This window comes from Uloborus diversus, chromosome 4 (genome assembly GCF_026930045.1).
Source record: "Uloborus diversus isolate 005 chromosome 4, Udiv.v.3.1, whole genome shotgun sequence".
Taxonomy (NCBI): domain Eukaryota; kingdom Metazoa; phylum Arthropoda; class Arachnida; order Araneae; family Uloboridae; genus Uloborus; species Uloborus diversus.
Window position 1 is genome coordinate 45,720,144 of NC_072734.1, and position 144,179 is coordinate 45,864,322.

Genomic DNA, 144,179 nt, shown 5'->3' on the forward strand with positions numbered 1-144,179 from the left:
TGATGAGTCCATGAGATATCAAGGACAAAACTGGTCTCTGGATGTGAACCGGTCTTGTCGGTATATTGCTTGTAATTTTTCTTGCCTCATGCTAAAAATTTTACTCATTATTGAAACATTTTATTTTTTGTTTTCAAAATCCAATTCAGATAATATAGAGCAAACCATACAGAAAAAATATTTATCATCAAATCTTGTGTTAATTTCACTTGGAACTGAATCTATTATTTCATACAAATATTAAAAAATCAGTCTTTGACTTCACATCATCCTGTGCGTTTATGTCACTTTTTATTTATTTATTTTTGCGCTCTTTTTAAAATTGGCTCGGAGGAAGAATTTTTTTGAAAAGTTTCATACTTGATTGAAATATACATCTATGTAAAATCTATTTTCAGTTTCAATTGTAGATTGAACTATGGTAGTATGGTGCACAGATCAATTGTAGATTGAACTGTGGCTTGAACAGTCCGAAAATTAAGAGTAGCGGATTGAAGATATTTTGATAGAGTAAAGCATTTTTAAAAAACTTTCCTCAATACAAATTCAATAAAAATTCAAACGAAGTCATACATGCTAAAGGACATGAGCTTTTTCACCATTGAAAGAATCGTTTTGCAATAATTCTTCTAGTCGTCAAATCACTGCTTTGAAGTTATCTAGAAATGTTTTAATGGTTTTAACTCTTGATGACCACCTTTTGTCACTCCGAGATTGCTTAGTTATAGAGCCCCATAAAAGGTATTTGTATATATGTTTCTTTTATTCAATAATCACATTCATTTTTAAGAAGTTTCCATGAAAGCATATAATGAATGCATTGAGCAGCTGAAACGTGTTTCTGGCAGAAGAAAGCGATGAACACTCATTAAATAAATATACACTTAAAAAATGAGTGTAAAAGTGAATGTAAAATATCAAGGAATTTTCTTGTGAAAACTTTGCAGCCACACCACTTTGCACGCAGTGGCGGATCCAGCCGATTGTTTTGGGAGGGGCCATATGAAATTTTTGAACAAACTCCCCAGGGCCGAATTTAGCTCCATGCCCCCCTTAGGCAAATTTGAAATCTGCCGCCCCCTCCCCCCCTAAAAGAAGCAAAATATCCTTGACTCATAAAAAAAAAACGTAAAAAAGTGTTCCCCCAGATTCAAACTGTCAAACTTATGAAGAAATGATGGAGTTTCACATTCTGAGGCGCTCCGAAGAAATGATCACAGTGATCTCCCAAAAACATTTTTATTCGGCAAATTTTGCTGACGATTCGTGAGACAGTGATCTCCCAAAAAACGTAAAAAAGTATTCCCCCAGATTCAAACTGTCAAACTTATGAAGAAATGATGGAGTTTCACATTCTGAGGCGCTCCGAAGAAATGATCACAGTGATCTCCCAAAAACATTTTTATTCGGCAAATTTTGCTGACGATTCAGCAAATACCATGATTGAAAAACATTTGACTTTCGTAAGATGTGTGAAAGTAATCATTATTAAATTACAAGAAAATATTGTCTCTGTGGAAAATGAAAGAATGCTAATATTTTACTTTCAAGAATAACAATTTAATTCAAAAAATGTGTATTATAATAGCAAATTTGCCGCCCCTGAAAAGTTTGCAGCCCTGGGCAGCTGCCTACTCTGCCTATTGGGAAATTGGGCCCTGGTAACTCCCCAGAAATTTTATTAAAATGAAGTTTTAAAAACTCAATTTTCGGGGTATCGAGACATTAAGTGAGGGGTGGATTTAGGAATCTCCCTCGAAAATGTTTCAAAATTTAAATTTCCGAGCAATTTTTGAAAATTAGGAAACTAAAAACTAATTTTGTCTATTTTTGATGATGTACGGGGAAAGGTCAGGTTTCGGGCGCTGACCCCAAAATACTTTATTTTGAAAATAAAGCTTAGAAACTAAAATATTCTGTCAGTATACATTGAGAAGTTAGAAGAGGAGGGGTGCTCTTCTAGATGTTCAGCTGTCCAGCCTAAAAATGCACCTTTAGGTAATGGTTGCTTGTGAAGATGCTTACCAGGAAACATCACGATCAAGGAAATTAAAAAAAATTCCAAATTGGTGGCATTCGAAAGAGCATTGGAAAACATGTTTATGGCCCTGAAACTACGTGCCCTCGTGACCACGTTATCGAAATATGATGTCTTAAAAATTGCCGAAATGTTTAGTAAAGTCGCCAAATTTAGCGAGTTTTGTTCAGAAATGGAAGGTACGGCGCGAATTCAACATCTGCATCTGACAAGACATTTCACTTCCATATTTGGTCACCACCAAAGCGCGTGAAAAATATCGCATTAATTCTTTACTCGGGGTGACTACCATGGCGCGGAGTGTCGTGGCACAGACTGCGGCATTGAAATTTTTAGGGGCTTGTGTTCCGGGATATTAACGTGCAACTGTATAGGGGAAAACGCCACAGCCCGAAATATTTGTTTTATTTTATTGTAAAAACAATGGAATTTTTTGTTATTCTTAAGACTGTCTGTTAAAAAACTGATGTTTAAAACTTTCATGTGTTGCTGGTGAAATATTTCCACTGAAAGAGTTTATTCGATGATGAAACTGTTTTGAAAAAAATATGATAACCGTAGAGAAACGGTAAACACACTTTAAAGTCTTTTTTTTTTTTTTTTGAAAAGTCGTAAATCTGAAGTCTTCAACAGTATCTAAATACAAAGAAAACGACATTTTTAAAGATTTCAAACCATGTTCTCAAATTAAAAAAAAAACGATTTCTGTCAGTTATTTCCAGCGTGTTTTTCGTTATGTGTATCGTTTTCAAGTTATGTGTAAACCCTTTAACAAGTCAAAAAAAAAAAAAAAACTATATTAATTTTTATTTTGCTCGTATTTGAATTCCCTTTTAACGTGAAACATAAAAACATAATTGGTAAAAGTGACTTTAGTATTTTTAAAAATGACTAAATAACATGCAATATGATGTGCATTTACGTTAAAGCGACTTTCAGTTGCAGTGACAGAATTTTTCGAGCTACAGGGGTTGTTGTGATGAACGTCGACTATAAAATTTTTGATAAGAATCTGTTATGAAGTAATTTTCGACATCGTTAGTTTTGCTGTGCAAATTTTTGACATTTACTATCCGTTGTTTTCTTTTTTTTAATTATTATTTTTTTCGATTTTAAATTAAACTTTTCGCTAGCAGTGGTCAGACAATAAAACTTCATGAATGATAATAACTTTTGAAAAAATAAATAAGAGCTGGGATACTACAATCCATGATCATGTTCTTTCAACATCAAAAACTATCCATTTTATTTTCAATATATAAGCTTTAATAAGCATGTTTTTTTTTACTTATTCATATTAATTCTCGTACATAATTATTAATTACTTACAACACATTTCATTACAAGAGTACAAACTTAAATTAGTTAAGTAAAACACATTTGAAATGCATTTAAATTCTGAAATGCATTATTATCACGATTACAAAGTTAAATCCTACGTTCAATTTCGTTATAAAGTTGTAGCTCCTCTGGATAAAGCTCTCTAGTTTCCATTTCACAGGCTTCATAGTTACTTTTTAATTTTACCCACACAAGTAAAGGGTTAATTCGAAACATCGTTTACGCGCTTTGCAGATGACCAGAAATGGGAATGAGAGTCTTGCTAGACGCAGGCGATGAAATCACGTGGTATTTTCAATTTTTTGCCAAGTCTTTAAATTTGGCGAATTTTCGTAAGATTTTGACAGACTTTGACCCCCCATATCTCAAAAACAAAAGGACGAGGGCACACAATATTTGGGTCAAATTTTTTTTCTAAAGATACTCTTTCGAATGCGACCATTTTAAACTTTTTTCATGATTACTGAACTCGTGATGTTTCCTGGTTAGAATCCTTCCTTCCTGGAAATATTTTGCCTTTGAGGCTCTAAAAATTCGATTTTTAATTATATTTATACATATTTTAGAAATGGATGGAAGATTCGTGAGCTTCACTAAAAAATCTCCCTTTAAAGCTATCATCACGATATAAGCTAGGGAGGGAGGGGGTCCTATCAAAACTCGTTTGTAATTGAAGTCCCAAAAAAATTCATTTAAGTTGCTTTTAAGCAAGTTAAGTGATAAGGGCTGGATAAGCTAGTTTCCATTGACATTTTTTCCAAATAAAAGATTTCAAATGCAATTTTTACTACATATCAATTCATTTGTGAAAGGGCATGGGAGGGAAAAGGGGGTTGTCCTCCTAGTTTCGAAATTAAAGCCATAAAAACGAAAATTTAAGCTCTCTTTGGTCTTGAGAACAATAGGTATACTCTGAGAACCGCAGCATTTAGAGATCGTCCAAGTGTCTGTAGTTGGAATCAAAAAATGATGTAAAAGATGGAGAAAAATTTCGGAAACATAAGTTTTGCTTTGAGGATAGGGATATAATTTATCTCCCAATTTAGGCCTATACTTCTTTTCCAGTAAAATACATGTGTTAAATTTTGTTATCTTCACATAATATTTTTTTCTTTTGTTTTTCCTTAAAAAAATTCCTACAATCACAAGGCTTTGGGAGGGGCCATGGCCCCCATGGCCCCCCTCTAGATCCGCCCCTGTTTGCACGAGCCTCTCATATTGGACAAAGCATCGTTACACTGGGTACAGAATGATGAAATATTTAGCCTATATGAGGAAATGTCTTCTTTAGTTAAAATAAACCATTATTCTCTATCAGCTTTCTATGTTCTGAAAAGGCCGGAAAATACTTCATGAATTTCTAAGTCGTCATCCAAATAACGAAAAACACTTTTTCTATTCTGGAAATGTGTCGGGTTTCATTAAATAGTTACTTAGAACCAGCGAGATTTTTTTAATGAAATTGATTTCCGACTTACATAAATTGAATTCACCCATTTTCTATCATTCTATTCAAAACATTTGGGGGTGCAACCGCCCCCTCTTGACCCCCCTATTTGCCGCCCCTGGAAGATGGATTGCTTAGGTTGTTGAAACTTAATAATACATGCATTTATTTGTTGGTCTAATCTTTAATGTTTACGTTTTTTTTTACAAACTTTGTATTGCTCTTTTTCATTGTTTTGAGAAGTCTCGAAGATTTGAATCACAACTCACAACTGAAAGTTAAGTGTGCACGGAATATTTGCGAACTGTTGCACGAAACAAGTGCCGCAGACAGGCCGTTTTTTCAAATTTCTCAAGGGATAGAGGGGGGGAGGGAGGTGTAAATTCAATGCAATTGTGTCAAAAAAAAAATATCATAAACCACGCCCACTTTCATTGTAATACTCTAATTTCTCAAATACAAGGGGTCACTTGCCCCCTCCTTCTCGACCGCCTGAAACAGTGGTTCTTAACCTGCTGGCGGGGGGGGGGGCACGCCCCCTGGTGGTGGATAGAAGACTTTCCAGAGTGGCGTGAATGTTTCACAAAATTAAAGAAAACTAACTACATAATATGTTCAATTTCATGGTTACCTGTAGCTATTTTCGACACTCTCAACTTTTTTTTTTTTTTTTGAGGTTTTAGTACATTTTCCATTCCCAAATCTCTGAGTCTGGATTTTTAGCAGAAACGTAAACTATGTCAGGTCAAAACACCGAGCATTACGATTTCTGACTTTGTTGTCACATGTAACTTATCCGTGCACGTGACTACCATATAAATAGCGTTATTTATAGACAATTGAAAAAAAATAGGAGAAGGGGGTTGGGGGGGGAGGCCTGGACACCCGCCTTGAGTGTGTCACTCATGTGTTGTCATTCTAAATTTTGTGAACTTCAACGGTATTTTCCTTTTATAACAAACTTCAGCTATCTTCACCAGCTTCAGTTTCAAATTCCTATTTTCCATGAGTACTACTTGTATTGACCTCGAATAGTAGTTATGATGGGGGGGGGGGGGGCACCTTACCCCACATTAATGTTCAAAGGAGGGTACAGAGCTTAAAAGGTTATGAGACCTTGCCCCAAAATCACGTATCTGGGAGTAGAGGAGGGTGGACGAGGAGGGGCAGTGTGAGCATAACTTGCACTTGCACTCCATGAAACACTTAAACTACACTGGTGTGCAAAACTTAAGCAACAAGTGGTTTTTCGGTCACAGTTCCCCAACAAAGTATAAGATAACCATGAAATTGCAGTATAATATGCACATAATTCAGTAGAAAGACTATTTGTGTGCAAATTTTAGAAATAAAACGTCGTAGGTGATGTAAGTGTACGTAAACCTTATGGGTCGGCACGCGGAGGTCAAAGCTGTGATAAAAGGATGAAGAGCACTGTAGTTAAAGACATTCGCTGCAAGTGCAAGTGATTCGTTTTGTGAAACATGTCTTCAAGAAATCATTTAGACGACTTTACTCGAGGAAGAATGATTGGGAAGCTTGAGGAGGGGCGTAGTGTGACCAGTGTCGCCGAAGAGTTCAAAATCAGCAAAAGTGTTGTTTCTCGTGCTTGGACTGTCTTTAAAACTACTGGTACTGCTGTTCGGCCGCCCAAGGAAAACAACACCAAGAGATGACCGTTACATTGTCGTACAGGCGAAAAGAAACCGTTTTCAGACAGCGAGCGCCATATCTCAGCAACTGTGCACAGCCACAGGACGACAAGTATCAAGATTTACAGTGGCCAGACGCCTCCACAAAGGTGGCTTATTTGATAGACGTCCTGAACGCTGCATACCTTTAAAAGCTAGCCATCGGCGGCACCGTTTAGAGTGGTGCAGAGAACACGAAACCTGGACAATTCATCAATGGAGTCGTGTCCTCTTCACAGATGAGGGTTGTTTTAGTGCTACAAGCGATTCTCAACGTCAGTTGATCTGGAGAGAGGTTGGAGCTCGATTTCATCCCAATAACATCACGGAAAGAGATCGTTACGGTGGTCCTAGTGTTCTCGTCTGCGGTGGCATTATGTTGAACGGGCAGATTGAGCTTCAGATCTTCGACTGAGGTTCTGTTACTGGAGATCGCTATTGCAATGAGGTAATCCTGCCCCATGTGCGTCTGTTTCGTGGGGCCATTGTACCAGCCTTTATTTTTATGGATGACAATGCCCTGCCATACCGTACTGCTAATGTTCAAGAGCTGCTGGAAAGTGAAGATATCAGATGAATGGATTGGTCAGCTTACTCTCCAGATCTAAATCCCGTAGAGCATGTGTGGGATGCATTAGGGAGACGTCTTGCGACACGACAGTATCCTCCTGGTAACACCCATCAGCTGAAAGATGCGTTAAAGGAGGAATGGAGACGTTTACCCCCAAGAACTCTTGCATAATCTGGTGCTTAGCATGAAGAGGCGATGCCAAGCAACAATTGCAGCAAGGGGAGGGCATATCCCATACTAGGGAACATCTGCCAGTTGTACTTACGCTTTTTCAGGCAATCATGTGTAACGCCACTATATGTCAAATAAAGCCTTTTTTTGTTCCATACCCTACTTTAAACTTTATATTTATTTCTGCGCCATTATTCTTTCACCATTGTTTAAGTACAAAATAATGTACATCATATTCAAATTTCATGTCAATCGGATGATTTTTTGTAGAGTTATGACAAAAAACGCACTTGTTGCTTAAGTTTTGCACACCAGTGTATATATAAAAACATATATATCGTCGCCTCAGAGCAACAGTAGGACAACTTAGTGTTATTTCTGGGGATTAGAAGTCTTACTGTTGCTCTGAGGCGAAGATATGTGTGCATGCAGTGCTGTAGTTGGGGAACAATTCTTTTTGTGGGAACTCACCTTGGAGGTTAAGGGGGGGGGGGAGCACTCACCGAAAGAAGAGGTGAAACCAATTAATGGTAATACATTTGCATTGTGTTAAAAGTTTTAAGCAAATATTTCGCAGGACGGTGTCTCTTCCCCCTCCCCCCCCTCGTTCCTCTTCAATTGTGCGTTTCGAATTTGTTACACATATATGTTTATTGTTGCCTCAAAGCAACGGTAAGAAATCTTGCTGTTATTCCTGAGGTATACGATGTCTTTCTCTTGCTCTGAGGCGACGATATATGCATGTATTCATGTATATATGCTTTGAAAGGTGAACCCCCCACCCCATTATTTTTTTTTTTTCTCTTCGCCACTGCGTGGAATTCATTAAAAACATTTTTCTGTATTGTAGCAGAATGAAAAAAAAAAAAAAAAATTGATTTTTTGGCATTTTGAATTCAAATTATGTTTTTCGCAATCACGAGCGTGTGTGTTTGTGTAGGCGCATGTGTGTGAGTGCGTGGGTGCGTAAGTGTATGCATGCATGTGTGTGAGTGAGTGTTGTGTACGTGCGTGTGCGTGTAGGTGTTCGTGTGTGTGTGTGTGGGCGTTCGTGTGTGTGTAGGCGTTCGTTTGTGTGTGTGTGTGTGGGCGTTCGCGTGTGTGGGACATGGACGCCACCGCCCAGCAAAAGTGGATTTCGGGGGACAGTGCTCAGGACCAGCCGCGCCGCCGCCGGTGGACGGTGGTGCTGCAGGCCTGGTCCAAGCTGAAAAAGGCACGGACGCCAAAAACGGTCAAGTGAGAACAATAAGCAATCGTGATTGCTCAAAAAAAAAAAAAAAAAAAAATGCATTCAAAATTCCTAAATATTAGTAATAAAGAATTTTATTGAAATAGCATACAACAGACATACTGTACAAAATAATATAAACAGAATCTTTTTACTCCACGTAGATGTTTCATCATACATTTACATTGCAATAATTTCATCAGATCTCGTTTCAGAAACCGTGCATAGAAATTTCTCACTATTTTCCGTAGTTCATGAGCAAAGTGAAGTTTAAGGCACACAACCATTTTTCACCTGGGACTGAAATCATGAGAAGTTTGCTTTGGTCTAGCGGGTGAATATAAAGTACTGTAACCTTGTGTTCCACTATATCCCGTGTAGGGCGCGATAGTCGGTCTGGAATATGGAGTTGTGCGAGATTTCATTGGGTAAAGGTAGTTGTCATACGTGGGTGCATACGTGCAGACATCTGCATGGTAAGGTTGTGAAATTGTGCATGCTTGTTGATTTGCTACATGAATGTTGTTACCGAGAACTCGAGGAAATAGGGAGTTGGAAAGTTGATCCACTTCTTCATCTGAAATGAGAGGAATATCTATTGTTAAAATATTTTTAACACTTTTATTTTTTAAAAAGTTTTATAAAACAACTAGCGGTACCCGCATGGCTCTGCCCGTAGTAGAAAATTAAAAGGTCATTTGGTTCGCCTGTATATTTACAAATAATGGATGACGAATTTCTCGCCAATGTACTATTTGCTCGTCCATGTTATGGTAATTCGCTCGTCCATGTTATGATAATTTGCTCAGCCTTGTTATGGTAATTTATTCCAGTGGCGGATCTAGAACTCGAATAGGGGGGGGGGGCTAAAATCGGTCCAAGTGGGGAGTCACTGCTTAAGAGAATCTTTTTTTTTTTCGTTTTTGCGGGTACTCTCAATTCGCGGAGGGGGGGGGGGGGGTAGCCATCGCTCTTAAAGAGACAGACACCCCTGTTTAAACAATATGAAATTTTCTCTACAAGCGATCCCTCGTCCTTCTTCCGAAAAATTTAGGACTTTAAATATGGTTTTTTACTTGAAATAAACTCAAATAGAATGTAATCGAAAGAATATAAATACTTCGCGAACGTTTCAAAGGTCTGAAAAAAACTATATACTTCTCAATTGGATATATAGCTACAAATTCTGGCCATAGCCAGAGCTAAGGCGGAATCACAAGCAAACATCGAAAAAGGCCAGTTACAGCATCCAGAGATTGCAGCTGCGCTCTAGCTTTATGCTCATGAGTCTGGAGTTGCTAAAACAATGCTCAGGCAAAACCAGGTAGTAAAAAGAAACGGATGCGTTAAGGGGGTCAGGGACCCTCGCATAGAAATTTACAAAATTGATGTCAAAAACGCAATTTTTGGATCGTTTTGGTGGTAAGGTTAGGGGAGACGGGATTGAGGTTCCTTCCCGAGTATTTTTCCTAGATATAGTCAATTTCAAGCTATCTCAAGCGATATTAGGCAGTCGAATGCTCTTTCCAGAAATTTGCACAAATAAAAGTTTAAAAAACGCAATTTTTGTTATCTGTGATTACATGAAAGTGATAGAGAAGGTTCAGGGGCTCTCTCTTGAAATTTTTTCGCTGTGAAACTCGGGGAGAAAACGCAGTTATAGGCTATCTTTGGAAACGTTTAGGAGAGGAAATTTTTTGGTGATTTACTTTGGAAAATTTTCAGAATTTTAGTCTTTAAGAAGGAGTTTTATGCAATTTCTGGTGAATCTATGTTACTAGGCGCGCTTTCCTCCGGATGTTTTTCGACATTGAATACGTAAATTTAAGCTATAACTGGTGACGTTTAGGAAATTCGTTCGGAGGCCCTTTGGAAAGGTTTCGTTAGTGAAGTCTGAACGACGCAGTTTTAGTCGATGTTTGAAAATGGAAAAGTTTATGGGCTGTCTCTAGAAGTTTTTTGACCCTAAAGTTCGAAAAAAACTCAACTGTACGTCTTCTTCGTCAACGTTAGGGGATGTCTTTACCAAGGGCGCCTATGTGTGTGTGGGGGGGGGGGGGATCAAGTGGGAGATCAAAGCCCCCCCCCCCCTTGAACTTAGAACTTCCTTGATTTCAGTACTTTTTTCTTTGCAAAAATGTAAAAACGTTTCTTCTCCAGCAATTAATGAATAAGATATTAAAAATCTCAAATTTTAATATTTCTAACCTGTACTGAAATCGCTTTCTATGGGGAAAGTATCCTGCTAAACCATGGGGGAAATATCTGACCCCCCTCCCCTTAAAATTTTGCATATGGACTCTATCTGTAATAATTTATAATTTTTAGTATAATTTTTAAAAACCGGGATATTTTTTTTATGCTAACCTTGTAAAACGAGTTATTACTGCTTTTGAGCCCTCCTGTAGCGAAGCATTTCGACATACAACAAACACATAACAAACAAAGAGCAAATGAAAACAAGGAATGATGTTCTTTAGCGCGTAATGATTCGAACAAGGTTCTGAAATCAAAACGAGTTGTAATGCACATTTATTTTCTGGATGTCTCTTCTATGACACCTACGCTAACATCTGTCGCAGTTCCGCGTCTCCCCGCCCTTTTTCTTGCTTTGAGGAATAAGACACAGATGGTTTGGGTTTTTCTGCTGTCTTCCGAGCGAATTTCGGAACTCTTCTTCCTAACCGTGCACCCGGAATTCTTCGAAATATTTCAAGCCTCAAAATGAAATGAACGTTGTGTCAAGTCGGGTCTTTGCTTGAAAAATAGATGAAATAAATTTTTATTGGGCAGACACTACTATTAAGAAATTGCTTACCCAACAGAATTTTCGTATTCCTCTAAATTTGATAATTTAAATGCTTTTGAAATTTTTTTTCAGTTTATGACACTGCATGAGGCGTTTAGTTTCAAACTCACCTTAAAATTTTTTACAAGGACCCCGAACTTAAGTTTTTGGAAGGAGGAGATCTTTTAATTTGCCGAATGAAACTCCGAATTTTAGCGAATGATAAAATAATAGCATGCACACATACGTGCATCTAATCAGAAGAGACATTGAACATCATTGTAAAAATTTTAAGAAAAAATAGCACTTCTGCTATCTTGCCTCCAAATTTTCCCAATCGTCAGAAAGAATTTGCCGAATAAGCAAAAATTTTCCAAGTAAAAAAAGGTTTACAATAAAATATGAATCGAAAATTGTATAAAAAGGTATTAAAATTTAAATCTCTGTTCAGAGTTCTTCTCCCCTTCCCATGATTGGGGGATTTGAAAAAATAAATAAATAAGCCGGAGTCGGAATCTGACGTTTCAAAACCCAGGAGTCGGAGTCGGCCATTTTTCTTCCGACTCCACAGCCCTGGTCATTAGTTATCCCTCAACTTTTCAGTATTGAAGCTTCAAAGACGTAATGTTAGTGGGTCTTCGTTGATGTTAGGGGAAGGAGTCGAGATCGAGGGCTCTCCCTCGGAATTTTTTCGGAATTTAGGTTTTAAAAACGTAATTGAAGGCCCTCATTAACGACATTTTCAAAAAAATTTTCGATTCCGGTGAATTTTTCAAAATTGAAGCTACAAAAATTCAAAATTTTTGCCGATGACATTGGAGAGAGGGGCTTGAGGGACTCTCCCCTGGAAATTTTACGGAAAGTCGTAAAAATACAGTTGTACTCGATTTTTCGTGATGTGTTGGGGAAGGGGGGAAGAGAGTTTGATGACCTTTTCCCGGATTTTTTTTTTGAAAAATACAAATCTTTAGGGTTGGGGGGCTATCGCCCCAATCGCCCCCTCCCCTGTAGAATCGCCACTGTTCTTGGCTGGTGAATACCACCTTTGGTTTACTGGACCGCTGTTGCGAGAGGAATTGTTAAAAGCAATTTGACTGTTCCTTTTTCATTAAGTTCAGCATAATTCAGTATGCAGAACAATAAGTTTTTGTTAAAATAGTTAAAATTTACTATTATGTATGACTTATGCAGACTAAGAACAAATAGGGAAATTGAAATTCTGATGAAGAAGCAAAGATTTATAGTGAAATTTGATAAGACCGAACTATTATTCTTGGTTAAAATAAGAAGATACTTTTCTCCCCCTCACCCCATCTTTTACCTTAGGTTCTACCACACGAGGGGTCCGCGAAGCGATTCCTTTGTGTAGCTGGGCTCGAGAACAGAGACCTACAGTGGTCTGCGAAGGTGATTGCGTCGGGGAAGATCACTGCGCTGGGCGTCAGCCCTGCTTGGAGTTTGTCCATTAATGAGTGAACCTGGCGCGCTATGAAGTATGGTATGATCATATCGTCAAGTACTGAAAATCGAGCAACAATACTTCTGTACCGGAAGTCAATATGCAGGAGTGCCCACCTGGGGCACTCCTGCATATTGACTTCCGGGGGGGGGGGGGGGATTATGGCGCAGACTGCGCCATTGAAATTTTTAAAGTGGGGTTTGATGGGTATCTTTCTTATTTGGGGAGGGGGCTCTTACATTTTGCGGAGGATGTCGGCGATGTTACAGGGGAGGTGCGCCCTTGCCCTGAGGGGGTGGGGTAGGCACCTCTGCAATATGCAGTAGACTGTAATATCCAATAGACAGAGGAAGACCGGAAAATAGAAGGCAAGATGATGTCCTCAATGAGCTGAAAGTCATGAAGGATCATCCATTGGAAAAAAAGCAAGAAATCCAGAATCGTCTGGAATAGGATTGTCAAGCAGATTAAGACACATCCCGGGTTGTAATACCAACTAATAAGAAGACGAGAATTAAAATTCACTACTGGCACAAATTCTTAATTTATGACGAAGGTAAAATGTATCTCCATTTCAAGTCCAGTTTGGTGATATCAATCACGATCCCATTCAGCAGAACACGCACATTCCTGTGTGGCGTTTTCTCTTTGATGGTACATTTTGCAGATAATTCCGCGTGAATACGTAATATTCCAAGTTCTGACTGAGCACAGAACTCCATCTTCCCTTTGGGGCCCTCATCCGCAAGTAGTCCGTCGGAAGGAATCCTGGGCTTTATTTTTGACTAATGAACGTTTCCTCCGTTTTGACAGGATATGAATGACCCAAAAAGCCCACGAGATCAGAGGACGGAGACTTATTCATTAAATGGGCCGCATTCCTCCTGACATGTCCCGAGTCGCTAATAGGCATTCACCTTGCAAACATCCATTACGGCGAGAGCGCTAACTTTTGCTTAATGATGTATGGATTTCGTATGGGCCGGGAACGCCTTCCGTGTAAACTTAGACTTGCTGCCTTCACTTTTTATTGGGATAATTGTGTGTCAATTGAAAAGCAGTTTTCTCTTTGTTTTTGCAACATCTACGATTTCTAGGCCACGCGCTCAAAGTAGTTTACCTCCCTACTTTCATATTCGAAGCAGTGAGGTTTTTATTGCTTAAGTGTATGCTTTAGTCGCTCTGTATCGCTTATAATAGGTTCTATGTTAGCATAGAATGCATCGTCCTCACTTTTATTGGGAGTTTAGGCAGAAAATGGATTTTTTTCTTCTTTTTTTGCGCTGGTTGAGAATAACAGTTAATTTTAATTAGTTTGGTTAGTGTTAGAGTTAGGAACACGATCCCTCGTTTTAAGTTTTTCTTGGGCCGGTAGGAGATGTGGGTATTTACTCAATGCAACTTTTGTCAGAAAACAACAAAAAATACGCCCACTAATATGCAAAAAATAAATTTTTTAAAGCCGAGGGGGTGGGAAAGGGGATTTATTCCACTTTTTTTTTACTGGGAGTATCATTGAAAATGGATTTATTTCTGTGTTCATTGTGATTTTTTTTTTTTTCAATTCAATGAGGCTATATGTTGACGTAACTTTCCCCCTTTCATAATTGAAGCAATAAGATTAAAAAAAAATTCTTATATATGTTTTTAATTGATTTATGTATCGACCTACATTACGTTCTTTGGGAACTTGGAACTGCATTTTGCCAATTTTATCTGAAGTGCAGATTGAAAATGGATTTCATTACTATTTTGTTTGTTATTACTACACGGTTATTAATAATTATTTTCTTAAACGGTGTATCAACTGAGTAGTTTTCTCTTTGTTTTGCCCTAACTCCAAGTCATAGTTCAGTCAATTAGGTACGTTACAGTTTGACTCTGATAAGTTGACTTCCAATGGGCTTAGGATTAAGTGACTGCATTTGTAAAAAAAGGATTGAGAAAACCCGTTCTGCTTTGCCGATAACTGTTTGGCGCTGGGAGAATTTCTCCTCTATCATCCCCGCTCCCCCCCCCCCCCCCCAAAAAAAAGGCAACATAAATGAGTTTGTCCAAGGTCAAGTATGTTTTTATTAGAGTGAGATTACACATTGTACTCAAATAAAAGAGCCTTTCTTTTCTAATCGAAACAATACGGGGTATTTTGTTTTCTTGTGTATGTTTTTCACCGATTTATGTATAGTTATTTGTAAACGTAGAGCTATATCTATCCAATTTTTTTTATTTTTTGTTAATTTAAAATGGGTTCTCTTCGTTTTCGCACAAACTGCGAGTAGCAATGCAAAATATTTTTTAAGAAAATAAAACAAAAAGTATGCATTATTTTTCAAAGAAAAAAACTAGAATTTCTTATTTGATATGTTACTAATTAGTCTTTGAGAATAAGAATAAAACGGAATAAATATCGTAATTCAATAAAAATACCATAAAATATTATTTTTCGTAACTGAAGGGGTTTTTTTTTAAATTTTTATGATAAGAACATTTTTTTTGAAAGCTAGTATCGTGCAAAAAAAGTTTATAAAATATTCTCAGCTTATTAATTCCTTATTTTGCAACTTTTCCAACCTTTATATTTTACAGCTAAATTGTTCTACCCTTACCTGCTCAAAACTGATTCATTAAACAAGGTATTTCTTACCTTTCTCTATTTTTCCAAATGTTGGTGACTGTCCTACACTAAGTAACTGAAGTGAACTGGGCCTATGTTGATTTCTTGCTCTTTGTGAAGGAGGAACATGAGCAAGCATCTCTGCGAGTCCAGCCGGAAGTGCCCTGTAAGTAAGAATATTTAAATTACTCATGACAAAAAATAACTCTTTGTACCGTATTTGATGCATTTATTATCTTAAACTACTAGAAAATCGCCCGTAAAGGTATGACCAGTGGTTTTCCCATAGGGTATACTCCTTATGCGCCGTATACTCTCAAACATTTTTAAGACACATAGCGTATACCCTAAAGCTTCAAAAATTTTCATATTACGACTATTATGTATATCATCGCATACACGTATTGTGCATAGCTGATTACTAGGAGTATACCCTAGGAAAATTTGATGGGAACCTCACTGGGTATGACGGGTGAAAATTGCTTCAATATTTGAACGAAGCCAATGCTTGTTTGATAATATTTTGATAGATGAAATTTTAACCCTAACTCCAGTATATAAACCCTGAACTCCAGTAGATAGCGTTCATTGTTGACCATTTTTTTCGTTTCTTCACTCTCCTAAAATGAGTCTTACCAGTAAAACAGTTGAGATACCGGATCCAGTTCAGCCTCGTCAAGATAAAACATTTCCCTGTATGTCAAACAGTGCCAAAACACATTATCAAATTGTCATGCCGCGGAACGATTTTCATTGCTGATGACGTCAGGAGCGTTACTCGATCATTCGCTTTTATATATATGAGGATTTGTTCAAGAGTAATGGGGTGGTTTCCTTCAGTCAAAAGTACTACTTTTAGTCATTGAAATGGATAGAATGAGCAAAAAAAAAAAAAAAAATAATAATAACATGGGCCCAGAAAATACTTTTATTTTCCCAGCAGTTTTTTTTTAAATTAATTTTTTAAAATGTCCGATTTTTCAAACAAGGCGTGGTCTTTATGACGTCACAAATGATGCCTTTTTGGCGCACCTTTCTACTACGTTTCCACGTTATGATAATCAAGCAGCGAGTTAAAATTGCACTCTAACGCTTGCTATCAACCATGTCGTTGCCAATATACGTGAGTAAAGATGCGAATTAAATATTTAGCTCTTTGAGTGGCAACACAGAATGGTATTTCATCATTTGTGATGTCATAGCAAAGAAATGTAAACAATAAAAGCTCACCGATTTAAGTAATTTTTTAAAAATATTAAACTTAAACAAATTATTTTTGAAAAAAAGGTCAGATCCTATGTTTATAAGCATTCTCTTTCAGAAAAAAATACTTTTGAAATTTTGGAAACGACCCCATTGCTACTACTTGTATTATTTCCAACAGTGATTAAAAAATAGGTTCAACAGCCTTATGAAAAATATTGGAAGTGGGAAAATCAATTTTTAGAAGTATTGAAGAATTTGTCCTTTCATAAGCACAACACAATTTGGAAAAGACTATAAATTCGAAAGATTAAGTTAAAGCAAGAGCTTTCAAAGTAAATTTTTTTCGCAGACTTAGTGACGATTTTAAAGTAACAAAATATCTCTTTCAAATGTCGAAGAAAATTTAGAATACTTCTATTCGTATACAAATGTGTAATCAGGGGTGGATACAATGGGAGGGTCAAGTCCCCCCCCCCCCTCTTTAAACCATCTACAAAAGTATCCGTCCACATTGTGTTCAAACACTTCTTTACTAATAATAAAGCTGAAAGTCTGTCTGTCAGAATCTCTAGGCGCATAGCGCCTAGACCGTTCCGCCGATTTTCATGAAATTCGGCCCAGAATTAGTTTATAGCATGGAGATGTGCACTTCGAAGCGATTTTTCGAAAACTCGATTTTGTTCTTTTTATATTCCAATTTTAAGAACATTTTACCGAGCAAATTATCACAACGTGGACGAATAAGTTACGGAATTATCATAACGTGGAACCGTAACATGGGCAAGCAAATGAATGTAGCCAACAGGCGAGAAATTCATCATCCATTATTTGTTAATATACAGGCGAACCAAATGACCATTTCATTTTCTACTACGCGCAAAGCCGTGCAGATACCACTAGTTATGAATAAAATGTAAACGATTTCAGTTGTCTTTTCAATTTATCAATTATTTTTGAAAGTAAATATTTGAAACACTACTTCTTTTCATAGCTTATGAAATTAATTTGTAACATTTATGCCCTATTAGGTGCAGATTTGGAAACGATACACAGAAATTTTGTGGCCCGTCACAAATGCCTTTTCCAGGCCCCCCTCCATATGTTTACTTCTACGTCGCTACATATATTTCATCAATCATTTCAAAAATCTCGGGCCCCATTCAGGTTCGGGTCCATGCCAACAGGTGTCCCTTCTCCCCCCCCCCCCCTCTGCACGCCCCTGATTAAGGTGGCTTATTCCTGGCTGATTTGGTGCTTTTTATTCGCAACTCCAGCGCTCGAATACGCTACCATGCGGTGATTAACAATACTAAAGAAAAAGGTAAAACATTCCATTCCACGTGTTTTCTTTGGGGTAAACTACTGGCTTCAGACAGTTTATGATGTAATGTAATTTCAGAAGAATAGAAAAGAAAGCTTCCCACAAACACGATGAAAAATTACTGTCATTCACTAAGTGTCAAAGCAAGTCGTAAGTTACGGCATGCGTTTGTTTTACCTTTTTCATCCGCCATTAGACTGGCTGCAGCGCCCCCTACAGTTTATTGGAGTTGCGAATTGACACCCAAGCACTTTCAGAAATTTTTTGTACTCAAAACTGTAAGTTCGTTCAGGGGGAGGGGGTTCATTATTCAGCATGATTCCCCCCCCCAAGTATAGTATGTGTCCGCTCCTGTGTATAAATTGCCCTTCAATGTGTGAAATGTACGCTAAAACGGGAGTCAGATATCTCTGCTCAATACCGTGACATTTTCTTCCTAATATTTGATGAAAAATAGTAATGTAAAACATTTGCTGGTTAAATATTGAATATTTTCAAACATTTTTCAATAAGGGGGAAAAGAAAATCTGCTGCTTTAAAAAAAAAAAAAAAAAAAAATACTCTCCAATTGTACGTTACCATTGCCCAGGAGCCCCTTTGTTTATACCAGAGAAATATCTGCCGTTCTATAAAAAACGGCTAGGCGCCCATCACGTCTGCTTCACTTGTGATGGATGATGCGCGGTGACGTCATTCACATAAACAAACCACGCCCCCTCAATTCATCTCATCCTAAAACAAGCTACGGTTGACTTTCTGACAAAGGGAGTAAAAAATGATGGACGAAGTTGCTTCGCTGTGCGTGAAATGTATCTGTAAATAAAATTCAGAGAATGATATCTATCGTGTTTCTCTGAAAATAAGAGCCGATCTTTTACTAATTTTTGCTGCTAAAGATAAGCTGGCTCACTCTCAGGGGCAAGGGCGCCCCGATGAGAGGTCACAGTGACCTCCGAAAAGCATCCTTATTCGGCAAATTTTGTCTCACGATTCATAGAATTTGGGGACAAAATTGCTTTTTGCCTTCTACTTTTAATTGCCCGACTGTTTCTTTTAATTAGATATAGGGGAATGTGGGGCAAAGTTAAGATACCTTGCATTTTTAGTAAATGAACAAATTGGAAATTATCTTATTGTCATTGTGCTGCTAAAAGTTGTCATAAAGCATATGTTTATATTAGATTATTTGCAGTGACTATTTAGAACTAGTTTATAAGTTTTAAGTCACTATACGCTGTGAGCTTTACACCAAGCCGTGGTTAAAGCAGAAGTAGCACATACCAAACGGCTCGCTTATGGCGTCCAGTTACTTGTGGTTGCTTAATTAATTTTAGCTACCAGTGTGAAGACAATATAAGCTTTAATTAGTGACCTACTGCCTTCAGCTCGGTTATGGCTATTCCAGGCTGTTGACCCCTAATAAACATAAAGTCAAACTATCTGTATTTTGAATAAAATGGAAAATATTTGCGTAAAAACACTGGCCAACTCTTTCTGGTATGAATATTTTTTTGACTATACTTGTGTATTAAGGAGTGCTTGCTCCCTTTGGGGGGGGGGGGGGGTTATTGGCGCAGACTGTACCATAGAAGTGATCATGGCGCAGACTGTATCATAGAAGTTTCTAAGGGAAAATGGGTGTTTTTGGGGAGCATTTTCTCTTTTTTTTAGGGGGGGCGGGTAGGGGAGGATTGCTCTCGTTCTTGGGCGAGCGTTTTCCTCGTATTGAGGAGGGGACTGCACCTTTGCTCTTGGGGAGGGAGGATGGGCACCCCTGGCGTATTAAGCACCCAAGAGCATAAGTTTATGCAATGACTACAGTGTGAAAAACATTCCTAAAACAAATTCACTGTAGTCTTAATGAATTGTCAGAAAACTTTTTGACCCTCCCTCACTCCCCCCACCCTCTCTGCATTAAAAAATCTTGCAGTTTTAGCTTTAGTTAGAACGCTTAGCAGTACATTATAATTTGTGACATATTTGACACATTAGTTCTAATAATACATTTTTTTTTTAATTTGAAAAAAAAGTCGGCAATTTTTCAAAATATCTAGATATTGGCCAAATAGAGCAATATTAATATTTTCCGATGTAGAACACGCATCGAAATCTTTTTTCTGCTCAAACAAACTTAATTTCTTGTAAACACATGTTTAACAGTAACATTTTTGTGCAGCTAAAGCATTAGGTACATCATGAGTTTGTTTTATGGCCCTTTATTATTATTATTTTTCTAGCAGCAATGCTTTTTAGTTGAAAAATAAAAAAGAACATACTTGAAAACGAATCAGCCGAACAGAAGCTGAAACCGTGACCTTAAATGTCCCCACATCTGGTAACATAGCTGATACTCTCCAGATGGATTCTTAAAAGACTGCCGTTTCAGAACCTTTCCTTTCTTAAGACGTTTTTGCTGTCTTGTGATCTGCACTTTATTTTACCTGATAGATGTCATTAAGCTTGCTTGATGCCCCCATTAAGCAAGCAAAAAATGCAATGAAACCCCAATTTTACGTTCCTCAAATCGTATGTTTTCGTCGCATTAAACGTTTTTTCGTTGGGTTCCATCATCAGTTTTGCTGCTATGTATTTCCCGTATTTTACGTTTCCCCGTATTTTTCGTTTGTTAACGCAGTCGTAAAGAGAAACGTAAAATCGGAGTTCTACTGTACTTCAAAATTTGAAGGGAAAAAAGAGAGAGAGAGAAGAAGAAGAATTTAAGACTACAGGGAATTTTGTGCAACGAATTTCCTTGGCATGCGATTTAAAATATTTTAAAATGTTCCAATTTTTTTTTTCTTTTCCGAAATTTTTAAATTTCTTCTGCCTGTTTAAGATACGTACCATCTGTGTATAAGTTGTATTATAATGTTTTGAAATATTTATACAGTAATGTATGGTTTGTTTGAATAGAATAAGAAAGCAACTTAAGATCGTGATTAGTGAAATAAAAAGCACTTACCATTCCTCAGGATCACAGTCTCGAAACCCTTTGGCGAATGGATTACTAGCAATTTTCAGCTGCGTTATCTGCAAAGTAAGTCTGTTAAAATGCATTGAAATATAAAACATAGATTGATTACACAGTGACATAGAATGTTGAGGGGTGTGGGAAATCTTTAATCTCTTTTTAACCGACTTTAAAAAAAGGAGGTTATGATTTTGTCTTGCGGATTTTTATGTATGTTTTCGTATTTCTCCAAGAATGCTGGACCGATTTGAAAACTTCTTTTTTTGTTTGGAATATACTTTCCAGATGGTCCCATGTTAATTTTGTCCGGATCTGATGAGGGGTCTCGGAGAAATATAAGAAACTTTAAATTTCATACGTTGTGGCTACGTAGACCAGCTTTCGTCAGCTGCGAGACACGTCACAGGTCACATGGTTTTGGCGTGAACGGTGCATTTTTTCGACGGAGGAATCCTGTCTTGAACAATATTTAATTCTCACGCATCGGGATGTTTGATTTTCAAGGCGCCGCCTGTTAATTTTAATTATAGTCTTACTAATGTATTTATTACTCATGTAGCAAATCAGTAAATTAAATGTATTTTGCTTCGAAAATAGTTGAATTTATTAATTTAACATAATTTTTTTTTGCTAATAAATAACTTCATTTTTATTATTAGTTTTTTTTTTTAATGTTTCAGTTTTGAAATGTATTTAGTGTTCAATTCAAGGGGAATTGAAGACAAAAATCCCCCCCCCTCCCCCGCCGACGATTAAATTTATCATCCTTAATAAATATATCGTAACTGGTGTCCGATTTCTGAAGTGTGACAAGTATTCTGGATTAAATATTTCATGACGCCGTCAGTTTATTTTACAGTTATGGCAATACTAATTAACAGATTTCGTTGGAGTTTTTTTACGGACTATGCTCCCCGATTATTAGAAGACGCCCGGACCGATTAGAAAATTATTTTTCTGTTTGAAACAATACACTTCTCCCGGTCGTCTAATGATCTTCAAGTCCAGGTATGAAGGATCCTAGAGAAATCGAGGGAACTCTTCAAATTTCTTACTCGCGCTTTGTTGTTTGTAAATTCATAGCGTCTCACTTCGTGAAACGATTCTTATGGTTTTCCTGTTTAATGGATAGGAGTGATTTAACTTAGGTCTCAAACGTTTGCTTCACCGTATTTATTCTTCAGAAAAAAGTTACGGGCAAAAAATAATAAACTTCATTTAATTTCAATATTAAACGATTAAATGTAAAATCCATTGTTGGAAGAAAGTGTCATCATTAGCAGTCATATCGCAAATTTTGAATAAAGACTCCTCTGAAGTGTATCCAGGGCCATCGGAAGAGCTGACGGCGCCAGGTGCGAAGGTTTCCTGGCGCCCCCCCTCCCTCTATACACAATAACATCAGTGCATAACACATACTTGAATTTTTTACACATTAATGAACAGAACAATCAAAAGGCTATATGCATAATACAAATTAAAATTGAAACACAAGCAATAAATCTGTTTCTAATATTTGTGAAACATTAATGAACCAAAAACTTTTCGAAAAATGGAAATGTTAAAAATCCACATATTTATCTATAGTAAAATGTTATCCCATTAGATAAAAAACAAACAATTAAAACTGAATTGGTTATTCATATTGATCAAACTAAGAACACGAATAAATAATTTGCTGATTATAAATGGAAAATGTATTTATTGAAGTAAATCACATAAAAATTAAATTTCGATCTGGACTCATCGAATGATTCTTTTCAAGAGTTTTTTGTTTTTACTTGTACCACCTTAACACCAGTTTTCATATATGTTATAAACAAAGATGTTATTCGTTTGCATCAAAATTTGTGTAAGTTTTAGGGAGAAGTCCACGAATACTCAACAACATCGAAAATCGCTCAGAATAGCGCTTTTGGAGCTCTGATTTCGAAAAATCACTGGCCCTAATCTTACGAAATACGGCCTTACAAATTGCGTTTTTAGACTTCAGTCACGAATCTTAGAAAAATATTCGTACAAGGGTCCCCATGCCGCCTTTCTTTAATATCACAAGCAAAGGGTTTTTCTAAACATAAAAAAAAATTTAACTGGAATAACCCCTTACTGTAAAACATTGCTTAAATTTTTTGAACCATAATTTTGAACAATTTTTCTGGGAAATGCTCCAGATCCTCCTATACATAAAATCTTCAAAGTTTGTCTAAAGTTGCTTTTTTGAAACTTTGATTTCGAAAACTTGCAGGGGGAGAAGGAATTGATTTCTATCTACTATTCGAAATAATAATCGATTGGAAACAGTCTCTGAACTCCCTCCGTTACCCTAACGTCAATAAACATAGCCTATAATCGCGATTTTAAGACTAAAATTGCGTTTTTAAAACTAAAAGTTTCAAACTTTTGACCGGACACCTTTCTAACTTTTTTTCCTACCCGATCAAAAAAAAAAAAAAAAATTTTTTTATTTTTTTTTTTCAGTGTGCCCCCCTTACATTTTTTTTCTGGTTACGTCACTGCACGCAGGGGCAGAATTTAAGCAAATTTGGTGAGAACTAGACAAAGGAGAATTGCCTTTTGTTTGATTCTAAACAGTTATATTCTCAGAAATTATATCTGCTTCAATGATACAAAAAAATTAATGTTTTGGAGACTTAGAAAGAGGAATATTTTCGTGCCCTAGGAAAAAAATAGAGAATCACACAATGATTCTCTATTTTGTGTGTCTATGACTGTGCATCATCTATGATACACGAAATGAGGGGGCGCTCCCAATTTTATACAATCGGGGTATTTTAAACGATGAGGGGCGCCTTGCGGCGCCCCTCATTTCTTGTGAATGTCGTCGTGTTCTGTCGTTTCGTGGCGCCCGAGGCGATTGCCCCGCTCACCCTCCCCCCCCCTTGGGACAGCCCTGTTAGTATAAATGCTCTAGTAGTATTTTGATCTTCATATATACAACATCACAGTAGATACTCTGTTTCTTGTGTGGTGTTGATCTAATGGGGCCAAGTAAAGATAAATGTGACTTTTTTCACAAGTTACGTGATGCGTATTATTATAAAATATAAAATAGTTAGGAAAACCATTGACATTTAAATGGTTCTGGCTAAATTAGAGCACAAATGAATCCTAGAGAGGAACAAAGAGCAGTTTTTAGTGTCTTTCGTATAAAATGTTATGTTCATTAAGGTTTTTTCTTTTTTTAATCGACTTCAAAAAAGACGTTCTCAATTCATTGGAATCATTTTATGTACGTCCCCTGTAAACTCAAACACGCATAGGGGTCTTTCCATGCGAAATGAGCAAATCAGCTGTGGCTGACATGTCACAGACTTCAATGAAAATTTTTATTTAGGTAAATCATGCATATATATGAGAGAATGCAAGTATGGAAGTTTAAAAACTGTTAATTGCTTTGTTATTGAAATTAGATGTTGATGCTTACGCTAAGCCTAAATTTTCAGAGTTCATGGCAGCCAGTTTGTGACTCAATAACTCAATAAGTTATAAAGTTTACACTTAAAAAATAAATATTTCCACATCCTATAAACAAATCTCTACTAGGAAAGAGGAAAGTAAAATTTATTCGGAGCTTTTTTTTTTTTGAATCTAAGATACCAACAAAGATTGAAAACTTGCCAATTTACTTCAGATTTCAAATCATTCTTCCAGCTGCTCTTTTAATGAAAAAAAAAAAAAAAAGCAAAATGGATTCATATTGAAAAACTATCTGTAACTAACTGTCTGCTCTAATTTAGTAATTGTTTTTGAATTCCTTGATGATGAATTCGTACTTTAAAAATCAAAAACTTCCGAAATTTCCATTTTTTCCTCTTTTTCAGACTCTTGTTTGAACACGAGGGAATGCCCTTAATTTACTCATTTTTTTTACGTAACATATTGAAGTGTCTTTTAGGTAATAATAAATTTTAATCAGTGGAATCAGCGTATTTTTGTTACTAGAGTAACTTGAACTAAGGTAAAATTCCATTAGTTACGGATATTTATTGTAAATTTAGCATTACTTTCATGTTTCATTTTCTCAAAAGTATGTTTATGAAGTACTTGCTGAGATGTTTACTTAATTATTGTGAAGTATATAATAGTCCAGTGTGCATAATTAAATATAATTGTGCCTCTGAAAGTGGAGTCTTCATCCGTGGTATCGGAAAAAAATAACTGTAAAGTTTTTAGAAAACCTATCATGTCAGCTTGACTGAAGGAACATAATGAGTCTCTTTGATGGAATCAACAATCAACATTAATAAAAAAAAAAAAAAGAGAGAGAGAGAGAGGATGTACCTAGAAGAGTGATTTCAATCCAAGGAGCTATTTGCAAAGTACTAATATATTTCTTTTTCAGCTTAAAAAAAATGCGAGCTAAAATAAATCACATGGTAGTTTCTTGGCAAAACTATAATATTAATGGAAACTGCATGTAGTGTCAAAATGTTGTCCCAACTGTGTCATGGTTTTAAGAACAAACCAGCAACTGCTTTGAAATTCGCAATAAAATAGCTTTTAAATTCTTCAATAAAACTCATATGGTATGAAGATGAAGCTATGATTTTCTTAATTACATAATATTTTATAGTTGAAATATAAATTAATTTATAAAAACTCAAATAAGGTATGGGTTTATTTATTAACCCTGCTGAAATTATATAGGAATTAGTGTTTAATTGGTTTGAATTGTTAAAGATATTTTACGTCCACATTCAAAGTATATTAGGGCACATTATTTGTTAACTTGAAAGCAGATTAATTGGCCTTAAGGAATTCTAAAAAAAAAAAAAAAAACACTTAAAAATAAAGTTATGAAAACTTTGTTGTGAAACATTGTATGGAGAACGGGAGGGGGCGCTTTCCAAAAATTATTTCCATATCGATCCCTGGGTGCTAAAAGATATCCTAGACGCAGCCCAACAGACTTTTTTTTACAATTACTTTTTAAAAAACATAAAGAGATGCGTACTTACATATTAATTTAAATGTTTTTTTTTTTTTTCTGATGTGTGTCAAATGCTAGTTTTTAACGATGTTATGAGTTTTTGAAAATAAATTTGAGCAAAAGTATTCATTCACTGGTCAGTCTACAACAATTAGATGCAACTAGGGGTAAATAAAAAGCTTTGCAGTAAGTGCATCGGTGTTGGGCCCCTTTTTGACCCTTGACCTTACCCGGTTTGTGTGGGGGGGGGGGCGAGTTCGCCTCCTCCTGGTAGGCAAGGCAGTAGATTCTGAGGCCTACTCGCGTGCCCGACATTCTTTATATTATATCTTCGTGTGCCGTGGTCTGGGGACATCTGAATGTAAACATTCTGTCTACGGAATCACCAACGGATTATAAACAAAACAAAATATCACGCCAGTCGTTACGTCTGGCAGTCCCCGCAACTAAATCTCGGTAGAGTCCTTGATTTATTAGGTCAGTAACTTTCTCTCTCCGAGGACAGCCCCGGGTCGGCGGGTGACGAGCACGAGTTTAGAGAGTGGGTGTCGAATATCAGGGATTGCATTCCAACGCTTTGGACCCGAATCTACGCTCGTGGGGGGTCTTGGCACCCTGTACTGTCCTTCTGTCACACAGAAGGGGAAGGGGGCGACTTCAGCAGAGTCCCCCTTTTTTTCGCGCTCCATGCGCTACATATCATTTTAGATGGAGGTGGGGGAGTCCCGAGCGAAAGTTGCCCCATCGGATCGGCTGTCATCTAGTTTGCGCCTATACACTCCCAGAAGTGACAGTCTCGGTTGGGCAACTTCTTGTTGACATTGGTGATGATGCGTGTATCTGTTGGAAGTATCGGAAGAAGCGGGGTAGGGAAAACCTCGAGTGGTCCAACGTATGGATAGAATCTTACACCCCAATAGGTCATCGTGATTTTGAAATGAAAATTAACTTAAGACTCTGTTTTCGGTAGACAGAACGTTTTACAATCAAGGGGGAAAAATGCTTATTTCGTTCTTTTTGAATATTAATTTATTTCGTTTCGAAAACGAAATTCATTCAATAAATATTAGAAATGAACACATAGGGCTGACCGAAAAAAGTTTTTAAAAAATTTTTTCAAGTAATATGAGGCAGTGATAAGCAAAGGAATGTAACATGACATTTTCAAGTTTTGAGTAAAACGCGTTTAAAGTTGCGGTCCTAGGTAGGCTTTGATTGGAAAGTTTTTCTAAATCATGCTGTATAAAAGCACCTAACTGGAATACTAGTACTTTGTCTCAAGACAGAGAAGAGGTTTACCCCATTTGTACCGATTATCTCAAAATTTTTAATTTTGGCAATTGCATTCAATTGCTTCCCACTGTCTTATATAGTAGTCTCTTTCGTGATTTTTAATAACAGAGAAAAGTTATGCAGACAATAAAATAATACCTCACTAAAATATCCGACATATCGTTCTTCCAGATTTGAGGGACATCGTCCACATTTTGAAAACCGTCTGATTTAATTATTGATACAGCTTCCATTTCTCCCCCCCCCTCACCCTCCAAATTTGATACTCTGTTTTAAAACTTCCCCTCATTCCCCCCTGATTACTGATACTTTTCCTAAACTGTCTCATGCATTTTGCGTAGAATTTTATTCTTTTCTTTTTCAGTCGATGTTTGTAAATTTGCAAAATCCTTTTCTGGAGTTCAATTTTGCTTGTTTCACTCGGGGCCGACGAGGGGCCATGTCAGCCCAGTCGGAAAGTAGGGGCCCGGCCCTTGAGAAGACCTGGCTTGGATTCGGCGCAGTAGAAGTTTGAAATGCTTTGTGACGGAGGCTGCCCAGCGAACGAACTGACAAGGGGCTCTTCTTAGCTCTCGGTGGCTCTGCACCTCAAAGTTTGAACTTGTCATTGAAGAAGGGATAACTTCTTATCATAATGTTTCATTGCTCCGATATTTTACTTCTTTTATCATTGTTGCTATAGAGAGCTGCTCCAAATAAAAATCCTCTGTTCTAATCACTTTCATCTTTACTAATAATAAAGCTGAAAGTCTCTCTGTCTGGATCTTTGTCTGTCAGGATATCTGTGACGCGCATAGCGCCTAGACCGTTAGGCCAATTTTCATGAAATTTGGCACAAAGTTAGTTTGTAGCATGGGGGTGTGCACCTCAAAGCGATTTTTCAAAAATTCGATGTGGTTCTATTTCTATTCTAATTTTAAGAACAAAATTATCATAAGATGGACGAGTAAATTACGAAGTTATCATAACGTGGAACCGCAACATGGGCACAAGCCAATTGGCGAGATACGAAATTATCATAACGTGTAACCGTAACATGGGTACAAGCCAATTGGCGAGAAAATTCACCATACATTATTTGTGAATATACATGCGAACCAAAAGAAGTTTTAATTTTTCATTTACGGGCAAAGCCTTGCGGATCCACTAGTCAGATAATAAAATACATGTAACAGCTAGTAAGCTGTACATAGTTTATTACTCTTATTTTCGTTTCACAGTATTATGGAAATTACTATGAGGCATTGGTAAGTGGTTGAAGAAATTGTGTGTGGGGGAAGGGGGGGGGAGGTTCCACTGAAAAGCAGCAATTTGGTCTCTGCCATAACAACTTATATATTTCATGAAAAAAATTGATTTAAAAACGTAAATGAACAAAAGTTGTTTTGCTATAGAAATTATTTTTAGTTCCACATACAAGAAAAAAGTACAGAAAGTTGGAGAAAAAAATATTAAAATTACCCTATGGTTTTGATATGCTGTAACAGCTGTAAATTTTGTTTCTGGAAAGACGAAGGTCTTGAAGTTCTGCGTTTGACTGGAATCCTCTCCTTTTGGGTTTACATACACAACATGAAACCTGGGTTGATACCGATGCATGGAATTTAAAATGATCTGAAAAATAAATAAATAAATGAAAAAAAATAGCAATTTATCTGTTGCATCAAAGTACGATTAGGTATCGGTATAATTTTTTTTCTTAACTTCTTGAAACGCAATACACTGCCCCATGATTAAGAGTGAGACTTTTTTAACAGTTCATACTAGAGCAGTAACAAGTCCAGAATGTTAGGTTACTGTTTCGAACATATAATTTAAACGATAGTGGGTCTGGGTGTGACAGAAAAAAACAGTATCATCGGTAATTGGTTTTTAGAGTGAAAGAAGTCAACATGTATAACAGTACAAATAAAAGCATTAAAATGAGTTAAAAGCTCAGCTAACTGCTGTTTTAAGGCTATTAAAAACAAGCTTCTTCATCAGCGCCAAAAAGAAGGAATGATTCATGAAGTTTGAACAAGCGGCCGAGTGAATGAAATCGAAACAAGCCTCTTCATCAGTGTAAAAGAGAAAGAATGCGAACAAACGGTCAAGAGAACGTTCACTTGACGGTTCTTTGTTCGGAATTCGTGAACCATTCTTTCTTTTCTATACTGATGAAGAGGTTTATTTTTAATAGCCTCGAAACAGCTGTTTACTGAGTTTTTAATGCTTTTATTGTTATGCCTTTATGTTTTGATGCTTTTTTTTTGTACTGTTTTCACGTTGACTTATTTTACTCATTTTTTAGTACAAAGATTTCGACTGCTTTTTTTACAAACTGATTTTTTGTCTGGAGTTTTTACCCAGTGCTAATAACTTTAATTTAAAAAAAATAACTATAAGGACTTTTGATACGTAGCTTGTAGGAGTGCTTTGAGGCAGAGAAGCAAAAGGATGTAAGTGGATTTTTTTAAGTTTTGAGAAGAACGCATGCGAAGTCTAAAAACCCTAGGTAAGCCAAATTGAAATTTTTTTTTCTAAATCATGCTATACAGTAGCACATCCCAGGACATCCTAACAATATGTCTACCTGAGCTGACAGCAGTACCAAGTGTTTCTGATTAACAAGGATCCGTTGCCTAAAATGCTACCTGCCAATTAGTCTTTCCAGCAAGCATAGCCGTTTAATGCAGAGCAGGTAATGTCCAGCCAGTAACTGGAAATTACTTGCTCTTGAATTTCATGAAATTTACAATGAATTCTAAGGGATAAATATAGATTTCCTTCGCATTCTATGAAAAAATATGTATGCAATTTATGGGACGCAGTTGAGGCAGTTAGAAGCAAGGTGGACTTCTTTACGTTTTGAGTAAAAAACGTGTTGAAATCAAGCCATTTATGGACTTTCACTGAATTTTTTTTTCTGTAGCAACACCTATCAGAGTTACAAATATATCTTTTCTTCCTACTATTTGTATTGGTTATCTTCAAATTTTTAATTTTGGCAGTTACACCCCTTTAATTCCGGGATTCAATTGATCAATAAGGGTGCTTTTTCAATTTATTTCCGCGGATTATCTTTCATTTGTGACATTTCTTGCAAAAAAAACAAAAAAATTATTTTTGATTTATTGTTCCATGCAAAATAAAACTAACGAAGTTTTTTAATTATGGACTAATGCTAAGGATTAAATGATCATCATTGAGGCAACCAAGAGTATTTACGAAGAAATGGAATCAGGGGCGGATGTATAAGGAAGGTCATAGCGGTAATGAACTCCCCTAAACCGTTGACAATGTTATTAATCCAACATAATTGTATGGAACTCATGATTTAACATTTGTTTGCCTGTGCACAAAACCGACTGTCTTAAAACCAGGGCTGCGGAGTCGGAAGGAAAATGACCAACTCCGACCCCGACTCCGACTCCTGGACTTTGAAACGCCCGACTCCGACTCCAACTCCGACTCCAGATTTTTTTTTTTAATTTTAATTGCATTTTTTCAACTCCCTCTCTCCCTTCAGGGGAAGGGGGAAAACCTCTAAACAGAGATTGGAATATTAATTCCTTTTTATGAAAATTTCGCATTTTGTTTTTTATTGTAAACCTAAGACGCGTACAACGTTAGAAATTCAATTTAAAGATCAAATTTTCCAATAGTTACGAGTTAAAAAGTGAGATGACTTAAAAATCCCTTTTAAAAATTTTTAAAAGGATTATCTGTAATTTGCCCCTCTTTAATGTTTAGCAAATAGATATTGATCAAATCGTGTGCTTTCAATTTTTTGAAGCTGTAACTTGAGAGAAAAAAAGCTTTATTTCTAAATTCAAGTTCTTGAGAGGGGGTGGTTTGCCCCGGGTGACACCCATCTGGTAGATGACACCCAAAATTAATTTCAGAGTTTATAAAAAATATAAATACTTTAATTCTGAAAATTTTCGCGAATATATTTTAAATTATATTTCATCAATAAAATTTCAACGAAAATACTACACATATACGTCAGGAGCTAATTTTACACAAAATGCGGCTCTATATAAATTTGTACGAATAGCTGTTACTATACCTATATTTCTTCTTCGCTAAATTTTTAATTTAAATTTTATTGCCAGCTTTAGAATTAACCTTAATATGAAGATTTTAAGATTAACTGCAATTATTGAGTGTTGTAATCAAGAAATCATTTACACTTATTTTGTTCCATACTTTTTAGTGAGAACCAAGCTTATAGAAATAGTCTTAATAAAGAAAAAAACATTAGATTATTTCATCGAATCTTTTGGATTCGTACTTTCGCGCCAGAACTTCTTTGAATTTGCCGTTCACCCTTAAGCGCTTCATCCTTAGCTATACTGGCCTCGACTTACTAATTTGTTACGTTTCTTTTACTATTTTATAATTGAGATCGAACAAAACACTATATTTCAATTTTTATTTGAAAGTGATTACTTGAAAATGTTAGGCAACAAAACCGTTTGCTGACAGTTGCTATTAGTTAAGTTAAAAAGCAAGCAAACTAGGGGGCAGCTACAGAAAGTTCGATAAGCACTCAAGCTAGCTGATTGCCATTATGGCAGTGATTTCCTTATTAGTATCTTTTTATACTTGTAATCGAACCAATTGGTAGTCCATTTTTAAAAAATGCAAGGAGAGTCAGTGAAAAGGAAAGAAAAAAAGAAACCCAGAGTCGGAGTCGGAGTCGGCATGTTTTCTAACGACTCCGACTCCACAGCCCTGGTTAAAACAACGTTTGAAATAAAAACGGCAAAATAAATTGCGTAAGCATGGTTTGTAGTTGTGGCGACGAGGTAGTTAATATAAAAAAGTTTTGAGCGTTGACCTTTGAGGTATGAGTAATCCGAGTGATGAGCTCAATTGGAATAGTCCTCTCTTAGCCTGCGCAAAACTTTTTGCCCCCCAAAAACGCCAAAACAAGTGTATACATTCTATTTAGATTTTTTTCCCGTTTTACAAAGTTATTCTCTCACGTTCAAATAATTTTGACGGATGAGAAAAGGTGGAGAGGCAGGTGCCTCCTCAAAGATGAAGGCACCTGCCATTACATTTTGCGTCCTTTTCCATGCCATGGAAAAAATGGCCACATCCACATCGAAGGCTGCCGTTATGGCAGCCTTCGATGTGGATGTGGCCATTTTTTCCCCTAACACAGTGCGACATAACCCCTAACACAGTGCGATCACACCACACTTCCACATTCTCACTACCACAATGATTCACTTCCACATTTTAAACACGAGTCTAAAGGGGAGAGGGAATTACATTCAAACTGAGAATTGGCATGAAAGAAATTTCGCTTACATGTCCGTTGTCATCCATCTGGTTGTTGGTGAGTTTGAGTTTGTCGAATGAAACTACCTGTTTCATCCACTGAGTACCTTTCGCAGGGGAGTCTGGATGGACGTGCATTCTGGGAGGCATATTCGGGTCAGCTTTTCCAGCTACAACCCAACTGGAGCTGAGGGAGAAAATATATATGTGTATCAGTTGATCACCATGTTATGTCAAAATGAACAAGAAACACGAGCACGCATGCGTTGAGTTATGCACACTTGTTCTTTGATTTGCATGAAATTTAATATGATTTCTTTATCAACTTAAGGGAAGATATAGGTAATTTTTCAAATTGTTTTAAACTCAAAATCATTTATTAAAGTTTCTAGCAATTGTAATTACTAAACTAAAGGTTATGATTCACACATTTTCAGCAAAAATTATATGCTCTTTTTTCGGCATTACACAGAACCATTTCTTTAGTTCAAGAAAATAGAGCTGGAATGAGAGGCTACCTTTCTTAGAATAAAGGAAGCATTTTGCGCATAAATTAATCCTAAATCAACGATATTCATTAAAGCATTCTATTTTATCAAAACGATGTCAGTTTTCTCGTCGGGTACTCTGAGAGATCAACACTATTTTATTTGACTGGTGACGAGGAAAGTAAGTAAAGAAATATCTTTAGGAGAAAATGTTTAAGGAAATATCAGAGCCAGACTGACGCAAGTCAAAAATTGCTGTTTTCCATTTGTTTATGCATTGTATGTAGAAGCATATTCCGCAGCCATCGAGCCATGTGAATGTTATTCTTAAAAAAGAATCGTTTTCAATTTTTTACCAGGGTTAAAAGAGTCGCGCCCCATCCTTTGCATGCGCCAGAAAAAAGCTTTTCCCCTCGCCTGTAAAATTATCATACTGTGACTTACGTCCTTCTGGCTCTGAGGTTCAGGTATTTGTGGAGAACTGCATAAACGTGTTTCGGGGTTACAAGGAACCCCCCTTTCAAGCAAAAGAAGTGAACTTACGGATGAGGAGTGTGACTCCGACCCGAAGCACATGCATACAGCTCTCTGCAAATTTGTGCGATTAGACGTTGTTATATTTCCTTTTAATATATAATAATATTTTTGCGTCGAAAATAAATATTATGGTATAATAATTATTTTTTTCAATCTATTGAAGTCAAATTTCATCTAATCAATCGAGCTTTTAAATTCGTTCGGTTCCTCTAGAGCCGCAGATGAATTAGGCCCAGACCATTAAGACCAAGCCACCCAGCCTTGAACGTCTTAGCTTAGGGAGCACTAGAAAATTGGAATAAGCTGTGGTCTTAATTTGTTTAATATTATACTTAAAATCAAGAGCAAACACATAATGTGCAGAGCAATGTGACTTTTAGTATCACAACATAGTAACACTAAGGGTTCAATTTCAGAGCACCGACACTATGACAAAAAAAGTGCGCGGTTACAATTTCAAAAACTAAAATTACTGAGATAATAAAAAGTTGGAATTGGGCCTTTAAGTTATTTATTTATTATTATTATAATTTTTTACAATCGTTTCTATTTATTTTTTAAAAACATTAAGTGAGATACTCATGAATGTAAATCGTACCTGTGGAAGGCGTACCGGTACCTCTTGTCGTCAACAGGTACAAAATCCATCATTAGAATATAATCTGCTATTGGGTCCATGCCATAAATTTTTACTTGAAACGTTGGAAACATCCTTCTGGAACATGAAATAGCTATTTGAATACTTCATTTAAAAAATAAAAATAAAATCAGAACAGAAGCTGTAAATGCATTTTACATATTTAGAGGTCCTTAAGATATTAAAACGAAGTAAATAAAAATGACAAAGTGATACAGTTAAACACCGTACGAGATAGAAATTACTGAATATCGGGCACTCTAGAACCGCGTTTAAAATAGAAATTCAAACTTCTTTCAGCAAGCGAAAATTCCACTGAACCATATTTCACGATATGTCAAGTTCACTTACGCCATGCTGGGCAGGCGCTCAGTCCGGGGTCTTTCCCGGTGCAATGCACCACGTACGCAGACAACTAGCGCAGCCAGAGTTACTTTCTGGAACGTTTTTTTTTTTAAATCCAAAACAGTCCTTGCATGTGTATAAATAGCTGTATTAGGATTGGCAATAAGGTTAAAACTAATGCCTCTGTGGGGTGTCCCCCCCCCTCACCGCGAGACTGCCGCACACCACTGTCGGCCAACGAACCCAGTCATACGGTGCGCCCGCTATTTCACTTTGCCCCACATTTTTCTACTTTTAACAGCAGGTGATAAAGTTAATTTTCTGAAAGTATTAGTTTTAAAAATAAATTACATAAAATGCAATCCCTAAAAGGGGAGATTGTAGGACTCAATTTTTAAAAGAGAAAAAGACAAAAGAATAATTCCCAATGCGGAAATCGACGGTTTTAATTCTAAAAGGGGAACTAATTACGTGGTTCGAAAATTTTTAGCTAGATACGACAAATTCAGTTAAGGGATTCTCCACAAATGATGTTATACTTTAAAAGGGGTGGGGGTGAAATTGGCACAATTTTAACAAGGGGAAGGAGGATGTGACAAGGAGTGTGACGTGATAACATTTTTTATATCAGTATGCTTATGAAAAACAGCTTGACATGTGACAAGGGGAGGGGAAGGGGAAAGGGAATTGACACTGTGATAAAGGGGGCAGTCAAATTCGTTGAAAATAGTGTGAAATCATTTATATCTGCTACTGAAAATAGACTGACTGAAAATAAAGAGTAATCTTATTTTGTTTGCGGTGTAAAACACTTCTGTTATATTCAATAAGTTACCGCCCTATAGCCAGGGCTAAGGCAGAAATACATGAAATGCGCCGCCAGCTCAGTCAATTCCACCCGAGGACTGCAGTTTCGTGCTTATTAGCACTCATCAGCCCGGCATAGGAATGACTGAGCTGGAGGCTTTTCCACCTCCAGCTCAGTCATTCCTATGCCGGGCTGATGAGTGCTAATAAGCACGAAACTGCAGTCCTCGGCTGGAATTGACTGAGCTGGCGGTGTATTTCATGTACTTCTCTTATAGTCTAAAACAGAGCTTTATTTCTAACAAAGAAAAGTAGCAGCCAAGGGCGCCCATATGGGAGGGGGGACAAGTGGGGGCTCAAGCCCCCTCCCCCTTTGAAGTTAGAACTTACTTGCTTTTAGTACTTTTTCTTTGCAAAAATGTAAAAACATTTCTTCTTCAGCAATTAATGAATAAGTTATTAAAATGAAAATGAAAATAAAAATATAATGATATAAATAAAAATAAAATGAAAATATCCTGCTAAACCATGGGGAAAATATCTGAGCCCTCCACGATTAAAATTTTGCGTATGGGAGCCCGTTAAGTCTTCAGAATTTGTTTTCATACCAAGCGCGAATTCAGAGAAGGGATCTTGGGGGCTTGTGACCCCCTCTTCTCGCTTGAAGTTACCTAAAATAGCCAAAAACTGCCTTTTTTATATTTATAATTCGAATAGTTACCCCGTACGCCCTATTTGAGCTCGAATGCTATACTCAGTGCTGTATTTGGGGTGGGGGGGGGGAGACGCCTGTCGTCGAAATATTTCATATTTAACTGTAGAAATAATACAAATAAATGTAAAGTGAGTTTAAATCACCTGTTCTTTTAGTGAGTTACCAAAAACCCCAAGATAACTTCTCCCAAATATTTCTTTTCCAACTTTAGTACTGGTTACACGTTGCACTAATGATTCTTCCACCTTCCCAATAATGATACCATCCAAAAGCGGAAGCTGGATCCTCCCTTATTTCACACTTAAACTCGTGGGTTCCGCCCCCTGCTCGTTTCGCTCGCCAATCACGTTCGCTGCCTGCAGCGGGTGACAATTGATGATTTTAATGATATATTAATCTATGCATATCTCTGGCTCGATAAGGTTTAGAGGAGTGGAACAAAGCGGAATGGCTTCCTCTGGATATCCTGTATCCAACGCTACCAGTATCGACATGATAGACTTTGACAGTCGGAGGAGATAGGTTTAAGGACACAACCACACAGAGACACACACACAGAGATTTTACCAATATATGGCCTGAACTCCGTCGCATGAGTGAATATATTTACAAGTACAGAAGGCTCCCACGAAAACTAAACCCTCATTAAATGCGTATTGCCCCTTTCAACGGATAAAACAGATTATGCTCACAATACAATTTTGTTTTGTGCCAAGATGATCATTAAAGAGAAAAATAAAATACCGGCACTCTCTTTTTAAGTCGCATAACGAACTTCTAATGTTTGTAAGAATTCACGAGAAAATAAAAATAATTTCTTGAGTTCAAAAATGGGAACAGCACTTCAATATAGATAACAATATAAAGTGTCCATCTTTTTGATAGCGGCACGTATACGCTATGCAGTAAATCAAATTCCTCGGATCAAGTCATAACTCTAATAACGTTTAATAAGCAATCGCGCGCAGCAGTTCTCTGGCCTTATTATCGTTATATTTTAGGAGATTACAAAACCTTATCAAATAAACACTCGTCCCCGTATCAGCAGTTAAGGCTAGTTAGAGGTCAGATTTTAAGCTCCGATCTTGATATTGTGCAGCGTACTGTAAACCAACTGCCTACGATAATATTTTTTACGATGTCAGAGCAGCTTTTCTTGGGGTTGTGGGAACGATTACATTCTGGTCCTTTTGATCTTTAACCTCTGAGGTTTTTTGACTTATGAATACCGGTTTTATTAAATTGTTTATACTGGCGAAATCGTTCAGAAAATAGATTTTTTTTTGTTTAATTTGTAATCCCAAATGAGAAAACAGAAACCGGCGATTTTTTTATTTATATTTTTAAGCGATAAGAAAACAGATAACAATTTGTTTCAGAAATGTGTATTCTCGAGGTATTCCAGAAGTCACAAAGCAGTTGAAAATATTTAAAGATAAAACACTGAAAATATAGACATGGCCTGATTTTATCTTTGGTAGACCCTGGGCAATGAAAATATTGGAATCCCTCCCCCTCAACATTCGCATTGTAGTATTACAAATGTATTCCTTGGAATATACTGGCATGAAATACTTAAAAAGTATAGAAGTGTTAAAATAAGTAAAAAGAAAATTTTTGAACTTCATCGATGAGTTGTTGCAGATACGCTCATATTTGGAAGCAAATTCGTATCAAATAGTAGAATAGAATACGAAAATAAAAAAAAAATGCTTTTGCTAGCAGGGTATAAACATAAATAGTTTTTCTGGGTTATGTTTAGTTTAAAAATATAATTGCAGAAATATATGAATAATTGTTTTGAAAGTAGTCGGCCACGTTTAATGCTTTTAGTAAAATGTTTGTTGCATCAGTAAGCAGTTGATCGCAAAGCTACCAGGTTGAACTAAAAGGATGTCTTATCCACAACTAACAGAATTATATCCATAGGCGACTCGTGAGAGGGGGGGGGGGGGGAGGAGGCACGGGCCTCTTCCAAAAGTAAAAGGACCTTGCCCTTCCACTTTTCAAAGTTCAAATTAACGATGGATTGAAACATATTTTTTTTAATGTGAATAAATTGATTTTACGAAAGTAAAAACTTAATTTTCACAATTTTAGGTCCGTCGTGTTCCGATTTTTTTAAAGAAGGTAATTTTATCAATAATGACATAAATCTACTAATATAGTCCAATTTTTTGAAAATAATAAGGGACTCACCCCCTAACCTAGATCCCTTTAGCCACCCCCATTCACTTTCTCTGGTGCATCAGCCGTCTATGCCTGTATTTATAGCATTATTTAAATTAGGCAGTGCTTTGCTCAGGTGGAAACTCCATTCTCATAAGAATTTCATTTGCTACAAATTTGATAATAAGAAAATATGAATTAAGAAATTTATTTAACCTTGACATCAGTGCAATGCTACCTATCTACTTCTCAAGCCTGTTTTCTCCAAGGCTTATAATTATACTTCCACAAATAACTATTCATATTTCTGTAATTGGGATTTAGAATAGAGCACAACTAAAGAAAAAATGTTTTCCATTTTATGTTTGAGAATCGTTTTCTGATACGGCTGAATGTTACATAGACAAAATTAAACGCGTAAAATTCTAGATCAGCGGTCGACAATCACCAACGGGCGACCATTTCATTGAAAATGGCTACCAAAAAATCAAGTCTTAGTCGCTAAAAATGGCAACTATGTCACTTTGTGTTTCTTTATTTGTTGAAAATTATATTGTAGGTATATCGTGCAACGACAACACGCTTCTAATTCTGATATGTTCAGCATTGTCAACTACACCTTGGAAACGTAATTTGGAGCAAATTTCCTTAGGGTTAATTATTTCTTGCGATGAATATATTTAAAAAAAAAAAATGGGTACCAAAAGTGAAAAGTGGCTACCATTTTTGACTCTGGTAGCCAGTGGTTACTATTCAGAAAAAAATCAAAACATACAATGTGACTCTGTTATACAAAGATGCCCATCCCCGAAAAGCATGGGCTCACCCCCTCCAGCTGCCATGAAGCAACACCAAAGAAAGACCCTTCCAAAAAGAAAGAAAAACACCTCTCAAAAGATTTCAATGTCTCAGTCTGACTGCGCCATGACCCCTCCTAAGTGGACACCCCTGTGTCATAAATAAAAACGACTTTCTACGAAGCAAATTTGATATCATTATTTGAATAATTTGCACTACGATTTGCAAGACTAAGTGAAAACACAGACGAAGGAAAGCTGCCAGGAAAAAAAAAAACAATGACTGAAAGAAAACGCCTTGCAAAATATCAATCTGTAACTGCCACAAGATTCTTCCCTTTGTTTTTCTTCTGATTCCATACCACATGTTTAGACCGTCCTCGCTCGATGCCAGATTCTGAGACCCTTTTATTTTAACTTTCGAATGATCGATGGCAATAAAGGGGGCGTGGCTCGAGGAAGCATCGCACGTGCTCGTCTTCAGGATCTGTCAGCAGAGGGTCTACCTGACAAATGGTTGGAGGGACCAATAATGGCAGCCACATGCCCAGAGGTAAACATTGATGGAAACTTCTTACTTTCGAAATGTTTATGAAGACGCGTTAAAATTGTTTGGGTTACTGATATAAACAAATGTGTTTGCCATCAATCTAAGTGCAAATGTTTTTTCTGAGCTTCTGAGCCAGTTTCTAGCAGAAATTATTATAAACAAGGGATAAATTAATGCAAACCACATTCTTCTTCCAATATACGTGTAGAAAGTTAGTCTTGTTAGCCTAGAAGGGACCCAAAAAAAAAAAAAAAAAAAAAGGCGTTTTGAGCAGTAAGTTTGAGCGAGAGGGCACTGAGACTTCAGGACAGTAGTTAAACATACAGATGAAGGTCTTGGAAGCGTTTTGAGAAGCAGGACATTGCTTGTGGGAAGGTTAAAGGTAATATCTGCAGAAATGAGTTTTTGACATGTTTCAAGAAATGTGTTTTTGATTCCATACTAATAGTAGTGAAATGTTGGAATGTGACTTTTTTTTTCGTGCTTAATTTTCAGTGGAACCAAATGAGCAAGTTTGTACAATAAAACTTGAGCAAGTTTGTACAATAAAATTTAAGAACAATAGATGACAAAAAAGCAAAAAAAAAAAGAAAAATGTTCAGATATTGCCTTTTTTTACCTTCCCACTGCAGATTGGCAGTTTGATGCAAATTTACGTCGGTGAAAAGGTCCACCGTAAGTTTTTTAAAGGCTATATTTTTTGTAAGTAAATAAATAACTTTAAAAAAACATTTGGTTTACATTTTTAAATGAAACATAACGATAACCTTTTGAGAAATGCTTTCAGCAGAAAACAAGCTGATAATAGCCCCGTTAATTTTAGGCCCTTGATGGACCTATTATTCCTCAGGAATATACGCAGTGATAACTGAGGAGTTGACATTGAAAAGGAGTTAAGGGAGGGGGTGGTGATAAATCAAAGTTGCACAGGAGAAGAAAAACACGATTAGGAGTCACTTAAAAAACTGCTGAAACCATACTAATCACTCGTTTGTAACCTGCAAAAAGTTCATTTTGAAAATAAATGGATTCATTAGTATAGTTTTAGCAATATTTTAATGCCTCCTGATCGTTTTTTTTTTCTCCTGAAGAATTTTGCTTTTGCCACTTTCTTTTTTATTGTCAGTGCTACAATTCTAGAGGAATCCCTATAGATCGGAGGATGAATAATATTGTAGATTCAGACCCAGACTTCTAAGAGTAAAATGCTTTTGATACAAATACTGCACTAGCTCAGGCTCAGACGATTAAAAGGATTGTTTTGTTGCCTGATCCACGCAATAAGTTAATAAAATTTATCTAATTCAACATGATTTGATTCAAACGTTAAAACTTTCGTAAACAATTTGTATACCCTTATATTTATACAGATTTTCTTTTCAAAGCATTCTAGTATATTAGCTTTGTTATGTTTCATTTCTTTTCGTTTCCCAGCAAGATTCCGAATACTTTCTGGAAGCAAACCAGCTCTGCTGCTAGCTTACTAAAGGATGAATGGCGTAGAACTGAAATTCTGAGTTTACCTGTACCACTTGCGCTAAAAGATTTAAAAAACGAAAACGATGGAACCTGAGTTTCAAAGTTCTAAGGATGGTTCAAAAATTTTTTTTTTTCCAGTTAGAGTCCTGGACACCCCATATTTTTTTTTTTTTAGACTTACTAATAGTGTTATGCTGTAAAAGTTTCAGCTTCTTACTCAAATGTTAAGAGGGTGCTCAATGACCTTCATTTAACATTAGCCGTAGCATAGAAAATGCCACAAATTTAGAAACATTTCATTTCCCCAGTTTTTTTTTCTGTAAATAATTATTTTATTGCAATGTATATGCATATTACTCGTGTATATTATAATATGTAGCATTGTTTTTTCAGTTCAATGTATTTTTTAACCCCCCTCCCCATACGTTTGGGGGAAGGGGTTGAGCACCTTCTTAAAATTTGAGTAAGAAGATAAAACTTTAAAGCATAATCCTATTAGTAAGTCTAAAAAAATAAGGGGTGTTCAGGACTCTAGGTGATTTTTTTTTTTTTTTTTGAACCACCCTAGTATACTTGTTCTACTTGTTTTAAAAGCCTTTAATTCAAAGACTGTCTGGAAGAAAATCAGCTTATGCTGCTATCTCACTAATGAATAAATTGAATAGTATTAAACTTCGTAGTGTGCCTGTACCACTTTCCCTAAAAGCTTTCGAAAACGAAAACACTGGAACCTGAGCTTCAAAACATAACTGGTCCACTTGGTCTAAAAACCGCTAAAAACGAAAAAACTGGGATCTGAACTTCCAAGAGTATCTGAACCACTCACTCTAAAAACCTTCAAGGTACAAGAAAGCTGTAATCTTGGTTTGAAAATCCCGTCATTACATGAAGAGTAGAATTATTGCATGTGTGTTTACAGAATATCAAAAATCTTGTGCATTTTTATTAATTTTGATCAGGGATTTATATGTATAAATTCATGAAAATCTTTTTGCAGTGGTAAATAAACAAAAATCATAAATTTCTCATTGGAGGATAATATTAGTTGATGCAGAAGAAAAAAAAAAGATGTAAGTGACAAATGAGCAACTTTTTTAGAGTACGGAGTTTGAATCATGTATGAGCTTCCGTTTAGGGGTCGTTCTAAATCACTTTACGTATCTGCATCTGCCAGAGGTACACTAACGTTTTTTACTATAAAATTAATTAGCTACATAATTTGCATTAGTTATCTTCAAATTTTAAAATTTGTAACTTTCATCACATTGATTCAAGTTGCCTCAATTATCCTTTCAAGTTGTAAAACAAAAATTAAGAGCTAATTCTTCAAAAATGAATAAATTAAGTACTAATGACAATATAATAAAGTTAATATTAAAAAGAGGGAGGACGCGACTTATAAATAATCAAAGCATAACTCAGTCGTTAGCAGGAGATGTAAGTACCTGTCACCCAGATCCTCATTCCTCCTGCTCTTCTAACAAAAAGCAGACTTATTGAATGTCCGAAAGAACAGCAAGATTTAGGGTTTCAAGGAGTCGCTATCATCAGTTCTGAGGAACAGTTGATAAAAAGAGTTAAGTGCGAAAGTCTCAGTGAGTGTGCCTCTGTAACATTTACAACTCTTAAACAAAGTAAACTTTTTGCCATTTAAACTTAACTAATCAATTGCTTCAAGCTATTTTCTTTAAGTTAAGGGTTACAAGAGTTATGTTTGAATTTAAGAAAACCTTGACTAAAATAAGTTTCGCTAAAAACACTCTCCATACGATAAAGTCAGCTTTTAAACAAAACAAAAAAAAAAAAAAAAAGAGAGAGAGAGAGAGGGAGAGAAAACTTTTATTTGGTTCATTCTGTTGTATATACAATCAGGACCCGATTAATGTATAAGGGGATCCTAGATCAAATACTTTTTCTGGTTTCTCTGTAATCAAACCTTATAAACGCAAGTATTCACGAGGAACCAGGCATGCCTACTTCAAGAGTGATGTGGTGCTCAACTACTAGCTTCAAACATTTGTTGCGGTGTGCAGAACATCCCGCACCTTAAGTAAGTGGAAGAAACGGCAACAAATGATCGAGAAAATGTTTATTTTCTCTTTTTCTGAACAAAATGAATGAAATGTAAGCAGTTTTAGTCATTTTGAGGCTCTTTATAAATCAGGGAAGATAGGCCATGATCTAGTTGGCCTGTTCAGTTACCAGGCCCTCAACGAAGCCACCACAAGTAAATTTACTGATACACAGATAACAGGGCTGCAGAGTCGGAGTCAAAATGACACTGCAACTCCGATTCTTGGAATTTTAAACCTTCGATCCGCGATTCATACTCCGACTCCTTTACCCCAAAATGAGTCCAACTCCGACTCTCCGGCTATATTTCGGCGCTTTCACAAAGTAACGAAATTTCTGTCGTAAACTTCCTGCATTATTATTGGTTGTACTGGAGTACATAATTTGATCACCACGATCTCGGGTGGCAAATCCCTTACTGATTGGCCGTCATTTATTCCATCATTAAAAATTTTCCTTTTTGCTTCCAATGGACCATGATTTGTTGAAAACTTAAAGATGTCACTGTGTTGCTGCAAAGCCATAGCAACAATCCAGGATCGCACCGAGGAAGTGTTTGGAATTAACCCATCCAGAATCGCTTGACTTTTGGAAATATTGAAAATCATAGTACATTAATGTTCATACACGTAACGTAAGGACTGCAATGACCCCTCTCCGTCATAGAGAAAATTCTGGTATGTTATAACCAACAAGAAGAAAATTCTGACTGCTGTGCCAGTCTATACAAGGGCAATAATCTGTAGCAGTGGTGGACACTTTATTTTACTCGGAGAACGGCATCTGAGATTAAGACGAATCTCGCGGGTCAGGACACACATAAAATTTAAATATATATATTTTTTTCCAAGATCGCATGGAAAAACGTTAAAATTGAAAGCAAAATTTAAAACCAAGAATTGTTGTTACCATTACTGTAAGATTATTTCATCAGTACGAAGTTCCCCTATGCTTTTAAGAAACTATTTTTTGACTTTTTATTCCCAGAATTGCAATTTTCGAATAAGGAGGATCGGTTGTTTTGGAAGTATACAGGAGATAGTTTTCGATTTTCAACATTGAACACAATAACGGGCCACATTGATCAACATCGCGGACCTTATATTATATGGCAGGTGGCCCGCTGGTTGCGCACCACTGGTCTAATGCAAAGGAGGCGAAAACAAACGCATGTTGTGTTTGCGTGAAGAAAACGAAACTATAAATAAATCAGAGAGAAATTGTGAAATAATGTATGAATATATTTCATTATGAAGTTAAATATTACAAAAATTATTGCTTTATAAGCTCTTAAAATATGTTTGAAAAATTGTTTCTATAATTTGAATTTTTTCTTCGATCCCTTCATATCCGATTGATTCTTTTTAACTTTATCTTTTCACATTGTTTCAGTTGTGAAAACCGTCCTTAGAGACATACTGGAATAGTACTTGGACGGAGACTCCAGTACGAAGACGAAAAAATCCAAAAGGCGTAAGGGAAAAAAAGCTGCTGTTAGAGTGAGTACAAAATTTATTACCGAAGCTTTCGCTTTTCTCCGCGTCTTCGATTACACCCTTGTTTTGTTCCAGCAGACGGGGAGATCATCGTCACACACGTGTGGTCCGTCTTAACCACTTGACCTCAGCGAGTATCTTTTTGTGCCAGAGACGCTGTGAATCTTTGCGTTTTAGTTAGTACAGCTGAGTTTTTAGAGAATACGTTTTTTTTCTGTGTTTATTTCCCCCCTCTCTCTTTTTCTTCTTTTGTCTTGCGATCTGTTGAATTTACACCTTCATTACAGAGAGCAAAATCGATGTTAATTACTGGTATTATTTGACAGGAGCACCCCAGCTTTAATTTTTAGGAGGACGTAAAGTCTCTGTTTGCTGAATGGAACTCCAAATTTTGCCGGAAGAAACTCTTAATTTTGCCGAAGAATGATGATTTTGTAGAATGGAACTCCATATTTTTCCAAATCGTCAGACAAGATTTGTCGAATAAGGAATTTTTTTGGAGGGCACAGTAACAACCTTCCATTAGGGCGCCGCTGTACTTCGATTCAAAATGTTTGAAATAATGTTTTTTAAATTTCACTTTTTAGTTAGTTTTCTAATAAGAAACATTTAAGAAAAGAAGAAAAATAAAAGTGTTATTTATTAGCTATTCGCTACCACACTCCTTTCGATGTGGTTCAACCGGATGGATGGGGCCCTGATGACGACTGTGGTTTTTTGATCCGGACCGAAAATTCCTGATCCAGCACTCCCAGACTATTCATTACTATGAATTAAATTGTAGACAGTACTGATAAGTAGATTACAAATATTTCTATTGGGACAAATTTTATGATAAATACGGTTTTCATGGCTGACGTCAATAATAATCCTTTTTTCTAGGCTGGTACTCTATTGTCCTTTCGGGACACTTCTGGCTAACGCTATATCTGACCCTATATTTCCATACCAGCCATCTGAAGAAAGGTGGTAAAATGATTATTCTAGTTCAAAATTAAATGAATTTTTTAATTATTTTTTTTCGTTAAATTGAAATAAAAGCTGTATTAAAAATAAACAAATTATGAAGATCGGTTTACAGTCGAGTTCCGACTTACGCGAGGGATGCGTTCCAAGACCCCTCGCGTAAGTCGAAATTTCGCGTTGTCTAAAAGGGTATGTGTAAAAACTTTTATAAACATAACCAGTCATTTTAGACACTTATAAACACCACCATAAACAGTTAAAAATCTTTTCTTAACTATACATTACTGTTTCTCACATAAAAAACTGAATTTTTTTTTTGTATTTAAAAAAACATTATTTGGCAACTTTTCAGAGCCAGTGGTGTCACTTCCGAGTTGGTCGGGGGGGGGGGGGGGAGGCGATCCGCCCTGGGTGTCACCTGTCTGAGGGGGGAGGGGTGACACCCTAAGTGTAATTGCAAGTTTTTAAGAAATATGTATCTAAACCGCATTTTTAAGACTACAAATTTGAAAATTTTCCGCGGGTAAACCCCCGGAGCCCCCCTCTTTTATTTGTTTTACATTAGCCCACTTAAAAATTCGTTATAACACAAATGTTGTTGTTTCTGAAAATTGCATGAAAATCATGTTTTTATGTTTCCACATTTTTTTCTTCTCCTTTTGCGCCTATAGATGGGGGGGGGGGGGTGACACCACAAATTACCACCCCGGGCGTCACCCATGCTCGGTACGCCACTATCAGAGCATTTGAGTTTATTTTTTTTTAATGTATCATTTACTTTGTTTTTACACCCCTCAACGATTGTTCTCTGAAAATTCTGCTCAACCTTCATTCATTTTAAATGTCATCAACTTTCGTCAGGATGAGAGGGTAAATGAAACTTCAAACCCAGAAAGGCTTCAGAAAAACGATACCACGGAAAGAAGATGCTCTTAAATCACTCCTCCCAGAAGGGAAACTGACTACTTTTACAGATGAGGGGGTGATAAAGATAAGAACCTGCTGGACAAAAGCAGGTCCGTGTCCTAAACCGACTCTTGCTCTTCCATCGGTTGTACAATAAATACGACAGGATGTGAAAACTGAAACTCTAGGATTCTCAGTAGAAAAGACAAATTAAAATACTACTCGAGGTACTAGAGATATGATTCTCGCATATCTGATTTCTTAGATGCTAACTGGTTTGGAAGTACTGATAAAACTTTTAGATGCAGTTTAAGGTTTTAAGTAAGCTACAAAGCGTGATACATCTTTTTTTACGGAGTCCAAAGGATATATATATATTAGATTCCGACATCGGAGCCCACTTTTTTTCGTAACATTCATATATATTTTTTAAAACATCACTGTTTTTCAATCAATATATTAGAGTTGATGTTTTTCCGACATCGATATTTTTTCTATCTTGATGATTTATAACTCAACCAAAAAAATCTGCGTCTGTGTGAAAAGAATTATAGTTAGAAAACTACGTTTGTGACCATAGATAACTTCATCATTAAATTATCCATAACATCGGGAAGAGTTTTCTATAGTTAGCTATCTGAAGAAGTGTGCAACCTTTTTTCCAGCACACTTAACTAGTCTACTGGCTATTTTCCTCAAGCATTACTTCTTAGTAAGTTTCCGGTCCGACACAAAAACGGCACCACTGTTGACAGACCCATATGATTTTTGGATAGAACTAACCTTCAAACGATACGAGGCAAAACTTCATAATAATCGTACGTTTAGTTACGTAATCGTACGTTATTTCTGGTTTTAGTGAAACAACTTTTATCATTTTTGAACCAAAGGATAAAAAGGAATTTCGTATGTTGATCAAACAGTAATAGTCGTTAGGGATAAGTTTCGGAGATTACGGTGGGTGAGGAAGCAATTCGAGGCATAATTCATTCAATTTAATCACTGTTTTATGGCTCCTGACGTGATACGAACATTTAGTGAAACAGCCCTTTTTTTCGCATATGAGGTGGTTGTTTTTTCTTCATTTCCACACTCAATTGATCGAATTATTCCTCATAATGTTTGGTATTGAGAGTTTTACCTTTTTTAGAATAGTCGATGCACAAAATACTTTTTCTCGCGTGTCCCGAAATACAATACCATAACTTTGACTTTTGAGATATTAGGCGCTTTGAACGGACTTTTCTCCGCACGCACCCCACCTCTTAGCCGTAGGCCTTAGGTTCCACTGCCCGGGGGGTCCGCGTAGCGGGCCCCCCGCACGGCTGGGTGCGGCAGCTTTGAACGGACTGCTGTACACTTTGCTAATAATCTATTTGACTCAAGAGTATAGTAGTAGATCCTTGATTTATCATTGTCACATACCTTCTTTTATATCGCTTGAACGCTCCAAACAGCACTGACACATTGTTGTTTTAGGTTCGACGTGAACAAATGTAGTGCTCATTTCTGATTTCGAAAGCCGCTTGCATATACTTGAAGTATTATTTAAAATCGCAAACCACGGCCTTCTGATATCTTTTTAGAGATGTTGGCCATATTTCACCAATTTACAGTTTACGATTTATTAAATCTATTTAATGGATTTTTAAAAGGTTTTCCGGAACAACTTCCAATTTCAGACGACAAAACATTTAGCATCATTGGTGTTTGTACGACCACGCTTAAATTCAGCATACATCAGTCAAGAGTTAATTTCTCTGCTGCAAAATCTTAAAAATGCTTATCAAACCGCTGTTTGGCATTAACATTTTTTTTTCATTAAAAAAACAATGTTTGACCAACAGAAGGATTTTTTTTAATCTCCTGTTTCGAAAATAACAAAAATTGTTTCACTAAAATCAGTGTTAACTTATGATTAAACGTCAGACATTGTCATGAAATTCTGCCAAATAAAGCCACATCGTTCAAAGTTTTCATCCAGAAAATACATGGACCTGTTAACAGTAGTGCCATTTATGAGTTTGACTGGAATATCATTCAGTGGCTTGTTAAATAACAGCTTAGTGCTCATATAATGGTTTCCCACAATAATAACAGAAGATTGTATAACATTTTTCTCCAGTATATTTATGATCATGTGTTGTAGTTTTACCGTAACAAATCATTGATTAAATTACTCAAATTGTAATTTTACTTTAACTATGCACCATACTGGAAATTACAGTTACATATTTTAAACATTAGCGATACGCATTTTAAATCTCTATAAATATTTGAAGAACTTTGAATATCTTCTGCGTTTTAAATATAATTTGTGAAACTCTTCCTTGTATCCGTTGGAAGTGTAACAATTATTCACTCTCATAATTATTTATCTTTCTTCTTTTTTCTAATTATCTAGTTCAAAAATTATAAAAAAAGAATACATCTAAATGATTCGCATTAATCATTAAATAAATTATTTTTTGTTTTGTATTATTCATGTGAAAATTAAATGATATGTTAAAATTATTCTTAGGAGCTAAAACGAATGTTTCAATGCTTTGTACTTCAAAAATATACCTGAGTTACTTATTCTTTTGCATTACTTAACTTGGAAATTAAACAAATAATTATATTGTTAGTAGTGTTATTACTAACGTTGCTTTGGCAGTTCAAAAACCTTAGTCTTTAGATCAATAAATAGCAGGTTGTGAATTCAGTTCTCCCGTAAAAGTATTTGTTACAGTTTACAAATATGAATATTTCAGCTCATCGAAGTTTCATAACATTGAAATATTTCGATTGATAAAACAATGTTTTAATTTTCATCATCGATGTTTTTTCTTCAATGTTGCATCTACTCTAACGCCATTGTACGCTTCGTCGAATTCAGAGCAGCAGTCGTTTCCAGGTAGTACTGCCTGGAAATTACCTGCGCTGCGTTACGGGTACGCTTGATGGGAAAACCTATTGACAGGCTCGTTTCATGCACTGGATCCTTGTTGATCCGTTGGCTGTTCTGGCTGGCACATTGCAAGAATTAATGAAGACGATATTGATAAATCATATTACCTAGAAAATCGCCCGTCAAGGTATGAATGGGTGAAAATTGCTTCTACGTTTGAACGAAGCCATTGCCTGTTTGAGAATATGTTGACAGTTGAAAATTTTAACCCTAACTCCATTGGATGAATTCTTAACTCCAGTATTAATTCTTAACTCCGTTCATTGTTGACCCCTTTTTCGTTTCGTCATTCTCCTAAAATAACAGTCTTACCAGTAAAACAGTTAAGTTACCGGATGCAGTTCAGCCTTGTCAAAATAAATAAATTTCTTGCCTGTCAAAGATTACCGAAAAATTTATTAAAAAAAAAAAAGACTCCGCAGTTGATAATTTTTTTTTTTTTTTTTTACCGGCAGATAAAGTTTCGCTTTCTTTTTTTCCCCCAAGTCTGATCGATTCTTTGTTATGGAAATAATTTAAAGTCAATACTTGAAAGCTACCTTCAAAATAAGTTAAAATTTTTTGCTTCGCAATCTATTCGCGGGAAAATATTTTTTGCTCCTATTTAAGGGGATATTATTTGAATTTATATTCTCCGAAAAAAATACAATAATTAACTGTCATTATTAACACTGTGAAACTTGATTCTAAGTGTCGGATGACAGCAACATATTTTCCATTACGCATGACAATATATTTCCGCATTCTGTTTTGGTTGCTAAGCTAAGGCGGGGCGGAATATTTGTTTTAGAAACAAGATGGAAAAAAGTATAAATAATGATAATTGGGGAGCGGCCTTGCGAAGTTATTATGAATGGGTCGACTCGTTCATTATCTGTTATTGTGGAACGTCTGAAACGTGACGTTCGAGCGACAATTACTTGCTTGTTTATACTTGCAAAAAACTATGAATGTTTTCGAGGGTTACCAGTCGGTTGCTCGTAATGTAGTCAAATTTGAAATAAAGATCTTTGCACGTGTGCGCTGCGCATGTTTTTTTTTTTTTTCTTATTATTTGCAGATCAGTAGGGTAACGGCACCAGTAACAGACATGCTTAAGGCATCGCTCCCAGGTTAACTCAATTTTCTGAGCCTTTCAATGTATTTAGATTTTTTAAACTGCTTTTCTCTCATACAGCTACATCTCATCTAACGTTCGGCTACTTCTGGGTACTCTGAATGAATTAGTTCTATTTCCGTTTGCTCAATTTCGAAAAAAAAAGTCCGATCCCCCCCCCCCCCTCCCCCAGTAACAACACCGAGAAATCTGATTATACCCAGTAACAGATAGGATGCGGAAAGGGAGAGTAATGGACATAATTCCCCTTTTCTGTTCCAAATGTGCAAAAGTTCTTTATTTTTGAACTAAAGCCTTATTTAATTCAAATGAACATGAAACATCAGCTGACCTCGTGGTGTCTGTTCATATCCTTCCATCACTGTTTTGTAAATACCAACTGGCTCATAAAATTCACTCTGATAATATCAGATGGTTGCACCGTATTCATGGGCCACAACAACATCAGTTTTACCCGCCTAAAATTCTTATTACATAAAGCCGAACTTATGACTGCCTGTTACTGAACCCTTGTCTGTAACTTGAACTTGATTACGAAGCATTTTACTAACTTTACAAAAAATATATATTTTTAAATCTTGATTAGGGCCATTCTACGGGTAAAAAACGGGCATTTTGTCTCGCACATAGCTCGTTTATTTCATTAAAAATAATACTTTGGAAGGGCAATGATTAAAATTTTGTTGCACAGTTAAAAATTCAGAAAAGTGTTAAGTAAACATTACGATAAACTACAGGGTTTAAAGTACAGAAACATTTTACAGTACATTTTTACCGGAAAAAGTAAACGATTGCAGCGCTAATCGTCACATCACGTGACTCATGGAGCAAAGCATATAATTTTCCGGAATCAATTTGTATAGGTGTTAAAGAACCGGTCAGCGACCCAAAGTACCCCTGGTTCAAACTTCGCATGATATCTTTTTTACTCAACGCAACTAGCCACAACCTTCTGGTTTTTCATACCGTATAATTTTACAGTAAAATAGGATTTTACGGTAAAAAATACTGGAAATATATATGGATGCCTGTACTTTTTACCGTAAAATTTCAGGAAAATTTACAACAGTGGCCGAAAAAAATCACAAGTGTATGTGTGATTTCTCAAGCTAAAAATTGTGTTTAGTATTCTTCAAATTTATTACTTTTTAATGAAATTAATGCAGTGTCTCGTACGGTACAACATGGCAACTTTTTTGTAGAAATGGCCCATTACAAAACATTTCTATGAAAAAGACTGAATTAAAACTGTTATTGAAACTTCTAGCTCGAAAATTTCACAAGAAGTCTGCGAATGTCATTCCATATCGCCAAATCCACGCATAAAGAAGCCAAATATAGAAACTTTCCGGCGTTGGCGATCATTTTCCTGGAGTAAACTGACACCGCCAAGCGCCTGGTGCCTCGCTGATGGAGATCCACTTGATATATGGCGATTTTTCCTTGGATTCTCTCACATTAATTGTCTCGAGCTAGCGATAACCCAAACCCCGCGACTGCCCTCCCCCAGTTTTCATGGTCTATTTTGACTGTTTCGTTTGTACTCGTAAATTCGGTCCCAGAGATCACATTTACGAGTGCGAATTGCGGGTGATACAAGATCGTTTGTTGAGCGCGACAACTGCGGTAACTGCCGCAGCACTTTTCCCTCCTATTTTATTGTTCCTCTTTTTAATTTTTACCCTGGTTGAGTTGGATGTATTAAAGTTTTTTTGCCTGGCAATGTCGTAAATTGTCACTTTAATGTTTATATCTTTCGAGAAAGGATCAAGTTCTTTAGGTTCATTGAAAGAGAGACTAATTCTGCATGCATTTCATTTTCTTATTCAGTAGAACCTCTGTAATCCAAAACCCCGTAATTCGAACGTTCAATAATCCGAATGCCACCGAGATGAAATAAATTCTATAGGCTTTAGCAGTCAGAAAAAAACGTTCTTTGTTTTTTGTTCAAAAGAAGTTGAATTACTTTTTTTTAATTTTTATAACTAACTAATTAGCACCATTATGCACAGGTTGTATTATATGCAGTCGAATCTCGATAATTCAAAGCTTATAACTCAAATATTCCTTTATCTCGAAGCTTTCATCGGGTCCCAAACTCTTGAGACTTGTGAAAACTTCCCATAACTCGAACGTTTTAGCCGGTTCCATGGGACTTCGAGTTATCGAGAGTTTACTGTATATGCTTATATGTTTTCTACTGTAATATTTTTCGTATTTTTGCTTTTCTGCAACACTTACAATCTATTTTAGCTACGCTCTAGCTGCTGTAATGTACAGGATCTGTGAAAACATAATAGTATGTTCAGTAATCCGTATGATTTAATTGCTCGAACAACCCCCTGATCAAGACCTAATTACTGGATAAGCCAAATAGGCCGGGGCATCGGATCCCTACTTTTCAGAAGCTCCAAATTGCTAAACTTCCTTTTGCCAATAATCTAATAAGGCTATAGTTGTAAGGTTTAACTACAGGGGGAGCCCCCGAAATATTTTGACCTTGGGTCTCTCAATATCTTAATCGAGCCCTGCCCCTTATCCGGCTCCAATTAATTCGGATTAAAGTGGTTTAGTTTTTTGACTTCCACAAATTATCTTCCTCTTTATCCTTTGTACTACCTCCCAATATCGTAATCGGGCTTTGCCCCTCCCTCGGCCTTAATTAGTTCGGATTGAAATGTTATACCATATTCATTTTCGTCTTTTGTCAACAATTTAAATACTTGCAAATTAAAATGTTCACCTTCGTGCTGTGAGTTTAAAATAATAAAAAGGGTAAAATTACACAAATAGCGAACAACATTGTGGGCGGACAAATGTTTCTTAGTTTTAGTTACTTTAAACTCCTTTTAGAATGCAAGAAAAAGATAGAGAGAACTTAGATGCGGCAAAAGCTTTACATCCATCGTCTTTTCTAGAATATTTTTCATCCATTAACTTTTTTCTTTCTTTTTGCCCCGAAATACGTCCCTGCAATTTTGATTGTTATTTGCCATTTTAACGTTGTTTTTATGGGGTTTTTTTAAAACTTATTGCATGAAGGTAGATATTTTGTTATTAAAAGTTTTTACTGTTATCAAAAGACGAAAATGAAACGCGTGGGGTCTTTTTTAAATGAAACTAAGGAACTTGATCCTACCTTGAAAACTATAACATTAAATGACACTTTACGACATCGCCCGACAAAAAACTTTAAAACATCAATTCATAGCACTATTAAAACTGCAAATAATAAGAAAAATTCCAGGTACGTGTTTCGGGCTAATGGACGACTTTTGACATTAAAAAAAAGAGCTTATGGTGAAAATTTTCAAAGAATAGTCAATGGATGAAATGTCTTCTGGATATCTTTTCACACTCTCGTACTTCTTTTCCTTCTGCACTCAAAAAAGGGTTAAGAGTAACTAAGAAACACATGTCCACAATTTTTATTCCTATTTCTAAATCTAGCTTTGTTTTTTGGCAATTTTAAAAACTGGTTATCTTTTTAAAGCTAGGAGTTGTGAAATGCCAGCATTTTAGGGAAATTTATTTAAAACTATTTTTTGAAAGTTTTGCTTCGAGTTTGGACTATTCATCGTTTCCCAACCGGTGGTTCGCCGGAGGTTTAAAGGAGGTTCGAGAAAAATAATATTTTAATGGCGGAATTTTAATTCAAGCGTTTTTTGTTCATTTATTCATTTGTCTCTTACAAGGCGCGGGTTATTAATCGTTTTACCGTTTTCATCGAGCATTATAGAATGGTGTCGTTTCCAATGTTCTAAAAGTTTTTTTTTTCTGAAAGAACATGCTTAAAAACATAGGATCTAACCATTTTTAAATAATTTGTTTAAGTTTTATATTTTTAAAAAATTACTTAAATCGGTGATCTTTCATTGTTTAAATTTCTTGCCGGTGACATCACAAATGATGAAATGCCATTCTATGTTGCCATTCACAGAGTAAAATATTAAATTCGCATCTTTACTCACGTGTTTTGGCAATGATATGGTTGATAGCAAGCGTAGAGCGCAATTTAATTCACTTCTTGATTATCATAACGTGAAAACGCGGTACAAAGATGCGCCAAAGAGCATCATTTGTGACGTCATCAAGACCACGTCTTTGAAAAATCGGACATTTTAAAAAATTAATTAAAAGATAACTGTTGGGAAAATGGAAGAATTTTCTGGGTCCATGTTTTTTTTTTTTTTTTTTTGCTTATTCTATCAATTTCAGTGACTAAAAGTACTACTATTGACTGAAGGAAACAACCCCATTGAAGTCCATGCCGATGAAATTCAGCTATTGAACACAATGTATTCAGGTAAAGCTGAAATCATATGAATACTTTGGTTTTCTCAGAAGCTTTTGATCGGAGAGTTAAATTAAACTTGATGGAAACATTGTATGGAGCATTTGCGAACGCATAATTTATCATTTAAGTGTGACAGCTCTTCCAGTGCCTAAAACGCGTAGAAGTGAAATCTCGCTTCTGTTTGATGCAATGTTTTTCACAGTACCCTAGCGTACAATTTCCTTCGAGCTTTTTTTGTTGAAAAAAAAGAATGAATGGTTGGTAACCCAAAAATGCAGCAGGAAAAGTGAAAAAAAAAATATTTTCACTTAAGACAAGTTTCCTAGGTGAAGCTCGCTACAGAGTGAAGTACGCAGCAAAACAATTTGAAGGAATCAAGCCATGCAGCTTAAATGCTGAACCTAAAGTAAGAACGAAACTGTAAAGATATTTGAGTCAAACTTTGAGCTCTTTTTTTTTCACAACCGTCCCATTAAGAGTTTTTTCAAAGTGGACTGAAGCTCATCAAAGAACAAACACTAGGTTTGTTCTTTGTTGAATTTGTTTTGCATTCATTTATTAGCTGTGATTTTATTTTTGCAGAAATATTTTGTGTTTCTACAGTACATTTTGCTGCTATGTTTTTGTGATGAACTATTGAGTCATATAAATATTTAAAATGTGTCATCGATCTATAGAAATAATTAAAATATCACTATCTTGACAAGTTTAAAAACACATTTCATCATCCATATAAGGATAACTTCAGCTTTCAAACAGATATTTTTAAATTAAAAAAAAAAAACTCTGAAGAAAAATCTTTTATCAAACATTGATGTGAACAAGAGCCTGATTCAAATAGTTTTTCAACAGGACTTTATTATCGCCTACCTGAATTACAAGAACTATATGCCAGTGTTGTATAAATGGTTTATGCACAGCTTTTATAGTTTTAGCTGTCAAAAAGAAAAATATTTTTGAAAAAATCGCTTGAATCGGGGTTTTGATGCCACAGTTCAATAATTAATAGTTTTTGCAGCCCTAAATTTTGGGAAATATGGGTACAGCTGGTTGAAAAAAAGAAGAAAATAAGTAGAATAATAAACAATGTCAACGGCAGAAATTGTTGAACTGCTAGTTTGACTACAACACAACCAACCTAAGTTTAACACAATTTGTTATACTTAGATAGGCTGACCAGATTTCTGAAATGTTCAACCGGGACACCGGAACGCTGCCCCCCCCCCCCCATGTGTCGCGAGTATTCAAAAGTACGCACACATGGCTGATTTTTAGAGTGTTTTTGATCAAGGGGTTTGTAACTACTTTAATAGGAAGAATCACTTTCAAATGAGGAATAAAAATTTGAATAATTTTTACGTGTACTTTTCATTTACTAGGATTTTTTTTAGGAAGTTTTTTTTTTTTTTTGGTTTTAATCTTGTAAAAATATCACAAGCTAATCCAATATCTATTTTGCAATTTAATGTTACAAATTACAAAATAATTATCCTAAATTTTCCTTTACATTTGACTATTTTTAGACTTTTTTGGTCATTTGTAATTAAATTTATCTTTTGCCAGGACGTGAAATAAACCGGCCGGAACTGCGGAATTTTGTCTGTAAACCGAGACTGTCCCGGTCAAACCGTGACGTCTGGCAAGCCTATAACTTAGACAACTAGTAAAGCAACTAGTTATTTAAAACTTTTGTAACGTCTTTATATCTATATGACAGGAAAGAATAAAAGAGAAATTATAATGAAAAGAAAGTTATCAAAACAAGCAGACAAGATTAGGAGCTGATCATTTGATTAAGTAGTTCGTTATGAACTGAACGAGCTTATTATCTTAAATCGATTTAGATTTTTGGATCCTGTTCTTCTTTCGTTTTTCCTCCGTTCTATTTAATCCTTACGTTTGTTTTCAGTAATTTACTTTAAATTAAAAACAATTTAATCAAAACACAAAAAGAGTTCATCAAGAAACAAAAGACTTCACCTAATTAAAAGTTAAGTTAAACTTATTTATCTATTTTTTCAAAATATTTTGCGTAAGTTATCGTTTTGAAAAAATGTGAAAAGCAGAATGTTTACTAAAATTCACACACATATTATCAAAAAATAAATAAATAAATAAATAACTAATAATAATAATAATAATAATAACGAGAAAAAAGAAAAGAATTAAGAAAATAGAAGAAAAGATGTATGACAAATATCAATAGGAAACAAGGACAACTAAGTTTTAATACACTGTGGCGTATGGCAAAATTAAAAATGTTAAAATTATAACCTCCAATTTTAAATTTTTAAAAGTAAAAATTTCATAACGAAAAAATGTATAAAAATAAGATTGCACTGTTGTACTTGTAATAAAATATTGCAATGATGATGAGTTGAAATTTTAGCACTTTTTCCTTTCCTCTCTTTAACAAAATTTATTTCAAAATAAAACTTGAGAAGAAATCAGTACGCTGAGTTTCCGTAAAGTAAGCAAAATTGTTCAAAAAATGGCTATTTACCTTAAAAAAAAAGATACATGGCCGGTGACTCAACCAAAGTTTGATTCAAAACTTCATATTTTCTTAAACCAACTTTTTGTTTCTACATTTTTAATTTCGAATCCAGACGATTCACTCAATCTTTTCGCATTTAATTTTACTACAAGCTTAACACTATTATAAAAATAAAGTATTAAAATAATCTTGAAAGTTTATTAGGAATTTTAGAACTTTTTATTCTCTGTAAAAAAAAAAATATCTTAGAATAAAATGGAGAGGAAATTAGCACGTTGAGTCAACTTTAAAATAAGCAAAATCGGTTGAGAAAATACTACTTACTCTCAAAATAAACCACGCAATATATGGCCGGTGAATCAACCAAAGTTTGATTTATATCTTCATATCTTCTTAAACCAACTTTTTGTTCCTATATTTTTTCCCCGCTGCTCTAACGCTGGAACTTCGAATCAAGACGATTCACCCAATCTTTCCACACTTAATTTTTCAACAAGCTAGCCCGGCGTGCATTTAAGTGCAAAACGAAAAAAGAGCGAGAGAAGGTTTTAACGTTTTCGAACAAATCTTCGAACTTTTCATCGCAGACCTCATCATTTTCGTAACTGTAACCGCCCTTCTTTGTTTGTCGGGTTTTTGCTGCATAAACCGTAGGAATATAAACAGCTTTCTATTTTTCTGCGATGAACTGAACAAAAACTGAAAAGTACAGTTAAAATATTTTCTCCCTTCTAAAATAAAAGTCTCGTAAAATTCTTTCCGACCGCGGCCAAAATTGGCGGAAGTAAAGAAAATAAGATTTTTTCCTTTGCTGTTTTATTTCTTTTTCTTTTTGCTCTGTTTACTTCTGGTAAGTTTTTTTTCCTTTAAAGTTAAATTCATCACAACGCGTGCTCATCAGCAAGACAGATGTGGATTCGTACAAATGATCAATTAGTGAAAATAGAAAGATTTTGATGAGATGTAAGCTTTTCCTTTCTTTTCTTTTGTTTTCTTTTTTTTTCTTTTTCTTTCTTTTTTTTTTTTTTTTGAGATTCTTTTGAAAGAAAGGGGGAAAATAGTAAATGGAAATCGTTCTTGATAACGACATAGCTACAGTTTCAAGAAATATTTCAACAAGGTAGAGTTCTGTAACCAAGTAAAAGGAATTTCGTACAAGTGTTCAATTAGTAGAAAAAGATTTTAACTCTTGCTTTCTTTCTCTCTCTCTCTCTCAAATAAAATTCATCACAGCGCGTGCCCACCAGCAAGACAGATGTAAGTTCGTAAACGCGATCAATTAGTAGGAAAAGAAAGATTTTAATGACATAGCTTTTCCCTTCTTCTTTTGAGATATTTTGGAAAGAAAGGAGGGAAATAGTAAATAGAAACCGTTCTTGATAACGACATAGCTAGTTTCAAGAAATATTTCGACAAGGAAAGATCTTTAACCAAGTAAAAGTGAAATCAGTGGAAAAAGATTTTGATGATATGTAAGTTCTTTTCTCTTTCGTTCTCTCTCTATTTCTTTCTTTCTTTTTTGAGATTCTTCCGAAGGAAAGAGGTGAATTGTTAAATGGAAATCGTTTTTTTTTATATAGCGACATAGCTATACATCAACGATAGATTTCTAATCGATCGTTTACAACGACAAGCCCCCTACACGCCAACACCTGAAGGACAGCATCCGGCTAGCCATCGCCAACATTCCTGTCGATATGCTCGAAAGAGTGAAACAAAACTTCAAATCTAGGATAGATCAGTGCATCAGTAATGGGGGCCGCCATTTACTCGATGTAATTTTTCTATCTAGTTAAAATAAAAATTCTGAATGTATAAAATATCTTATAAAAAGAAATAAATTGATATATGAAGTACTTTTTCTTTTATTGATTTTTCAAAACAGCAAGTTTCCCTGCCGCACCTTGCACAGCAAAGCTCCCGTAAAATAGATGACAAAACTGCAAATAAATGAAAAATGAAACATTTGCAGTTACTGCTCTTTACTTGCCTACGGCAGCATAAAAGACTACTTCGCCAAATTTGGCATATAGGATTCCCCTCCTACCCTTTATTGATTCCACGTTAAAACTTGATGAAAAATTTCACCGCATGGAGATTCTAAAAAGTGTGTGTGATAATTAGAACAACTTAAAACAACTGCTTCTAACAAAACGAATTTGAAAAGGCTCTGCTCAAATCGCCTCATACTACTAACGAATACAGTGCAAGCTACAATACTCGTACAAAAATATATTTATGTGAGGATATTGTTGACACATATAGCTGACACACTTAATTTTAAATTTGTTACGTTTAACACAAGTTACCTTTTTGAAGCTGTCTCATGGAGATGTTACTGTTCTCGCCTTAAGTCCTCCTCTCTTTCTTCATTGACAGATGACATATTTGCTAATTTCTGACTGCGAAATGAAAGGCGCCAAATTCGTCCATCCTCAGCTATTACTATTTCTTCTGCGATCCGAGCCTTAAGCTCCGAGGCTGGAGCGGAGACATTAAAACGCCAGGAATAGGACCCTAGCTACGAAGTGACGATGAGAATGCGACCGACTTATTTGCGAACTGGTGACAGAAATCAGTCTTGGCTGAGACTTAACCAGCATCACGGAAGGATTACGTGACTACGGAATTTGTCACTGCACGGTTTATTTTGATTTTTTTAAAACGGTTTGTTTATTTCATACTTCTCATCCTCGCTTAGAACGCGACTTTTGACATGCTTTGAAAGCGAGACTCAGGCAAAATGTTACGCAGACACTTAAAATTAAATCTCTAAATTTTTGTCGATTGTTTTTTATTGTGGGCCGAAAAAAACTTGTCCTTAAAATGTAATTTGAAAATGTCTTCTGATCTTCAAAAGTATTTTTTTTTTTAATATACAAAAGAGTTGTTCTATTACTGCAGTTTTTATCTATCGAGTACGTCATCGGCGCACACATGAATATTTAAAGGGGGGGGGGGCGCCCAGGATCGATGTTCCACCATTCTCATATCATCTTCAATCCAGCACGCATCCAAACATATTTTTTTGTTTTTATCGAATGTTGGTAACAAAAACCATTTTCAAAAAATATTGAATATTACTTAACATTAGTTAATAAAATTAATTAATTAGTTAAAAATACTTTATTAAAATGCCAGAAAGCCCAAGAATGAATGTACAGCAGACCCTCGTTTTACGTGGGAGTTACGTTCCACGGAAATGCCACGTAAATTGAGACCTAATAGTAGTATTAAAATAGGGGTTAGGTTCTGTAGATAAAACTTTACTTCATTCTAGTGGTGACTAATTGTATAATAAGTTTAATGTGTACTTATATCAATTTTTATGCACAACATGCATAAAGAAAACATAAACTAATTTCGTGTTCTGTTTATAAAGAAGAACTGGCTATGATAATCTTTTGGCAGTCATTAAGAATTTTTCTCTGTAATTCTTTGCAGAGCATTAATGCATCCATGATCACTTGCGTCATTTACATGATAGAATCTTCCTTCACTAACAAATCAGAAAGATCATTTCTATTGTCTAGGAATGGCTCAAAATTTTCAATGTGAATGTTTTTGTTTGTGTGTCACCAAAGTCGGTATCCACGTTGGTTTTGGCCGACTTTGTCACTCCTAAAAACTCTTCTCTAGTGAGTTCTGAACTGTGTGAGTTTAATAAGTGTTCTGGAACCAATCGCATAAAAGGTCTCCAGGGGCCCAAGTTCGGTTATTAGCACGCCAAATTGCAGTTTAATGCGTGTAATCTGCAATCTTTAGGAGTTTGGATTTTGAAAGAGAGGAAAATGTTATCTGTTTGCATTGCCGCATCCGCGTAAAACCAAAACTCATTCGCGTAAAATAAAATTAAGGCGTCAAACCATAAACCGCGTAAAACGAGGATCTACTGTATTTACTTTTCTCGTAATTAAAAATAAAAACAACGAAGCAAAATCATCAGCACAGAATAGAACAATTTATGTTCACATAGAGTTCCATTTTGCAGGGGAAGAAAGAGAGAAAATGAATTTTTATTTTTCATTTATCAAATCTGAAATTATTGTTACCTTTACATGAAATACACCGCCAGCTCAGTCATTCCATCCGAGGACTGCAATTTCGTGCTTATTAGCACTCATCATCCCGGAATAGGAAGTGCCTGAGCTGGAGGTGGAAAACCTCTTAAGGAAGCCAAGAGTGCCAAACAAACTGGTAGCTAATGGAACGACTGAGCTAGCGGTGTATTTCATGTATTTCTGCCTTAGCCCTGGCTATAGGGCGGTAACTAACTGATATTGTTACTTTTGCTTGGAATTATTTTACGTACTACATACGTAGGATTAGAGTCAATCAAAAAAATGTAATAACGATGGGTTCCTGACCCCCTGGAACCTCTCCTTGTGTGCACCACTGGAGTACATTATCCCCACAGCGCCACTGTGGAACTATTTTTTTCCCCTCCTCTCAACAAAACTTCATTGCTTCACGCTTATTTCAGTGAAATATGAAGTTATTCTGATCATTAGTTTAAACGTTGGAGCGTTTTGAAATCGTAACTTTTATTATAATCAGCTTGCATATTGTCACCATGGAAACTTCGCGCCACCCTACGCCTCTCCCTGCGGCACCCACTTTTAGAGCGCCTGCTGTAGACAGTACCTGGAAGTTACCTCCATTGCGTTACGGGTATGCTTGGGGAAAAAAACCTATTGACAGGTAGCATTTTCGGGACTCCAATGAGACATTTTTAATCAGCGATACTTAGAAATGGTGGCGGTCCAGCCTCCTAAATTGATCATTTTTAAGCTTGATAATTATCAAGCTATGATTATTGCTAATTACGAAACGTGTTATATGCTGTAACGTGTGCTTAAATGGATAAATATCATATTTTCTGAAGAAGGGAGGCCCACATTTACTTATTATAAATCATCGAACTATTTCTAACTTTTAATACATTTTCATGTTGTTTTAAGACGGCGCCCGGCGTTGAAAGTATTTTAGCCGAATGATCAACAAAATTATTATCTATGGTATATAATTTGTACAAAAAATATTATGCAATCTTATTCGATTTTGCTGCATGAGAAGACTCTGTTTAAAAACCACTAATGAAATAATAAAAATAAATCTTCACCACGCTTCTTGACACAAAGCATGTTTTATTCTATATTTCATACTAAATTTACAGGGCTTATTTGATGTTTGGATTGTCGGACTTTTGGTGGAAAAATTCTAGGATTAACAAATTTCTACCGTAAATTGTTTCCGGCGGGTAGTTGAATTGCTTACAAGTACTTATTTCAATTTAATATATTTTTTTAACAATTTGTCTTTCCTAATAATTGTAATCATATATATTTTTTTATTGCAAACATCCTTTTTCACTATTGAGTGCACTTTTTTAATCTTTACTTAAAAGAGGGGATGATAACAAATGAAATAGCGATTTCAAAAACTATATGTATACATAATGAAGGAAATTATATGCTCCACTAGGTGGCGCAACGCTTGCGGAGGTTTTTGTGATCGCATAATTGAAGCTTCTATGATTGATAACCAATTTTTGGAATATTTCTTATCCACTATTCGGGTCGGAAGAAAAAGCAAATTGGCTGCAAATCTTGTAAAAATACGTCATTGTGTTTTGAACAATAAAATAGTTTGTTTATGAGAGAACGAAAATTGTTGCTCTACAGTTTTGATTGTTGAATATTATGAAAAGGAGGAGTGAAAATTTTTCCATTTTACGAAATGATACGGTCACTATAAATGTTGATAGCTAACTAATTAATAAAGCGATTGATGACAAAGTTGTTGAATGAGTTCTTTCATAGAGAGATTTTTAATAAATTGACTTGGTTTTACATGAGATCTCACAAATATTTGCACTGGAAGAAGGACATTGTTAGAGTTGCCTTTTTATACGTTTAACGCTTTTGGTGGGATAGTGTGCATTTTTATAAAACCTCCCTCGCATTGGGAACATATAATAAGGTTTTGCTGCTTGCAAACTGAAATTTATTAAATTTAATAAAGCTGCTAAACTTTATCTGAGACTATTCGCTGGCGTCATAAAATATAATGCACTAGTGGTACCCGCACGGCTTTGCTCGTTGTAGAAAATTAAAAGATAATTTGGTTAGCCTGTATATTTACAAATAATGGATGATGAATTTTTCGCAAATTTCATTAGGGTAGAATGAAAAAAAATCAAACTCTGATAAACGTTAAGTAATAGTGCGGAAAAGTTGCCGTTTGTAGAGATATTTAGTCAAGCAAAAGGATTTCGACATAAAAAAATATTTTGAGGGTTCACCCGCACCTTGAAGTTGACCATTATTGCATAAAAACTGGGAAAAGTTACAATAATTTCATCAAAAATAAAAATTTGATAAATTTGATGTAATATCACTTAAGGCGTTTTGTGTAGATTACACAATGCATAACATTATTTCAATAATAAACTGTACTTTAAAGTTCCATACATGCTTTGAATTTGACGAATATAGCGTCAAAATTGAATAACATCGTGATGCTCTGTAAGGACGCTAGAATGCTTATCCTTTAAAACTATTTATTTTTATAAAAGATCTACATGAACATTAAAAACTGAGCAAAGCTACTAAAACATTAAAACTTTTAAACAGTAAAAGGTAACATTTGAAAAGTTCGCTGTCGCGCGAAACACCTCGTCGCAAGCTCTCTAGGAACAACCTCGCTTCGATGGAGCGCACGTGAGTTAACTCTCCTGAGCAGAGTTGAGTAGCGCGCGTGTTCGCTACTGATTGCGCTGATCAACTGGAGCTGTAAAACAGAGGAGGAGCTGTCAGAGGAGTTCCGGAGTCCACTGACCTGGAGTCCCCACAGTACTCCCCCTCCAGTGACAACGGAACGCTTTATGAATACTTATGCTTATCCTTTAAAACTATTTATTTTTATAAAAGATCTACATGAACATTAAAAACTGAGCAAAGCTACTAAAACATTAAAACTTTTAAACAGTAAAAGGTAACATTTGAAAAGTTCGCTGTCGCGCGAAACACCTCGTCGCAAGCTCTCTAGGAACAACCTCGCTTCGATGGAGCGCACGTGAGTTAACTCTCCTGAGCAGAGTTGAGTAGCGCGCGTGTTCGCTACTGATTGCGCTGATCAACTGGAGCTGTAAAACAGAGGAGGAGCTGTCAGAGGAGTTCCGGAGTCCACTGACCTGGAGTCCCCACAGTACTCCCCCTCCAGTGACAACGGAACGCTTTATGAATACTTATGCTTATCCTTTAAAACTATTTATTTTTATAAAAGATCTACATGAACATTAAAAACTGAGCAAAGCTACTAAAACATTAAAACTTTTAAACAGTAAAAGGTAACATTTGAAAAGTTCGCTGTCGCGCGAAACACCTCGTCGCAAGCTCTCTAGGAACAACCTCGCTTCGATGGAGCGCACGTGAGTTAACTCTCCTGAGCAGAGTTGAGTAGCGCGCGTGTTCGCTACTGATTGCGCTGATCAACTGGAGCTGTAAAACAGAGGAGGAGCTGTCAGAGGAGTTCCGGAGTCCACTGACCTGGAGTCCCCACACTCTGTATATTGAGGAAAAAGTTTTAGAAGTTATTATTCGTAAAAGTTGCTTCCATTCGAATTAATTCTTTCATAGACATGGAAAAAATAAATAATACAAGCGGTTCTTATCCAGTAAAAAAAAAAAAAAAAGATAATTCTTCACTTAGTAACTTTAGCTCAAAAATTAAAATTTGCCTGCAATAAGAAACAATGGTTAAGTGTAAAAATTTGAAAATGTAAATGTAGCTTTAAACAGCCGACATAATCCACACCTCGAAACAAAAGAAGTTGCTAAATAAATTTTAATATTTTTGAGCCCTCAAAATCTAATCACAGTGATTACTATAAAATATAGTTTGGCGTGCTATTTGAACTATTTGACTCCTGCCAGTTTTCGGTCTTAGTGTTATATTTTGCCGTATTTCTGGATTCTAATTTGACTCAAATAAAGTCATATCTTTAGTTATAAAACAAACTATAGCTAGCTCTTATTTATCTAATTTTACCTATCGTCTCACTACTTAGTATCACATGTGGGGATTTGAAAACCATAAAATTCAGTAGGTAAGCGATCAAGCACCATTTCTTTCAAAGTTTTATCTGAAATTCCCATTTTGGAAAGGTGGAGCCAAGTTTTCCCACTTCTGCTTATCGATGACCTCATGGTAGTCTCTGAGCTTCGAAATTGAAATCTAAAATTGTAAATTTTTTATGTCCAGTAGAATTCTTCGAACTTATTTTCGTAATCCGACGCAAACCAAGTTCTCTGATGACGATCATCTGCCTTCTCCAGTGTTATATTTTTTAGATTCTCAAAGTAACCAGTCTACAGAACTACAATATTATTGATGATTGAACCGTCATCTGAAAACATATATAAAATCACAAAAAGTTTTGATAACGCAAGTCATTCCACTCGGGGAGTAGCAAAAAGGGTTTTTAGTTCTTGCATGTGTTTCATACACATGCAAGTTATGACCAAACCTACTTCTTACAAATGGTAAATTCTGGTTGAGTTAGTGACTTAGATTGGTAAGACCTCATTTGGAGTATGCTGTTCAGTTTTGGTCTCCTTACCTTAAGAAAGACATTAAAGGATTGGAAAGGGTTCAAAGGCGGGCTACAAGGCTAATAAATGGACTTTCTCATTTAGACTATGATTCCAGGCTTAGAAGGCTAAAAATGTACAGTCTTGAGCAAAGAAGAGACCGAGGGGACATGATTCAGTTGTTTAAATTTATTAAAATGAAAGCTGTTACAGGGCTGAAGTTTAGCACTGAAAGCAGGACAAGGGGTCATTGTTTTAAGCTATTTAAATTTCAGGCTCACGGATATTAGGAAAGATTATTATTTTAGCAGGATAGTGGAACTTGGAACAGCTTACCGGAAGAGGTGGTAATGAGAACGGGAGTAGATAGTTTTAAGAGAGCCATTGATCTTCACTATGGGGATTGTAAATTGACTAGGACCAGTCTAGCTGGGCCCAGAGCCTGTTGCTGGTCGTCACTTTTGTATTTGTATTTGTATAAATTCCGTTGATAGGAAGTGTATACAAGGTGATTTACCACATTTTGAAAATCTCAACTGTGCAGTTTCTATTTTTCCAAAAATAATGAAACTGCACAGAGAAAAAAAAAGTGGCAACAGTACATAAAAACAATGAAATGACAAAGGAAAGTTGCTCAAAAACGCCAAGTGATAAATCGGGAGACAACTTCCACGCAGCGTCTAGATAAGCCCTCGTGACTCAGAGCCCCTTGTCATCTGAATTATATTCCCCGTAACGGAGCGGTAAGTGACTGTTCTCACTTCACTTTCACTGAACAGTTGAAATTCATACTCCCCGAGGGGATACTCGAAGTCCTCGACTTACATAAACCAACACATGAGAGGAAATCGGCACGTTGATAAAATCCAACGAACACCCAAGTTGGTTTGCGGTTCAGTAGGCACTTCAGATGGAAATGGTTTATTGGAACGCAAAATGGGGTTTTGGTGTTGGAATGATGTAATGTTTTCAAAAAGCCACACTTAGCCATTTGGAAAACTGAAAAAAAAAAAAAAAACATATCATTTGAAAAAGATTTCAGAAAATGAATACTGTCTTCTGCACTTGTAGATGCCTGAACATTTGAAAAGTAGTATAGCGCTAAATACGTTAGCGCCTAGTGAAATATTGATTGAATTGCTTCCTTTTCTTTCTTTATTATTTATTTGTTCATTTATTTATTTATCTGTTTATCAATTTATCTATGTATCTATTTATTTATCTATGTTTATATATGTATCTATCTATCTATCTGTCTATCTATCTATTTTTTGAACACAGTGAAATATTTCTCCACGTTTTTCCAGCTGATTTATGTACATAAACAGAGATATATTTAACGCCTTTAGTCCTTTCATTTCGTGAAGTACGAACAACGTATTACACTCACTGAAAATCAGAAATACACCTCAAAAGCTTTCTTTTCGCGTTTGGTATTTTGGAATAAAAATTTTGCTTCGTGTAACATGAAAGCAAAATATAAATTCTTCATTTTTAAAAGTCAATAAAGTACACACATCTTCTTTCTTTACCGTCTTCCATTTAATCCTTGAAAGTAAATCCTTTTGTGGAATTAATTACTATTTTAGTTTTCTCTGTTTACGTGTTCCACTCCTGTACTAACTGTACCAACCTGCCAACTACATAAACGTGCATGTTTTTTTCTCAAGCCGTCCTTCTGCATCTCTACTATAGAAAAAGGAATTGTTTTATCGTTCGTCTATCGGAATGGATGTTATAAGCGTTAAACCAAACGCTTAATCCGTCAAAAAATTTTCAAAGTTTCCTTTGCTTTTCTTCCAATCCTCCTTTCTTAAAAAAAATAAATAAATAAAATAAAATTAAAAAAAAATCTCCACTACCTTTTCCATTCATGCAAGATAATTTAGCAGATAGTCCTCCTAAATAAAATTTCTGACCTCATCCTAGTGCCGAATATTTCTTAAAGAATCTAGTGCCGACTTTCAATGTGAAATTAGGGTCAAAAAAAAAAAAACTTCGAGACCCTTTGTTTGTTTTCCACCCCCGTTTTATATTAACCCCATATATCCCGGGCTTCAAGATATCTTTAAAAAATACTGAAACAAGTCCGCATCTGCTGCAGATGGCAACACCCAACTAGAAAACCAGCTGACAAATTCAAGAATAGACTAACAAGAGCAGAAATAATGAAGAGGAGGAGGTTTGTTGCTTTCTTGTGAGCTCTAAAATCCATAGGTTGATGGCCCGCAGCGACATGAAGCGTGCGATCTGTCTGTCAGCAGTTCCATCCCCCAGCCAACCCTCGAGCCCGCGATGCTCAGGAAGACTTGATTTAGATGACTCTCTCCTTTTCACCGTTCTCTGTTTGGAAGTTTGCATTGCCGTTTCCTTAGTTTTTTAGCAAGAGCAGCTCTTTCGAAAACGTTATGCCCATAAGAAGGGCGAGGGAGATGGGGGGTACATTTTTATTCCTCCCTATGAGGAAAAAAAAGTATTACGCAGTTCGGTGCAAATTTCAATTACGGTTTTTGAATCTCTGAGAAAATAAAACGAAGATTGCGAGAATATGTTTATTTCCTATACAAACTAACATTTTTCATCGGATCATCGCCCAATTCGGTAGAAAGATACTTTGGCACCCACAACTGTCATCGGATTATCGCCAAATTTTGCAGAAAGATACTTTGGCACTGGGAAAGGTCATAAGAGGGATTTCGAAAATAAAAAAAAAGTTCCTAACTGTTTAATTTTAGAGCCAAATGATGGCTTTAAACTACACTACTGACCACTAAAATTGCTACACCAAGAACGCAGCATGGATGGCTGGTGTAACAATTTTAATGACCAGTAGTGTACTTCAAAATATTTGAAAGAATTGTATATTTTCGAATTTCGTACCATTCGCAAGCCTGCAAACAATATCCTATTCAAAATTTTTCCCTGCGTCTCGAAGTTTAAAGCCTAAATTAACTAGAGACGAAGTTATTAGCAATTTTAAGTTTGGGGAAATTTTAATTTTTACTTGTTTATAATCTTCTGCTCTAGATAATTAGCACAAAGAAACCAGCTGAATTTATATGTTGCCATTTTTGATCGATTGGGAGTAAATGAAATTCTTGTGGGATTGTTATTGTGAAGGTGTGATACAAACTTGACTACCTCCTGTTGATTATGTACGTATTTCAAGAATGTTGTCCTTTTTAAACGAGGATTTTGAGGGACTGTTAATCTTATTTCAGTGGTAATTTTTAGGGCTTATTTTTCTTGTTCAGGCTGATGTTCGTATTCGAATATTTTTAGAGGATCTGTTTGTGAAACTTTGAAATTGTTGTTTTTGTTATAACAACGATTTTTTTAAATTGCTCTCCTTTTTTTTTTAATCTGATGGGAATACTTATGGACAGTAGGCCTTAATCTAACGGAGATTTTTAGTGACACTTATCCTTATTTTAAAAACTTGTTTTTGAGATAATGTAGACGTTATTTACGAATTTTTCTCCTTATTCTAATGGGGATTTTTAGGAATTGCTATCGCTATTCTATTGGGAACTAAAAGGTATGGCTTGATATAATAATAATAATAAATATATAGAATGGTGTGGAAATAGAGAAATTTTTTTTTTCTTCTGGAGGTATAGGAAGAATGGGTTAGAAAGTTTGATACACGTATCAACTGTTAAATGTCTTTTAGCAGAAATACGTGATTTAACGGACCCTTCTCTCCCGCAACATTTAACAAGGGGCACATTCTAACTCATTTCATGCCCTTTGCTGATTTTAGTCAAAAATAGCAATTAATTTTTGCAGAATTTCCAGCTATGATTCTTTACCAACAAGAAATTGTTTGCAACATTGTTAAGAACAAAACAAACTTCATCGGTTAACTGGGCGAACAAGAACTTTTATATGGATGTATTTTGTATTGCTCATAAGAAGTGTTGTCGTTAAAAATATTTCAACTGATTACAATAAAATATGCTCTGGTATAATTTTAGAAGATATGAGTATTAATTTAAACATGATTTTTTTTATTTTTAACTTAGTATAATCATCATTTCAAACTACCGATATCTTTTTGATGAACAGCGACACTTTAATGATCTGTTTACTTTCGCCGTCAGATGATTTTGCCGCAATTTGCTATGACGTCTTGCTTTCTTTTTTTCTCTCTTTGAATAGAAAAATGTTTTAAGTAAACTGTTGCTCTAAATAGTAGATAGAAAACTCTGGATTAAGCATAAAATGATGATGAATGAAGAAAAAGAATTTGGTTCTTTTAAATTTTAGTTCCTGTACTCTGAAGTCCAATACAATATTTATTTATAATACAGTAAAATCTCGTTTAACAAAATGCCTGTAGAACAAATTTAACAACTACTTATAATTTTTTTAAGTGAGTTCAAACAAAGTCTCCCTATATTTTTTATATTTTTATAATGCCGAGCGTAGTTTAAAATCAGAAAAAAATACAATAAACCTTTAACACATAATTTTTAAGTTTACAATAATATCTGAGCAAAAAAGTCAAAATGTCTCTGAAAGCAATTCATTTTGCCAGGAATTCAATGGACGCTACAGATTGAAGATTTGAAAAATGATTTAGTCACTGCTCAAGAAAGTTTTCTTAAAATTTTTCACTTTTACCAATTGGTTTTAAAAAATGTCATTTTAGTATTCGTCATCACAAAAAGCCCGAAAGATAGGAGCACTAACTTTTTGCATTCTTTGAAGGCTAGTTATAAAACAATTTCAGTGGACACTTATTTTCGCAATCTCACAAAGAGTCGGTCCAAAATAAATGCAACTAATGTTGTTTGAGTTATCAAAACAAGTAACTTCATATTTATCTCCAGCTGCGCAGTTATTCTGCAGTTCGCGCAAAAAAATAATCTTCAATTATTTCATTTTGTCGTCAGGAAAATCAGGAGGAAAAAAAATCAAACACATTATCAATTTTTACAGAAACGATTTTCGTTTAAAATAAGACGATGCGATTCAAGTTTCGAAAATGTTTAGTTCAATTGGTTTTATGGGTAAATATTTGATTTTAAGACTATCTCATAGAGGCAATTCGTGAGTCTATAATTTCATTGATCAGAATGAATTTCACATTAAGTAACTAAAGGGACTTAAATATTATGAAAAAAAAATGAACTAAAGAACAAATTTGGGAAAAAATTACAAACGCGTATTGTTGTTGCTTATTAGCTTAAAAATAGACTTTACATAAATTTAAAAAGTTTAGTTTTTAGATTAAACGATATATTCAAGCTTCAATTTATAATGAAAATTTAAAGCACTCATTTCAGCCACTTTGTAAACTTTTATAAATTCGAATACAGCAAACACCAAAGAATTGAAGGGGTGTAATTTTCATGATAAAGTAAAATAAGTTACGTATTTCGATATAAGTCACATGTTTCCACGTAACAAGAGTTATATTTATTTTCCTGACAAAACTGCATGAAACCGTGACAGTCTTTTTCTATTCTAACATTTTACACAGCTTTCCCAAGAATCTCTAAAGATTAGTGGCTGTTAACTATGGTGTAATCAACATCAGTAGTAGCGGAACCTTCAAGGATTCTGTGATCACTAACAATACAGGAGTCTACAAAAATTTTATGACTACTAATAGAGAAATCTGTAATGAATCTGTGGCTACTAGCAAAAGAAGAATTTCGATTAGGGACTCTGTGGCTATTTTAGAACTCAAAAGTAATGATAATTCGCTTCAGAAATTAAATTGTTAAAAATCACAAGCTTGACAAATCGGATTTTGAACTAACTTTAAGGCTTGTCATTTTAAAAAAGACTGACTGCTTCGCAAGATTTTTAAACACAGAAGCTGAAACTAGAGCTTCACAAAATGTTTGAAATCCGAAGCGTAAAATTTTATCAGAACTATAAACTTTTTATGCAATATAGAAAAGCCATAAAATTTATCGGGAGGATCCACTGTAACTAAGGATGAGCCCGACATTCAAAAGATGGGATCCTGGGTTAATTGTAATCTGAGGAGATTGTCGACATTTCTGGAAATTGAACTTTACCAAGAAACATACTATCGGCTACTTTTGCCTCGTAGAACTGGGGACCTCCTTCTTTCTTAAGCTACATATTGGATAAGGATACTTTTCGTAGGTACACAACCAATTATCAACATAAATACTGGCGACATGTTTCGTGTTTTTTTTTTTTTTTTTTTTACTTTTTTTATAGCACAAGTGACGTCATGATTGATAACCACACTAATCGAGAAATCCTGGAGATTGCCAGAAATAAGCTCTGATGCTTTAGAAGCCTTAAAAATCAGCAATGATAACAACAGCAAAGCAAATCCAAAACAGAATTATCAAATCCACTATTTACTTCAGGGAATCGAAAGCTTCAGGCCCCCAACCTCTGTCACCAGAAACTAAACAGCAAATGCACCCTCTTGAAACTGCGAAGTAAGCCAGTACATCAGGTCTCTCGGGTTTTAACGTTTTACAAATGGTTTATCCGAGTTCTTTATCTCTTCTTCCTGACAGAAGTTATCTCCTGCCTACAAGCCACGCGAAGATCTCGTTGGCACGCGATGGATGGCCATACAGACCCGGCAGGAAAGATTAGGCGCACCGCTAAATGTACCACTCGATCACGGACTTGGATAAGGGACTTCCAACCCTCGCTTTATCCAAGACTGACACTTCAGTTCTCAGAATTTGTTGTTTCCAATGTTCTGCTGTTGTCTTAATTGGAGCAAAATGGTTTAAGGGATCTAAAGATCTTTAACCTTCAAAATTTTCGATTTTTCTGGAAAAGAAAAATGCTATGCAAAGTTTAATTCCGAACAATTCGATACCTTATTTATGAATATACGAAGAAAACCTTTCGAATTATCGTACAAAAGCGTTAACTCTCCCCATAGAAATTTCTGCTCACGACAGCAGTTTTCACTACTTTTTCTCATAAATCTGTTTTTCGTTTGGCGCACATCATACCTCAAAATTTTTTCTAGATCTATCGATAAAACTTTTCGTGTATGTTTTCCTATTCTATATTTATGGCCTGAACCTAAATTTAACTTTAAAGTTTTTATTTATTTATTGAAATTTAAAAAAATAAATTTAAAAAAAATATCAAAATTTTGGGAGATTTTTTTTTTTAAACTAAGTTTCATTTTATTATGAAATTTAGGTTTACATCATAAAGATACAAACATACGTTAAAAGCGTTATGAAAATATTAAGGAGACTTTTTTGAGATATCATGCTAACAAAACGAAAACCAGACTTCAGAGAAAAAGATGCTTAAACAGCTGCTGGAAACAGAAATCTCTAAAGAGGTACTTTAAATTTTTGTATGATAGCTCGAAAAGTTTTTGCGAGTGGTAATAATTAAAAGGTATCAAATTGCTCAGAATTAAATTATGCATAATATATAGTTCTTCCAGAAAACCGAAACTTTTGAAGTCCTTAGACCCGTTAATGCTCTCAACTTGGGAGGGGGGGGGGGGGTCTCTGAGGAGGTGTAGAAGAATTTCTACGGAGGTGCGAATGCATAGGAAAAAAATTAAACAAACAAGAACAGCTCACTATAATTGACTCAAATTTTAGTTTATCTGTAATTATTTTCGATACTATCTCCTTTTTTGAGGCTTTTATCAGTTTTCGTCCACATATCTTTGTGAATCTGTCTTTTAGCATTAACAGACATAAAGTCAAAATATCATTAATTTTGCACGCCATGCATTTTTTTTTTTTTTTAACTTTGGGGGTCCTTGCGAATATGGTGCTTCAGTCCCAGTCCTAGTTGGCCTCTACTGTAATCAGGCCCTGCTTAGAGTAAACAAATTTCCAGAAAAGTTCTTACCTGCCAGCTTTGGTGACGATCATCTCCGTGCCCAGCTCGTTGAATTCGTCCCATAACGACTTGGTCTCGAGCGTCCCTCCCACGTTCGATAGCTTCGGGTGCAAGGGCTTCTTCTGCAGGTCGCAGTCTATGCCGGGGCTGGAGCCCTTCAGCCCGTCGTCGCTGCTCAGGTCGCCTCTGCCCTGGTCGCAGCACTCGCCCAGGTACGAGCCGTAGGTGCTCCGGTAGGTGTCGACGAGACTGGGCCGCTCCTTCGCAGCTGACAGCAAACAGGCTGGAACGAGAGACATTAAAATCAAGGGAGGAAGGGAGGGAAAATGAATCGGCATAAGCTACAAGAGCCTCAGGCAGAACATTCAGGTTTAAAATGTTTTTTAAAAAAAGTTAATATGAATTCTGAAACTTTGAATTCAAATTATGTTTTTTTTTTTTTTTTTTTTTTTGTAATCACGAGCTACGACAGGACCCTACACATTGGAGTTATTGTTTCTAGAACCCGCTCCTGTCCCCCCAAGCCTGTCCCTCCTCTTGGGCGGTTACGTGTGTATAGTTGTGTATGTGTATGTGTAGGCTTGTGTGTGCGGGTAGACCTGTGTGTATGCACGTTGGCGTGTGTGTATGTGTGTAAAGGCTCGTGTGTGTGTGTGTGTGTGTGAGTGTGTATGTGTATGAGCGTGGGTGTGTGTAGGACACGGACACCACCGACTAGGAGAAGCGGATTCCGGGGGACATTGCTCAGGACCGGTGGAGTCGCGCCTGCAGAGGGACGGTGAGGTGGAATAAGGAACCAAACGCCAAGGACGGTGAAGTGAAAACAGTTAGCAATAAGCAATCGTGATTGCTCAAAAAACAAAGAAAAAGGAAGAAAATAAAAACTTGATTTCGTGTCTGATAAATTCAAATTACATTTTTCGCAATCAAGATTGAGATAGATAACCGTTCAAAGAAGCAGAAAAAATAAAAATAAAAATCGGTGTATTGTTAAAATGCCTATGAATGATTTTACCTCCTCTTCAACTGTATAGCTCTTGAATAAGTACCGTGATTAAGCATAAATTATGCTTTCAAAATAAGTAAAATAACTTTAAGACAACCATACTCAACAACCTCATTTGGAGCCGTTTGCAAAAAAACTGAAAGCATCACTCTAATGCGCGCAAATGATTTCATTCACACTTTCTAGAATATGGCATAAAACTTCAACAAAACGGCAATAAAAAACGTTAAATACTCAACAATAGAACACTAAAAGAATTTTCACTTGCAAAAAATAAATAAAATAATGGTAGTAGCAAAAAATAATAATAATAATTTGAAAAATAATAATAATGATAATATTAAGAACCAATAAGGTACAAACAAAATCTCATATCTGCAACAAAAAAGAGAAGAAAAATAGTAGGAAAAAGCAAAATATATAAGTAAAATGGGCGGGGGGGGGGGCAGATCACGTGACTTACTATCTTTCAATGGCAGCACGACATTGCCTAAGGTTCATTTGCCACATCTAGTAAAGGTTCACGTTGAATTATTGATTAATTCGAAAGAATTCGGAAAATTCAGTATAATGTGGTTTCTGAAAGATTTTTGGTCTGAAAGAAATCGTCACCAGGGATTTTTTAGTCGCCGAGGTTTTGTCAGACGAAATATTTTCAGACGTCAAAGATGTTTTTCGAACTTCGTAGAATATTTTCAGGCGTCGGAAGACGGTTTTTGAATGTTAACGAATATTTTAGCCTTTGGAAAACATTGTATAAACTTTTATTGAGTATTTTCAGGTGCGTTACAGCATGTTTTAATCTTAGAAAATCTCAGACAGACATCGGAAGATATTTTTGAATTAGAGAGAATATCTTCCGATTCAGGGTTTTTTTTTTTTTTTTTCAAATTTGGAGGGTACTTTCACGCATGGAACGACGCTTTAATATCTTAATACCTCATTCGTTCTTCACGGAAAAATGCGAAAAAATTATGATTAAGTAAATCGTTTAAAATTTTTTAAATGAGGATGAAATTCAACAACTGGAATGGATGATGTCAAATTGAATTCCTTTTTTCTACTTTTTTCTACCCTTATCCTGTAAACAAACTGTGTTTCGTGTGTACTGTGTGTATGTGTGTGACGTATGTGTATGAAGGACATGGACGAATTTGGCACTCAAAGACGGTCAAATGAAACAATAGCAATCGTGATTGCTCAAAATTACGATTTTATTTGGTGATAATTTTAAAAATGCGAATTTCACTTGCGTTTTAATAATAGCAATTGCACATTTCCACAGTTTGTTCAGCTCGTGACGGTTCAAATATTTCATTTAAAAGAAATAATTTTCAAGGGTCATGACGAAATTTTTTGCTTAAGAAATCACACATAAGTTTGCAAATTGTTAAGCAGAAAAAAATTGATCTACATGAAAGTATTTTTGTTTAATGACATATATGGGGGCGTCACGTGCGGGAAAAAAAATGACCGTTTTCCGTGGAATGGCCCAATACCATGAAATAATTGAGATGAAAAAGTGCGTAGCATCACAATTGCTCAGGATTCAGCATAGATTCATACTGATGAGAGAACCTGGAAACTACCTTACCTGCGCTATGAGTACACGTGATGAAAAAACATATTGACAGGTTAAGGAGGTCAACGTTGAGCAATCGTTCAGACATTGACTTAGATTTTGATGAAAACTTGCTCAATCCACGAGTGGGACTTTTTTACGCATCATAATATGAAGTATAGTGAAATCCCGGTTTTACGAATCTCATTACAACGTAATAGCAGTTTCAGCGAAATAAATTTTCAGTCCCGATTTAATTTCTTTTACATTGCTTGACTTTCATTTTAACGAAATTTTCTGTACAACGAACAGAATTTGTGGTCCCATGAGGTTCGTTGTGTGTAACGGGATTTCACTATCAACTTTCTAAAAAAGTTTTTTGTACTTAAAAAATAATGATTTGCATGTGTTGCGGGAATTATTGAACTGTCTGTCGCAATATATGCAAATCATTATTTTTCAAGTATAAGAAAAATACAAAGTTAATACTTCGTATTATGACACATAATGGTTCCTCATATTTAAATCTATAAAAATAAAAGCCAAAGTTTAAAATTCCGGGAATAAATTGGAAATATATATGCGTAAAAATGTTACTCCCGTGTAAACAGATTGAGCAATGCTACAACAATTTGCTAAAATTCAATTGCTTAAATTCCCAAACGCGAACCACAAGCAGTTTTTAATTGCATTTTATGCATTTTTTACATTAATTGCAATTGATGAGGATCGAATCTTTAAAAATAGATAACAGTGATGGGTTTCTCTTAAAATTTCGTTGAACATGTGCTGATACAAAGTTTTTCCGTTTGCAATTTAAAATATTTTCCTTCTCACTAACATTAAAGCGAAATATAAGTAAGCTTTCATTTTTACCTGATGACTTCCAGAGTATGATTCAATTTTGGAGTTAAAATTTTGAATCTAAAATAAAATCAGCTTTCCCTTAAAGTAAATTTGGAAAATTAGAGTCATTGAATCAAACTGATTAAAAATGTATCATTTTAGAATATAAATAGGTTTTTCCTTCGGACTAGTTTCATGTAAATTATTGATTTTTAGCTATTATTCTTCACACAGTTCAGTACATTTTTTTTCCTTAAATAAAACCGTTTGCATAAATTATTTGTGCACATTCCAATGGAGCGTATTCTTTCTAAAGATCTGTCTTGTGATTCTGTAATATATGCTTGCTGAGGCAGCCAACTCATAAACTAGTAAATAAAACCAGATAATTCAAAAAGAAAAATCTCTGAGCTATTAAGTTTTAGTTATTATTACTGTTCTATTGATACATTATTGGAAATTTTAGTATTTTTTATCTGTTTTATTTTCATTTTACAATTCTTTCTTTTTTCTGAAGTTTTTACGCACATAAAAAGTTCTATTATATTATGTCATGTGAAGAATTTAGGTTGTTTTAAATATTTTTAGTGTTCCTAAAGTAATTCTCGACGCTGATTTCAAATATCCAATTAATTTTAAGCTATTTATTTTTTCCACGTTTTTTAATACCACTTATTGTTTAAAAAAACATAATTCCCAATTAAAATCCTGCCATGAAGACAACAAGTATGGCGATAGATATTCATCCGGTTTTCTGTTACTGCAAAGGCGACATGGTATCCAGTCATATTGGCACAAATGTTCGTGATATTATTTTACCTCAAGCAGGTGGACCCATTTTCTGTAATTTTTTATACTTGAAAGCAGGCATTAAAAAAAAAAAAAAAAAAAAAAAAGAACTTACGAATAAGCTGCATCATTATGCTATAAAAACTTTTATGTAAGCCCAGTTTCCTAGAGATTATCTAGTAGTACTGCAGTTTCTTCTTCTTCTTTTTTTTTTTTTTTTTTTTTGTGTAGTTTAAACACTGCCATCAATTAATTGAAACTCTTGGGTACTACTAGTAATTCAGATAAAATAAACGAAACATATGAAGAGTTCAAAGTTTTATCAGATAAATTTAGTACAATTCATACTGTGACTATGGACTAATTGTTTATGACCTAAAATAAATTCTAACCGAAACAGAAATCAATTACTGTACTAACTGCCTGAGCTTTGCAAAATTTTATGTTTTCTGTGCGAATCGGACAGCAATAACAATTAGAATTTTGAAAAAAGGATGGCCCCCTTATTCCACCGGAACTTAATATTAAATTAGGTCTTTTTAAAAACTTTATAAGTACTATTGATGACACTGGTGCTGGATTTCAATAAAACCAGAATTTCCGCACGTAGGGATATAAAGTTGAAAGAAGGCAGGGTCTCCCCCTGTCCAAATGAACAAATGCTTGCCAATTACTGTTGGACATTTACGAGGAATGTTTCTGATGCCAAATATAGAAAGGAATGAACAATTCGTAAGTTTTGATTATTTCTTTTTAGTATTATAATCACACATGTAAATGTACAAATTTCTATCAAACGTCAATTTTTTGTCACAAAAAATCTGTGGGGAAACTTTACACATTTGAATTTAGCGCGTCATTTTACATAAAGATTAGGTATTTTTCACCATGTGCCAAGGTTTTTTTTTTTTTTCGTTTTTGAACTAGTGTTATTCTTCAAAAGTTTGTAGGAAAATTCAGCGTGACGTGGCTTGTGAAAGATTTTTGTCCAATACAAAGAACTATTCCTCCAGATATTTTTTTTTAAATCGTCCAAAAGGCCAAAAGAGATGTATGCATTTTTTAGTTACTTAAATACATTAAAAACAGAACTCATGTAACATCATCAAATATTTGTTGAAGGAGTTATTTTAAATGATGAGATGACATTGACCTTATTACAATTGCAAATACAGTAGACCCTCATTTTACGCGGGGGTTACGTTCCACGGAAATGCCGCGTAAATTGAGACCTAATACTTAGTGTTAAAATGTGGGTTTGGTTCCGTAGATAACAAAATACTTCATTCTAGTGATATGTACAATAAAACCTGTAAAGTTGACCACCTTTGTAAGTTGACCACCTGTCTATGTTGACCGCTTTTGTCAAGAACGGAATTAGTCCTATCTTATGTAATGAAGGAAAACCTCTGTAACTTGACCACCTTTCTATCTTGACCACCTGTCTATCTTGACCATTAATGAACACCAAATTTGGTTTGGAGTATTGTAAAAAAACCCTTTGTAAGTTGACCACTTGGTTTATTTTTTTAAATTTTATTTAGCAAATTATTTCATTTTATTATCATTTTTTTATAGCTTTCCAAGAATATTTTTGATGCCAGACCAGCATTTTATCAACTAAATGAAAGAGCAGCATAACTAAACCTCAGCCCAGCTTGTTGCTCTTTGTGTTATAGTTTTACATGATAGGACTTCATAAAGAAAGTTAGTTGAACTTGAGATTGATAAAAAGTATGAAATATTAAAATTAATTGAAAAGGGAGAAATCCAGAGAAAATTAGCTGGGAGACATATGGAATTTCCAAAACTGGTCTAATAAGTGCGCCAAACTTCAATAAGGAGTTATTTTGTTGAAAAGTATATCATCATGGGGTTATAAATGTATATGAGAAAAAAAATTAAGCGAAAAATTTGTAATTTTTGATTAGCTATGAATTTTTAGGAACTATTAATATCAAATAAATAACTTTTCATAAACAATTTTTTTTTAATCAATTTACTGAAGTTTTAAATTTGCATGACACATTATACGTCATTCTGAGAAAATAATCTCTAAAAATATTTGAATAACGTTTTAAATTATTGTTTCAAAGTAATACTAAACAATGAAAGTGAGTTGAACAGAAAGAGTAAGTGTCAATTAGTAAAAAAATGTGCATGGTGCAAGAAATGACAAAAAAAAAAAAAAAAACATTACCCCCTTTATAAGTTGACCACCTGTCTAAGTTGACCACCAAAGTACTGCACCGCAAGTGGTCAACTTACACAGGTTTCACTGTATAATAAGTTTAATGTGTATATTTATATCGACTTTTATGCACTACATGCATAAAGAATACATAAATTTCGTGTCTTCTTTATAAAAAGGAGCTGGCTATGATTGTCTTATGGCAGTCATTAAGAATATTTCTCTGTAATTCTATGCAGAGCATTAACGCATCCATGATCGCTTGCGTCATTTCCATGACAGAATCTTCCTTAACTAACAAATCCGAAAGATCATTTCTATTGTCTAGGAATGGCTCAAAATTTTCAATGTGAACGTTTTTGGTTGTGCGTCACCGACGTCGGTATCCTCGTTGGTTTTGGCCTGCTTAGTCACTCCTAAAAGCTCTTCTTCCAGTGAGTTCTGAACTGTGTGAGTTTCATAACTTTGTTTCTGGAAAGAGCTCTGGAACCAATCGCATCATAAGCTGATTACGCGTAATCTGCAATTTTTATGAATTTGGATTTTGAACGAGGGGAAAATTTTATCTGTTTGCATTGCCGCATCCGCGTAAAACCCAAACTCATCCGCGTAAAATAAAATAAAGGTGTCAAATCCTAAACCGCGTATAATCAAAACCGCGTAAAATGAACCCGCGTAAAACAAGAACCTACTGCATGTTTTTTTTTTTTTAATCAACCATACTCATAGTGCATGTTAGGTATTTTCCATGGTCTGCCTTCCCTATGAAGCAGCGCTCCATTCCGAGCAAAAGTGATGCTGGCACCACATTACTTTATTATTTATATTACTTCAACGGCTGTCAATAAATGATGCCACACATTTTGTCAGCATATTTGACCCCACCCCCCTTGTCACAGAGTGTCCACTTCTCTATACTCCCTCCTCTCCCATTGTGAGAGATCACGCTGTGTTATAAAAGGGTCATGCACAAATGATGTCACGCTCTGAGGGGGGAGAGGGGTCCATAAAATTGTGACAGTTAGTGGCGAGAGGGACGGAGGGGATAAAGTAAAGTGTGATATTTTGTGACAAAGGGGCAGGGATGGGGTTCAAATATGTTTTTAAAAGTGCGGCATCATTAATGGACAGTTCCTAAATATTATTGTTGTAAAAAAAGAATGTGATGTCACATTTATTGTGACAACCTCCTCCTTGTCGCAAACTGTCCTCTTTCCTCCTTGTCACAAATTGTTATAATTTTACGGACATCCGTCCCCCTTTAAAACGTAACATCATTTGTGGAAGACCCCTAAGTAAATAAATAAACAAGCAGACTAAAAGCTCTCTATAACATATACCACAAAATCTGAGCACGCTTTTTTTTTTTTTTTGACTCAAAAACAGTAATAAAACTCTAAATTCATTGTATTTTCGGTTTTGGGACTCAAAATACTCATATTTGTTTTATTATAGATAGTTCCACTGTTATTTTTAGTACGACACTACACCAAGTTATGAATAGTTGAACGACTCTTATCGTATCTTCATTATTTGAAAATGATTCATTCGTTATTTATTTTCATTCATGATTTTTAAATTTCTGTAAACTTATTCATTATTAAAAAAAAAAAAAAGTTATCCGTACTTGCTGGCAAATACATTGAATGTGACGTACAAGTTAGCATGAAAATTTCTAGATGAGATGAAAGGAAGGGGCTCTAAATGGATTCATGAATTATGTACAATGTACGGATATTTCTGGTGCACAAAAAAAAAAAAAAAAAAAAGTGAAAGACGATTAAGCGCGGGATTATTTTCCTCCTTAATTACTTTTTGAAAATATTTTACAAGCTTTAATTATGCAAAAAATTGTAGTGTTAAAATTTTTAACTTTACTGTACATTTTTTTGTGTTTTCTTGTGAAATTAAACATTTTTTTTTTCAGTACTTTTCATGCCTTTTGTAATCAATTGCACATCTTTCCTAACGCAGTTAAGTATTTAAACGGAATTCAAATTATTCACTATATGATAAAACTATATTTTCTTTGAAAAATTGCGTACTCTTAATATATTTGGAGCATTTAAAGCTCTTTATCTTTCAAAAAATAATTGGTTTTTAAAACATGGTATTCTCTCTTCAGCAAGTTATGCCTCTGACCTTTAGTCTTGGGAAAGTATAGTACTACTACAATTATGTGTCTTCGTGCGAAAAATGCAATATATTGTAAAGAACATTTACTAAAGAATAATGAACACATATATAATAATATATATTATATATATATATATATATATATATATATATATATATATATATATATATATATATATATATATATATATATATATATATATATATATATATATATATATATATATATATATATATATATATATATGTATGTATGTGTGTATGTGTGCAGTACAGGTGCTCCGTTTTAACCTGAAAGACCTTTATTTTCGCAACCGTTAGCCCTAAATGTACACTTCCAATTGCAAAAATGTCAAAATCAGATGCAGGGTTAAGGTATTGAAAGTTTGAAGTAAAAATAAAAATGAGTAAAAAATACAAAATTAAACTTTTTAAACGGGCCTTAGGTCCTCTAACTAATATTTAGAGAAATAATCTCCATTGAAAACTATGTATTACTGACACAAAAAACTTGACATTTGTGCAGCCAAAACTCAAGGAGATATTCGAGTTCAAAGGGACCATACAGAAGATTAGATTGGAACTTATCGCCCTTTCAGAAGTATGACAGGTCGTCAAAGTAAGAAAAACAAGTTATTTATATATTTCATTGCTATTCAAAAATAAATGCAAATGTTAATGCCGTGATACGCAAAAACACACGACGAAACCTCGATCAATTTGAAAAATCACTCTATCCACACATATAATTTTAAACACTTGTTATCCGCTATGTTTCCTCCCAAAACGTCGAGTGAAAAGTGGTGTAAGTCTCAAAACGCTGCGTTTCATATCTCGGTGAATATTGGTCGAAACAAGTTCAAACTTTTTGTTTTGAAGTTATTTTTCAATGGAGATTATTTCTCTAAATATAAGTTAGGGAACCTGGGGCCCGTATAAAAAATTAAATTTTGTATTTTTTGACTTATTTTCATTTTTACTTCAAACTTTCAATGTCTTAACACCACGTCTGATTTTGAACATTTTTGCAATTTGAAGTATACATCTAGAACTATAACGATTGCGAAAATAAAGGCAGGTTAAAACGGAACACCCTGTGTATGTATATATATATATATATATATATATATATATATATATATATATATAAAGAAAAAAGGAATCAAAAAGATGCGACAACATTTATCGTCTGCAAATACATTCATGAATAAATAAAACAACAAAAAATAATATACGGAAGGATTTATCATCTGAAAAAAATTATCTATTGAAAGCAACCTCCCAGATAAAGCAATAGACCACGTAACTCGCTCTCTATACCAACGACAATACGACATCGCGCCGGATCCGAGATCCATTCGCCACATAAAGTAATGAATCATGCGTGACTCACTATCTATCAATCACAAGGACAAATGCTTTTGTCTGGTGTCTTTCCATCCATAAGCTCACTTGTTTTGCATTGAAAAAGAGGTTCTTTGCAACCCCAAAACACGTGAATGCAGCAATATGCAATTTTTGTGTTGCTATTTCTTATTGCTATACTTTTCATGCACAAAGGTATTTATTCAGTTTCACAAAGACAGTAGGTGTAACTATTGCATATTACTATTTTCCCTCTGCGGCGAATTTTAGCGGCACATACATAGGGCTGTTGTATCCGATTTTGTGGCTGCATAGAAGCTTCGAAATACATGAAGTTTATAGCTGCAAAAGTTATCTTCAAAAAAGAAAAAAAGAAAGAAAGAAAGAAAAGAAAAAAGAAAAATTCACATATCTGTCAAGGGCGCAACCAGAGGGGGCCCCACAGGCCCCCGTGCCCCCCCCCCCTCCGAGAACGCTAATTTGAACAATTTTCAAAAATACTCTTTTTTTTTTATTGTAACGAAGATGAACGCGCTTTGAGAAAACGAAGTGGTTCCAAAGTAAGCAGGGATGACGAGAGGTCATTTAAAACTTCCCCCTCTCTACTTTTCGGCATTTATTTTTTCTGTAGTTAGGAACTAATCGTTCATAACGCTGCTACCGCGGAGCGATCGCAACATTGCACCGTCTCAAGTCCTATTTAAGAAGCACAATGATGCAAGAACGCTTAAATGGATTAGTACAGCTTTATATCAACAAAGATATAGTTGTACAACCAGATGAAGTTATTGAAGAACTAACCAAGAAACAACGACGGTTAGACTTTGTATTATAGACAATAAGACAATTTTATGAGTGTACATATGCAATGTGGATATTTAGGGACTCATCAAGTGTAAGTGATTTTATTGATTATTTTGTTGTATTTTTTAGTGATTTCATGCCATTTTAACGTGTTCCTTTTTTTTTTCTCTTTCCTTGAATGATCTTAAAAATATTAATAGTTTAGAGCTTTTGATGATTAAAAATTCGTGTGCATTTTGATTTATTTCATTAATATAGTAAACGAAGTTATAACAAGTGCTGATTTCCATTTATTAATTTGAACATCTTACCTCCATACTGTTGTTTTAAGTATTTTAAAGTTGATTCTTAACGTGATTTCAATTCTGGCATAAGAACAATTTATGTTTTTGCAACAGTTTTTGAATAAATTGCAAAACTTATACAATTTTAAGGAATTTTACTAAATAATAATAATAAATATATACTGATGCAAAGAGAGAGAGAACGCTGATAGAGTGTTGTGAAAAAAAAAATTGTGCCCCCCCCCTAAAAAATTTTCTGGTTGCGCCCCTGATATCTGTCGCTACAAAAAGCATCAAACAGCAAATAATCTTAAAATTTTTCTTTAAAAATGTATAAACAGGCAATTTTAGAACTTTTTTTTGATAAAAGATCAAGGAATGAGTGTTCTCTTACCTTCCATTTCCTTCATGGTATTTCCAGAAAAACAGTTCGTCGTCACAGGGGTCCAATCGTAACAACAGTCCAATGCCCCCATCGTCCGTTGCCCGACGGGCATAAGCTGTGGTAAATATTCGCTGGTGTGTTCTGACATGAGAGAATCGATGCTGAACGGATTATTGCGGCCCAGCCCTAAGCTGTTGACATCCATTCTAAGCTCTCGCCTCAGGCTACATGCTGCTTCTGCCGAGAATAAGGCGGGGTTATGCGCTCCGCCTTGTTTACCATCTGTCATTCAGGTTGATTCCGCCCTCTGCGTTTGGATTGGCTACTTGTGGAAAGACAGTCTGGATGGTTGCGTGATTGGTGGCTTCTTTCAGGTAGGTTATTTGCAGTATGAATTATGACATATTGCTCTACATCCTCCGAATTCTCATCCTTTAAAATTTTCAATTTGTTGAAGCTTATCGCTCGTATTCAAAACAAAAGCTGTTTTTATTCAACGTGTAAATTAATCACGAATGTTTCGTGTATCTAAGATGCAAAAAGTTGGAGAAAAATTCTGAAACTTGTCATCAAGGAAAAAGTGAAAGAGCGCTATCTCTAGAAGGGGAGAAAAAAGTATTTTGAATAAAGTTTTTTTCTCCGCCAAGAAATTGAAAATATTGTCCGCTCTTACATTTAAAAGAAAATTAATGATGACTTTTTGCGTCAGTGTTACAAATAAGAGGTTTTTAGTCGCATTTAGAGCGTAACAATTATGACCTGACTCCTAGATTTAGCAACCCAGGAGCCAAATTTGAGACCTCAAGTTTTGGATCGCATCAAAGCATTTCTGACCCGACTCATCATGATTGAGGCCGACGATTAATATGAAGAATAAATTTGTAAAAGTAATTTCAAAATACAATCAGTTTTGCCATTGAAAATATTTTTCCTCTGCATGGTTTAGGATTTTTTAAATGTGCTACTAACCAAGGCCGTAACCATACTTTCATTCCCGGTAGGGTTTTGCCAAACGCATTTCTCACGAGATCTATATTTATGGTCAATAAGAAGAACAGGGGAGGGTTGCCCAAAGCGGGTAGGCATTCGTATGCAGCCGCATGGCGTGCAATCGGCGATGCATATGTATGTCATGTTTACCCGAATACCCTCGAGCTTCAATCATTCCCAACGAAGCAGCAGTAAAGCGGCATGGCATAGCCAGGCTCAAAATAATACATTTCAAAAAAAAAAAAAAATGAAGGTTTGTAACTTGTGATTAGTCGAAGACCAGTTAATATTTTTGAATGTCAATAATATTACGTTATTCTGACAATATCCACCTATAAACTACAATGGTCATTATGTTTCTTTGTTTTTTTAATTATTGAAATAAAAAAGTGCTTTTGGTCAAAGCGGGTGTGCCTGTTTTCTTTTTATTTTGTGGAAAATATACTAACTTGATTTTCTTTTACGATAAGTATGACTTTAAAAAGTTATTTTTATGATGGTAATTAGCTAGTCTATTGATTTAATCAATTATTTCTTCATGTTTTATAAACAAATGTGCTGACTTATACTTATCCAACTTAAATTGAAAATCAAACTTTTTTTTTTTTTAATAATAAATAGCAGTAAGCTAGTCAGTTGATTCAATCATTTATTACTTCATATTTGATTGACAAATGTTCCAAATCACAATTAGTTAAGCTTACTCGGGTATTTCAAGTGTTTGTAATATTTGATAATAAATAAAAATTCGGTTTGAAAAACTGCAAGAATCACTTTTTATTTTAATGTTCACGATCCCCTCTAGGAAATAAAACCAAAATCGTTACGATAAAAAGTCAAAACCTACCATTTTCGATCGCTCTTTGGGCCACCCTCTCCTATATTTTTGATCAATAAGAATATGAATCAATAGTATTGACCGAATTGTTGTAACATGTTTCTATAAATGATACGTGTTTCTGTGAAGAATAAAACCTCCAAGGAGGAATCTCTGTATATCAAAAGCGTAAAATTATTATTATGCTATGAAAGTATCTCATCTGCTTGAATGAACTTCCAATTCTGCGAAGATTACTTTTTTAAGAGGAGAAATATGAAGAGAAATGTTGACTAATGACTATAACAACGGTGGACTAGATAAATTTAAAACCTAAATGCAACAATAGTCATTTGTTTGAGTTGAAACTTCAGTCATTTTTTTAAGAGGGCAAAAGACACAAAAATCGTAAACTTTTGCATTTTTTTTTAAATTATTTTTTAAAAAAATCCGTTTTTTTTTTTCTGCTTAAAAAGACGTTTGAGTCTTGTTTCTATCTTAATTAGAACGAAAGATATAATTACTTTTATTGCATACATTTAAGTAATACAACCCAAATTCAAAATAATAGAATATCAAAACTGTTTGAACAAAACTTGTCCCTGAGTCGGGAAAAAATGAACGCATGGAAATTAAGAAGACTAAAACTAGTTATTCATGAATGGGTAAATCAATTTAAAGAACTTTTCAGATAATATTTTAACAATTTGTGGATCATTAACACATTGGAAAAATAGATTTTTTTATGGTTCAAAAAATTAGAATAATCTATTCATTTAATGTGAATTTTAAAAAGTAGCGAAAATATTTGCATACCTGTTACCCTATAGTTTGTCACAAGTATGGAGCTTGGCGCCCGGATAATTTTAAGCTCTTTTAAAAGCTTTTTATTGCTCAAAATGGGTCGTCAAGGTGATAAATAGGAAAAAACGAAGTTACATATTGTATCATTTTTTAAAGTTAGAAGAAAAAAAACTAGCCAACTCAACTCAAATGAACATTTTACAATCTATAGTATGTACGATTTTAAAGAAACATAGATGAACTGATCAACTAAAAAGTAACCGACATAAACGAGGTGGAAAAATTGTAATACCTGGCAGAGATGAACCAAAATTTTTAAAAAATATCCAAAATAATCGTTGAAAAATGCTTTTTACGTCCATAAGTGTTGGACAGAATGTATAGTTATCTTATCCACGCCAACTGCACTTGGACGGTTGCATAAACTGCAGTTGCAATTGCGGGTCTATGAAGTAAGACCAAAGATAAACATGAAGCAGAATCGTGCATAACTCAGGAGCAAAGAGAAGCTCAAACAGGGGCAACAAGGTTGGAAAAGTATTATATTCAGTGATGAATGCTTTTTTGAAATATCTGTGAACAAAAAAAAAGGTGTTCGAGTTTGACGTTTAAAAAGAAAAGCGTATGAGAAATCTCGTGTGAGACGTTATCTCCACTTTGAACATCTTTCTTAAATTGTGGGTGCATGAGGGCTGTTGGAATTGGGAAATTATAATATCTTAAAATAAAACAATGCGTGACTTCCGCTGTTTAACAATAGTACTGCATGATACTTCATCTGAAGCACAGCAGTTACACATTTAGTGACACATTTTATCTTTCAGCAAAATTCTACTCCGTGTCACATCTCTAAATCAACTCATATATTTTAAACAAAAAGAGGAATTTCGGTATTAAACTGGTCAAGCAACTCTACCAATCGCAATACGATCAAGAATTTGTGGTACCGTCAAATCTAAATAAAGCGACTCAAGGCCTGGTCCCGCAAACAAAATTGAGCCTGTTGTCTCATTTAAGACGGCATGGAAACAGTGTCAGAAATGATTAATGTAAACAGGTGGTAGAATCCGTGAGATAAAGGATTAAAGTATTGAATCCCCCCCCCCCAAAAAAAATGAAGAAAAAAAAATAGAATCGACTTCAAAATTGCTCTAAAAAGTGAAAAATAATTTTATTCTTTAAACACCATCGATAATACTTTTAAACATAATTTTTGAAGTTGGCACAAAAACAAAAAGTAAAATCCAGTGTAACCATGCTCCGTTCATATTTTTTTCAGAAAATCATCCAAAGTTAGGAATGAAACATTTATATCGTCGCTCAAATATGCTGTCATCAATGCATAATGTATATGTGGTAGTGACGAAACTAGGCCTGGTTAAATTTATAGTTGTAGTTGAGTTATGGCTGTGAATGATCTTATCTATTGTTTTTGCGCCAACTTCAAAAATTATGTTTAAAAGTATTATCGATGGTGTTTAAAGAATAAAATAATTTTTCACTTTTTAGAGCAATTTTGAAGTCGGTAGTCGGTTCTTTTTTTTTTCAAAATTTTTTTATTTCATTCTTTTTAGTGTAAATGTAGGCATTTCAGTAAAAGTAAGAAATTACCATCACGAAACTTCACCATATTTTTTTCATAAAAATGCTCTATACTAAAAAAAAGGAAGAAAACTATAAGCACGCCTTAAACTTTAAGCAAATGGCACTAAAAATTTATCTTTGTCCCTCTCTGGAATTCGTAATTTGTGTGTTAATTTAATTATAACCATTTAAATATTCCGTTTTCCCTAACTAATTTGCATTTCACAGCATACAAGTTGCTTGTGATGCAATCCTGTATAGTTGAGGTAAACTTAACCTGGTAGTATTGTGAAGGCTAAGCAGATCCTGATTACTGCATCCCCTCGCTTCCAGGTTAGGTTTACCCCCACTATGGAGCAATGGCACTGAAGAAACTTGATGCTTCATTCAGAGAAGACTTTATTCAAAATTATCATTACAATTATGTTACTATTAATGTTACTGTAATATGGCAACAAAGTTTTATAAAAATAGGTTTCATATTTAAACATTTAATAGGGAAATTGTATGAAATTTACTGTTTTTTGCCCATAACTTTTTGTCTGAGGAACAAATATGGTCAAACAAAGTAATGGGACCTAAGTTGAGCCATTCCCTATCCATTAAAAAAAGAATCATCAAAATCGGTTCACTACACTAAAAAAAATCCGGAAACGTTTCTGAGTATATCGTGCAGCTGTAGTTCATGAAAGTTTCAAAAACGTTTCTGAGTATTTCGGAATCCTCTTTTTGTAATTTTCAGAAACGTTTCTTAGTATTTCGGAATCCTCTTTCTGTAATGTCCAGAAACGTGTCTGAGTATTTCGGAATCCTCTTTCTGTAATTTTCAGAAACGTTTCTGTGTATTTCGGAATCCTCTTTCCGTAATTTCCAGAAATGTTTCTGAGTATTCTGTGCAGCTGTGGTTCATGAAAGTTTCGAAAACGTTTCCGAGTATTTCGGAATTCTCCAAACAGTTTTCAAAAACGTTTCCGAGAATTTCGGAATCCTTTTTCCGTGATTTTTTCTAAAATATAATTCTTTATTATAGTATTGCATACCATATCAGTTTCAATTCTTTCATATCTAAGAGCAATAATACAAGCAATTTTAGAATCATTCGTGGATTTTTTTTTCTTTTTTTTTTTGAATTTCTAATAACAAATAGCATGGTTAACAGCAAAACATATGCACAGTTATAAATTTTTGAAAAATTATGAAATAATCTAGTAGTTTCATTCCTAATCACAAAATCGTCGGGGAATTGGAGGGGGGGGGGGGTACCTTCTGAAAAGTGGGGATTGTTTGTTAAACAATCTTAAACTTCAGTTTTTCTCTCAATATTTTCAAGACAAAACTATCAACATATTGTATTTTTAATGCAGAACTTAAAAACATATCTTGCATCAAACTTGATACCTATTATCTTCGGATAAAATTTGACAGGACTTACCTACAATTCGCGTTCCGGAATTCGTTCACCTCAAGTCAATTTCTCTGACGAACAAAGTGTACCGAAAAGTACTAACAGAGAAATTGGTGAATTTAAATATGACACCAAGTCCCCCCTGCTGGAACCATTCGGGTTGATTCTTCCGTTCTTGCACTTTTCCAGCTCATCACAAATATAAATACTTATTCAAAATAGGTTTCTGATTTTATTTTTACAGTGTGCGCAAAATGCAATATATATTTTATTTATTAAAACATTGGACTCTATTACATGATTATTCTATTTCATATATACGAGAATCCCCCCCCCCCCACCATAAGAGTGATGGTGCACCCATAAAATGCTATGAAGCGCCCACCCCCCTTGAAAAAGCAACCCTATGAAAATGTCAATGGCACAGTCTGCGTGGTGAACGCCCCTCGTCTTCTCCCCATATGTACATTGTATATTAATAACATAGTTTTTTTAAAAATGATCACTTTTAAAACAATGACATGAAATAATATTACTTTTTATTTTGGCATGTAAATGCAGCTCTTCCATTTTTGCCACTGACTCATTCCTCCTGACTGTCCTACATTAAACTAGTATACATGCAGTAGGTACTGTCCTGAGGAAGACAAATTATAGGGACTTGTTTCTTAATGTAGCCGAGGTAAAAAAAACCCTACTTTTAATTTTAGGTTTAAGCTCTTGTTTATTGCATATAGTTTAGCATATGGTGCGTTTGGCCCAATGTAATGCATATATTAGAACTTAAACACTCTCTATTTAGTAAATAGTTTAATATCTTTTGGTCTTTTGACCATATTTATCGACTCTTCCACGGCTGATGAGCTACGAATTCAACCTTTCAACTTTATTCTAATAATTGCTACTTTTAATTTTCTTTTTCTCATTGCTATTCATTGCTTGTGTACTTCATATATATATATATATACAAAAATATATTATTGAGAAATAATTCTTGTTTGTTATATTTGCAGCTTCTTTCCCTTAAGGGCAGGTACATTGTAACTGAAATAAATCGTATACTAATGAAGCTCTGCTGAGATAAATAATATTTCATGTATAATATAAATTATAAATCAAAGTACTCATATACATTATAAATCAAAGTATCATATAAATTATAAGTCAAATACTTTAATATGGTGTAAAAATACAAAATTATTTTATTAAGTCTTTTTTTTTTTTTTTTTTGCTTTTGGTAAAATTGAGGCTCGTAAAACGAAAAAAAAATGAAGACACTTTTAAATACATATATGTATCTATTTGTTAAAGAAATTAATACACATTTAACTAATTTAAAGCGTTTCGCTAATGCAAATATTTAAAGAGATATCGTCATTTAGATAATACTGAAGCACTATGTTCCTAATTACAAGAGAGAGTTTTTTTTTACTTCATACAATCTAGCTACACTGTTTACAAGAGAATGAAAACATGCAACCTTAAAGACGAACTATCAAACCTGACAATTTGCATATTATAACATTTAATTCATAATGCTTGATACATAAATGTTCAGCCAAATTTTAACTGAGATTGACACATAAAAACAAAGTACACAATAACACTTATTTAAAGTTTTTTATAATCTTCAATTCATAAATTTTACAGAATAAAACTAGACACACTTGCACTTTAAATATGTGTTCTATGTAATGTAAAATATTTTCAAATTGCAATAGTTCACAGCGAAAAAATGATACTGAAAAAAATAGTTTTTTTTTTTTTAACGAGATTTATATGAACTAAATCTCTTTAAAGTGATAGAGTTGCAAAGCGACTTACCTATTCGTCGGTGGTGGTCTTTTGCAGGCTTTGGTCACCAAAAAGGTGATTTTTATGACAGAATAAAATTCTGCCAACAAAAATTACCCATTTGGTAGAAAGAAGAAAAGTATCCAAGAAAAAAGTAAATTACCTACACAAGTTATGCGACGCAACGAATTTACATGGCGTCCTCTCGGCAGTTATTTGGTTTTTAATTTCAGTTTGTATTTCTTCCGCGAGCATGCGTCGAGAAGTTTCACTTCGTACTTAAAAATAAGTGACATAGCTTCAAATTCAATCTCATGACGATACATAAGCAAGAAAATATAAGACTTTAAAATTATCCTCAGTGAATTCATGCGAGGAACAAAACTTCTACTAATCCCCTTGTTGAGTGCTACTTCGCATTCATGAGTCAGCATTTGTTTTCATTGCGTGCTTTCGAAAGTTTCAGTTTGGATTTGGGGCAGGACTATAAAATTGCCATGTGAGCTGCGCATGCGTCGACTCTTACTTTCTTGCTAAACGGGAAAGGTTTTTGATAAGAGCAGAAAACTGCTGAGGGCGTACGAATCTGTGTATTACGGAAAGCTTTTTTGTATATTCAGAGAGTTTTCCGAGATTTTTTACAGTGTAGATGAGACGCTGTGAATGGACAAAAAAAAAAAAAACATACGGTATGAACTGATAACCGCCTCTTTTTTGAAGTCGGTTAAAAAATGACGCATTCTAGTACTGATATTGTTTCTTTTGAAAGTGTTTTTCCCCCTTTAATTTGAATATTCTAATTTTTTGACTTAATGTGAATCTTCATCACTACACTGTAAAAAATTTCCGACACGTTAATGAGTATTTCCGTGTAACGTTTCGGGATTTTAATGGTTTTCATCCACTTTCTGGAAATATCAAGTATCATTGTCAAAAAGTTTCCTGAATGGCTATAAATTGCAGGAATGCAGACTTCTTTTTGTTGTAAAAATATTTTTAGTTCCCAGTTTAAAAATTAACTGAGAGTATTTATAAGGTGTATCAAATTTAATACAATTTGGGCTCGTCCTGACTGATTAAGCTCCCAAACGGAGCGAATAAGTCTTTGAACTACTGAGCTTTGCAAGAATTGCAAATCATGACTTGCAATTCTGGCTTAATACTCCTTCTGGAGTTGTTATGTTATTCCTATCTCAGATTCCTTTGAATTCTAGAGGCACGACTGGCTCGAAACGTGAAGGTTTCCGGATTTTTCAGGATAATTTCAAGAAGGTTACTTAGTTTAAGAGGAAAACTTCCCTAGTTTTTTGCGAGATATGTTACTGACTGAAAATGGGCACATCAGCTGCCTATTACTTTCCAGGAACGTTTCTAAATCGTTTTTACAGTGTATAAACTTTTGGATTATTCTGTCTATAAGATTGTTTTTAATTGAGCATATTTGAAATGAAATGCACACTTTAAGGTTCAAGAGAGGGGGCACGTTCATTTAAATACCTAATTTGCACTTATATTTGGTAAGAATAATTTTTTTCTCAAAAAGTGGGAAGTATTCTATTGTTTTAAATTTGGGTTGTATTATATCTTACTTTAAAACTTTACACACGTTTTTCTCCATGATGCAATTTTCCCCGATTTTTTACATTCAAACAATCGCGAAATTCAATAAGTCAAGAACCGATAAAAAGAAAGTAATGAAATTTGGAGCACATCTTTTTCAAACAGTTTACTTTAGTTTTTATTTTCGAATTTTTCTTCAAATATTTTCTATTTATCATTGAATTAATATTTTTTAACTCGCAGAATAAAAATTAAAGTTTAGATATTTGTGCATATTTTTTTTAAAAAAATTCGAAACTTGACCAAGAATATTTTGAATTTCAGCAATTTAAAGCAACTTTGTTAAAGAAATGAATTAAAAAAAAACTAAATTTGAATTAAAAACAAAATTAAATATTTTGTCATGATTTTGCTTATTAAATAGTTAGTTAATCAGTGCAAAAAATTTAAAAACTGTAAACTGTTTGAATTTTTTTTTCTTCCAAAATGTGTCCCGAACCCCCTTAAATTCAAACAAACTCGGATATTCACAATGGAGTTGTTTCCTTCAGTCAAAAGTAGAACTTTTAGTCACTGAAATCGATAGAATAAACAAATGAAATAACATGGACCCAGAAAATTCTTTCATTTTCCCAACAGTAATTTTTTAATTAATTTTTTTAAATGTCTGATTTTTCAAACAAGACGCGGTCTTGATGACGTCACAAATGATGCTCTTTGGCGCATCTTTGTACCGCGTTTCCATGTTATGATAATCAATAGCGAATTAAAATTGAGCTCTACGCTTGCTATCAATCATATCGTTGCCAATACAAGTGAGTAAAGATGCGAATTAAATATTTTGCCCTGTGAATAGCAACATAGAATAGCATTTCATCATTTGTGATGTCATCGGCAAGAAATGTAAACAATAAAAGTGCATCGATTAAAGTAATTTTTTAAAAATATTAAACTTAAACAAATTATTTAAAAAATTGTCAGATACTATTTTTTTAAGCATGCTCTTTCAGAAAAAAAAAAAATTTTAATTTTGGAAACAACTCCATTAATTTATGGCATTTGTTTATTATTTAATCTGTTAAACGATAAACATAAAATTGCTTCTTTTTTTAGATGCGTTTATTAAATGCATTACGAGCGCTTTAGATTTCCCATTTAAGAAGTTATCCAGCTAATTTTTTTTCCCTTTATGTGTGTGTGTGTTAGTGATGGGTATAATCGAGAACTTCTAATAATCGAGATCTCGGGAATCGAGTACTTCTGATAATCGAGTGATTTATGATGGAGATCTTTTGAAACCGAGAACTCGAGCGATTGATAATCGAGACATTTTGAAATAGATATTTCGAATTCGAGATCTTTCGAAATAGAGAACTCGGGCGATTGACATCTCGATTACTTTGAATCGAGAACTCGAAACACGATAATAGAGAACTCGAGATGCGATAATCAAGAACCCGTCGAGAACTCTAAATACGATAATAGAACTCGAGATGTGATAATCGAGAACTTGAATCTGATAATCGAGAACTCGTGATAATTGAGTTCTCGAATAATCTTGACTAATCGAATGATTTCATTATGAAAACTCGATTATGCCCATCAAAAGTGTGTGTATGTGGGAAGAGAGAGAGGGGGGGGGGAAGGGAGAGAGAGAGAGAGAGACTGCAAAAAAAATTAAAAATTGTCGCAATGTCGATCAGTATGAGAAATCATACTGATTATACTTAAGGGGATATCACACGAGAGAAATTACGGGACATCGGAACCGCAATAGGAACCGTCAACGCTATCTGGAACTGGTTTTTCGGACGGGAAGTTGCCTATAGGGTTACTGCCGGTTGCTGGGACGGTTGCTCGATTTGCTCACAACGGGGGCTACCATTTTTTAGCGTACATCCATGTGCTTGCGCTTGTTCATCGCTTTTCGTCAATTCAGCATTTGGTTATCACGCTGCGTCGCGTTAATTCGACACTTATGGATGAAATTAGTAATCGAATACTTAATGCAGCTCTTGCAGCTTTAATTGTATGTGGATTTGTGAAAAGATGGCAAAAAAAAAAAAAAAAAGGGGGAAATGATCAAGGCAATGATTTCAGAGCTAGAGCATCAATTATTATTTCATGCAGTCACCAAAGCTCCTCCTGTTAAATTCATATTTGAGTTTTAACATTAATTTGTAGAACTTATGGTGAAAATTTCAGAAAAACAGAAAACTTTTATTACTATTAATTGAATGTTTGATTTAAAGTGATACTCTTGTTACATTTAAAGAAGACATACAGAATATATGACTTCTCTAGGCTTATTTTTTCCCATAACTACTAAATTAAATCTTAATTTTAGATAGGAATTATTAGTCACTTATTGACAGGTAAGAAGAAATTTTAATTCTAACAAATTATACCTAAATTCATAGCTAAAAACAAACATGACAAATAAAAAAAAAGCCAGCAAACTCTGATCAATAGGCCTTTCATAATTATTTTTTTAAACTTCGAGTTCATAAATATATTGGAGGTGTGCTAACACTTTAACTTACACAAATATAACGCCACTAGATACATATTGCACACAGGAAAATCTGTGGTCAAGTTTATTAAAATAGTTCCAGACATTTAAAAATAAAGTGACGCTTTAAAAAAATTTAATGAAACGATGATGCGCATTTATGCAAGCTATACAAGCATTTATAATACAAATAAGCTTAATACTGAGCAAATTAACACTGCATTGAATATTAGTACGTCTCAATCAATATTTCAAATGTTAATAAAAATAACTTTATCATTTAATAATGCCAAACATAATTTTTGACATCTAAACAAAATATTACAATGTGCTTATCATTTTTAAAAAATTCTTTGTATTATCATATTCTTTGATTTTCAGAGGGATTATTCTTCTTGACTGGAATAGAGTACATGTGTTACTACACAGTCAAAATATTACTAAATGGGTGGAGCTAAAAGTAGAGTAAATATTTCACCATTTCACTTTGCCTCACATTCTCCTACATTTTAAGTATTTTCAAATGGTACATACTGTATGTACCCATCAGTTTGAATTAAAAAAGAAAAGTACAGCTTCAATGCTATGATTTTTAAAAAGGAATTTTCACGAACTTTTTCAAGGAAAAAATTTACTGTAATTGTTCAAGTATCAGAATGGGGTGGCTTCCTCCAGTCAAAAGTAGTACTTTTATCACTGAAATTGATAGAATTAGCAAAAAAAAAAAAAAAAAAAAAACTTGGACCCAAAAATACTTTCATTTTCCCAACCGTTAATTTTTTTTAAATGTCCGATTTTTCAAACAAAGCGCGGTCTTGATGACGTTACAATTACACGTGAGTAAAGATGCGAATTAAATATTTTGCTCTGTGAATGTCAACACGAATGGCATTTCATCATTCGTGACGTCACACGACAGAAATGTAAACAATGAAAGCGCCACGATTTAAGTAATTTTTTAAAAATATTAAACAAAAACAAATTATTTAAAAAATGGTCAGATCCTATGTTTTTAAACATGCTCTTTCAGAAAAAAATACGTTTAAAATTTTAGAAACGACCACATTGTAAAATTTGTGCAAAACAATTTTCAAAACCTAATGAAACGAAAAACACCAATATAAATTAAGAAATGCATAAAATTCGCACTGATGTTAACTAACATATAAGTAGCAATTTAAATTCAAAATCAGATGCAAAACCAAAGATTAAATGTCGCTCATCCGTTTTTTAAAGTGTAACTGAAAATTTTTGAAACATAAAATAAATAGAACAATAAAAAGGAATCCCCACATTTCTGTCGCCACGATTGCAAATGTATTTTACAGTGACGCTGCCTGACGTCACGAAATCCCAGCGCCCTGATTGGTTCCTTCGTAACTTGCCCAGAATTAAAGGCAATTTTTTTCTAGCGGAGGAAAAAGTTTGCCCCTATACGAGCAACTGCAAATTTACATAGCACACGAGAATTTTGGAGCAATCGTTTGTGGAAGTGAGTAGAAAAACCAGTTCCGAATAGCGTTACGGTTGCTATTGCGGTTGCGATGTCCTGTAATTTCTCTCGTGTGATATCCCCTTAAGAAAACCCCAAGGAGCGACTGAGGAAAATAGATGAATGACAGAGAGAAGAAACGTATTGTGGACATAAGGAGAAGCTCAGCTACAAAGAACGTCCTAAAAACTTAAAGTGTAGAATCTGTTGAATAAGTGAAATTTCAGGAAAAATGAAGAAGTTTTTAATGATCAAAAAGCCATAGGTCTAAGAAAAAATATCAATGACTTTAGGCGTTATTAGGAACCGTTTATTGAAAATTGTAATACTAATCATAAAACAAATTCTAATGACAAAGGGAAAATATCAGAAAACTAAGAAAGAAAAAAAGGGGGAAATGTTCAAGAAACTAAGAAGAAAAAATCTTAAGAACTAAAGAAAAGCTAAAATGAACTTTTTAGCCCTGGATGCACATATGTGAACTAATCCCCTCTTGCTCTTAAAACCTAAAACTTTTATCGTCTCTGTATTTTGATCTCACGTCAGGAAAGTTGAAAGATGTAACTTTAAGGAGATCCTCATAGACGTCGCTATCAAACAGAGCTTATTTATGAAATGGTTTATTGTTTTATCCGATTTCTCGAATTCTCTCTGCTGACTTGAAAACTAAAATTTAAGCTATCTTTCTTGCATATTTGCCATATTGTATGTTTACAGTTCGGTTATGCTCAGGAAAATTCTTTATATGGAGTCATTATCTGGCAAGATAATAATTGTTATATCTCTGTAAAAAATTGCGTAACCTAACTCCGTAAATGCGGTGGCAGCATTTTGCACTTTGTGTAACCTTATTCCGGCGACTAGCTTCCTCCATAACAATGGAGTAACTTAACTGAAAAAAAAAAAAAAAAAATTGCGAGTTCAAGCAACACGTTCCAAAGAAGTTTTTCCAGGTTAGTTTTTATTATTTTTTTATGATATTTTTTTTCACGTATAGTTTAACTTAAAATTCATACAGCAACAAGAATTTTTGTATAAAATATTACCAAAAAGTGTATAAGAGGAGGGGTCTCACTTACCCCATACATTTTTGCTATTAGAAGTGGGTCCCCTCACCATGGGGTGAGTGAGTTCCCAATAATAGTGTGGATTCAAAAATCAAAAGCACCTCTGATGAAATATTTGTATTAGGGAAATACAAGACAACTATGCTGACCTAATAGGAATTGCGTTCGCTACAAGAACTACTAAAGCTGGTGATTATGTATTTGTGAACCTTACATCAAAGAAAACCATAAACTGTTATGCAGGTCTAATGTTGGAAGTTGATAATACAAATTCAAAAAGTGCTGATAATTTGCAAGAGCGAATCGAAATAGTGACACTTTTTATCGGCCCCTTGCACTAGCGCAGCCAGAAATACCTTCTGGAGGGGGGGGGGGGGTGATCAAAAATACCTTCTGGACGGGGTTTTATGATCAAAAGTACCTTCTGAAAAGGGTTTTTTTGATCAAAACAGCCCTTTCATGTGCATAAACCATTGTATTAGAATTTGCATTTATGTTAAAACCAATGTCTCTGGGGGGTGTTTTTACCCCTCCCCCGTTCTCTGCGCCACTGACCTCTTGTGTAGATGATTTTGGAAATATTATTGAAGATGATATGATAATAGTTCTTCCTCTAGGCCCAACTATAAATTGACGCAGCCATTTAGTGTTTCCAATTTCTTTTTCAACTCATAGTTTTGGCTAATTTACCTAAACTGCTCTTAATCAACTGTATTACGTTTATTCAACACACCTTTATAAATGTAAAAGTAAAACATTTACCAATAGGCTTTCAATAAATTTCACTCATCTAATTGTTTTGTTTTTTTGTTTTAAAATTTTCAGTCATACGGATTTAAAAGACAGTAAATATCTCATAAATGGATACATTTACAAAAACATAATTCATACTAAAATTTACGTACTTTATCAAGTAAAATCCATTTACTCCTTTTTTAGATATACATGATAAAAAATCAAATAAAAGGGGGGGGGGTGACACACTTAACCCTTATTATGGGGTAAGTGGGAAAGCCATTTGATTTTTTCAAAAATATAATCGTTAAGAATATTTAAAGCTTTATTTTAGAAAATAATGATGAACTTTTGTGTATTAATAATGTCCAAGATAAAATAAGACAATAAGTTTAAATTTTTTAAAAACTTTTCTATAAGGTTTCGAGAACGAACTGTTCTCAAAAGGGGTCCCACTTACCCCAATCAACTCTAAGTAACATTTACATATAAAGTAATAACTAAGTAAATGGATTTTTTGGAGCTGGTTAAGTTCCAGTGCAGCAGAAAAAAAAGCGCTTTCTTCAGCCGTTCGGGAAATTTAAATCTCATATCTTTTCATAGATTTATTACGGTACGGCAAACTGGGTACTTGTTCCAGGGCCCCAGTTGTAAGGACACCCAACTATTTAATTTATACAACTAGGGGGCTCCGTCCCCTGCTCGCTGCCCCTCTCCAATCCCACAAGATTGCTTCACAATCGTTAAGAAAAATCAGATTAAAATACATGTTAAAATTAGAACAAAATAAAAATCGCATTCCCCTTCCCGTAGAAAATAGTTTTCGTAAAGAGCTCATAAATTTAGAAACATATTAAGTTCCCACTTCAACCCGAAGAAGAAAAGAGCTTGATAAAAATACGTATAACAAATAAAACGTAGCAAAATGGTCGTTGTGTACGTTTGAGAAGTCGCTTTCAAATTCGTGGTCTGTAGCAATGTTTTGATTTTTAGCTTCGGGTCGGAATTCAGTTGAGCTCTGACGCAGAAAAAAACTCTTTCGAATGACATAGGATGTTATGTTTAGGGATAGGGGAAAATGTCCATCCCCTAACTAAGGAGACTTAACACAAAGACTAATTTGATGTTTATGTTTTTTCTATGAATTTTCGTTTTTGAATAGCTAAAATATTGCGATTTAGGCCTACTGATTTGATTTCATTTAAGAAATAACTCTAATATTGTGAATATGAAGGCGGATTTTTTTTTTTTTTTTTTTTTTTTTTTTAACTTAACGAGTAACTAAAATGTATAATATGTTGGTCAAATGAATTGTTTTTATTTGACAAATAACTAAAATACTAATAAACTTTAATCCCAATGATTTGTTACTTCTTAAATAACTGAAATATTCACTAGGTCTGATCTGATAAAGTTTTGAATTTAACTACCACTTTTCTGCTGATGTGGAGTTCGATTAATTTTAAAAAATGTAACACTTCACCTAGTGTACATTTTATACATTTTCACTTCAAGTATCACTTATTAAAACAAAAAACACCATCAATTCTGCGTTTTTTATTTCAATATATATAAGTTTTCTTACATTCATGAAGGAGGTCATGTCCCCCTAAATGTTGGGTCAAGTCTTCCTAGATCTAGGGACACTTGACTATATGAAGACTTGAGGAATGTAATTTTTTTGTAGGGTAGACCTGGACACGTTTACTTAGTGCCCTTTTCTCAAAACGAATTATAACTGGAGAGCTACCAGTCATAACAGATTGATGCTGCTCCGTATAGCAAATATTCTCACATGTTTTTGAGCTCCAGTCGAGCTTCGGGGAATGCGAAAAGGAAAATCTGTTTTTTACTAAGCTGAGTAAATTTTGTGTTGAACGTTTTGAAGCTTATTGTGAACAAATAATACTTCGTTAAGAAAGAACAAATAAATAAAAATTTGCAGAATTTTATCCTTTTATGAGAATTGTATTTGTATGAACTGAAATGTTGTTAAATTTTTTTGCACGTTAGAAAATAATCCAAACTTAGCGACGGGGTAAGCTTACGTGTTGACGTCGGAGCACACCTTTATACGCACGTTCTTACTGTGTCTCAAGTGTGAACCTGACGCTTTTTTCGCTTCGAATTGTCTCAAACTTTTTTAGTTTTTTTCAGGTTATTTAGTTTTGAAAATCACAATTTAATTTTTAATTAAGTTTCAAATTCGTATCTTATAGCTTACAAACAATCGTATAGTGCTGTTTTCATGCCCCTTCAGCTATAACTTTATACACTAGTCAGTATGTAATAAATATGCTTTATTTTAACGATGATAAGACGCTATGTTCAAAACACTAACAGAACCACTTTAGGTGTCAAAATAAATACGCGTAAACGTGCTCCGTGTCCGGTGCAAGTTTGCGCGACTGACTTGGGCTTAAAAGTAATTTGTTTAATGGTTAAAAACACAAACTGAGCAACAACTAAATATACCGCTTTTGACTCCATTAACTGCTTTATAAAACCGCAATGGCTAAAATTTCCTAAGTTAAAACATAAAAATTAGAAAATTCATTGAAAAAAAGCCTCGTAAACGTGCCCCGGTCTACCCTACTTTTTCTGCTTAGACTTATAGTATTACTTTTAGCCATGACAATGTGCAAAATAACAAACTATTCAAATTATATATCTTATTTTGTTTCAACCACTCTACCAAAAAAAAAGGAAAATAAAAATATTAAAAATTGGGTCAAGTGTTCGTAGTTTCTCCTACTTATGCTACTATGCTATTAGCCCAAGTGTGACCTAGACCTGCACCTTGTGTGATTTGTTATTTAATTTCAGTGTGCACATTTAAGGAATTAAATTAATAAGTATGTTAAGTTTAAAAGATGACTAATTAGTTAGGGCAGGCATATCATTGGAAGGAGGAAGAAGCTGGGGGACGAATTGAAGCAAAAGATAAGAAAAATTAAAATCATTTGAACTTTGACGTTTTGAGTTCAAATTATGTTTTTCGCAATCACGAATTGCGATAGGACCCTATACGTTGAGTTTCTTGTTTCTACACATGAAATGGAATGGAAATGACCAAGAAATTTGCAGACCCGTCTTTTGTGACTGGTGATTTTATAGAATAGGTAATAAGAAGCATATCCATAAAAATGAAAATGGGGATTAGGATGTAGTAATAAAGGTAAAAATTTTATGGCCGACATCCACCAGTACATTTATCACAGATATTATTTACAACATATAAAGTTACGTATTTTTATTTCTCATCAATCTCCACACAGCTTGCAGTGTAGCATCTTATTTTTAAGCATTTTTAGGTGGTGATGTAGATTTTACGATTAGTTATGTCGGTTTATTTGAAAGACTATTTTTTGTTTTTACTCTGCGTCTCAGACTACTGAAAAAACTTCTGCTAAAATACTTGGTTCGTAGAAAAACATTAAAATGATTCCACTCAACGCCTTCCATAGTTGAAACTTTTTCAATGTCCCATTCGGTCCCTTCTGTGCACATTTCAGTTTCCTGCAGCAATGAGTTATAACAATGGCACATGCGATCTGAAAATGGGAATATCCTATTCAAAAAGGGACCTTTGACACATGATCACCTACCGCAAACATGCAAATAAATTTGAGTTACATTCTCCGTGTTAACCTCTCGAATCTTCACACAGTTAAAAGTTATGGGCTTAAACTTCCTCTTGGGGTGTAAAAGTGCAAAAAACGACGGATGTGGAGTCCGTATCACTTTTCTTTAACTGTTTACCAGAGACTGTTTGTAACGTAAAGATTTTATCAGGTCTGATCTCCGAAGCCTCTGTCGTCGTTGTTGTTCCCAGTAACAGAGATAGCGGAACGGGAAAGACAGGATGAAGTTGATAATTTATGGATCCTGTAGCTAAAACATTTACATCTTCTTCAGTCGACGATCGAGATCTGTACTTTTCCAAGCATTCTCTGATGTTCTGTATATATATTGAGAATCCATTGTTGTCAATAAAAAGTTTACCTTTGCGTTGTATATGAATGTAAGATGTAAGTATTAAAAAAATGTTGTCATGAGCAAATGCGTGAATTTATTTGCATAAACGTGCTTCGAAGTTACATGAAAGATTGGCGTAATAAGCGGGATGTGTTGTCATGGCTCCTCTCAAGAAGAAACAGAATTTATTACAAAACAACACTAATCAGAGCATTTTCTTTCGAAAAAATACAATTTCTATACGCATCTACCACTCCGCCTATATACCTGTTCATCCACCTATGTAACTGCACCTATCTAAATCTATTTACCCACATCTATCTATATACGTATCTATCTAAACAAAACTATTTGTCAACTCATTTATCTATCTACGACTCTATCCACTGGTGCAGTTAGAATTTACTTTCGGGTGGGGGGGGGGGGGGGGTTGTAACGTGTGTGTAAAGTAACGTATTAGGATTGGCACTTCATTTGAAATCCTAGAGCTCTGGGGGGGGGAGCAGGTTGACCTACAAGGTATACCCTTTCCTGACTATTTCTATATCTATCTATCTAGCTACATACTTATGTACTTATCTAAACATACTATTTAACTACCTACGTTCATAATATATCTATCTGTTTATAGATACCTACCTATCTATATATTTATTATCGACATCTATCAATCTAGCGATACATATCTTTCTATCGATACATAGATACTTATCCATTTATCGATACATAGATACATATATCTATTTATTGATACATAGATGCATATGTATCAATCTATTAATCAATGGTTATCTGTCTATCCATTTCTACATCTGCTGGGTATAAACATAAATGAAAATCCCCTCTTTAAAAAAAATTATTTCTGTGTCATAGACCCAGAATTGTTTTGTTAGTGCAGAAAGACGTAAATTTCAATTATGTCATCGACTCATCCGAAATTTTCCCTCTGTCTCTTAATCTGCCTCCAACGTGGCTTAATTTAAAATTTAATATTATAGTTTCGTTCAGTTATGTCTCATGCATCATAATGCCAGTCGACTCCCACTTTTTAGCCTACTTTCCCAGTAAAAGTCAGAAAAAGAAGAAGAAAGCATGAAAGAAAGCTTAATGCATCTTTAAAATATGGCAAAAAAAAAAGAAAAAAAAAGTCAAAAATAAATAAAATAATTAAATAAATATCGAAAAATTAAAAATTGGAAAGTAGGGTATTGAGATGGGGGAAAAAGTTGGCGGTCTGTCTGTCTGTCGATCTGTCTGTCTGCCTCCCCCCCCCCCCTAATAACTTTTGAATGAATAGTCCGATTCGAACAAACGTTTTTTTGTTCGAAAGATCTCGGCGAGGACACCTCATTCCCATATTTCACTTTTTGATTTTAACTATTTTTTGTTCAATTTTGAACAGTTCAAAAAAATTTAACATTAGCGCCTACGGGGAAATTCAAGTCAATTCCGAACTGTAAGGCGAATTTGCTTCAAACAAACTTTGTAAGAAAAAACTTTAGATGAAAAACTTGTATATAAAATATCTTTTTGATTTGAACCATTTTCCGTTCAATTTTGAACAGTTCAAATCCCTTAACATTAGCGCCCACAGGGAAACTGAAAGTCAATGTAGATTCCGTACTTGAAGGCGGATTTACTTCAAACAAATTTTGTTGGAAATAGCTCTTGACGCCAAACTCCAGACTCCGACTCCGAGAATTTAGAGGCACCTGACTCCGACTCTGACTCCGGTGCCCGATAATTAATCGGACTCCGACTCCCCTACTTCGACTCTGACTTCTGAGCTTTCGCAAATAATTATACACGGAGGACAAATGACTGACTCCGATTCTTGGATATTCGACTCCGACTCCTTTTTTTCTCAAAGTGAGATTGACTCCGACTCCGATTCCACAGCTATAGTTTTAACTGTGAAATAATTATTGTTAATATGACTTGTTTTTATTTTCACGCTAAAGTTTTAATTTAGGTATTCAGTTTTCGGCGAATAAACTCGAAGTCATTTATGTTTCTACATAAAGATATGCGCAGACAATTCTTTTCTTCTTTTTTTGACAATGAAAATTATTTCTTTAAGTTGACATTTTATTGTTTTTATTTATTTTGGTAAGTGCATTAATTCATTTAAAAATTATTTTTGGCAACAGGGGAAAAGAAACGATTTTTTTTTGAGCAATCACGATTGCTTATTGTTCTCATTTGACTGTTTTTGACGTTCCTATCATTTTATTTTCCCACCGCCACCCTCTGCAGCACCACCGTCGACCGGGTCCTCACGATGCTGCACCTGTAGCGAAAGCCGTCTCCCGGTTGCATCCATGTCCTACACACACGTGCATACATACACAACTACACACACACACACAAACACATACACACACACATAAACACAACAGACACAAACACACATGCTTGCACACACATACAGATACCTCCTATACACAAACACACATACCCCCCACACACAAACACACACGCCTACATACACACATGATTGCGAAAAACATAATTTGAATTCAAAATTTCAAAATTCAAATTAATTTTTCTTTTTTTTTTTTGATATGATGTATTTATTTTTATGAGTTTATTAATTTTAATTATTATTTTTTGTTTTGAAAGCTGTTAAAGAATTTTTTTTAATGGAAAAAAGTGTATTAGCTGCTTTGTTTAAAAGGTGCTGCTATTTTATTTGTTCGTTTATTTATTTATTTATTTTAATCATCTAATTTTTTAGAAGAGTGAGGAATATTTTATTCCTAGAAAGCAGCTTAAAATATTTAAAAAATATGTTTGAAACAATTTGCGACTTTAGCTATTTTTGAGAATATTGATCACGTACTAGAAAGTAGTATGGGTATATGAGAAAGTAGGCTCGTTTAATTCTAAACGGAACTTCTTGTTCATATTAAGAAGGAATTTCGCAGTTTAAATTAAAGTGCACGAAATAAGTTAACAATATCTCTAGAACTTGAGACTGAAAGAAAAATTACGATTTATGTTCTGAGAAATAAAATTGTTGGAAGTATATCAACCATTGTATTTCGCGTACTGTCCGATCTTATGGGCTAACAAAACGTGGAATAATACCGCGTCTTTCAGTCCGAAGGAAGGGGTAGAATTAAGGGTAGGGGGAGTGGTTGACAGATAGATATAGAGGCTGATGAGACATGTTCAAAACAAATCGTGTTTAAAGTTTCATTTAAGATCTGACACAGTCCTCCTTAAAACTTGTTGTGACACCCCCCCTCCCCCTCCATCAGGTGAAAACTTCAGCTGAGTTACTGGTGATGCCTCTAAAAAGTGCATATTCTGCAATGACGTTGAAAAATTTGGAGTTGAAGAAGCAACTAAAATAACCGTTTTCTCTCTTGGAGGAGCTCCTCGTTTGCGCACGGAGATATTGATGATGCTCCACGAAGTAACGGAAGTGTGACGTCGTGATTAGTGGTCTTGGAGGTCGAAGGTGCAGGGGACAGGGTCTGAGCATCCCTTCGTTCCCAACTGATGACGAAGCAGGTGCAGGGATGGGTGGGATTTCCGAGACTGATGCGAAGAATTTCTGGCTCTTGAACGTAACCAAAAATAAGAAAGATTCGTCTTTGCAAATACGCTGCAATTTGTTAACTATGTAGCAGGGTTTTAATCGAATTATTTTCGTCCCTAAGCAGTGGCATACCCTAGGGCAGAATTGGGGATGTATCCTCCCTTCCCCTTTCCTGACAACGCAAAAATTTTCCTATTTTTGAACATAGAAAACGACTAAAACTAATCATATCACCCTCCGGATTTCTTTTCTGTCTACGCCATCGCCATTGTCCCTTTCAGTTATATAAGAGTTTGATAAAGTGCTACCTTGTCACTCCGAAACATGCTTGAGGTTTCATTGCTCTTTATGACCTTAGTTAATACGATGATACTATAGTTGGAGCAAACCTAACGTGGCAGCATTGTAGCAACACTAATTTCTTATTGGAGCTGCAAAACTATTTTCAAGTATAACTTACAGCAGCGGTCCCCAACCTTTTCCCTCTTGCGAACCCCTTCCAAACTCCGAAAGAAGTTGGCGAACCCTTTGAGTGCTAGGTAATAAGTAACAAGAAAAAAAAAAAAAAAAAAAAAACGCCAGTACATGCCCCCACACAGAGAAAATAAAATTTTGGAGATTTTTTTTTTAGTTTGATGCTGCTCCATAGATTATAACAAGAACGAAAACATAATTGCAAAACATAGAATTATAAATATTGCTACGAACTAAAACTATCGCTAAAAAACGAATGCTAAACAAATTCACCGAAAAATAAACACTGATTATTCGGAGTTGAGTTTCAATCGACTTGGAAAAAATTTTGAAAATAGAATAATGGGATATTTGTGGAACAAAGAGGCTCAAATTTGGAAGAAACTTTTCTGACACAAGGGTTGGTTACATTTATCTCTATCACTAAATTAGAAGTCAATTAAAGAATGATCATTAAAAATACCTTTCAAGGAACTATCTCAGACAAACTAAATGGTATTTTTTCTTCCAGTAAAATGAGAAAGATATCTAAGTTTAAGTCCACTTGAAAAGGACTACGAGAGCCTAGCTGTTTGATAAGGATATACACGTTAATCGTTTGCTTGCTGAAGAATTTTCTCGTAATTATGCTCTAAGTGCGGAGTAAAATGCGTATATTAAAAAATAATAGAAGCATCTATTTTTCAATGTACGCATTTACTCTAATTTTTACACGAAAGGTAATTTTTAACGAAAAAAGTATTTTTAAGCCCACTTACTACAAAAAAAATGTTCTACACATATTTTTACATATAGCGCAAACTAAGTTGCATGGTTAAATTCCGTTGATTTTTTTTTTCTTTTACTGCGTAAACCTCACAATGCTAAACTTTCACCCACGAAAATTTTCTTAAAGTAATTAAATTTTCATGCTTTGTGTGGTATTTTTGGGTTGCTAGCCCTTCTTTCCCTTTTTCGACAATAAAGCTAGAAGGAAATTGTAGTGGATGTAGTGTGAAAATTATAGCAACAAACAACAGCGTGATCTCACTTCCATGCATTTTGGACTTAACACACAAGAGAAGAGCGACAGCTCTTCGTCAGACTCAAATGGTAAAAGAACTAAACATCAAAATACTTGAGACCCTCGCATACGCTCCATGTAATGTTTTCATGCTAAGAATATAGAATGTGCGAGAGACAAATTAATAAAAAAGAAGCAAAATTTGCTTGAAAGTGCTTGAATATGAAACTTCATCAGAAACAGGCATATTAAAACTCCGCCATTACAAATTTTTTTTGCGAACCCCCCAGGGGTTCGCGAACCACCGGTTGGGAACCGCTGACTTACAGTAACATATATTTTCTTTATATAGATATTCCTCTGTAGAGATAACAATACCTTTGCGCACCCCTTATAGCATTTTTTCTAATATTGTTTAAGTTAATTGAATCGTTTATTTCAGAAACTCGTTAACTGACTTTTTTTCAAAAATGACATTATTACAGAATATGAATGGCCAACTTTAGGCCACCGCCTGATGCAAAAACATGTCAAAAATCAAGCTTTTTGGGAGGCTTTAATGGATTTTATTTCGCCTTGAAATCTCAGTTTATTGCAGGAACCCGTCAAGTGAAATTACATGGCGGCTTTCTGCAGCAAATTTCGTGTTCGCCTTGTTTCGTTTTTATAACGATGAAACTTCTGGGAGGGAATTCGAAAGGAAAATGGGATTATTTTTAAAGTATCCATTTGCAAAGAATTTAATTACAACTGCTGACCAGGGAAAAGTAGTTACTAAGCAATTTATTGACGGTTCCACCTCTTCAACATTCACACTCAAAAAATATATTGCAATTCTGGAGCTCCCAACAGTGATCGCACGTCCATCTGGAAAAATAAAGATAAAAAAAAAAGTCAGTGACGTGAAGAATTTGGAGAAATATACTACAGGCTATGAATATATTTTTGATACAATTCCCCAGTGGCCTATTACCCAAGCCATGTGCACCATCGACGTAGTTTACGAAGATGAGTAGAATAAAAACTTAGACATTAGGCTTGACCTATATGCATAGACGATATGTGCTAATTGTTTCGTTTGTCCTCGATCATTTCTTTGGTTTGAGTTCCTCATTTAGCTGATATTTCAATTTTTTCCTTGATGTTTAATAAATTTAAACATTAAGATAATATGCTTTTTTATTTACAATCTACAACAGCTTTTCAAAATCAATATTATTTTCAAAAAATATTTTTTCAAGTAAAAAGTTTTATTTTATTGCGAAAACCAGTCAAGTACAAACATTTTTTAAAAAAATTTCCAAAAAAAAAAAAAGATTTTTAGAAGTAACCCTAAGCATTATTTGTTTTCACAATACAATAAGAAAAACTTTAAATTTTTTCCACGCCAAAACCTATACTTATTTTAAAATTGGGAATTGTTTTATAGTTTCCTAAAAATTTAAAAATAGTGCACTTGACGGGTTTCTGAAATAAACGATTCAATTAAGATACTGATTTGAGTCATTTATCATTATGTTACAAATGTAATTTCTCCTTTTTTTTTGAACACAAGTAAGCCTATCTACTTTATTTAATACAATGGAACCCCGATTTTGCGCCTTCCGTTGGACTAGTTATAAAAAACGCACCAAGTGGGAAAGCATAAACTCGAAGGCGGGGTCAAAATGTAAACATTTTTTTTTTAAAGTTCACTTTCCCTATGGGGACTAGTGGAAGAATTGTTTCCTTTAAATGGTTTTCCCCCTTCTTTTTATAGACAATTTCATTCATAGTACGTTCTATACAAGAAATTTTTCGCAATTTGGCTTGTTGTTTTGCATTTGTAAATAAAAACTGCTGCGGAGTTTTTTTACTTTGACAATAAAGATAATAAAACCGGAAAGAAAACAGCTTCAAACAGAGTTTTAAAATTTTTTTATAGTATATAAGGAAAAGAAACCGAAAAATAGCTTGTATGAGCCTTGTGTAGAAAAATTGTTCTGATGGGTTGTTTGAAAAACTTATTAAGCGGATTTTCTGTATAAGTGTAACGTAAAGCCGCAATTTTGACATCAACAGCATAGCAATTTTCACGGACCAAAAGAGAATGACTTCGGAAGCAGTATGGATAACGTATGAAACGGACAACGTAAAATCGAGGTTCCACTGTATTTATTTTCTGAGTGAAAATTTATATAAAAAATTGTAACACAAATAAAGTGTGTCTTAAAAACTGGCTTTAAATTTTCATTCATTTTTTTTTTTCTTGGACTTCGAAAAAAACTTTTTAAAAGTATCCAGCCCTCCCCCCACTTAAAATTTTTTGCTGACCGCTGGTACATAGGTTGATAGGAAAAATTCTGTGCCTTATGTTGACACAGTATGACATAGGACAAATTCTGTACCTGACAAAAGCGGTCAACTCAGAAAGGTGGTCAACTTACAAGGTTGGTCTACGCAGGGCAGCAGAGAGGCAAGACGGGCCCTTTGTCAGTTATGTCGCTCCTCCTTCCCGCACACAAAAAAGAAAAAAAAAGTAAGAAAGAAAAGGGAAAAGAAAGAAAAAAAATCAAAACTGTTTACTCGAAAACAATTTACTCTGTTTTAAGTGCACAACAGTGAATTCCAAAAGAATAAATTTTACTTTATCTTTACATTTTCGCCCGATTCAGAGTCCCCCCCCCCCCCCCCATTTCTCTTCCTTCCTTTTTTTTCGTTTCTTTCTTTCTTTTTTTTATGTCTGTGTTACCGCGCCCTCCCCCCCCCCCAAGAGACGGGCCCCTAGTTTCCGACTAGGCTTATCTGGCCTCTCGTCAGGCATGGGTCTACGTTACAGGTTCTACCGTACAATAAAAAATTTTTTTTGAGCAATCACGATTGCTTATTGTTCTCACTTGACTGTTTTTGGCGTCCTATGATTTTATTTTCCCCCTGCCTCCCTCTGCCGCACCACCGACGACCGGCCTCACGATGCTGCTCCTCTAGCGAAAACCTTCTCCAGATTGCGTCCATATCCTACACACACACACACACACACACACACACTCATGCCTACATACTGACACAAACACACGCCTACACACACACACACACACACACACACACTCATGCCTACATACTGACACAAACACACGCCTACACACACACATACACACACACACACTCATGCCTACATACTGACACAAACACACGCCTACACACACACATACACACACACATGCCTGCACACAGACGCAATCCCACACACACATACCCACACACACACACATACCCACACACACACATACCCACACACACATACACATACCCACACACACACATACCCACACACACACATACCCACACACACATACACATACCCACACACACATACACATACCCACACATACATACCCACATACACACACATGCCTGCACATAGACACAAACACACACGCCTACATACACACATACCCACACACACACATACCCACACACACACATATCCACACACACACATACCCACATACACACATACCCACATACACACATACCCACATACACACACATGCCTGCACATAGACACAAACACACACATGCCTGCACATAGACACAAACACACACGCCTACATACAGACATACCCACACACACACACATGCCTGCACACACGCAAAAAAACACGTGATTGCGAAAAACATAATTTGAATTCAAGATGTCAAAATTCAAATTAATTTTTATTATTATTATTATTATTATTATTTTTAAGATAAATTGAAACTTTTGGTGCCCTCTAGCATATGAGGATTCTGGACGCTTACACTGATGTCCTTTCGGCAATCAACCCCTGTCTACAGGACCAATAAATGCGCGAGGACAGTATATTTATGGAAATATGGGTTGCGTATAAAAAAAATTCTGTGGTGTCATTTAAGCAAGATTGCAGGGGAATGTGAGGCAAAGTGAAATAACGGGACAATGTAAAATGGTGAAATATTTACTCTACTTTTAGCGCCATTTATCTGGAAATATTTGAACTTTGTGGTAACACATGTAGTCTATTCCTGACAGGAAAAAAAAAACACCTCTGAAGATTAAAACATGTATGGTAATACAAGAAATTTTCAAAAATCGATACTCAAATTGCAACATTTTATTGTAAGTCACAAATTATTCTTAACATTATCAAATGATCAAGTTCTTGTTATTAACTTTTTATGAAAAAATTGGGATCTTCGAATATTCGGTGAAGTACATGAAATACACCGCCAGCTGAGTCATTTCCAGTCGAGGACTGCAGTTTCGTGCTTATTAGCACTCATAGGAAAGTGACTGAGCTGGAGGTGGAAAACCTCTTAAGGAAGGCAAGAGTGCCAAACAAACTGGTAGCTAATATAGAATTAACACAGACGATTAACACGACAATTGAGTACTAATAAGCACGAAACTGCTGAAAATGACTGAGCTGGCGGTGTATTTCATGTATTTCTGCTTTAGCCCTGGTTAATGGGCGGTAATTTACCGAATATTCGATTAAGTATTCATTTAATTAATATTAAGCTATTTCGTATTTTTAATATCTTTCACGATTAGTCAAATCCATGCAGGGTAAAGTGGAAAGGGGGGGGGGGGTTCAATCATGTACTAAATCACTTTCTTATTCATTAGTTAACTGATTAATTTACATTTTTCTCATTTAATAATTCACTTATTCATTCATTCTTTCACTTATTATGTTATTCATTCACTATTTTATTCACTCATTTATTTTTTCTCACCCATTACTTAATTAATTAATGTATTTATTTATCAGTTAATTGTTTCATTATCTTTTCATTAGTTCAACTATCCTTTTGTATTTACTCATTCCTTTGTTCAAAAATATTTTTTACCTTCGAACAAAAAATTATTCATTTGAAAATACTTCATTTTTCACTTTGTCCCATGAAAAAAAAAAGATTTTCCACTTTTTTTCTTTTTTGAAGGATCATCTTTGCTGCCAAAAATAAAAAATAATGCTTCAATGCAAGTTTTGTTACTTGTTCTTTCTTTATGTACTGTAATTTTCAAAATAAAATTCCAATTTGTTCACTTTGAAAAAGTTAAGTCATCTTCACTATTTCACTTTGGCCCACATTCCCCTACTTATGGTATCTTGTATCTTCAAGCATAATGATGGTGTCGATGAGCTCTCCCAACTACGTTGACCTAGCTCGTGCCACCCACATTTTCGAGCATACCATGAAAATGTAAACAACAGCCCAAACAAATTTCAACGCATTGCATCTCACAAAGTTTTCAACGCTATGGAGGGGTAACAGGTGAAGTATATGACCAACAATTCACCCCCACTCAAACAACCGTGCACCATGTGATGGTTGCTTTCCAAATGATGTCAACAGCGAAATCGAAACGAAAAAGAATCGCCAACCGACAAATATCGCCAAAAGCTAGCAGTCCCCTCCCCCCCCCCTCTCTCCAAAATATGATTTTAATCTTTATTCAAAACCTACTTCACGGAACACTGTTAAAAATTCAGGAAGATTTTCTGGTAATTGTTACTGTAAAATGGCGGGCTAACGCATCGCTGATTTTTACGGTAATTTTTACCGGAGAAATAAGCGATCCCAGCGCCAATTGGTTGCTGCGGCCTACCAAGGAAACCGTAAAATTTTACAGTAACATTTGATTTTTACGGTAATAGTTACTGGCAACATGGATGCCAGTAACAATTACCGTAAATTTTCCGGAAAATTTTTAACAGTATGGAGGCTTTTTCAGTACACCATTTGTAGAGTATTGCAAAGTCACATAATATGCAACTATCGTTTGTTACACAAAAACGCGCTTCGTATGGAATGGGAGGAGTTTTCTTATTCCAAAAGTAATGCGATTGATGAAAACGCGGGGTATAGCTCTACAGCAGTTTTTAATAATTGTAGAGATTTAGCAAAAAATTCTTATGACCTTCTAATAATTTTTCTAATATTTTTCTTTTCTTAATGGAAGTCATGCTTGATTTTTTGTCAAGAACTGCAAATTTCGGACAAATGTGGACCTTAATTTCTGTATTGCTGTATCCAATTGAACTACATTGACAATGGTCATTGTATCAGTGTATTTGATTCATTGCAGCAGGGAGTGATCGCTGATTGGTTTCACCAAGTCACAGTCTCAGTAAAAGTTTTTATATAACTTCGCTATTTTTACCTCTCACTTAAAAGAGACATTCAAAAACTTGAGCCGCTTAACGTACTGTGAGTCGTCCTATGTTTCATACAAGTTTCTGTCGCCTCTTTGCGGAATATTGCAGATTAGTTAGCTAATTCATTCAACATAATTTGCAAGGTACCACCCACATTTATATCAGTTTCATAGAGACAAAGACACCAGCAAGCACTTTCTACAGGTTAGAGAGCATAAATAAGGATTGATAAGTATTGCTTTCTTCTTCGGAGAATAATATTGTGCATTTTTAGTAAGTTAAAGGTTTTCAGTGTTTTCCTTAAGCTTACTTAAGCTTTCCAACATTGTATTCTGGCTACTCCAGCGTATTTTGCAATATGTACTGCAGTTTCTCAATTTTTTCTATAGCGCAAATTTCTGTGTTGTAAATTTCAGTAACAGTTTTCGAAAACGTTTATAATTTTTACGCATTTTCTCAATTGCTGAACGCATGAAACTGAAACCTCAAATGAGAATACAAATTCATTTGCATCATTCATCACACGAGACACAAAGTTTTTCTTGCTCTTCTTGCACAAATACAAGGAAGGTGATTCAAACTTCGAATGATGCTTGTGAAAGAATTCGTTTTATGAGCCGCAAAAGTTGGAAAACTTTTGCATCGAAAATCTTTGCGGGAATGGTAATCTTGCGGGATTTTTCTCTCAATCCCACGGGATTAATCCCACAAAATATCATGCTGGATCCCGCAGGATTCGGGATGGGGATTTCGGAATGGGGTTGTTTCCTTCAGTCAAAAGTACTACTTTTAGTCACTGAAATTGATAGAATAAGCAAAAAAAAAACATAGACCCAGAAAATATTTTTATTTTCCCAACAGTTGTTTTTTAATTAATTTTTTTTAATGTCCGATTCTTCCAACAAGGCGTGGTCTTGATGACGTCACAAATGATGCATTTTGGCGCATCTTTCTACCACGGTTTCACGTTATGATAATCAACAAGCGAATTAAAATTGCGCTCTACGCTTGCTATCAACCATATTGTTGCCAATACACGTGAGTAAAGATGCAAGTTAAATATTTTGGTCTGTGAATGGCAACACTGAATGGCATTTCATCATTTGCGATGTCATCGGGCAGAAACACAAACAATGAAAGCGCATCGATTTAAGTATTTTTTTAAAAGTATTAAACTTAAACAAATTATTTAAAAAAAAATGGTCATATCCCATGTTATTAAGCATGCTCTTTCAGAAAAAAATACTTTTAAAATTTCGGAAACGATCCCATTGGAAGCCTTGTTTCTAGCCAAGACAATGACTTTGTAAAACGCTTTTATTTTTGTGTGTGAAAATCACGGAAGTTTAGAATAAATGCGGGATATCTATATAATTGTTTATGATAGTTTACTCCTCTTACTTTTTTCTCCTACTTTACTGTGTAGTACATTTTTCAACTTGAAAAACTTTTTTCTGTTTTTTAAAACTTTTTTTAGAAAAATTGATTTTTTGAAGAAAAGTATAAACTCTCTTAAAGCTTCGTGCTTGGCACCTAAATATTTTTTGATTCGGATAATTTTTTTTTGTGTATTATGTGGGTCGGCAGAGGCAATTTCTATCAACTTGACAAATTGAATTTCAAAAAAGAGGTTTTTTTTGATACACCCTATTATTAAGCACTTTTATTATATTTGACCTGATTGTCACGGAGTAATCTGAGGTCTGATTTTGCTTTTATTTCAGCAATAGATCACCAAGGGACTTTTGGATTTCACTAAATGATTTGCTTAATCTTAAGGTACAACTTAACGCTGAAAAATTAAAATTCTGAAATAAAATTATTATTTCGGTTAGGATGGAAAATAGCAAATTTCATCTAATTTCCCCATTAAATGTTTAAATATAAAACCCGTTGTTACAAATTTTGTTGCCTTGCAACAGTAATGTTAAAAGCAATCATAATGAAAATTTTGAATCGAGGCTTCTTTGAAGCAAGGATGAAATTAGCAAGCATAAATCCTAGAGAGGAACAGGGATTAAATTTTAGTGCCAACTGCTTCAAATTTTAGACACGTATATACCATAGTAAAATGGTAAACTTTGTGCCAAGGGGGCAACAATGGGCCACTTTTGCCTTGGAGATGATTTTGCTCTCTAGTAGCCTCTTTTTTGAACTTACGAGCTCCTAACAAATTCTCCCGAGGTAGTGTAACCATTTAGGTAGTTAAATGCGTTTTATCAGAGATTGCCACTGTTACTGTATTCCTTAGGTAACTTAGTCGTTCTTAGTGCGTGGTTTGACTTACTCATGAAAGAGCCAAAGTCTCCTTTGGACAGACCACTTATACTATTTTCCAAGGTCTGGTAAGTTCAGGTTTGCTTTAGTACTTTGTCAGTTATGAATTAAGTCACTTGTTGACTTAAAATATTTCATAGTTTTCACAAGCTCTCAACATTTATCGAAAATAGGAATATTGGGGTACAACAATGGGCCACTTATTTTTCACTGTTTTAGTGGCTTGATGCTTCACTTTATTCTCTGTAGGAATGCTTTTGTTCTATTTTATGTTATTTTTTGTAAATAATGGCAAGAAAAGACAGAAGAAAACTTTGGGGTCGCCCTATCGCCCGTATTCATAAGGAGTTATTGCAGAAGGTGCTGACCGAAATCCGAACCAAATATAAACTGAAATACTTTTTAAAAATTATTAATTTTTATGAGATTTGGAATGTAAAATATGATTTCCTAATTCAGTTTTCAAAATTTTTGTTGATCTTGTTTAAAACTTGTCAGACTTACGTATTTTCTGAGACTAGGTATAGGCATCTAGGGATTAAGTACCTTCTGAGTATAGGTACCTAGCCTTTCGTTGATGAGATTTTTCTACTTTTCAAATGTTTCTATGTCAAAATCTAAGCAGACAAAAAAGAACGTTTACTTACATTTACCATGTTGAAATTTGTTAATCACTCAAGACGACAAATGATGATTAAACCTTAAAAAGCTTTTTAAAAAAAGGTAAATAGTGGACTAATAAAATTCTTTATGCAGTTTCAAGCAGAAGGCAACTTGTAGGCCTCAGACAACAATAGGCCAGATCAAGTTTTAAATGTGTTTTCTAGGTTAAAATGATGTAGCCCACGGGGAAAAAATTCCCCTTCCTCTTCTTTCCAATTTATATATTTTTTAAACATTTCATTTGAAAGATGAGATGTATAACTATTATTGCTAAAGTCCTCAAATTTTTAAATCAAGAATGTACTCGGAATTTTCATTGAAAACATCGAAAAGTGGCCCATAGTTGGACCTTTTTACGGTAGTTTTTTCCCCTTCAAGTACAGAGCATTTATATGGAAAAATAAGGTGAAATTTCGTGATGGTAAAATTATTCTATTTCTGAAACACATTTACACTAAAAAAAATAATAACAGAATTTTTGAAAAAATACTAAGCACTTTTCATAACGCACTCAAAAGGACTATAACCTTTCTGGGTCAGAAAGGACAATTTAAGCATTCCTGTATAGTTTTCGAAAATTCGAAGAAAAGGACACCACAAACGAAGAAATGTGCGGTTCTATTCATTTCAAACCAAACTTTCCCAATGAGAAAAATATGCATGTTTGAGCACTCAAAGTTATGATTGAAAGCTAGATAATGATAAGAAATTCTCTTCATGACTTGAGCCGCACTTTTCTTCGTTTCTGGTGTCATTTTCTTGGAATTTTTGAAAACTACAGGAATGCTTAAATTTTCCTTTCTGACCCAGAAAGGTTATTTTGTCCTTTTGAGTGCGTTATGAAAAGTGCTTGGTATTTTTTAAGAAATTCTGTTATGTATATTGCAAAAACTGTTAAAAACTGAGCACAAATTATTTTGTAACGTGCGGGAAAGGGGGCACATGTGAACAACTATTTTAATTTATTTATTAAAAATAATATTATCCATTTATCAGCGCAAAAATGCCCCCATGATTGAATAGTCTTTTCTTGTGTCATGGAATTTTTTGAGATTTTTTAATATGCTAGAAAGCTCCGACCCCTGCTCGTTGCCTCTCACCAACCCTCGAAGATTGCTTCGCAATCTTATTTAGTTCCCGAAGATTTGAAATGCCTATGAAGAAGAATCAGATACAACTCGCATTACGATTTAGCAAAATAAAAATTGCGCACCCCTTTCCGTAAAAAAATAGAGGTAAAATTAGCGAAGTTATATAAAAACTTTTTCTGAGACTGCGTCCCAATTAGCGTTCACCCCGTTCTGTAATGAAACAAACGCATTGATGCAATGACCATCAACGTTGATGAAGCAACAGGGCAAGGTAAATTGGATGGAAGAATACACAAATCAAACAGTCCTTGTTTTTGTCCGAAATTTGAAGTTGTTGAGCAAAAACCCTAACATGACCCCCATAAAAAAAGAAAAATCTATTTTAGAAGGTGGTAAAGTTTATGGGGATATTTTCCTAAATATCCACAGTTATTTAATTTCAGTAAAACCAACTGCAATAGAGTCACATCACGCGTTTTCATCAAGCCCATTATTTTTTGCGCAAAAATCGTTTCCCCCATTCCATACCAAGCAATGCTTTGTTAAGAGCCAGTTTTTATAAGAACCGGGCAGAAATGGGATGTTCGGATATACACCATTTTTGATTTTGCTCAAATTTTTATGGTGAATTCCTTTAAAGATTTTAGAAGTCACGTATTTTTTCTTTCCCTCCAAAAAATTTTTTGGGGATGCAATTCCTCATCCTTTATGCAATTTCCTCATCTTGAAGTGCATTTTATGAGCCTGCAGAACCATTGCCTACAGTTGTATGTTAGACGGTAGTTCATTTTCCATGCTATGAATAAATGGTCTCTAAATTATGAACCAAAATCATGAGTAATAATACATGACCCGAGCAGATAAATTTTATTTTCTACATGTTAATATTTTCCAGTAACTTAAGGAAGGAGAAACACTTTGAAGAAAGAAAAAATGAACAATATTTACATGTACTTTTTATTAGCTCTTTTGGTTTCAATATTGTTGTAAATACCTTCACAAGCTAATTCAATAATTATTTTACATTTTTAATGTTACAAATTGCAAAGTAATTATCCTAAGTAATCCTTCGTAGTTTGTTTAGAAAAACATTTGGATTACATCTAGTTAGAGTTTTATGCATGAATTTCAGTAATGACGGTTATGTAAAACTAGAAATGTAACTCTATAGTTTTTAAAATCACCGTATTTGCTGAAAATTTCACATGTTTTCATTTTCAACCATTTTTTATGCACTGTGTTTCATAAATCATAACATGCAATGCATAAATTAATGTAATTATGCCTAGTTATTGAAAAACAAGTGGAAATTCAAAGCTTGAAAAAAAAATTGTGCCGCATGGAGCAATTTGAAATTTGTGAATTTGTGTTTCAATTTTTTTTTAATTTAAATTTCTGAAAAACCATGCATTTAATTTGCACCATTTTTTTTTATTGTTTCAGATAAAATAAATATGTAAGCCGCTAAGTTCTAGGCATCCAGATCAATTATTGGAGAAAAAAAAAGTGTCCCCTGTAGCCTTCAAGGCGATAAACTCCTGTATGTGGCATTCTCGATCTGCTGCATCATAACTCTGCAAGAGAGATGCTAAGTTGAAATTCTCCAGGAAGGAGCCCACACGCAGCCCTCGAACGAAACAGAAAATGAAGGGGCAATATCCTGAGAGTTACGTTCTCAAAGGGAAGGGGGGGGGGGAGGGGAATCCAGGGTATCACATTTCCGTAGCTTCTTCAACGTCCTCCCCATCCATTTCGTGTACATCCCGGTTGGGACGTTAGGTGACAACATTCGACACGGATAGACGAGCCCAGTGTCATCTGTCATCTTCCACTGTTACTTTGGAGACAGACTAATGACAGTGAAGGTCGCACCCCCACCCGGGAGTCAGTAAATATTTAAGTGAAGAGGACTATTTTGCCCTCCCATGATCATTTCTGATAAGGGAAACGCGCAATATAAGATAACGACGAGAATTGCACTAACCCGTTCTAAAAATGTAGACAATATGAAAATTAGTAGCAGAACTTTTAATCAGGGCCGATCCTAGCAGGTGTGCAGAGTGTGCACCGCACAAGGGCGGCCAATGCAAGGGGCGGCCGCAGGCCGCATCATATAGTTCTTTTAATCAAGCAAAATTCCTCAAGAATTTCTCAAAAGATAACTTATAATAAGTCAAATAAATGTGCTGAATTTTAAATGTTCAATTATCAAAGTAAGTACCGATTTCCCGACAACATAGCACAGTTTAAAAAAATAGATTGTTAGGGAACATTGTGTTGGTTCATTGTCCATTAATATCGACTCTTTACACACATGCTTCATTTGGTAGCAAAAATTAATGACAGAACCGGTAGTCAGGCATGGATACAGGGGAGAGGAGATGAAGGAAATGGGCACCTCCTGAAGCATGAAAGGGTGCCTTCTAAAAGGTGCACTCAGGGCCCAGGGTGGCCACTAATGCTTACCCCCCAAGCTTTTATAGACCTAAACAATGAAGACATATTTTATATAAATTTTTTTTAAAAAGCTATATTGATTAGATACTCTCGCAAGCATTTCAAACAACAAATTCTGTTTTCAACAATCGCGGCTGCGTGGAGAGACAGTGGAAAATTGCGACTCCCCTGAGAGTCAAACGTATATGAATGAACTAAAATTTTGTATTTTTCCCCCTTTAGAGCATTTTTTTCGAGTTAAAATCACGGATGAACTACCTGGTTTCAGATCAGAGCTCTTGCCCCGGGTAGTAAATTTAAACGTAACTCCAAGACGAAAATCCAAAAGGATGCCATGACCTCCTTGACGAGACTAAAGAAGGCTTAAAATGGCATTTTTAGGACTTTAATTTCGGAAAATTTTGCTGTTTGAACCACCGATCTTAAGGGACCCAATTAAATATTTGATTCACCCCTTCCAACTTAACTTAATCAAACATAGCCTGAAAATGTTGGCTTTAAAATCCAAAATGTGTTTTCAGAGGACAGCCCTTCTTAATGTCATCAAAAATTGCTTAATGACAATCTTCGTATTTCTTTTTCGAAATTTTTGCGATGGAAGGCCACAAAATACATTCCCAAACATTACTACCAAAGATAGTCTCAATTAGCGTCTTTAGAGAGGCCCCTAATCCCACCCCCTCAGTTTGAAATTGACTTTAATTTGAAAAAAAAACAGTTCGTGAGGGCACACTGAGCCCCCGCCCGCTCTTTGTCCCATCGTTATCAAACAATGCCTAAAATACGATTTTGAGACTTCAATTTCTAAAAAACTCTAGAGGAGCCTGGCTTATGTAACTTCTCACGGCGCTAGGGCATATATCCATCAATCGTCGAAGTGAGGTGGACAAAAGTCTTATTTGAAAAATATTTGAAGAATATTTATATTTACGTCAAAGATTAATCAAAATATGCAAATTACTCTTGAGGGGCGGCACATTAGCACTTTGCACACGGGCGACCGACACCCTAGGATCGGCCCTGCTTTTAATTAACAACTAGAAAATCGTCAGTCATACCGTGATGGGTGAAAATTGCTTCTACATTTGAACGAAGCCATTGCATGTTTGGTGATATTTTGATAGTTAAAATTGTAACCCTAACTCCAGGGGATTAACCTTAAACTATAGTAGGTAGCGTTCATTGTTGACCATTTTTTCGTTTCTTCATTCCCCTGCAATGACAGTCTTACCAATAAAATAGTTAACTTACCCTTTCTTCAGCCTTGTCACGAACCCTTTCTAAAGCCTTTCCCTGGCATGTTAAACATTATCAAAATAGTATATCAAATTATGCCGTAGCGCGAGTTTCATTGCTGAAACACGCGGATTACTCGATCATCGGCTATTATATATGTTACGGCCAAAGCCCGAAATCGGCTTTGGCTAGCGGCCAAAGCCGCGAATTGGCTGGCCAATTCGCGAACTGGCCAACATTATCGAAAACGTACCGGCCAAAGCCCGAAATTTTCTTCATTTCGGGTTTTGGCCGGCCAATTCGTGAAGTGGCTATGGACGATCGGCCAAAGTGCGAAGTGAGAAACCAAGACCAGATTGTGTTTCACTGTTAAAAATGTAGCATTTTAAAATAAGTGCTTTTATGTACAGTTTTTTTCCTTGAAGTTCACTTGTTTCACAAACGAGTTCAAATATAAAGGATACCTCTGTGTTAAAAATGAACTTATAACACATAAAAATATGATCTCGTGTCATTCTGTTTCTATATTAAAGCCATAATAGATATTATTCAGTGACAGTAAATGATGTAACAACGTGATTGCGTAAAGAAGATTGGATTTGCGCCCTTCATATGAACGAATTACATCTTAAATAAATGCGTTGTGTTAAGTGTGCGAATACAAAGGTAAATTGAGGCAGTGAGAAGCAAGGGATGTAAGTGGACATTTTCAAGTTTTGAGCAAAACGACTATAAAGATAACGTCGTAGGTAGGCTTTCATTTTTTTTTTCTAAATCATGCTATACAGCAGTACCTACCGGGGCTACTATTACTATCTCTTGCCCCAAGACAGAGGAGGGGCTCACCTACCATTTCTACGCGTTATCTCCAAATTTTTAATTTTGTCACATACATCCGTTTGCTTCTCACTGCCTCTATTGAATTAAGGACGATCGATAGTCTTTTTCTGCTCCATAGACCTAATTTTAAAGATTCTAGATCATATTGTACCGAAATATTGTTTCAAAAGATTTTAAAGTATTTTGCAAAGCTTCAATACTAAGGGTTCATTAAGACAAATATAAAGAAAAAATAGCTTTCTTGTTAATATTATTTAAAGACATTACTTTAATGCCGCGTTTTGTCGAAATTCCCCTACATGTCCTTATCAATATTTTATACATAAATGTCATTATGTTTATTTTTTAATTTACACTTAGTATTCTTTTTTTCCCCTTGTAAAACAGTTCGTATTTTTATGAGTCAATATTTCGGAAGGGAATGCAATCTGGAAAACGCATATTTTTCTTATTTTTTTCTTTTTACATTAAGGAAAGGTTGTTCTTACTGTCATAGTCTCTATTTTAATTCCTCCTTTTTTTTCCAAACGTTTTTACTCAAGTTTTACTGCATTTATTTTATGTTAATCTGATTGTGTGTATTTTAACTGAATTTCTTTTCGTCTTGCTGTACTTGCAATGCGGATTTTAATGTAAAACTTTTTTTCTAGAGGATGCGGAATGATCATTTACATAAATTGTGTTGCGTATTTGAACTAAATTCTTTTTTCTAAGGGGAATGAAGGAGCAAGATTTTCCATTTATTCTAGATACAACGTGTCTTTAATCACCTTCTTTTTTCCTGCGAGGAAGGTGGAAGAGCGGGATTATCGTTTAAACGCTTTCGTATAAGAAAGGTATCATTAATCCATGCGAGTTCGCTTCGCTCGCTAATCGACAGGGTTACGGTAGCATTGTTATTTGGCGAGTTTGGAGAAAAAACTATGGAATTTTTTCATTATTTTAAATTTTAAAGCAACTATTTATGTAATTTAATTGCTTTTCATTTAGTGAAATATTTTAAATTGCATATATATATATATATATATATATATATATATATATTATTGTTTTTTTTTAGGTTCTATTAAAAAGTGTATGCATTTTTGTGTAAGAAAATAATTATTTTGCATCAGAGAGATGGGGTGGGGTAGATTTTCATTTATTCAAGTAACTTCCTTTAAATTCTTTGTTCGGGCATCGTCATGTAGATATAGCTCGTAAGAATAAAAGTACTCGCATAATTTTCGAAATGGCTTATCGCACCAACGCAACGGTGTGAATAGTCCGCAGGTACAGACTAATTGCACGGATTGGGAGCACAACAGGCTAAATTTCTCCTATTCACTATCTCGTTTTTAAAATGTCAATTCTGCACAATTGAAAGCAGAAAAACAAAAAACATTTGTAGCTTTCCAAATCTCAAACTTTTTGCTTCCAACAAAGTATGTATTTCAAGGAAAAAAAATCAGACATGGATATTTAATTAATTTCTAAATGGAAACAAGTCTATGTTATTCATGCAATAAGTCACTTACAAAACTTGTGCTAACGACAATTAAGTATATATACCCGAATATTTGGATTCTTAACACTATTTTATGGCTATTTTTTTAAAGTCATGATTGATTTTGACTTGGAGATTTTCTCTGAGATATGATTTAGTTTCAAGAGTAATAGAAACTAATGATCATGGTACATCTACCCTTATTGGGGTAAGGGTGGTAGAGGGATCTTAAATGGAATTGATTTCAAATAGAATTCTAAGGAGAGGAGCACACAACAAATTCCTTACTTGTCATTAGGTTTGGTTTCGAAATGAAAATATTACTATTTAAAACTTGTGTCGCAAACACTGAAAGGTTGAGAAACACGGCCTTATGTTTAATTTTAGCTGGGTCGGTCAAGTATTATGCAAGCAGAATGGAAAGATCCCGAGGGGTACTTATTTTCTCTGACAAGAGGTGAGGGGGCCACAAAAATTCTAAGGTAAGCATTAAATAACGAAGCAGTTACAGTGCAACAACAAAAAAACGTGGGGAAAGATCATCCTGTGACGTACAAAATGTCATAAAATCTTATGTAAGCAAAAGGGGAAGGGAGTATAGCGTATGTTTATTTTTTCTCACAAGGTGAGAGAGGGGGAGGGGGTTACAAAATGACCAAAAGTTGCTTAGACAGTACTTGAATGACCCCTTATTAGCTATCGAATATGATTTCAACTGAAAGTATTCACATATAGAAGTGCAAATACGAGAAATACACACTTATAGCTCCGTCGAAGAACTAACGGCAAGTAAAACGCGATCGAAGTTTTTAATAACCATTGGCAGGACCTTCTCAGGGACGTGGTAGCATCCTCCGAGCCCAACGAGATGCCATCATGTCGGCCTAGTCCGAAACTAGGGGCCCATCTCGGAGTCAAAGTAGTATACTTTTTCTTGGTGTTGTGAGGAGGGGGGCCAGGTGACGATAATGACAAGGTGCTCGATTTGGCTCTCGGCGGCCCTGGACCAACCTCCTTCCTAGTTTCTATCACTTGCACGCACCGCCGTACCTTTGGAAGCGACAGATATGTCATCTGCCTGTCAACCTAAAATCTACCATAATCATTTCGGGCTTTGGCCAAGGATTCCTGGCCACTTCGCGAAATGGCCAGCCAAAGTAGAAAATGCAATATTAATTGCAAGTATTTCGGGCTTTGGCCGTAACATATATAAGAGGATGGGGTTGTTTCCATCAGTCAAAATTACTACTTTAAGTCACAGAAGTTGATAGAATGAGCAAAAAAAAAAAAAAACATGGAGCGAGGAAAATCTTTTATTTTCAAAACGTTCAATTTTTATTGATCCTTTGTGACGTCACAAGTAATGAACTTTGGCGCTTACTCCACTGGCGTGCCGTGCTGAATGCTGACGCTTGCTGTCTACCGCGTTTCCAGCTTATGATAACTCAGAAGCGAACTAAATATCGCACTCTACACTTGCTATCAACCATATCGTTGCCAGTACATGTGAGTCAGGATGCGAGTTAAATATTGCGCTCTGCACTAATGGCATCAGTGAATGGCATTTTATTCCTTATGATGTCATGTGCAGAAGCGTGAAAAATAAAATTGAATCTGCGCACCGATTAAAACAATTTTTTTTAACATGCTTTTATTAGCTTCACTTGTATGTATGCATATATGTATCTTGTAACGGAATTTTGCAACTCAAATTTTGCCCGCGTCCTGCGATCGGATACTTTTGAAATTTGACACGCGACCTCAGACCCGATGACAATGCAATATTCTAGAATCAAATAAATTAATTAACTATTAATTTTTAGTTTATTACAATTTTAATCAATATTTTGGCCAACAATGTGAAGAAGAAAAAATTTAAAAACAAATAATAAAAAAATGCTAGCAGAAAATTATTTAAAAATACCTATAAAAATCTTTGACTTTTCTGCATCCGACAAAATTTGTTCCATTGTTCCAAGGTAATTACAACAAGAGTTATTAGTTATTATTATAACAGGAAATATCCAACGTTGTTTAGCACAAATACACAGATTTTAGAATACACGTGTTTCGGGGTTTCAAGGAACCCCTTTTTCAATTCAAAGGGTTGAGCTTCTAGATGTAAAGACACCAGTAAAAGCAATGAAAATGGACAGCAGACAGTTTAAATATCAAAATAAGCAATAACAAAAGCAAAACAAGACAAAACGGAACTCAAAGTCAAGATTTATTGCATGATTCCCTCCCAGAGAAAACCGTTAAGCAATTAATTTCAGTAAAAAGACACATAAAATACATGTTGCTGTCAAAATGAAACCGAATATTAATAAATTAGCAATAAATTTATGTCCGAATTTTTTTTTTTTTTTTTACTACGACTCAACTGCCACATTTAGCGAAAGGAAGAATAAACATAATTCAGGAAAACAGAAAGAAGTTGGAAAACAACAAAAAGTTAAACAAGTACAAAATAAAACATGAAATGGAAACGTAAAGTCAGAAAAAAAAAGAAAGAAAAAAAAAAGAAAGACATTACCATAACCACCTACAACGCAACGGAGAAAAAATATGAGATCAAAGAAGAGGGGCGAAAAAAGGCCACACCGCAGAAAATTGCGGAATGGATTTAAGATCGTTAACTAGATTAGAACGATTTTCTTCAGAATGTGGAAAGACTCCCAAAAATCAAGATCTGATGAATTTGGGCATTTCTGGATAATTTTAAATGAGTTGAAATCAAAGGAGTGATTTGAGTCCCAGCAGTATTGAGCAATACTAGACTTATTGAATTGTTGTTTTCTCACACAATTTTTATGCTCTTTTAAGAGCCATTATTTTGAAGTTCAGACAAGGTGTGGCAGTGACCATTTTTGATTTTTCTAATTTTTTTATATGTCAAAGTAGGTCATGAGAAGTGAACATTCTGAAATTTTTAGCCTTCCAAAAAATTTTTTTCGCTCGTTAAAAATTTCCAAAGTTTGAGGTTTTGCAGCGCTTTTTTAGAAAAATTCTAAAAGTCGCATTTCAATGCGCTTTAGCTCTTTACAGAAACACCACCCCACGGTTATGTTTATATTTATTGGTTGTACTGTATCTAGTGATGATGACTTCATAGTTATTTTGTTTGGGGGTTGTTGCTTTCTTCAGATTAGGGGTCGCAAAGTATGGATTTTATCCGTTTTCGCGCAAGTTTAACCTGCGTTATTCCCCCCCCCCCCAAAAAGCCATCCCCCCGAAAAAAAATTAACATATACTGAAAATTTATACTAGGAAGAGAGTAAAGAGCGCAAAATTTGTTTCAGGTTTAATTTTTTTTAGGAGAAAAATGCCCTGATATTTTTCAAATTTTCAAAATTTTGCTTTTTTGATCACAATCAACTCAAAACAGCATCACTAGGGAAAAAAACCTTTTATATGTTATGGTACCTGGCTATGCGTAAAACATCATGAAAAAGAAAACAGCATGGGATCTCTTCTTGTTTTCTAGAAAATAATTTTTTTTGCAGCTCATTTTACGCGTTTTCTCGTGCGTTAAACGTGTGTCTAGTATGCAGATTAGATCTGCTAAAACTTAAAGTATGTAGTAGGAATGTATAGGAATGTATATATGTGTGAATAGAGAAAGAGAAAAAGACTAGCAATACTTTGTTTTTCTGATTTTTACAAATTGATGGTATTTTAATTGCAGGTAAATCAGAAAACGATAAATCGATATCATATATATATATATATATATATATATATATATATATATATATATATATATATATATATATATATATTGATTTATCGTATCAATCCCAAAAGAATTCTTTTTTATTTATGTCCATAGCAGTGGAAGAAATTTCATGAATAATATCTGCTTCACTTTCCTCTAAATGTCTATTTTCTATGTCATCTTCAAATACCTGTTCAGAGTTCTTTTTCTTATGGTCTTGGTCAGGCATCTACCAGTCAACAAGGAGAAAACAACGAAGAAAACATTTTGTCAATCTCATGTGAGGGGTGGGCTCTCCCAGCTCGTAAAAGTACACGATTTTCAATGAAACAAAGAGAGTTTCTTTAAGAAAAGTTCCTTTATGGTGAGAAAACCGGGAGAAATCAGACGCCCCACCAAGTAGAACATGCAATGAGAACAGAGATGATTGAAGACATAAAAATATTCCAACCGAACAATATCTGACAAAAAGTCAAATTCAAGCTGCTTTTAGCCGATACACAAAGCAAAAAAAAAGCAAATAATACTGATTTATCAAGAACCGACAGCCTTTTAGATGTATTTGAAGATAACATAAAAAATAGACATTTAGAGGAAAGTGAAGAGATATTGTTCATGAAATTTCTTCCACTACTATGGACATAAATAAGTAAATAAGAAAGAATTATTTTGGGATTGATACGATAAAACGATAAATCAATATATATATATATATATATATATATATATATATATATACATATGATATCGATTTATCGTTTTCTGATTTACCTGCAATTAAAATACCATCAATTTGTAAAAATCAAAAATAAAGTAGTGCTAGTCTTTTTCTCTTTCTTTATACATGCATATATACATTCTTACTACATCCTTTAAGTTTTAGCAGATCTAATCTGCATACTGGACACACGTTTTACGCACGAGAAAACGCGTAAAATGAGCTACCAAAAAAATTATTTTCTAGAAAACAAGAAGAGATCCCATGCTGTTTTCTTTTTCATGATGTTTTACACATAACCAGGTACCATAATATATAAAAGGTTTTTTTTTCCTAGTGATGCTGTTTTGAGTTAATTGCGATCAAAAAAGCACAATTTTTGAAAATTTGAAAAATATCAGGGCATTTTTCTCCTAAAAGAAAATTAAACCTCAAACAAATTTTGTGCTATATACTCTCTTCATAGTATAAACTTTCAGTATATGTCACATTTTTTTTCGGGGGGTGGCTTTTTGGAGGGAAATAACGCAGGTTAAACTTGCGCGAAAACGCATAAAATCCATACTTTGCGACCCCTTATCTGAAGAAAGCAACAATCCCTAACCAAAATAACTATGAAGTCATCATCACTAGATACAGTACAACCAATAAATATAAACATAACCATGAGGTGGTGTTTCTGTAAAGAGCTATAGCGCACTTAAATGCGACTTATAGAATTTTTATAAAAAACCGCTGCAAAACCGCAAACTTTGGGAATTTTTAACGAGCGGAAGAAAATTTTTGGAAGGCTAAAAATTTCAGAATGTTCACTTCTTATGACCTACTTTAACATATAAAAAAAATTATCAAAATCAAAAATGGTCACTGCCAAAATTTCCGTTTTTTGTCTGAATTTCAAAATAATGGCTCTTAAACGAAATTTCAAAGAACGGCGGGTCTGTCCAATATAGGCAATCCAAATGCAATCAATTTTATAAATTCCACAATCATTAAGAGGATCAATAGAATCCTTAAGAGACGAGAACGAAAGTTTATTAATTGGTGAAAACACAACATGGAATTGGAAACGTTTAAGTATCTTAGCGATCTGGAAATTAACAGAAGGAAAGAATGGTAAAACAACCAAATTCTTAGTGATGAAAGTTCTTTTTCGAACATTACTTTGGGGTGTTTTAGAAAGCTTTTTATAAATGGAATCAATCAAAGTGGGCGGATAGTCTCTATCAATTGCCACAGCTCTAAGATAGTTAAGTTCGACATTAAGAAGTTCCTCTGAAGAACAAGTCTTTAAAGCACGATCAAGAAGAGCATTAAAAGCAGAATATTTTTGATTAGGTGGATGAGACGATAGTCTATGAGGAGGTAAAGAAACAGAAAAAGGTTTGCGATAAACAGTAGTTTCAAAACAAGACTCAGTTCGAGAAACGAGAACATCGAGAAAGGGAAGGCAGTTATTTTGTTCAAGTTCATACGAGAACTGAATATGAGAATCTATAGAGTTTAAAATAACCAAAACCTCATCAACATTAAGATCATTATGGTTCATAAGAACAAAACAGTCATCAACATAGCGAACATAAAATTGAAACTGTAATTTTTGGAACAGTTTAACTTCAAAGTAATGCATGTAAATATCACTAAGAATGGGGCTAAGTGGGTTTTCCATAGCCAGACCATCAACCATAGTATAAAATCTACCATTAAAAACAAAAGAACATTGTTTTAAACAAATCCGAGTAAGAAAAATTAACTCATCAATTTCCTTAGAAGTAAAATGAAATTCAGAAAGTCTACTCTTAAGGCATAACAATGAACCTTCGACCGGTACGTTCGTAAATAAAGAGTTCACATCAAATGAAGCCATAAAAGAGTTATTTGGAGCAAAATTAGGAATTTTTTCGACAAATTCAGTCGAATGTTTCACAGTGAATAAATTCTGACTCCTAAGGGGAGAAAACACTGAGACTAAATATTTCGCAAGTTTGTAGGAAGCCGTACCAATATTGGAAACAATTGGCCTGAAAGGAATACCAGCTTTATGAACCTTAGGCAAAGCATAAAACCTAGCACAATTAGCAGTAGAAGGAATAACAGAGCGCTTAACTTTCAATGGAATCGATTAGACTGACTTGACAGCCGAAGTAATAGCCTTTAACTCATTATCACAGTACTGTAAAAAATCTCGGAAAACTGTCTGAATATACAAAAAAGCTTTCCGTAATACACAGATTCGTACGCCCTCAGCAGTTTTCTGTTCTTATCAAATACCTTTCCCGTTTAACCAGAAAGTAAGAGTCGACGCATGCGCAGCTCACACGGCAATTTTATAGTCCAGCACCAAATCCAAACTGAAACTCGTGAAAGCACGCAATGAAAACAGAGCTGACTCATGTGCGAAGTAACACTCATCAAGGGGATTAGTAGAAGTTTTGTTCCTCGCATGAATTCACTGAAGATAACTTTAAAGTCTTATATTTTCTTGCTAATGTATCGTCATGAGATTGAATTTGAAGCTATGTCACTTATTTTTAAGTACGAAGTGCAACTTCTCGACGCATGCTCGCGGAAGGAATACAAACTGAAGTTAAAAAACCAAATAACTGCCGAGAGGACGCCATGTAAATTCGTTGCGTCGCATAACTTGTGTAGGTAATTTACTTTTTTCTTGGATACTTTTCTTCTTTCTACCAAATGGGTAATTTTTGTAGGCAGAATTTTATTCTGTCATAAAAATAACCTTTTTGGTGACCAAAGCCTGCAAAAGACCACCACCGACGAATAGGTAAGTCGCTTTGCAACTCTATTACTTTAAAGTGATTTAGTTCATATAAATCTCGTTAAAAAAAACTATTTTCCTCCGTATCATTTTTTCGTTGTGAACTATTGCAATTTGAAAATATTTTACATTACATAGAACACATTTTAAAGTGCAAGTGTGTCTAGTTTTATTCTGTAAAATTTATGAACTGAAGATTATAAAAAACTTTAAATAAGTGTTATGGTGTACTTTGTTTTTATGTGTCAATCTCAGTTAATATTTGGCTGAACATTTATGCATCAAGCATTATGAATTAAATGTTATAATATGCAAATTGTCAGGTTTAATAGTTCGTCTTTAAGGTTGCATGTTTTCATTCTCTTGTAAACTGTAGCTAGATTTTATGAAGTAAAAAAAAAAAAAATACTATCTCTTGTAATTAGGAACATTTTGCTTCAGTATTATCTAAATGACGATATCTCTTTAAATATTTGCATTAGCGAAACGCTTTAAATTAGTTAAATGTGTATTAATTTCTTTAACAAATCGATTAATATATGTATTTAAAAGTGTCTTCATTTTTTTCGGTTTACGAGCCTCAATTTTACCAACAGCAAAAAAAAAAAAAAGACTTAATAAAATAAATAATTTTGTATTTTTACACCATATTAAAGTATTTGACTTATAATTTATATGATACTTTGATTTATAATTTATATTATACATGAAATGTTATTTATCTGAGCAGAGCTTCATTAGTACGATTTATTTTAGTTGCAATGTACCTGCCCTTAAGGGAAAGAAGCTGCAAATATAACAAACAAGAATTATTTCTCAATAATATATTTTTGTATATATATGAAATACACTAGCAGTGAATAGCAATGAGAAAAAGAAAATTAAAAGTAGCAATTATTAGAATAAAGTTGAAAGGTTGAATTCGGCGGAGCTCATCAGCCGTGGAAGATTCGATAAATATGGTCAAAAGACCAAAAGATATTAAACTACTTACTAAATAGAGAGTGTTTAAGCTCTAATATATGCATTACATTGGGCCAAACGACCATATGCTAAACTATATGCAATAAACAAGAGCTTAAACCTAAAATTAAAAGTAGGGTTTTAAATTAAGAATCAAGTCCTTATAATTTGTCTTCCTCAGGACAGTACCTACTGCATGCATACTAGTTTAATGAAGGACAGTCAGGAGGAATGAGTCAGGGGCAAAAATGGATCAGCTGCATTTACATGCCAAAATAAAAAGTAATATTATTTCATGTCATTGTTTTAAAAGTGATCATTTTTAAAAAACTATGTTATTAATATACAATGTACATATGGGGAGAAGACGAGGGGGCGTTCACCACGCAGATTGTGACATTGACATTTTCAGGGGGTTGCTTTTTTGAGGGGGGGGGGTGCTTTATAGCATTTTATGGGTGCACCATCACTCTTATGGTGGGGGCGGATTCTCGTATATATGAAATGGAATAATCATGTAATAGAGTTCAATGTTTTAATAAATAAAATATATATTGCATTTTGCGCACACTGTACAAATAAAATCAGTAACCTATTTTGTATAAGTATTTATATTTGTGATGAGCTGGAAAAGGGCAAGGACAGAAGAATCAACCCGAATGATTCCAGCAAGGGGACTTGGTGTCATATTTAAATTCATCAATTTCTCTGTTGGTACTTTTCGGTACACTTTGTTCGTCAGAGAAATTGACTTGAGGTGAACGAATTCCGGAACGCGAAGGGTAGGTAAGTCCTGTCAAATTTTATCCGAAGATAAAAGCTATCAAGTTTGATACAAGATATGTTTTTAAGTTCAGCATTAAAAATACAATATGTTGATAGTTTTGTCTTGAAAATATTGAGAGAAAAACTGAAGTTTAAGATTATTTAACAAACAATCCCTCTTTTGAGAAAGTACCCCCCCCTCCCCTCCGCTGACGATTTTGTGATTAAGAATGAAACTACTATATTATTTCATAAATTTTCAAAAATTTATAACTGCGCATATGTTATGCTGTTAACCATGCTATTTGTCATTAGAAATTCAAAAAAAAAAATCCACGAATGATTCTAACATTGCTTGTGTTATTGCTCTTAGATATGAAAGAATTGAAACTGATATGGTATGCAATACTATAATAAAGAATTATATTTTAGAAAAATCACGGAAAAGGATTCCGAAATTCTCAGAAACGTTTTTGAAAATTGTTTGGAGAATTCCGAAATACTCGGAAACGTTTTCGAAACTTTCATGAACCACAGCTGCACAGAATACTCAGAAACATTTCTGGAAATTACGGAAAGAGGATTCCGAAATACTCAGAAACGTTTCTGAAAATTACAGAAAGAGGATTCCGAAATACTCAGACACGTTTCTGGACATTACAGAAAGAGGATTCCGAAATACTCAGAAACGTTTTTGAAAATTACAGAAAGAGGATTCCGAAATACTCAGACACGTTTCTGGACATTACAGAAAGAGGATTCCGAAATACTCAGAAACGTTTTTGAAACTTTCATGAACCACAGCTGCACGATATACTCAGAAACGTTTCCGAATTTTTTTACAGTGAGGGATCTTTAGAAATTTCTGAATATGGACCAGAAGAAATCAAATCATTAGTTTTATCAACATAAGATGACTTGTCAAGAACAACAATTTGACCACCCTTGTCAGCTTTAGTGACAACCAAATCTGAATTAGAAACTAAGTTCCTTACACAACGACTAACAGTACACTGTAAAAAAAATTCGGAAACGTTTCTGAGTATATCGTGCAGCTACGGTTCATGAAATTTTCAAAAACGTTTCTGAGTATTTCGGAATTCTCTTTCTGTAATGTCCGGAAACGTGTCTGAGTATTTCGGAATCCTCTTTCTGTAATGTCCAGAAACGTGTCTGAGTATTTCGGAATCCTCTTTCTATAATTTCCAGAAATGTTTCTGAGTATTTTGGAATCCTCTTTCTGTAATTTTCAGAAACGTTTCTGAGTATTTCGGAATCCTCTTTCCGTAATTTCCAGAAATGTTTCTGAGTATTCTGTGCAGCTGTGGTTCATGAAAGTTTCGAAAACGTTTCCGAGTATTTCGGAATTCTCCAAACAATTTTCAAAAACGTTTCTGAGAATTTCGGAATCCTTTTTCCGTGATTTTTTTCTAAAAAATAATTCTTTACTATAGTATTGCATGCCATATCAGTTTCAATTCTTTCATATCTAAGAGCAATGAAACAAGCAATTTTAGAATCATTCGTGGATTTTTTTTTCTGAATTTCTTATGACAAATAGCATGGTTAACAGCATAACATATGCACAGTTATAAATTTTTGAAAATTTATGAAATAATATAGTAGTTTCATTCATAATCACAAAATCGTCGGGGGAGGGAAGGGGAGTACTTTCTCAAAAGTGGGATTGTTTGTTAAACAATATTAAACTTCAGTTTTTCTCTCAATATTTTCAAGACAAAATTATCAACATATTGTATTTTTAATGCAGAACTTAAAAACATATCTTGTATCAAACTTGATAGCTTTTATTTTCGGATAAAATTTGACAGAACTTACCTACATTTTGCGTTCCGAAATTCGTTCACGTCAAGTCAATTTCTTTGACGAACAAAGTGTACCGAAAAGTACCAACAGAGAAATTGATGAATTTAAATATGACACCAAAGTCCCCCTGCTGGAACCATTCGGGATTATTCTTCTGTTCTTGCCCTTTTCCAGTTTATCACAAATATAGATACTTAATCAAAATAGGTTACTGATTTAGAGTGTGCGCAAAATGCATTATATATTTCATTTATTAAAACATTGAACTCTATTACATGATTATTCCATTTCATATATACGAGAGTCCCCCCCCCCACACCATAAGAGTGATGGTGCACCCATAAAATGATATAAAGCGCCCCCACCTTAAAAAAGCAACCCCTTGAAAATGTCAATGGCACAGTCTGCGTGGTGAACGCCCCTCGTCTTCTCACCATATGTGCATTGCATATTAATAACATAGTATTTAAAAACTGATCACTTTTAAAACGATGACATGAAATAATATTACTTTTTATTTCAGCATGTAAATGCAGCTGTTCCATTTTTGCCACTGACTCATTCCTCCTGACTGTCCTACATTAAACTAGTATATCTACGAAGGAAATGTTATTTTCGGAACTAATGTCAAGGAATTTTTTTATTGTTAACCACATTTAACAAAATGAATAAGCAGATGAATTAATTTCATAATTATGTTCTTACTAATAGATAACATGGTCAGTTTCTAATGGTATAAATATTTTTAAATGAATGAATAAATTATAATAAAAAAAGATAAATTATACCGGCACATTTTTTGTGAAGCATATTACAATACTAGAAAATATTTGCATTACCATATTTCTAATGAATTAAACAATTGATTTTTTTTTTCTTTTTGAACCAAAATGTATGTACATCCAAGTATTTCGAAATAACTTTTCTGTGATTGCTTCTCAAATATAAATCTTACTTCTTTTGCGTAATTAATCAGTTTAAGTTAGTTACAACAAATAGTACACCGCGCACATAGGTATGTAGGATAACTTTAAATTAATTCGATAAACCCAAAAACAGTTACAATTAGAGTCTCATCAAATGCAAATCAACAAAAATATAAATGTATATAACAACATGTTTTAAAATATTCATTAATACTTACAAGTGAATATGAGCGGAAGAAAATCTAAGTACCTCCATTACAACTGAATAAGTAATCCAAAGGGTTTCGTTTCATTAAGTATAAACACGGGTGTTGAAACTATTCACGCTTGAACACACAATATATATCTAATTATGGTCGCATTGGAAATTGTAAAGAAGCAAATGGTTATTAACTAACTTAATAGCTGCGTACATCGTCTAAAAAAAACAAGGGCAGTCCAAAATGCAAAGGCGTAAAATTAGTTTCGACACATTTTACTACTCTCTAGACATGAAATAACAAGCAATCCAATGCTAAACAGTTGCTGACTGCAGCAACCACAGATAAGAAAAAAAGAAGTTCTCGTTATTTCCGACTCATTGGCGCCTGTGTTGGAAGGATGAAATAGGTTTCGAAGCGTTGCGTCATCACTTCCGCTTCTAGATATCTTGAAATAACAAAAAGCTTTCTGAATATTGAGGAGTTCGCTATTGGATGAAGGATTCCTACTATTTCGGAAACGTTTCCGATATATCCAGAAACGTTTCCGAAATTTGTTACAGTGTATTGGCAAAAACAGGTTTAGAATTTTTAGAATTGAAGTCAACATTAGAAGCAATAAGATGTCGAATGGAATCTTTTTGAGTTGAAGATAAAGCACTAAATTTAAAGGCCTTCTCAATGGGAGCAATAAGCTTAGAAAAAGAAGGTTTATTAACCACAGCAAAATTATCATTGCACTTAAGAGCGTTTAATTGGGAACAATTTAAAGAAACACTGGAAAGATTAACAACCACATTTTTATTAACTGCGGGTAAATTATCTGAAAGAACAAATTGCGAATTTTTACGGAGGTGTGTCAATTTCTTTTTTAAAGTTGCTTAATGCATCTCAGAGGAACGAAGGGTTCTAGGGTATCCCGGATCGAAGCTCTAAGTAGAGCCAATTTCGAGCTAAAGAGAACTTTATCAATTTTGTTCAAACTAGGTAAACTACATTTTAAAGAGATAAATTTCGGAATAATTTTCTTGCTCCTGCACTCTTGAAGAGATTTCAAATGGTTCAAAAAACGAAACTTTTTAATTCGGAGATTACAAAATCTATTAACTTGAGACATAATACAAGCATAAGTAAAAATTAGAAAAGAATACCAAAAAACAATGTTTAAAATGAAAAGACCAAAAAGAAAAAGAAAGATGAGAAAAGTCACAAATCAAACAAAATATCAGCAAAATAATGAAAAATACAGAAAAATGGAAGCGTAAGGCCCGTTTAAGCCGTAAATTAAGCAATAAATAAATACCTTTGTGCCGAGGAATAACAGGAAATATCCAACGTTGTTTAGCACAAATACACAGATTTCAGAATACACGTGTTTCGGGGTTTCAAGGAACCCCCTTTTCAATTCAAAGGTGTGAGCTTCTAGATGTAAAGACACCCAGTAAAAGCAATGAAAATGGACAGCAGACAGTTTAAATATCAAAATAAGCAATAACAAAAGCAAAACAAGACAAAACGGAACTCAAAGTCAAGATTTATTGCATGATTCCCTCCCAGAGAAAATATGGATGGAATCATTTATAAATGGAATCAATCAAAGTGGGCGGATAGTCTCTAACAATTGCCACAGCTCTAAGACAGTTAAATTCGACATTAAGAAGTTCCTCTGAAGAACAAGTCTTTAAAGCACGATCAACAAGAGCATTAAAAGCAGAATATTTTTGATTAGGTGGATGAGACGATAGTCTAGTAGGAGGTAAAGAAGCAGAAAAAGGTTTGCGATAAACAGTAGTTTCAAAACAAGACTCAGTTCGAGAAACGAGAACATCGAGAAAGGGAAGGCAGATTAAACTTTGTCAAATTATTTGAAAAGTGGTCAGATCCTATGTTTTAAAACATGCTCTTTCAGAAAAAAAAAAAAAAAAATTCAGAAACGACCCCATTGCTAAAAGAGTTTTCGTTACATGCTGTTATTAAGAGATGCAGGGGGTGCTCCGTTGAGAGGTCACGGGAGGTCACTGTGACCTCCAAAAAATTCCATATTCGACAAATTTTGTCAGACATTTAGGCAAAATTATCATCATTTTGTAAATTTTATCTGACGGTTCTGCAAAATTACCATCAATTGGCTGGAGTTCCACTCGGTAAATTGAGAGTTTCCGCCCTCCCCAAAATTTAACATCGAAGCGCCCCGAAATGGAGCAAGAAATCTGGAATTTTCAATATGAAAATACATTACTACGTTAAATATTTGTACTTTGACCATGGGAAATAAAGAACACCAACTCAAACAACTTTTTTTTTTTTTTGAAAAAAGTTAAAAGTCTTAAAATTTCACCAAATGCTGTCATAAAATATTGAAAGTCAAACGTCCAAAGATTATAATAGGCAAGTTTTCATTTTAAAATCTAATAAATGACAATCTAGTAGACAAATAGTTAATAAATTCTGGAAACACACATACATACACACACACACAACCCTCGAATTTTCCCTATTTCCTTATAACTTCATTGAAGACCGCAGCAATGGTACCGTCACTCGTCTGGTGTGCTAATTTTACATTAGCTACCAGTTTGTTTGGCGCTCTTGGCTCCTTTAAGAGGTTTTCCGCCTCCAGCTCAGTTACTTCCTATTCCGGACTGATGAGTGCTAAAAAGCACGAAACTGCAGTCTTCGAATGGAATGACTGAGCTGGCGTTCTCAACTTAGCAATGATTTTCAGGGCAATAATTTTCAGTAAAAAAATCAGATATGTGAATACATAAGCGGCTCCTGTAAACTATCATGTTTTTTGTCCTGTTTTTTTTTTTTTTTTGAATTGAATGACTGTAAACATAGGTTTGTAAAATCAGGACTGCCACGAGATAAGACGTGCCCAATGCTAGTATGCTAATTTAACTCTATGTGCACTACTTTAATTCCTTAGTGTACGATTTTTTAACAACTCATGGACCTAGTCTAGCTTCGACTGGGTCATGGGGAGGGGAATAAGCCACAACAACACAATATATATATATATATATATATATATATATATATATACATATATATATATATATATTGCTCTCCTTCTTTGCACGGCCAAGTTACGCCCGTGGCAACAAATAAAATTTTATTCAAAATTTGCTGAAAAAGGTTATTCGCAACTCCAGCGCTCGAATACGCTACCTTGCGGTGATTTATAAAACTGCCGGGAAAACTAAAACATTGATGCCACGTTGCGTTCCACGTATGTCTGCTGACGTAAACACAGGCAGTTTGTTCTGAGTATTTATTAACGCAATCGATGTGTCTTAGTTTGCTTTCAGCTACAGAAATTAATTCGTCCCTTAGTAGTATTCTCGAGCTTCTCAAAATAATATTAGTTTTCATTATTTCCTTCTAAAATATGAGTTGATTGACAAATGGTGAAAGCGAAAATTCTGGATTAACAAACTTGGATAACGTTATACAAGGTAAAAAATTTTATTGTTTTGTATGAATTTGTAAGAATATGGGTTTTTTTTTTAATCTTAAATTAATTAAACTAACCATATTTTACAGCAGCATTTAGTTGGAATGGACAGTATGCAAAAATATTTTCTTGAATATATTATCGTAGAACAAAATGAAAAATGTTTAACCGAGAAAGAATTTACTTTATTCCTTTTATTCTCAGCTGAAAGGTTTCGCGAAATTTGTTTAGGGTTATAGTTTTAGTATTGTGCGAGCAAAGTAGCCTTGGCGAGATTTCGCGTTTTTAGTTAAACCATTTTTAATTTTTATCATGAGTGGAATAAAATGGTAGTAAGATTACAGAATTCGATAAGTAAAAAGAGATAATAGTCAGTCAACTGAAAAGAAAACTACCACCATATATCCGTGAAAATTTTGTTGATGATTTGTATAACATGACATAATTAAATCGTAACTCAGAAATTAGAAAAATCGAAACAGAAAAATTTTAAATTAACCGATTCGGGAATTCGAGAGAAATAACTCAGCTACAAATGCAAAACAATAAGCACTAGCCAAGCAATTCAAAAAAGTATCATCTTCTTCCGATAATAATTTGTAATGTCATATTGAATTTTCTAGCATTAATTGTTATTCTTGTCAGGTCACAATTACTATTTAGTTTTTATCAAGAATTGATAAATATCGAATTCAACATCGTGGAAATAGCTGCTTAGAACTACGAACTACGTAGTTTGCATTAATCTTTGACGTTTAGTAATGCTTCTTGAATTCTCATTTCTTTCTACGTGGGCCAGAATATCCACAAGACTTTGAAAATTAATTTAAAAAGCATAAAGCGAAAAAATCATACATACGAACAAAAATCACAACACTTTTAGCATTTTCTTCGTCACCACATGCGTTTGTTTTAGTTTTTTCGTCCGCCATTAGACATGACTGCAGTGCCCCCTATAGTTCGTTGGAGTTGCGAATAAAACTCGAGTTCTGTAACTTGAAAGTTCCAGATTAAATTTTCCATTTGCAAAAAAAAAAAAAAAAATGATTTTTTTCAGTTGACGCTTTTAATTTCTATGTGCAAGTTCGGTTTCACCACTAAAATCACGAAAGAATTGGAAACGGAAAGTAACTACAGGTGACGCTATAAATCGGATAAAAACGAAACCAGCGAATATGCTACAATGTTCTGCTACCTGCTACAGTATAAAGCTAGCAATGAATCATTACATTTATAATTGTTTTTAATGATATTCTTGCCTTGTTTCATATTTTGTGCTTGATTTGTGAAGGTGCGGTTATTCTTAATTGATTTTCTTTTCATATTTTGATTTTTAGTATTAGTATTTATTGTACGTCTATTCTTTGACTTTTTAACTTGCAATCATTTCATATTTTTTTGAGCAATCACGATTGCTTATTGCTTTCATTTGACTGTCCTTGACGTTACGGTTCCTTTTTCAGCTTGGACCAGGGCTGCAGCACCACCGTCCACCGGCGGCGGCGCGGCTGGTCCTGAGCACTGTCCACCGGAATCCACTTTTGCTGGGCGGTGGCGTCCATGTCCTACACACGCATGATCATACACACTCCCCTACGTGCGCACGCCTTTACACACATACACACGCCTACGTGCACACACGTAAGCCTACACACACAACTATACACACGTAACCACCCAGGAGGAGGGACATGCTTGGGGGGGGGGGAATTTCTAGAAACAATAACTCTAATCAGTAGGGTCTTAAAACATAATTTGAATTCAAAGTTTCGGAATTCAAATTAGAATTAATTGGGGGAAGTAGGTCACAGATTTTACTTTTTTTTCATTTCTAATTTTAACTTTGATCTATTTTCTACCACCTTCCCTTTGTCACTTTTGGTGTTTTATGATGCCTTTTTCAGATTTATCAGAAAGATTAACGGTTAAACAAGAGTTTATACAAATATAACAGCTTGAGAGCTTTTCATTTTCATTCAATAAGTTAAAATATACGAATAACGAACGCCATCGTTTCCCATCTTGATTTTCTCGCCAGATGGCGTGTTAATTACTTTCAGTTTCCAATGCTGATTCGATTTTTACTTAACGGTAATTACAGTTCTACGAAGTTCAAACAGGGCTTAAAAGAACCCTCGGCAAATTTCAAATTTTTCGACATCTTGTGTCTTGTTCCCTGTTCGAAGAGTTTAGAGGGATCTAGAGTCCCTATAGGGACTCTAGAGGGATCGAACAAGATGCCATTCTCAAAAACCAAAGTTTTTTGTTTACAATCGTGTTCTGCAAGAAAGATGTACTCCAGCAATTTCGATAGTGTCTGTTATTTTGTAACTGTTAACTGCTTTAACAGAAAAAGTTTCGGTTTAGATTTGAACTTAAACTTCGGAAAATTAAGATTTTCAAGGTGCGTATTTTGAAAGCCATAACTTTGATTTCAAGTTAGTTGACTTAAAATAGTCTATGTCACGATTGTTTGCTTGGCATTTTGTTTCAGACAAGAAGTCAATTGAAAACTAGTGTTGTCAAAACACTTTTTCATCGTGAAGCATTGCTGGTTGTTTACCATTTTTCAATCGGCATGTAAATAAAGTAATTGTGTTTTGAAACTTTCCAAGTGCCAACAATAATAAGTTGAACTATAAATTTTACCAGGATTATTTTATTTTTGCTATGAATAGGATGATTCGGGGTGCAGCGGTTAGATGGATGCGATGTTTATGTATTTTAGTTGGTACTTGATAATATAATTGTAATTAGTTTTTTGTGATAATGGTCAAGTGTGGTGGGAAAATACTGCGAAATAAAATAAATTCATGAATGTAAGAGTTAGTAATGAGTGAGTTTTCAATTTGATTCCAATTTTTGCTCACTTCCTGGCATTTTTGCTGACAAAAAAGCCAACCCTAGCCATGGAAGACCCTGGGTGAGTGGGTGATAATGTAGGAAATGAAGGACAATCCAATCATGTAATTTTTAAGATGTGCACATCTTTGATTTTTCTAAGGCAAAAACTTAAAACTGGTGCCTCTACCCATGTGCCTCCAACTTTCTGTATCAAGTTTTTTAAAGAAAAAAAAGACATAGAGGGTGAATTTGCGAAATACGAGAAAAGTTTAAAACTGAGTAAATTCTATGAGGAATTTTAGGTATATAGCTTCAATATAATCCCCGGGTTGGCGTCGTTCCTTTTTTCAGTGAAAACTCACGATGTTTGTTATCCAATGTTTTGGTTGTCCTTAACTGCTTCTGTTGCCATTGCATTTAGGTATTTTTTAGTTTTGCCGTGATAAAACATAGCCAAGCCGAAAAGTCGCCGACCCGGTTATTATACTTCCAAATTTATTGCATCATAGGGATGATAGATATTGAAAGTCAGGGTTGGCAAAGTTTTGGACACTATGGTAGAAGCCATATTATTCACCATCCTGTCTGAAAGTGTCCCAAACTATATTTTTAGATAAATTGTATTTTGTGAGAAAACATCAAAAACTGAATAAAATGTAACAAAGTAATGTTTTATATTGAACATTCATTCAGTATGAACATTCAACCTATTTATGCAGCTGATTTTAATCTAATTACATAGAAGTTGAATTTTTGATTAAAATTTTGATTTGTATATACATTTATTTATTTATTATTTTTTTTCTTGATAATGATAACCAATTTTTTCTACATATTTGCATATGTGCAAATGAAAGCAGGGTTGGTAAGGTTTTTACTGTCCTATTCAAAACTCTTATGTCCAAAACTGTCTGAAAGTGTCCAAAACTATTTTTTGAGAAACTATATTCTGAGAGAAAAACAACAAAACCATCAAAACTGTCAAAAACAGAACAAAATATGTCAAAATTATGTTTTTTTTA

The 144,179-nt window shown here is 34.6% G+C and overlaps 3 protein-coding genes across 4 annotated transcripts in view; 1 reads left to right on the forward strand and 2 right to left on the reverse strand.

Moving 5' to 3' along the window:
- Window positions 1-8,605: 8,605 nt before the first annotated feature.
- On the reverse strand, window positions 8,606-85,167 carry LOC129219897 (T-box transcription factor TBX10-like). The gene is made up of 8 exons (XM_054854211.1): window positions 84,994-85,167; window positions 73,627-73,900; window positions 33,991-34,107; window positions 32,398-32,554; window positions 28,555-28,707; window positions 20,841-20,908; window positions 15,382-15,515; window positions 8,606-9,067 (listed from the first exon to the last, which is right to left on the reverse strand). Exons 1-8 carry the CDS (start codon window positions 85,130-85,132, stop codon window positions 8,781-8,783), a joined length of 1,329 nt encoding a protein of 442 aa, XP_054710186.1. The 5' UTR covers window positions 85,133-85,167; the 3' UTR covers window positions 8,606-8,780.
- A 45,592-nt stretch (window positions 85,168-130,759) lies between these two features.
- LOC129220094 (uncharacterized) lies at window positions 130,760-131,515 on the reverse strand (the record flags this gene model as incomplete). Its single annotated transcript, XM_054854435.1, has 1 exon — window positions 130,760-131,515. A coding segment is annotated over one exon (756 nt), but the record flags the coding sequence as incomplete, so codon positions are not given.
- An 11,115-nt stretch (window positions 131,516-142,630) lies between these two features.
- LOC129219693 (uncharacterized) overlaps window positions 142,631-144,179 on the forward strand; it is a 45,395-nt gene continuing 43,846 nt past the window's right edge. Inside the window, exon 1 of one of the 2 annotated variants that reach the window (XM_054853976.1) lies at window positions 142,631-142,717. The gene's annotated coding sequence lies outside the window, so the exon portion shown is untranslated. The other variant, XM_054853977.1, reaches the window with a different exon arrangement.

Coding starts and splice junctions, on each gene's coding strand:
- LOC129219897 (XM_054854211.1), bottom strand. CDS start 85,132: ATGTCAGAACACACCAGCGAATATTTACCACAGCTTATGCCCGTCGGG. Junction 34,108..73,626: donor ATCGTCACCAAAGCTGGCAG/GTAAGAACTTTT, acceptor TTCATGTTCCAG/AAGGATGTTTCCAACGTTTC. Junction 20,909..28,554: donor CAGCATATCAAAACCATAGG/GTAATTTTAATA, acceptor CTTACTTTGCAG/ATAACGCAGCTGAAAATTGC.